General features: G+C 40.7%; 2 protein-coding genes and 1 long non-coding RNA gene across 6 annotated transcripts; 2 read left to right on the forward strand and 1 right to left on the reverse strand.

The window, feature by feature from the left end:
• Positions 1 to 58,788: 58,788 nt before the first annotated feature.
• LOC120722034 lies at positions 58,789 to 77,239 on the reverse strand. Its single transcript, XR_005693319.1, has 3 exons — positions 77,117 to 77,239; positions 74,545 to 74,548; positions 58,789 to 58,799 (listed from the first exon to the last, which is right to left on the reverse strand). It is a non-coding gene; the product is annotated as an uncharacterized LOC120722034 (long non-coding RNA).
• On the forward strand, positions 60,382 to 121,012 carry LOC120722031 (neurocalcin-delta A). Of its 4 annotated transcripts, none has more exons than XM_040012740.1 (7): positions 60,389 to 60,521; positions 63,013 to 63,116; positions 75,559 to 75,623; positions 106,966 to 107,375; positions 114,133 to 114,238; positions 115,185 to 115,304; positions 118,890 to 121,012. In XM_040012740.1, exons 4-6 carry the CDS (start codon positions 106,998 to 107,000, stop codon positions 115,280 to 115,282), a joined length of 582 nt encoding a protein of 193 aa, XP_039868674.1. In that variant the 5' UTR covers positions 60,389 to 60,521; positions 63,013 to 63,116; positions 75,559 to 75,623; positions 106,966 to 106,997; the 3' UTR covers positions 115,283 to 115,304; positions 118,890 to 121,012. The 4 variants fall into 4 exon arrangements, with proteins under 4 accessions (XP_039868677.1, XP_039868674.1, XP_039868675.1 ...); XM_040012741.1 differs by lacking the exon at positions 60,389 to 60,521 and adding an exon at positions 61,722 to 61,741; XM_040012743.1 differs by lacking the exon at positions 75,559 to 75,623 and having other exon boundaries at positions 60,382 to 60,521.
• Positions 77,345 to 82,997, forward strand: LOC120722030 (basic proline-rich protein-like). The gene is made up of 2 exons (XM_040012739.1): positions 77,345 to 81,809; positions 81,882 to 82,997. Exon 1 carries the CDS (start codon positions 78,703 to 78,705, stop codon positions 79,360 to 79,362), a length of 660 nt encoding a protein of 219 aa, XP_039868673.1. The 5' UTR covers positions 77,345 to 78,702; the 3' UTR covers positions 79,363 to 81,809; positions 81,882 to 82,997.
• Positions 121,013 to 121,896: the final 884 nt, after the last annotated feature.

Consider the following 121,896-nt stretch of genomic DNA (forward strand, 5'->3'; position numbering starts at 1 on the left):
GATTCTTATATTTTGTTTTTCTAATTTACCTGAACACTTAAAGAGCTTCATACACCATGCCTCAATCACCCATTCACACCCAGTCATACAAGCTCTTTTTTATATGCTTAAGTGCTTTCCATCTAACGTTCACACTCTAATGACTGCATCGGAGAGCAACTTGGGGTTAGAATCGTGCCTAAAGATATTTGGCATGCAGACTAGAGCAGCCAGGGAAAGAACCTTGAATTAGCAGGTGACCTGCTCTACCTCCTGAGCTACTTCTGGCCATGCACAGACTGCCAGTGGACTGTGAATTCACTACGTCTGCACTGCATGTCACAATGCTTACACATTCAGTGCTTTAAACTGGCATCCAATCAGGTGTATATGCTAGTTCAGTTCAGCTACAACAGGCCTCAGTTGATTGCTTATAAAATCCTCAGATTTCTGAAAGTGCATGCTGTGTTTTGTGGTGTTTTTTGGTGCTCAAAAAAAAACCCCTCTCACATGCTGAGAAATTAATCACAAAACTGGATTGAAATAAAACAGCACAGCCCGTGCTCCTGATACCTCCATATGTTTCCATATAGATATCAAGCCATCGATTAGGGGAATGCTGTCATCTAGTTGGCAGCGATTAGGCTGCTGGCTTTGGCACCCAGTCAACAACTAATTCACATGCTAATGTCTTCCAGATCAGGTCTCGCCCCCAAACTGGTTCTCCTTATTGACTTGATTCCCTGATTGGACAGATGGCCACCTTTCAATATCACAGACGTCTGTTTGTGTTTAGGCTCGGGCTACGGGTGGCGAGGGGTTGTCAAGAAGGGGGCGGGGTTGGCGGGGATGATTCCCAAGCTTATGAATAAACAACAACAATCATCAAGATAAACAACAACATTATCTGGCATCTGAACCTTGACGACAATCCATTATGGCCATTACTGTCATATCGTGTGCTACAGTCGGCTTTTAATTGCTCCTATTCACTATTGAGAATGGGGTGGGGGGGTGTTCACAGACACTGTATCAGTCGACGCTCTTAATTGATTTGTCCTCAAGCTTGCCAAGACCGCAGTCTCTACAGTTGAGTGCGCTGAAACCTATCAAAGCGGAGCGAGGAGTGAAGGCATGAGCACCCAGGACAAAACCTCTGCAGTTGCAGAGAGGAAAAGAAAAGTGGGGTGATGTTAAAAAAAATAAAAATAAAAAAATAGAGCATTTTCATTTCTCCCAGCCTTCCTCCTCCTCCTCCCCCACACACATTTCTCTCCCTCACCTCTTGCTCTGCTCTTTCTCTCTGCGCTCTCGCTCTCCATTTTCGTGCCTGGCAGCAGTCTTTCTCAGGAGACTTTCTCTGCAGTTGTGTGAGGAGAATGTCAGTCTTGTGTAGTTAGGGAGTGTATGTGTGTGTGTGTGCTTAGATCTTTGTGTCTGTGTATGTTTCTGTGTCTGCCTCTACGAGAAATGTCCCCTGGATGTGCTCATTAGCAAAACACCAGTGCGTATGGCTCCCCAGAACAAGGCATTGTGGGTACTGCCACTGTCTGTCTCAGCTCTGTGAGTTCATAAGCAACTAATGAACAGATTCAGGCATGAGCACAGGGCAGCACAGGCACATCTGTATCTTTGTGAGGACACTTATGGAGGGCATTCTGCAATATAACCTCTTACCCAAACTAGAACCATCACCATAAACGCCCAAAGCTGAATCTAATCTGAACTCTCAAACAGCCCTTTGAAGACGTGTCAGATAGTGAAGACTATGATGTACACACTTTCGAAAAAAAGAAAAACCCCAAATGTTCCAAGGTTTAACAAACCGGTCCTCACAAAGCCAGATTTACCCACACACAAACACACATAGACACACAAAGAGAAGAAAGTAAAGACTTTGAATGACCTTTCATAGACACAAGACTTTAAGAAAAACTATTTTTTCTAAAAGTCTCTGCAAACTTAATATTCTGTTTTCTGTGTGGATAGAATGAAGCTTTGTGATGTACTAAAAAAAACTGCATAATATCAGATGGCGTTAGCGCAGCAGCTAGACTTTTACCTTGTGCATTAATTCAGTATTCAATATTGAACCCACAGAGGGGTCTTCTGGCAGGCTAGAGAGAACTTCTGCTTGCACGAAAAGTATTTCTTCTCACAATTTGACTCGGTATGACTTTCAATCAAAAGTAGAAGTAGTTTGTTCATAGTATAAAAAGTGGCAGCCAGATTTTTAATGCAACACAACATTTGTAGCTCACATTGTTTTTGCTTCAGTTCCATTTATTATTCGGTCTATAAGCTGTTCTCTGTGGCTGTCATACAGTTTTACAGAAATGTGGCATTACACATCCAGTCAACCAGCCATTCATCCATCCATTTACTGATACCGGACGAATTAAGAAGCATTATTTAACCATATAACCCAGAGCCAGCCACAAAGAGACCATGCAAACTCACAATCAGAAATTTATACCCAAGAACTTTCCCACCAAGCTTCAGACATCCATGGTAGACGCTTTTGGGATGGGATGACATTTATGTTTTTTAATTTGGTTGAAAACTGAAAGGTGGGTTGACTTTTCAGGACACTGGAACAAATTCAGTTTGGTTTCAACGTGAAAGGTTTTAGAAGGACGTCGGATTGACTTTATCCAGTCACCTGACAAATTTGTAGAGGTGTTGAAGAGATGTATTTCTACTTTTCAACCATTCAGACATGAAAGGATGCCTTCTTCTAGAGATCTTTCCAATAACTTTTGAAAACAACTTTTCAGTTTTTACTTTTTAACCCAGTGAAGATTGTTTTGTAATCTGGCAATGCCTACTTCTCTGTACTTTAAAATTCTTTTCGACATATTTCCAGTGTTTTTAACACATGACAACAACAGAATAAGTTAACAAGCAATTAACATTGATCATAAAGACCAATTTATTAATGTACCATAAAGGGAATAGTGCAGGATTCGTGTTATTTAGAAGACAGCCAATATATGTGAGGTACTTAGTAGAAGCAATAGAAGAAATGGAATTCAAACATTTTGCAGTAACCCTATTTGATAATCCAGCCTGCACTCCTAACGCCTTAGTTTGTAATTAACAGGTACTGAAGGGAGAGCAGTCATCATTTTTATGAGTCTGTGCACATTATTCATCTTGTGTAACCACAAAAATCAAAAGTAACACCCCAGAACCACCACTTTCACATAGATTTGTTGGTATTAGCTTACGGCATTTCATGTAGTATATTTGTACTCAGATATCAATAAAAGCCTGCCATAGCAGTGCATTTCAAGAAGACAATTCCCTGATATGTTCGTGCAGTTTGCCTACCGAAGGTGCGCCAGCAAGCAACTTTTACACCTATCAAGGTGACACCATTTGTAATAATAAAGGTCTATACAATAATTACAAGAGGTCACACAGAGCATGTCCTCCTTTTGCCAGCGGTCTGCATTCTGTGTTATGCCTTTTCCCATCTTCTGTAATATATACTCATTAATAACAAAAATAATTAAAGTTTCATTTCATTATTTTTTTATGTCATACTTTAAATCACAGGCTATTCTGTCATTATGTCTGTAAAATTCATTATACTGAAAAAGGTTTCTATTAGATCTATTGCAGTTAGTGTCTTATTTTCGTGATTCTAACCCTAACCCTTGCAATTGTTTTACCTCGTTAATATTTTTCTACCATATGCACCGTTATTGTTGCACTTGCAGCTTTCATTTGTACAACACTGCCTTATAACAAATATTGGTGAATATTTTTACAATTCTAATAATGATTATAGAATTTTTTTTTACTTACTACACACCAATGAAGTAAACAGGAAAACTGTTATTTAACAACCACATAGTTAGTTCAGCTTCCAATTAACGAACTAGAGTGTGTCGTTTCAAAACAGCGGTCAAACTGAAATCAATAAAGGCTAACATACAGTATATGCCAGCATTTTGTCTGTAGTATAGACCTTTTCTGGGGTATGTTTTATAAGAGCTGAACCGATGGCAGAAACTAATAGTTCTGGAGAATCATTTCTTTATATATTTTGTGGACGTGAAAAACTAAAGGCATACTGTTGTTGCATACAACTTTGCAGTCATGCTCAGGACATGAATACTAGAATTTGTTGACAGATACGTGTGTGTCATACCAAAGCAGCTTTAACTAGAAACAAATACACTGCCTGTAAACACTGAGAGAATTAACTGTGGACTTTTTCAATCTGTAGATGCCTCCACTGCAAGACGTATGACATCACATTGTAATAATATCAAATAGATATTATGTACTCCAATAGCTAGCTAAATTTGTGCTAACTAAGTTACAGTTATCACAATTTTTTAGCTGTTAGCTGCTGTTAGCTGGTATTAGGGAAACTTTCTTTGTGGAGAGGATCTATGATTGTTGTTGGATACATAGCGAATAGGCTCTCCTACAATGTTACAATGTAATCAAATTGTTAATCAGAGGCAAAGTGTGATTTTTAGAGTACTAGCCATGCTCTAGCTATGCTAGCTAATGTTAGTTTGCTGTTGTTTAGCCAGGTCATGTCAGTTGTCTGTCACATTTCCTATCTGCTGACAGAAAGTAATTCTGACAATAAATAATAAATAAGCTTGTTTATACACGTTTTCTTCTGTTTGAGCTCTGAGTTCAGGAAGGAGCTGAGGCTTAAGGTGTGTAGGAAGGATGAGGATGAGATTTCATCCAGATGTCAATCATGCTATCTCTTTCTTTCACCTTTTCACTTCTTTGATGAAGGGCACCCCTTGTCAGATGATAAAGCATAGATATGATCCTTCATATCCAGTGCGAAGGTGCAGACAAAAATTTAAATCTTCCTCGAAAATGTTGCCGATTTATAGCCACATACACAAAACAAGATTAGGCAGAATGGCGATGTCTGTGTTGGCCACTGTTTTCAACATGTTGGCTTCCAGAATCCAGCGTCCACTCCTAGGTATTTTTAATGGATTCATTCTAAGTTTATGAGAACGCATCAGTTTGTTGGAGGATGTAATTACACACTAATCAATGTATATTTATGAGTTTGTTTGTTTTTATTAAATAGCCAAAAAATAAGACTGTACCTTTAACATCTCTCTGTGTTCTTCACCAGCTTTGTGCTATAGCATGCCAAGTATGCATATTCTTACAAAAAGCCAACTTGCATTAGCAGCATAATGCAGTTGTTTCTGGCCCGGAGTTTATAGTGTGCACTTTACCGTGGTGTTCTTGTCCTTTCATGCAACAGAAATAAAATGAATGTCCAAATCTTCAAAGTTTTATCATTTTTCTCCTCCCTGCACAGAAGCTGAAATCAGACAATTGTATCAGCTGCACAGAAAGAAATATTGCTTTTTACTTTCTATCCACCAATGACGCATGTTTGTAATGTAATTATGATATAACTGTAATTGTAGTGTGGGAAATACATTTAGTATAATAGTATGATATTTTACTGCATTACATTAAAGTCACATTACAGTTTTGTAGTGCGTAATTCCTGTTCATCTGTTCAGTAGGACAAGAAGACAAAACAAAAAGTTATCCTAGTCTTGTTTCATGCAACTGCATTGACATGGCCATCTCCTCTAAAGTGGTCTATGGATTGAGCATTACCCCAAACGTGCCAAACAATTTTATCAGATTCCATATTCTTGGTAAACACCCATATCTCGCCAGTTCTTGATGATCCCTTTCCTTATTGTCATAAGCATTACTGCCTTAGTAAAAAACAAAGCTGCTCTAGTTGTCGTTCCTCCATATACAGAAAAAACAAAGACAAAAAGAAGCGAGAGAGATGACACTATCTTGGATGTGTCAGCAAAGTCCACAATTTCTCCTACTCTTCTTTTTTTTTTTCAACAAAATCAATATTTTATTCCATGGAGGCAGGAAACCTCTGGAAAGCAGTGCATATTTTCTGTATAAATGTGGTCTGTCGTGTCGTGCAAGGTGCGGTGATTGAACACTGCCAGACAATAAAAGGAAATACAGGCCTTGGAAATCAGTTTCAGTATTGCATCTCTCTAAAGACTATCTGAAGCTATTGTTGCAAATTATTGTTCTGTGAAATGTATTTCCAGCTGAATATGGGCACTCATAAATATACATTTTCATGTGGAAAAGGAAACAAATTATACCCACTCTTCAAAACTAATCAGCACAGAGCTGCAAATGGAAAAACACTGTAATCTCAGATGCAATAAAAAAAAAACGCTGTGAAATGAGCAGAACAGGTGCATAGGTGAACCCAGATAAATATAGCCTGGCTTGATGAAATAATTTCTCTATCTGTCCTGGATAATAACTCATTATGTTAATCATAAGCCTTATTAATCATTTTCTCATTCGAACTGTCAGGATGTGATTGTCGCACACGGAGACAGTGTGAAGTACAACGAAAAGATTCGCCTTTTGCCATTCATCAAAGTCGTGTGGGCAAAATGATTTGAACGTCAGAGCGGAAATCAGCGCCGGAGCTTCTGCCAAGCGTTAGGCCAGAGCCGTAATAGAGCCTCATATCTGCAGCGCTAAAAGACAAAAGAGCAATGGTAACACATTTGCAACAGTATCCAACTCTGGCTATTAGATCCTGATGGTGCTGCAACACAACAACAACACAACAGGAGTTGCATCAGCAGTAGCCAAGAGAATGTCTGTGTCTCTGCATACTGTATGTGCTTTCCTTTGCATAGACGTGTCTGAATGAGCGAGTGTGTGGCATCAGGCTCATATATTGCAATTGGCTTATTGTGAAAATGCCCTACTGGGGTGGCCAGCTGTTCTTGTGCCCATAAAATAGAGGCAGGAATGTCTGATGGGATGAAGGAGGCTGCAGAGACATCGGGGGAGTCGCACACACTTGCTTTAGAGGAGCAGATGTAGGACGCACACACACAAACTGTACACATACATAACCGGTGCAGCACACAGTGTAGTCTTGCACATGTTCACACAAAAAAGAACTCCCACAAACACAGACACAAGCACACAGAACGCAAAGTCGCACACGCAACCTCAAATGCACACACAGGGGCAGTTTGATGGAAAAACTCATGCAAAGACACACCCACATTTAAATATACTTGTATTAGCACATGTGATTCAGCTTTACACACTTGCATCTAAATGCACACACACACACACACACACACACACACACACACACATACATAGCGGCAGCAGCAGGCGAGGTGGTGGAGGCGTTATCGGTCCATATCTGTGCTTGGAGCCACAGCAGTCTCCAAGGCTGCTATCAGCTCCCCCATTATCTCTGTCTGAGAGTGTGGTGGAGGAGGAGGAAGAGGAGGACAGCAATGAAGACTGCCCCCCGTCTCTCCACCAGCCAACTCTCCTCATGGCTCCTGTGCAGACACACACACACATGCTAGCGCACACTCACCACCAGCTCGTTAAGAGGGCGGAAATGAAATGTCTGTCCCCTGAGTCGCCCGAAGAAGCAGAGCTGAGCTGCTGTGGCACAAGTTTGGTGTCTACAACAGGCATCCACTAATAAAACTACAGACAGGAAGAGAGGAAGATAAGGAAGGAGGAGAGATGGCATGAATAGGAGTAGAGAAACACAGACGATGAAAGAAAGAGAGAAAGGTAGCGGGGGGATGGTAGCGGGGAGGAGAACGGGGTTCATCCTGCTGCATCCAACCCTACCCCAGGTCTCATTAACTTAATGGTCTCTGTGGAGAGAGGAGGGCTGAGAAAGAATGGAGGAGAGGAATGGATGTGCAATCTGTGTGCCATGTTTGAAGCTCTACAAAGACCTTAGTCTGGGCCCATAGCTGGATGGTCTCTGGTTAGTTTTGTTTCCAGCTACCATGGATACTGAGCACAGGTCTGCTGACAATGCTTTCAGGTCCAGTGTGATGTTATTCATCTATTTGGATATTTATTTTTGTTTGAATCTTTAGTTTCCTTTGTTGCATTGATTATCAATTTTTACAGAGACTGAGGGTCAAAACAACAGCGTCTCAAAGTTTGCACTTCACTATGGGCTGAATGGTAGCTAAATACTACATCTTTGCATTAAAAAACATATTGCTACAATGAAGCAAGAACATGAGGATATTTGGGTAAATGTGTCCCTGTAGAACACACACCAGTAGCATATGAAATCATCATTCTTGCTTTCACACTGGTCAGTACAGAAAAATTTACTGTTTGTGTGCTTTGTTTGTTTGAAATGTGTGCCTTCTTTTTTTAAAGTCACAATTTTCTTAATCGAGCAACAATAAAAAAAAAGTTTCAAAACTTATTGGAAACTCCAGTTGAAAGTTAGTCGGAGAGCAAAGGTGAATAAAATTTCATTTTTATGAGCGTCGAGAAATTTTTGCAGGAAGGATGTGAGCGTAAGGTGCCTGTTTTTTGCAGCTATCAGCCATACAGATGTCTACTTTCTCATAAATCCATAATAAACAGCGACAAATTGTGGTACTTACGGTGGCCCCAAGAGGCCAAACGGACTGCAACTTAAGAAAACACCAGCAATAAGAAAAATGCTGCAAAAGCACACAAAACACAACAGAAATAGGAAAAACGGAAACGAAACAGGAAAAAAGAAAACAGAAATAGGAAAAAACTGATTTCCAAAAGCACAAGGGAAGTGTTTCTGGGGAAACAATAACCCAATGGACCAGTTGCAGAAACCAAAATATGCGCTGGGAGACACTTAAAAGAAGTGGAGGATCTATTGGTTTTGTGAGGAACGAAAAGATGAGAGGTAAGTGTGTTAGCCTAACTATTAGCCTAAAAATCTGTCATCAGTATTATATGAATCATGAGATTAAAACACACTTACCTAGCATGTTTTGGTTCCTGCCACTGGTCTGTCATGTTATTGTCTCCCCAAAAACACTTCCCTTGCTTTTGGAAATCAGTTTTTTCCTATTTCTTTTGTGTTTTGTGTGCTTTTGCAGCGTTTTTCTTATTGCTGGTGTTTTCTTAAGTTGCAGTCCATTTGGCCTCTCAGGGCCACCGTAAGGTACTTGAAGAAAACAAAAGCAAAAAAAGCCCATGAAAAACCCAGAAACACACATTTAAACACATCATTTTGCAGAATCAAGACAAATATTCCACACTAGGAACAGCATGACTGCATGTAAACATTAATGTTGTCTCAGCTGTTAGGTGTTAGCTAGATGCATGTATTTCTGGTTAGCCGATGTAAAAATACTTCTTAGATGTAACTGTTATTAACTGTTACTTACTAATATAACTGCTTGTAGACTTCTTTTAACATCTATAGCACCACAAGGCAAGCACCACCTGGTTTCCAAAGGGAAAAAAACACGTAAATATAAAAGATTAGATGGTTTTTCATGTCTGTGTCGTCTTTACAGATGGCTCACTCACTCGAGTGTCACAACACTCTCAGTTCTTTTGTGCTGGTAACACAGCCGTCACTGCTGACAGGGTATCAGCTGGTATCGTCTGGACTGTCCAGCCACTGGCGCCACACTTACAGGGGCTTTTGCACGACCTGAGGTCAGACAGGCAGACACTCCGACAGGCGGCTTTAAGAGGGCTTCTGTTGGGAATATAGAAGCAGAACAGGTAGAAAGACTGCTTCCTGGCACAGTGCTACTGCGCCGTAACATAATGTCATTATTGTGGTTGTAGGAAGGAGAAGAATTAGATTTGCAAAGACCAAAAGCCAGTCACTGGGGTTATTGACTGAAATGCTGCACTCACCATGGCAACGCGTCAGCTTTTTTCGCGTCCTCCCCTGTTTTCACTGCGCTTTCCGCGACACTATTAATCAGAGGTGTCAAATAAGTGTAGCGTGTAAAACAACCATTCGGTAATGTGAACTGGGATGGAAAGATCGTTCTTCATTTTCTAACTCTTTGCTCTGGTCTAAAAAACGATAACAGCTGCTGATGTGAAGCATGACAGGGCACAGGCCTCTGAAAGAGACCAAGACAGGCATGCCGAAGAATGAGACGGATGACAGGCCTCAAACTGTTCCACAGACATCAGGCTGCCACTTGGCAAGAAAGTGTGCAGGCTAGTGCAGATGAATAGGGAGTGGGAGGGTGCTGAGGAGAACAATATTCAGTGTAGAGGGACCGGTGAAGGAGGAAGGTGACAATGCTAGAGAGCCCATATGAGCAGAAAAGCTATAATTCATGTGAAATGTAGAGTGAAATAATTAGTCATCGCTGTTTAAAGCACCTTGATCACAGCTGTGTAGGTCTAAAGGGGGAAGCCTCTTCAGAGAATTGGTTTTCCACCAATACAGCAACTCGCTGCATTCAAGTTAGCATTTTCATACCCAAGGTTTTCTGTAAGGTAATGCGACACAAGCAAACAAACGACACACTCCTCTCTCTCTCTCTCTCTCTCTCTCTCTCTCTCACACACACACACACACACACACACACACACACACACGTAAACAAAGCCACACTGGAGGGACCATCTGACAAGGCCAAAGTGATGTTGCTTTCAGGGGACCGTGAGTCGGTCCCTCCACAGATGGGCCGGGGCCCTGCACCCTCTCCCTAATGCTCCATTCTGCAGCTGTGTGAGATTAGCTAGGTACCATCAATGCTAATTTGTGCTGATACAACCAAAACTTTTATTGAGATGAGGGGGGGGAAAAAGAGATAAAACATACACGCACACACAAACACATGCGGTTAAACTGAAGACATCTCCTTGAGTCTGCTGCAGAGGATGCACCAAAGGTATGCTCTGTACAGAGGCCAAGGTGGGCATTTAGATACATAATTATACATCATTATTATCCATCCATCCATTATGAAAGCTTGATGTTTTGATTAAATTGCCAGATCCTTTTAGAAGCTCTGTAAGCTTTAAATCATGTAATTGCATGGTATTTATAGTGCAGTTCTGAATGATATTTTCAGATCACTTTTGTGTTTTTTCAGTCATACTGATTCATTTATGCTCTTGTATTTCAACCCAGTCTCCCATGTAACACACATTTATTTAATTAGCTGTCACTGCTGCATCTACAGTGTTTTCCTTTGAAAAAGAGAACGAATGATTGAATAGATGGATGGATTTTAAAACTGAAAACTAAAACCAACACAGAAAGGTTGACATAGATTGTTATCCTTTACTAAAAAGTGGCATGAACCTAAACATTAACCTGACTTATGCTTCACCTGCCGTCATAGGAAATCAAATGTAACATACATGGGTAATAATAATTTCTGCCAGCCTTAATCAATCACCTACATGTTATCTACATGTATCTCAACAATACAAGACACCAAGTAATAATCATGTAACACATACATATTTTTGAGACATTACCTCATTAATCACAATGGTTTAAAAAGTTAAATTCAGAATTTTTATGAATTAGCTTTCGCTTTCCTGTCAAACATTAGATGAGAAGATTAATTCCAATCTCATAAGTGGAATACACGTGGAGCTGGAATCAGCAGCTTGTGCTTGAACACGGGGAAAGTCTGTACCCAAAGGCAATAAAGAGCATCTATCAACACAGCTCACAAATAGTGCACTGTACCAATGTCATGTCTGTACAGTTAGAGGTATATTAGTGATCTTCAACTTTGGCTGTAAGGAAATTAAATATTTCTTCACAGGTTAAACTATTACTTTATGAACTCTTAGAGTCTTATGGTTTTTCTTAAGTATTAATACCATTTGTTTTTACTAGTAGTAGTAGTGGGACCCTAACAATTAAGTGGTTCAATGGATCATGTACTTACTGGCTTTATATTTCCCATAGGCAGAAAGCCAGATTCCCTCCAGCTTTTTGATTGGATCCTAGAGTAAATTCTCATTACAAGGATGAATATGTTTGCATGGATGATCCCTTTAGATCTTCACCTCTTCCAATTTTTTTCATCTCTTCGAACCATTTCGTCAGTCACTATTGTTTCTGTAAGGACGCGTCAAAGAAGGGTCAGAGACTGCGCCATGGAACCTGTGTGGTTGCTTTTATTGTGAAGAGGAGAATTTGATTTATATTGTCTTATTGCACAGCCCCAGCCCTCTAACACCACGTGCAGATCAGCTGTTTCCAGCTATTTACATATTGCATTTATTCATTTTCCTCCCAGCGTTTCAGTCACTGCTTCAATAACCTGCTGAAACACGCACATCAGACTTGTAAACCGTATCAAAACACACACGCATACATTTTCAGTCACCCTCGTTCTTTTTCTAATAAACACATATACAGTATGCGCCACATATGGCTAACCATAATATGGTACCTCTGACTGAATACATTATTTATCACATGCATAATGTCTCCCAGCTAGCTTATTTCCCCCAGATAAGTAATATACAGTGTAATGCCATTGATACACACTCTGCAGTAGGAATAATGGGAAGGTTTGTTCACTTTATGAAGTGCTATTCATCACAACAGAGGCAAACAAATTTGATTTCAGCTGTGGAATATTCACTGGTGGAGATTGATATTGTTTTCATGCAAAACCAATAGAGAGGCATCATGTGGATGTTTTTATTATATTATCAGAGCTACAAATACAGTGAATAATAAAATTCATACAACTGCCTCACAACTGAATCATCACACAGCATGGTATATTCCTCTGGGGTTTGATGCAGCAGAACAACAAAAAAGAAAACAGTGATGGCAACTTGAATAATCTAAGCCCGCATCCTGATGATGCAGGACGATGCAGTTCTGCAGTTTTACCTTTTAGTTTGTTGGTAGTCGGTTTTATGGCGTGTATTTTGTTGCTTAAAAGCAAAGGATGCACTGTTACTGTTAAAGTGGTAGATATGAACAAAAACAGGCTTGAGCAAAAAACATTTTTAATGACAGCAGAAGGGCAATACAATAAACCTCGTGCCGTGTATGTGAACACATCAGTAAGTGCAGAAAATAAATGCATACACAGAGCTGCAAAACCACCTTTTGTCCATCTCCCTGTGGGTCCCTGTGGCTTTGGCAAAACACTAGATGATTATGAATATTGAAATAAAGAATGGTTATCTTAATTTGTCTTTTTCTATGCTATAACTGACTATTGGTCATTGCTTTTCATTTTGCATTTACAATTTTAAAGATATTAGGTTCCCATATGTTTTATTCCATCCATCCATTCTCCTCCACTTATCCTTTTCAGGGTCGCGGAGGGGGGCGGAGGCGCTGGAGCCTATCCCAGCTGTCCTAGGGCGAGAGGCGGGGTACACCCTGGACAGGTGGCCAGTCTGTCGCAGACAGACAACCATTTGCACTCATATTCACACATATGGGTAATTTAGAGTCTCCAATTAACCTAACCCCACTAACTGCATGTCTTTGGACTGTGGGAGGAAGCTGGAGTACCCGCAGAGAACCCACACAAACAGGGGGGAACATGCAAACTCTTTGTTTGTTTGCTGTGTTGTGTTTCAAAGCAGGTGCAAATGTGAAAGTAGATATGAGCTTTACTATAAAAATGCTCGCTGGTAACAAGAACAAAAAGAACATTGAAAGCAAACTATTTTAATAATATTAGCTAAATAAGTTAATTTTCAACAAACATGGCAATATTCTAATTAAAAGGCAAACTTAAACTCCACTGCAGAATAGTCGCATTTAGTAAAATAGTAATTTTATATAGAGAGACATCATTTAAAAGTTAATTATTTATACTCTGTCGGTAATGCGGATAGGCTTACTTATACCTTAACAGGTTATATAATCCTCTTCACAAGTCCTAAATATGTTTTGAGGCTTAATGTAGATTGTTTTTCTTAGTTAAATAGGGTTCTTTTATAATATCGGTTGTAGTAAAGGTTAAAACTAGAAGATGTGCAAGTTCAGTTTAAGTCAAAGGTTGTCACTGCAGGGTAGCCAGTGTGGTTTTTTAAACTGACCCAAGAACAGACACTGCAGAAGACGCAACACGACTTTAACCAAGAGCAAACCTTTATTAGGGCTGATGACGAAAACAAACATAAAAACTGAGGCAGAAAAGATACAATAACTAAACTTAGAAACTAGCTATGAAAAATAGTGAAAACTATGAAAACTGTGACGTGAATGACAAGACTTTGATGGTAGCTTGCACCAATACAAGCTAAACATACTGAGATAGTTTGAAGCCCACTTTAATAACTAAATTATTAAGCTTAAATTAAGGCAGTGTGCTGGCTATCACTGTCGGCTCACAGCAAGAAGGTCCACTGGAGGCTGGAGTCTTTCTGTGTGGAGTTTGCATGTCTGCACAGGATCTCTCCAAGTACTTCTCCCACAGTCCATGCATGGGAATACTGTAGGTTAATTGGTGCTTCTAAATTGGTCAAAGGTGAATGTGAGTGGTTGTCTGTCTCTCTGTGCCACACACTAGCAAACAGCCCTTTGACAACTTGAATTGGATAAGTGGATGATTGAAAGGACTGTTCACAAAAAAAATACATCTACAAGTGATTGAACTCGGCAGAACTTTAGACCATCTCTGCCCTTGGTATCCTCTAACTAGCCAACCAGTGCAGTGGGAGGTTGCTGCTACAAGTCATGTGATCCACCTTGAAGGGGAGGGAAGACAGCTGACAGTTAGAGTTTGCCTGAGTGCTCATTATGCTCAATCTAAACCATGTAAGACCAAGCGGTCTTACATGGTTTACAATTGTAGCCTAAAATACTTATACTATACTTGATGCAACACTCAATAGTCTGGAGCAACCCATTTTAGCTATTCTCCCTTTAAAGCCATCCTTCCTTTTACGCTGATTGTCTCTAATTTTAAATCAGCAAACTAACATGTGTCTAACATGACTATAAGTCTGTTGCCTCTTTACGTGTCATAAAAGCCGAGAGTTTTTAGAACAGCCTGAACTCCGACATCATTGTTTAGTTTGTATGGAAATTTTTAGGAAAAGCATAATAATTCAAGCGTAGCTCTACAGGGCTGTTCCTCTGCACTGATTTTTGAGTGTGAAAGAAGTCAGAGAGTGTTGCCCCACTTAATGGGAATTGCCTCCATCACCATTACAACACCTCGATCCTGCACCAGTGAAGAAGTTTTTCCATGCTAACAGACTACAGGGCTCCACTGGAAGGAGGAGTCCTCACTATGTGTTAAGATCATTGATGTTTGGTGCATGGAGATCTAAAGCAGTTGAAGTGGACAGATGTACAGTTTGATTGTAAAGATTTCAGCCTTGTTATCTGTCATGATAGTTCATCTGCGCTTTTGTTTGTTTGTTTGTTTTTACTGCAAATTTTCAAAAACAAGAATTTTATGAGATTATTAGCAGAAGATGCAGAAGTTTTCTGTCATGTTGGAGGATAAAGTTTGATTCCAGAATGGTTTCAGTATCTCATGTCTTGGAATTGTGATTATCTCCGGTGATGACCAGCCTCGTCTTTCCAGAGAGTGAGATGCTGCTCCTCACCATCATACTGTCAGTGTTAACCAGTGCAGCTGTCACCATAAAGCGTTCTCCACATCTTTTCCACACTCTAAGCTTACCATCCAACTGTCATACGCAGAATTAATCGCTAAACATAAGGTTCCTCCACTTCAGGTTCCAATGCACATGCTGCCGACACCAAATAAAAACAAGCGTTACAATATGACGTGACAAAGGGCAGGCATGGCAGGCCTCCTGGAAGCCCTATGAGACTGGAGATAGGCAGTCTGCAGTCTGTTCCAGTTTAGTCTGGGTAGAAAGCCAAAGGCCATATCTGTCTGTAGAAGACTGCCTGCAGTTCCTAAGTGCTGACAGGGTGTCTGTCTTCTTTGGGAGTCTTCATGTGATGCCCACTCTCTCATATGCTCCACTAGGACACCTGTTATATGGAACTTAACCTTCAATTTGAAGATGATACTAGTGCTCACTCCTAATAATGCTGCAAATTGGTTTTCCAGAACGCAAACATTTGGCAAGTTTTGCATGGGCAGAACCCACATACCCAACTCTGCTGCTCAACCCACAAATGCATTTTTCTTACAGGTGTGACACCATTTCAATAAACAGCTTTTCCAACAGTATAAGACTTATCACCCAGAAGCATTGTTACAACATAGAAATAATTGATTAAACACAAATTTCCTTACTTTTGGAGTCGATACACAAAATTTTAATTTTACATTATAAGACTTCAGTACTTTAAACATTATAAAACTCGTTTGCGATGTACGTTTCTTTAGAGAAAAATTCTCCATCAACAGACAGGTGTCACAGTCTAGTCATCATAAATGGTTCAGATGTTGCAAAATACTAAAGCTTATTTATTGTGTAAATGTAACTTTATTGAACTACAATTACACAGACTAGAGTAGGGTGGCACATGGTTCTGTGAGGGGCACAGCAGGGTTAAGAGAATCTTCTATCACACGTGTGCCTTTGGGGAAACAGACCCAGGTGCTTCCAATTCCACTAACGACCCAGCACCTGCACAGAGAGCCAGCAGTAATTACACCACTGCATCAAGCTGCATACATTTTAAAGAACCTAGTCATTTTCTTTATCTACTGAAATACTTTAGAGGTTATAATTACGATCAAATATTAGTTTTATGATAGTTTGAACTGACCGAATCAACAAAATCCAGGATTATTGCAACAATTCTGCTGTGCATTTGTCTCTATTGTTACAGTGATATCACAGTCAAAGTGGGGTTGCCCACTCGCTGTGTTCTGTTTACCAGTGAAATAGCAAACCAACATTTGCAAACATAAACATTTAGGAGAAAACAAACAGCAGATAAAACGTTTTCAGGTGGGCACATAATTTATACTATAAAGGCCTTTACACACATGATATTCTTAATGCAGCTGTTCACACCAATCATGCAGTTTCACTGGATGAGTTTGTAGCATTTATTTTTTGGAACCAAGCTCGAGTTTTCAGACCCAAATAAGCAGATCTGACCAATCAGACAGGCAACAAATGCGTTTGTAACTCAAGTTGTGCGCCGCTAGTCTAAATTTATTTGCCTGCCTCCTCAGGTGTGGTTCCAACTCTGTCAACAAGAGCTCCAACTGCCCCGCTGACATCTTGAAATGTGTATGAAACATTTTCTTTTCTTTTTTAGAAACATCAGGGCCAGCTTATCATCTCATGATGTCGACTTTACGATTTTCACAGCGCATTTTTTGAGGATGAATTTTCTACAACAACTCAAATCGTTTGATGTGTATATACATGAAGCTTAAGCGTAAGTTCAATAAGGAAAATCTATCTCATCTCTATCTTGCTTCCAGGTGCTAAATCTAAGCTTTATCACTCCCACTTTCCCACGCTGTCAAGCTGTTTGTGGCATCACCAGTCTAGTCCAATCACCTTCTCCCGGCCTTCTCCAGGCCAATCAGCATTCATACTGCATACTTTAAATCTCTCTCTGCATCTGTCACTCTCTTTTGCAGGCACCTTTGTGCAACCCACCTCCTCCCCATCTCCACCTCTCATCGCTCAAGCTCCATTCAAGTCACCTTCTTCTCCACCACCAGTGTCTAGGCTCCAGGGTGTCCTGCTCTAATTCCTTTCACAGCTGGGGGTCTGTTCTGCTGTGACTGGCCATCACAGTTTAACCACCAAACACTTATCTGTATTCTGTTCATCAATAAATCATCTTCATTCTTTCTAACGATCTCTCCTTAATGAAATGTAATACTACAATTTTGTATCAAGAAAATTTGGAATTTCATGTCAGTTTTTGGTGTTGAACGACCTGAAGAAGAAAAAGAGTAACAAAAGATACTTTGTTTGAAACAGTGGACGCCACAAGCTTTCCATTTTGAAATTTCTCATTTTGTTTTGTTTTTGTCTCTGTCTAAATTATAATATATTTAGATTGTTGAAAACAACTGACCGACAGGCATGTTTTTTTCCAGTGTTTCTATTTATTTGTTGCCTCTGCCGAGGACAGAGATGGGGAGTAACGCGTAGTCCGATTACTTTTTTCAAGTAATGAGCAAGGGATTCCTATTTCAAAAAAAGTAATTCGATTACTGTTGCTTTCCTGTAAGCCCGGTGCATTACTGCGTTACTAAACTGTGATTTTGTTTGTGAGAGCGACTCATGACAATGACGTACGAGCGTGTGACGTCCGTGGCAGCAACAGACGTGTGTTGATCAACAATGGATAATATGGAGTTTGGGAGAGAGTACGACCATGCAGGGTTTAAAGCTTGGAAGTATTGACATTACCTTGAGTTTGATAACATAAAAACTGACAAAAACATTAGCATCCCCTGTACACTCTGCGTGGGAAGAAAAATTAAACTTCAAATCTGAGCAAGTACCTAGCACACTACCACGGGAATGTGAAACCTCCACCAACCCCACTCCAGGTGAAAATAGATTTAAGAGTGACAGGACTCTTAAATCTCTTGAATCTTTGATTTTATTTATTTATTGCTGTGTTTTACTTGCATCTATTTGAAAGAGTGAGTATAAACACAAATCATTCTTTTATTTCATATGCTGGAATATGCAGAAAATAGGTTTAAATGTTAAACACATTTCTTTCTGTGAGAGACTGTTGCATATAATTTAATTTTTGCTTGATGCAATGTGCATAAAGTTAAAAGATTAAAAGTAATAAAACAATTTTTAAAAAGATATTTTTTCATTTGATTCAATTTTATATGCTGAAAGGTCTATTGCTTTATTACGTATTCAGGTTGCGTATCATGTTTTTAAAAAGTAACCAAGTAATAAAGTAGCAAATTATTTTTGAAAATAAGTAATCAGTAAAGTAACAGGATTACTTTCTTGGAGAAGTAATCATTAATTACTAACTAATTGCTATTTTCAAGTAACTTGACCAACACTGGCTGAGGAGACTTTGTTTTTGGTAGCATTTGCATGGATGTATGTGCGTGTATCTCTTTCTATCCACAACACACAAAATCTCAAAAACTTTTGAATAATTTCTGATAGAATTGTTGGAGTGTACAGTGAGGTCATGTTAACCGTCCTTCAAAATTTGGCTAACATCCACCAAGGTCTTCAAGGTCAACGTAATGATTTATTGATTGAAAACTCAAAAAAGGCCTTATACAGTAGAAACTATGATTTTAAGTGTAGGACCATCACAATAGTAGGCAGGTGGTCATAAGGTTATAATAACATATATAATGTTATACAGGGAATTATTCAAAATATAATGTTATGTTTGACCTCAGAACTCACGTCTACATTTCAAATCTGCATTTCTTTAAAGTTGACCCCCAAATATGTTTTATATTTAAAGAAGATATTGTCAAGTTAGTAAGAAATATACTGTAGTATAATATTATATAGAAAGCTCATGTTATTCATGTCCAGTTATGTACAAATCAGCACCTAGTAATCGTTTGTGTAATCAAAGTAAACCTCTGTCATTACTTCTCTTATCTGAATTTTACTGCAGTGCAAACTTCTTAAAGTACATTTAAAAAAGAACAAAGACAGGAAACTGAATATATATGGAATATAATAGTGTTCCCTTAAAAACTGAGAGTGAGCTGCTGTGGTGGAGGTTTGGACTCTTAACATGCTTCTTTTTTGTTTGTTTGTTTTTGGCAGTTTGTGATCCTTTAGACAGCCTCATCCAGTCAGTTCAGGGCCGACACTTCAGCAGCAGCACAACACTATTCAGGCTCAGCAACTGTCATGTAATTGCTTGTTGTTTCTATTTGAGGTACTCTTACAGGAATAAAATGCTAAATATTAGCATTTTCCTATTAGCTAATAAGCAAAGTGGTTGCATAGTTCTTTACTTTTAGGCAGGTTCAGGAATAATGAATGGAAGAGATATTTCTAGAGGAGACTGATGTTTTCCACCCAGAAACATACAAAACATCTTTTAAAGGCTAAACAGTGACTGTGATTCAAACACACACACATACACTCTCACTTTGCCTCTCCACTGTGCCTACCCATCTCTCTCATATCTGATGCCAAGCGGTCACCAGAGAGCCGCCGTGTGTTTGTCTAATGGTAACCTGGTGCCCGACACACTGGACACTATGGAGAAATCTGATTAGCGACGCTGCCACACTCTGCAGCGCTTCCTTTCATGCAGTGTGTCTGCATGCGTTTATGTTTAAGCATTCAAGTACAAAGGTGAGACGCGCTGCTATAGAGTCCTGCTTTTTCTATTTCAATTTCTCTCTATGTTGATTTTTTACTGCAATTTCATTTCATTGGATGCTGTGTAAATTGATTCATTTATTGCTGTCTGCTATGACCAACAGGGTCACACGTTTTCGTTCTTGTAATCTATCAAATAAGTCAGCTCATTATGTGAATTATTGTATCGTCTTTCTTATTCCTGTAATTTCCTGTTTATTCCTTACAAATTAGTGTTGCTGCTGCCCTAAACATAAATGGCATCCCATCTTGCTTGCTGCCTTTAGACATTAATAAATCTCACTTTTTACCTGAAAATGACACATTATTAGTTAGAAAGATTTCAATACAAAAAGCGTCACTGATGAGACTGGCTGTCATCAAAACGGATAGACTATTTTCAACTTATTGAAAGAATGAGCTCATGTCAAGGCTGCCACGAGAGAAATAACAAGGCGTATTAAGAATGTAACATCTTGTGAGATTGTTGCTTTATTTTCTTTTCCCAGCGCTATAAAGCTTTAAATGAATCTGTTTCCAGGAGCAAAGCTGTAAACAAGCAACGAGGGCTGAAACATTTAAATGCCTCTCTTTTCTTTCTGCCTTCATCTCCCATAAACAAGCCTTTCTCTCTCTCTCTCTCCCTCCCTCGCGCTCACATTTTACTGTCTTGTCAATTACCATCCCAGTGGTTTTCCTCCTCAGTCTGACACATCCGTAGAGTGTGTGAGTGCTCATCAGAGCTGTTTAACCCTCGCAACGCCCCGAACTGGAAAACAGCCAGGGAACGTCAGGGAGGCAACCAGTTGTCAGCAACTATCATCCCTCCCTCCACCCTCGAGCCCCCTCCCGTCAACCATGAGCACATCAGACAGGGAGCAGGCCTTGTTGATGAGAAGAAATTCACTAATTGTTTGATTATACAGATCTCCATGATAATGAATCGCTACTCCACGGTTCGGGAACATGGTGTGCAACCCGAATTACCACCCCAACACTCAAGCTGTGAAAGTTGATTACTCATTAGCGGGTGACTGAGTGGCACAAACAGCCCTTGCACCCCCTTTAAATTCCCCTCCTGTGTTTTTACTGTATGTACTTGTAATTGCTGTACAGTTCAGTGCAGCACAGGAGACTGGCCTAACCACAGCGTGGATTAAAATCCAGCTCAGACAGATTGCATTTTTTATACCAGCTTTCTGACCACCTTCATGTAGGAAGAATTCTTTGTGATAATCTGATATTTTGCAAGTCAATCGAGTTACTGCAGAAAAAAAAATTATTATAAATATCGTATTTAGCAGGATTTCTCTTTACCTTTAAACCAGCACCATTTCTCCCAGGTAAAATACTTGGCATGTAAGTTTTTCCAAAAACCTTGCACAACCTGTCACAGTGCTTTAGTGGATTTATGCATGCAAATTCAAAAAGCTACAGTTGATATTCATTGTCAATGAGGCCTGGCTTACAGCTCCGAGCACCCCACTGAGCTCGACAGACTCTAAAATCACTCCTGTAGCGTTTCTCGCTACAGGGGAAAGGTGAGAAAGGCTCAAATTCATAGAAATACCGTATGAAGAAGTGTGAGCAACAGTGAGGAGCAATCGTGACAAAAACAGGGATAGCATAATAATAACAACAATAATAATACATTTTATTTGAAAGCGCCTTTCAGAACACTGAAGGACACTGTACACAGTAGAATAATAAAAGCAACATAAAAGCAAGCAGTTTGCACAATCATAAAAGCATAAGACATAAAACAAATTAAAAATAGGGGAGTGGAGAGTTTATGTGGGATGAGCTATTTTGAACAAGTGAGTTTTGAGTTGGGACTTAAAGAGAGAGAAGGAAGAGATATTTCTTAAATCAGGAGATAGTTTATTCCAGAGTCGAGGAGCAGAGCAGCTGAAAGCCCTGCTCCCCATGGTGGCAAGATGGGGGGAGGGGACAGAGAGAGAAAGGGAAGAAGAAGATCTAAGACACCGAGATGGGGCGATGATCTGAACCAGATCAGAGAGATATGGAGGAGAGAGATGATGAATAGCCTTAAATGTGTACAAGAGTATTTTGAAATTGATGTGATATTTGACCGGGAGCCAATGAAGCTGCTGCAGGACAGTAGTGATGTGGTGGACAGAAGGGGTCCTGGTGATGATACGGGCAGCAGAGTTCTGGACGCGTTGGAGCTTGTGGGTGGATTTTTGAGTAAGACCAAAAAGAAGTGAATTACAATAATCAATCCGGGAAGTAACAAGGCTATGGACAAGAATGGCAGTGGCATGTGGGGTGAGAAAAGGACGGAGACGATTAATGTTGCGCAATTGAAAATATGCAGACCGAGTGACATTATTAATGTTTGAATTGAAAGATAGAGTACTGTTGAGGATGACACCCAAGCTTTTCACAGAGGAAGAAACGAAGACCGGCGAGTTATTGCTAGTAACAGAGAAACCTCCAAGAGGAGCTCGGATTTATTACTATTGAGTTTGAGAAAATTAGAAGAGAACCATGAATTTAGTTCAGCTAAGCAGAGGGTAAGGGAGGATGGGGGAAGAGCAGAATCAGGTTTAGTGGACAGATAAAGCTGGGTGTCATCGGCATAACAGTGAAACTGGATATTGTATTTACAGAAAATGTGTCCAAGCGGAAGAAGGTAGATAATGAAAAGAAGGGGCCCCAGGACAGATCTCTGGGGCACGCCAGTGGTCAGAGGAAAGGGCTGAGAAGTAAAGGATTTGAGTTGAATAAACTGAGTGCAACCAGACAGGTATGATTTAAACCAGGCTAGTGGAGTATGGGAGAGACCGATGGAGGCTAGCCTACTGAAAAGAATAGAGCAGCGCTCAGATCGAGGAGCATCCAGTACAAATGCTTATTAAGAACCTAGGCGTCATCACTGTGGTGTTAGAACAAGTACCTGAGTTTATCAAAAAGCATTTGGGTTGTAAACAAGAAACAAAGTATTAACCTCCTAGGACCTGGCGTCCACATATGTGGACATCCCATTTTGGGTTATTTTGACCAAAATACTCAATTTTGCTCTACATGGGCCTGATATCCACTCACGAGGACATTATACTGCTACTGTTCTATCAAAATTTTAAACGAATATCCTCACATGTGGCTCTTATTTTTCTTAAAAACAAAAATAAGGTAAAAAAAAATCTAGTAATTCTTTGTTTTTACATTCATCGGGCCCCAATCAGCCCAAATATCAAAGAGAAATTAAAAATGCATGTCGTGGAAGAGTTCGGGTAGGAGGTTAAACAGAAAATGAGTAAGTCAAGTAAATCCGCGTTGGAGTCAAGATACGTTTACCACTCAAACTTTGCAAATATGTGAGGCCAGATCCTGTCAGCTACTTTGTCTCACTATAGCTGAACAGTCTGTCTTATGTTTCTTCATACAGTCACAGAAGGACTCCATGATGTTGTGAGGATTATTCTTGTAGCAGAAGTTAGTTTCTTTGTACTTACATGCAGATTGGGGTGCCCAAAAACAGGCATTTGAAAGCCAAAACGAACTGCTTCCCTTTTCACTATTTTGAAGGTGTGAGCCGCCGTATGCAGTGCTCCTGCTGAGGATTCAGAATATCCCCTCTTCAGCAGGGAAGGAACCCAACTGTGTGCAGTATTGTATTTTTCCATTATCATTATTTTTTATATTTATTAAGCTATGTAGTTATATAAAATCTATTTTCAAAGATTTTTAGCTTTTATTAGTTTTAGTGTTAGAGGTTGTGGTTAGTTGTTAGGTTAGATGATCACAGGATCATCACAAGTTCAGAATATTGCATCATAAACATTATAAACGCAACTCTTTGACAACATATGTCCAACACTATCTTAAAAGAGTTAAGATAGTGTTGGACATATGGGGCAGCAAGCTCAACTTCTACAGCTGGGAACAGAGGTCATTGGTACCCGAGGGATGACTCAAAGGGTTCTCATCCGCCACTGGTCTCTCGACATCCTTCTACCCAGGCCACCTGCGTGCTCCAACTGAACTGATTTGATTAGGCAGTACAGCGCAGGGCTGCTTCCACCCTGGTTAGTGGCCATTTGTCTCTGGCTGGAAACTAGAAAACATGGTAACCTCAGTGCCAAGAGCTCAGCAGAATTCATACCAGCCTTGAGATTGAACTGGGCTCCAATCTAACGCACAGAAGGAAGCTTGGGCAGAGCGACAAAGTGAGCAGTTTTAGAGAACCGGTCAATAATAGTTAGAATGACTGTTTTACCTCCTGAGAGAGACAGGCCAGTGATGAAGTCAAGGGCGATGTGTGACCAGGGACGCCCAGGTGTAGTCTGGGTCCTTGGTAAACCTGCAAGACAAGAACTGGAGGACTTGTTCTCAGTGCAGGCAGGAACATACGTACATCTTTGTCCCCAGTTTGTACCTTAGCCCAAACTGAGGTGGGCACATTGAGACAGCCTAGGGATCAGTTCCAGGACCGGAACCTTGAATGGCTGACTCTATTTCCCACGAGAGGGATCCGACCACACAAGACAGTGGTAGGATGGTGGAGTCGTGGGTGTAATGTCAAGATGGATGTTGAAGGCCTTCTTCCTCTTTCCCCCTCCCTAATCCTTAACAGGTGATAGGCTTTGCAAAGATACAGTTCACTGAAGATAGTTGTTCTCTGTAACAACTCAAACACAAAAGACAACAGAGGCAGAGGATATTTATTTTCCACAGTAACTTTGTTTAAACCACAAAGGTCAGTGCATGGTCTTAGTGTTGTATCCTTTTTCTCCACAAAAAAACACCTAGGCTTAAACAGGCTTAAACAAACTGTATAATCTAATAGTGGGGAGAGGTGTGGCAGGCTGACACTCATGGCACACTCATTACGTCTGTGAGGTGGTAGCGACGTTGTAAGATCTTTACAGAAAACCTGTCATGATACACAGCGGGAATGGAGGAAAGATCAGGCGGATCTGGAGGTGCAGTCTGGAGCGATCTGGAGGTCTGGAGGTAGAGTGGAGACTCCAGGGAGAGAATGAGTGAGACAGCCTCTTGTGTGTGATGTTAGAGAGTGTATTTTATCAAGGACAGTGAGTTGCAAAACGTTCTAGAGGTTCAAGCGGAATTTCTAAAGATTGAGCCAAAGAATGATCAATAAAACTCTGTTCAGCCCCTGAATCAATTAATGCTGAGAGTGAACGAGAGGAGGTGTTTACAGCTAGCTTAGCAGGGATCATGAGGAGCAGTAGGGGGGGATTACTTTTTCCTCACCTGTCAGTACCCCTACCATTACTGACAAGTGACATCTCTTGTCGAAACGGGGCACGAATCAATAAAATGGCCCCCACGGCTGCAGTGCAGGCATTCACTTGCTGCCAGCCTCCTTCTGTGGCGAGGTGTGTGAGACGAATTTGCATGGGTTGAATTCTGTTTCGTCAGTTCCGCTCTCTTTGCTTCCAGGTCACAGCTGGAAGAGAAGTTAACAGAGCCAGAAGCATGCTGGGAAACTGAGTTGAATAGTGTTCACGGACATGATCGTCTATTCTAATAAACATGGCAATGAGTGAATCCAGCGAAGCAGGTAACTCTTAAGCACCTAATCCCTGTTTTAATTTGTCATTTCAACTGTGCAGAAAGGCTCCCACACTGCTTCTTCCCCCAGTATTGAAAAATATATTGAAAAGTCAGCCGCACTCCACTTACCTTGCTTTAACATGAACAAGCAATGAGCATTGATTCTGTCTCAGATACATTACAAAACCTAAAGATGAACTCTTCAAGAGAGAGATTAGGGTCAGCCTTGAGCACAGACTGAGCCCATTAAAGAGCCCTATCACAGAGAAATTCCACACAAAAGGCTATTTTGAGCAGTCTGAGTCATATGTCTTTGCTGCTGTCTGAGAACTGTGTGAGCCACGCTTGCCTAATTCACCATTCACCTCAGTGGTAGGGAGAGGTCATTCCCGAAGTGAATGGTGGTGGCCCGCGGAAGTGACAAAGATGGCAGGGTAGGACAGGGTAGCACTGTCCTGTGATTATTTTCATGTTGGTTACTGCAACTTCTGTGCACATGTCCCTTTCACACTTTGGAGAGGCAAAGCATGAAATGGGCATCGGGTTGGCTGCTGAAGAAATATCATACGAAACTTTAGAGTCATCTACTCCCCCCCAAACATAACTAAGGTCATCAATGAAGCACCACAGGCTTCTACATCCTCCATGACTGCATCTGCAGACGTCTGTACTGAGGCACCAGAGCCCTCTAAAACATGCACGGAAAGATTTAGTTTTGGGGATGCATAGAAAATCGTGTTTAGGGCTACCAAAGTCCTAAGGCAGGCCCTGCATGTTTAATTTCTTCATTGCAATAATCTGATATTTCTTGCTTTATAGGAGGCAGTCTAACTGGATCTGATCTAGCTAGACCTACTAAAGAATGAATCAGACATGTTCCTGGTGTTACTGCTAAGAATCCAAAAGTCTTAAGTGCCTAAATCTTTTGCAGTTCTTTGTTGTTAAGATATGAATTTTATGAACCCAGCCAACGAAAGGCCAATCAGAGACCCAATTTCCTCTTGATTATCTGAATATATTAGCTGGATAAAATGCATTTTAACACCAGTAACAACAGTACAGTATATATCTGAAAATGAGCAGCAACTTTTCATGTCGTAATTTCATTTTACCTTTGATCAAATATTGGTGACAAGTCCAGGTCCGCAGTTAGATCAGCTCTGGAATCAGGAGGCCACGGTTATCTTATTCACAGCAGTCACAGTCTGAAAAGTCCTTTTTATAAAATGTGTAAATGAGTTGGGTTTGTGTTGGGATTTACATGTTTCTATTCAAACAGTTGCTGAATATCTAAACCAACGTTCAATAAATAACTTTATAATTGTCATACGTCACCTGTCAGTAGCTGTTGATTTCATTGACTAATTTTACATTTTTCAGTTATGCAGTTCACATTTAGGTTTGTCAGGGCTCCTGGGTCGTTGACCCAGTGATTTCAGTTTGTTCATGTTCAGTTTAGTTCGCCACATCAATGTTCTCACTTCCTGTTTTTTCCCGTGTCAGCTTGTCTCTTGTGTCATTAGTCAGATTATGTTCAGCCCTGTACTCACCTGTTTCCAATCATTGTCATCATTCAGCCTGTGTATTTAAGTTCCTCGGTTTCACCAGTTCTTTGCCGTGTCATTGATGTTGATGTTGTGTACGCTGTCCGTGTTTCCAATCCAGCCAGCCAGTTCAGTCATTTCAGTTCAGTCAGCCCTCCGTTGCATGTCCTGTTTCATCCGCTCATCATAATAAACCACCAGGCTTCACCTACCTGCGAGTCCTGCATTTGGGTTCCTTCTTCCTCACCTCCACACAAAACCTGACAAGGTTACTTAAATACTTAGAAAAGTTACCAGCACGAGAAATCTCTCTGTAGTCCACCATATGACAGTGTACAAATTTTTCTGTTATTCCCGGCAGTGGCTGTTCTACCTTATAAAAATACTCTATTTAAAGATATTCCAGCATTAGTAGTTTGTTTCGACCGAGGAGCAAGTAATCATTAATATTAATATTGTTCCATCCATCCGCTTCCGCTTATCCTTTTCAGGGTCGCGGGGGGCGCTGGAGCCTATCCCAGCTGTCATAGGGCGAGAGGCGGGGTACACCCTGGACAGGTCGCCAGTCTGTCGCAGGGCCAGACAACCATTCGCACTCACATTCATTCACACCTAGTGACAATTTGGATTATCCAATTAACCTATCCCCACAAGTTGCATGTCTTTGGACGGTGGGAGGAAGCCGGAGTACCCAGAGAGAACCCACGCAAACACGGGGAAAACATGCAAACTCCACACAGAAAGACCCCGGCCTGATATTGGAATCGAACTCAGGACCTTCTTGCTGTGCGGCAACAGTGCTAACCACAGTGCCACCGTGCTGCCGTTAATATTGTTACTATTGTTAATATTGGTTAAGATTTATATCAATATTGATTAATGTTAAGACCTTGTTTTTTGAGGCTAGCAGATGTTAATGTTAATATTAAACTATAAGGACACGTACTACTATCTTATTGTTGAAATTTTTTTTCTCTTGTTTTTGGGGGGTTTTTTGTTGTTTTTTTGTTTTTTGTTTTTTTGGTTTGTTTTGTTTTTTTGTTTTTTTGTAGGGGTTTTGTATTTTTTGTATAGGTCAATTCATTTTCTCTGTAACATATTCATTTTTACATTACTGGGAAGGAGTGGGGGGTATTCCGGTACTCATCCCATTTATGGTTTTTGTTGTATGTTATAAAAAAAGGAAAAGATTATTACTTCTATATGTACCTATGTGTTTTATGACAGTTTGGTATTGAAAAAGTAAAAGAAAGAATAAGAAATGCACCTGCCTCACAAAAGGGATGTAATACAGCATTCCCAGTTCTCTCTTCCCTGTACAGTATCTGCTCCAATAGGTTCCTTCTTTGCCATACTCATGCCATACTTCAAACTTAAATAATAATTCCCACATTTATGGCAATGCTTTTGCAAGATCTTTTATTATTTTGCTCTATATTGTCTACATTGCATCTTATTTTTTGTTGCTGTAAGTACATTTTCTTGCCATCATCTGAGCTCAGTGAGCCCTTTAGGAGAAACACCTGTGCAGTCTCATGCAATCGATGCAACATTTTTGCCATAAATACTGGCACAGGTTCAGCTTTTGATAATACTGCTAGTAAGATGATCATCTCATGTTTGCTACTAAAGTTGTAGTTGCAGGCAGTGGTGTACATTTAATGGTGTACAGGAATCTATGTGGTGGACAAATTTTTCATTATTAATGATTTTTTAAATATGTGTCATAGCCAGTGTTGGGGAGTAACGGAATACATGTACCGCCGTTACGTATTTAAAATACAAAATATGAGTAACGGTATTCCGTTACAGTTACTGTTTAAAAAGGTGGTATTTAGAATACAGTTACTTTGTTGAAATAAATGGATTACACTGCGGTATTTTCCTGTTTCACATAGTCGCGGGTCAGGACTGTTTGGTTTTTGTTTGACAGCTATGTTCTGTTGTTCCAGGCGGCAGCGTTACGGTTGCCATGGTTACAGGGTGACGCTCTCTCGCTGCGTGTTTCCTGGGTGAGAGAGCACCTTTTTGTTGTTGTTGTTGTGCAAAGCTAATAGGCAGAATGCTACAGGTATAGCTCTAAAGAATGTAGCATCATAGGCCATAGGTGTCAAACTCTGGCCCGCGGGCCAAATTTGGCCCGCAGCCTAATTACATTTGGCCCGCGAAGCCATACCAAATTACTATTAGAGCTGGCCTACTGGTATTATACAGCTAATATATATATGGTTTAGTAATAAGCTTTGCTTGTTCCATATTCAGTTTTCCAGCAAAACTTATTTGAGTCCATAAGAATTTGAGTCTTATATCTGGAGGAAGATTTTTTTTTCAATAAATATTAATGTTAGCCCGCGACCTTGTTCCAGTTTTGAATTTTGGCCCACTGTGTATTTGAGTTTGACACCCCTGTCATAGGCAGTGTAGTCCGTGCTGCAGGGAGAATGGACTGCCATACCCGTTATGTGTCTGTGAGCGAGGGAGGGAGAAAAAGGAAAAGTACGAGTTGTCATCGAGCAGAAACGGGAGCTGGAAGCATGTAAATATAATAATAACCACTGCAGCCACAAAGAGTGCCTGACGAGCCCAGTTGTAAGTAAGCTATTAAGACTCGACTGTACGCTGTGTTCGTGTTTTCCTCCGAAACAATAAGTTCCGTTGGAGCAGCCTTTCAACGCCTCTCTCTGTCTCTGGCTAACAAAGTTGACCCAGACAACAAAGTAAAGCTATTTTTCGGCTACGAGCCCGACAGGAACCCACCATATTAGCCAGAGGTCCCTTTCGGAGCCGCGGACCGTCAGTAACAGTAATAAATCACATTCACGTAGTTGTAAACAGCATATATTAAGTAATCCAAAGTATTCAGAATACGTTACTCTCATTGAGTAACGTAACGAAATACGTTACAGAATACATTTTGGGGCATGTATTCTGTAATCTGTATTGGAATACATTTTAAAAGTAACCTTCCCAACACTGGTCATAGCACGCATATTTCTCACTTTTTTATGCTCAAGCTGGCACTTCTCACCTTATGTGTCTCTGCTTATGAAAGATTCATCCAGTATATTTCAGATCCTGGGTTACTGATTCACAGATTATCAGCCATAGTACTCAATGACATGCATCAGTGCAACAATACGGCTCTGTGATTGATGATGCCCATTTTTGGGTAAAAGCCAGCCAGCAGCGAGGTTGTTGCCAAGGTAAGCAGATAACGACTGTCTTTGCCCCGAGAGTCTGTGTGCACAGGAAGGCTGACCAGCTGCTAACTGTACGCAGCGGCACGTTCAGATTTGTTCCCAGACTCAAGCATGTCTTGGAGAAGTGATTGCTGCACGAATGCATCAGTTCCAGCCTCACATTAGACTGCTCTGTGGATCTAGTTCAATTTGCTTTGTTGTGTTTATGTTTAATTTTTTACATTTTAGTTTTATGTACCTGTATGTTTTGTGTGCCTTTGTCATCATTACATTTTACATTTCAGATCTCAGATGTAAACAGTCCACTTACTTATAATGCTGAGTGGAGTGTGGACTGGACAGCTGGACAACAGGAGCAGTGTGTGTGTGTGTGTGTGTGTGTGTGTGTGTGTGTGTGTGTGTGTGTGTGTGTGTGTGTGTGTGTGTGTGTGTTTGTGTGTTTGTGTGTGAGCAAAAAGGAGAATAACTATGTAAGCAACTGCATGTACATTAAAACCAGGAGTGGCGGCTGAGCATTTTGTGTGCATATATGTTTGTGAGTACATGTGTGCATGTGTAGGAGAGTGTGTTCTTTTGTGTGGGTGGGTGGGTGTGTATGTGTATGTGTGTGTGTGTGACTCCCGCAACAAGACAAAAGTTAATGAGGTTTGAAGGCTGCTGTGGCAGCGACGGCCTCGTCTTTGTCTCCGTCCTCTGCCTCTCTGCTTCCTGCCCAGGCCTTTATTAAAAGGATAATGCAGCAAGGGTCTTTAAGTGTGCAGCTGCAGAGAGAAAGACAAGGGCAAAAGAGGGGTAAAGCGAGGTACAGAAGAGAGTGCGGGGGAGAGAGAGAGAAATAGAGAGAGAGTTTGGTGAGCGAAAAGGAGAGTCAAATCATGAAAGGGGGAGAAGATAAAGATACAAAAGCTTAAAGAGAAAGAAACACACTCCGCAGATGAAGGATAAAGCCAAAAGAGAAAGTGAAACAGGAGGAATCCGGGAGACATTAGAGAGGAGTGGATAGAAAATAAGAGACCCAAAATGAGAGATGCAGAGATAAGGACAAGGAGTGAGAGCGATAGGAGAGATTTAGTGCAGCAACTACCGTAGCGGGTTATCTGCAAGCGCAAGGAAAACGCATCGATGGAGAAACAAAAGATTCAAAAATTTCAAACAAAGCACGCGTCAGGACAGTGTTTGTTCTGATATTAACCAGTGAACCACTTATGGCTCTAGTTGCACAAAAGCTCTGCCAGTGAAGACAACCAAAATCATGATGTTTAAATGAAAACGTTATGCTCTTCTGATAAGATGAGGCTGCAGAGATCCCACATGTGCACCCAGCAGTCAAATCCCTGTTGAGTCAGTTACCCTAACCTTGGCTGGCTTATGGTGATGGCCAAGGACAGCACAAACGTATTATCATTCTGCTAGCTGTTTCCTCAGCTTCAGGCTTTCTGTTAAGATAAACAAATCACCTTCCAGTTCTACAACTACACTCTCCAAACACAGCAATAAGCCCATTCCCTAAAATCTCTCACCCTTCTGTATTTCTGAAACACACCTTAATGACAAACCTGTTACTTTCGGGCCGAGGGGCCTGACACAGCTCAGCAGACAGTAACCCACTTCCTCCCCTGTGGATCAATCAGTCCGCCTCAACCGCCAAACATTTTTGTTATACCCTGCTTTGTGCCATCCAATTAGTAACCTGTTAATTGGAGCAGGTGCAGATGTCTGAATCCAGGGGCGTTGTTATTTATTAAAGGATCTCCGCAGACCTCCTGCTGGATGAAATTAGCCCTCCTTTCGGCCAGTGGCAGGTCTCAGGTGTGGGTGTTGTGGCCGACATGTGTGCCTGTTAGTGTTGTGAGTACACTGTAATTAGTCTGTGGCTGAAATAAGTCTGTCTCTGTGTCTGCTTGGCCTCTCCCACCAGCTGCCTCTATCCTTTCCCCCCAGCTTTGTTTTCACCTTTCCTCTCGTTCTGTCTGCTCACTGGATTTTCCTCTTATCTTCATCATATATTGATTGATCTGTATTTATTATTTTTTTATGCTCAGGTTGGAGCAGGTGGAGATGATTTTATGTTAAATTACACCCAGTTTATAAGTGTGGGACAAAAAAAAGGCTTGCAAACTAGATGACTGGCTTTTAAAGAGCAAACAAGTGATGTCTGCATTGCGAGTGATTTCAGAGAGACGTTATTCTTTGTAAACATATATGCAGTGAAAGTAGAAGGTATAGTCTATGTGATTATGTGCAGACTCTCTCTCTTTATCTTATCAAAATTATACGCTTGCCTAGCTGTAAGGGCATGTTGATTGTTTTGTGCCATATGGTATTCATTTTGTTTTACTACTAATGCATTATGGATAATGGATTCTAAAACAATAATCATGTGATTATTCTGCTCTTGTGAGCTGAACACTAGTACATATTATTTTAAATTATGTAATAGTGCCATAAAACAGCTTTGAAGCATATGTGAAAACACTATGGTGGTAATTAAAGCGCTAATTTGAAACTGGGGGTGCATCTTTTTCTTTTTTTTGAATTTTGGAACTGAAAAGTTAGATGTCTGCACAGTTAATGTGAAATTGCAGCCGTCTTGAAGATTTTCATTTAAATAGATGCCTGTCATCTGTCCCTGAATGAGATAAGACAGCGGAGACAGAGCCTATGATTGAGCCGCTCATTTATAGCTAATGCAAATAAAACATTTCCTGCTGCAGCTTTACAATACAATTATTTCACTGGTAAAAGACATTAAATCATTAGTTATTATTCATCTCTGGTTCTCTTCCACAGTCCTGTCTCCCTCCACTCACCCCCAACCAGTTGCGTCAGATGGCTGCTCCTCCCTCAGCTCGGTCCTGCTGGTGGTTTCTTCCTCTTAAAATTGAGTTTTTCCTTCCCACTGTTACCAATGCTTGCTCAAAGGAGGTCATTTGATTGTTGGGGTTTTCTTTCTATTATTTTAGGGTCTTTATTTTACAATGTAAATTGTCTTGATTTCTCCATAAAGCTTTTATGATTTGGCGCTATAAAAATAACATAGAATTGAATTGAATGTTGACTTTTATTATGTAGTAAACACAGTAAAAGACTGCGTTTTCTCATTTCGGTTAGTACTAACCTCTATTGTGAAGACCTTTATTAGGATGTTTCCAGCAGTAGATTAGTTTAAACTATTGCAGTGAATAATTCAAGATGAAGGTGGAGCCATGAAGAACTGCAGGTTGCAGGCAGCTCACCTTCTACGGATGCAGCTAACTGCGCTGCACTGTTTACACACTCATGCCAGTTGCAGCTTACAATCCAACTGTAGGTGCTCTCAGAATAAAAGACGAAGTCCGATTATTGCCTGACGCTTTTATCAAAAAAATATTAGTTTGCTTTGCTGTTCCCAGAATTCTCTGACCTGGAATAATAAACTGTATTTGCTGGCACCGCATGCAACGACAGCTATGACCAAATGAAGCAGGATGGTCTTCCAATATGCAACTGTAACTGCTCTTCTTTACTTTTCTGACTAATTTTGTATTTTAATAATAGTTTTCATACACAGCTCGTGCTCTGCTTACTGGTGAACTACTGTCTCATGTGAGCAGCTGAATTATTTACCACTTCCATCCACTGTTAATATGTAAATATGTGTCTAGACAAACAACCTGTCCCATTAAATCTCCATTCAGTGCCAGAAAGTTTTAGTGGATGTTTGACTTTTAAATTACTTCATTCTTATTCAAGAAGTTCATTGTACTAATCAGTATGTCAGCTTTTCCAACCTCACACAAGAGTAAAAACATATCTTTATGATTTCAAATTAAAAACTCACATACTAAAAAGCTCTGAAACACAACTCGAGCACACCACGGATTTTTTTCCTCAAGTAAAAAGTGTAAAACTTTTGTCTTAAGGAAATGAAATTGCTTTATTAAAACAGTACTTATGCCTTTAATTTTAAATGAGACGTCAAGATGTGTGTGAGCGTGTATGTGTTAAGCAGCAGAAGTCACCGCACTGCTGGGAAAGGAGGAGCAAGTGGAGGAGGAGGAGACCAGGGCAGATGTAAAAGAGTAGGAGGTGACAGGCTCCCACCAGAGGTAACACTTCTTTTTCAGTGAGCAAGAAGACCGTCTTTTTTTCTCACTGATAGCAGCGCTCACAGTGATTGTAGTGCAAAACTAAAATGAACAAAATATTCAGTGTTATTGTGGACTGGTTAGTGTTCACTTTGAGGCTCATGCTCAGAGTTTGGTCTGTTTCTGTGGATGATATAATCACTGGCAAGGCTGAAGAATGGAAGTAAATGCCTTAAATTAATAGACATCTAACAAGAACAGTGTTGGTCAAGTTACTTGAAAAAGTAATTAGTTACTAATTATTGATTACTTCTCCAAGAAAGTAATCCCGTTACTTTACTGATTACTTATTTTCAAAAGTAATTTGTTACTTTATTACTTAGTTAGTTTTAAAACATGATACAAAACCTGTATACATAATAAAGCAATAGACCATTCAGCCCAATTCTATTTTTTCTGCATAATCCATCATATAAAATTGATTCCAATTAAAAAGTCTCTTTTTAAAACTTATTACTTGTAATCTTTTAACTTTATGCACATTGCATCAAGCAAAACCTAAATTATATGCAACATTCTCTGACTGGAAGAGATGAGTTTAACATTTAAACCTATTTTCTGTATATTCCAGCATATAAAATAAAACATTTTTTTGTGTTTACACTCAGTCTTTCAAATAGATGCAAAAAATCAATAAAATCGAAAATTCAGCAGCACTAAGTCCTGTTGCTCTTAAATCTATTTTCGCCTGTTTAGCAGGAGTGGGGCAGGTGGAGGTTTGCCCGGTGCCGCAGCGGTCATGTCCGTGGGGAGTTTCTCTGTGAATTTGACATTCCTGTTGCAGCATGCTAGGTACTTGCTCAGATTTGAAGTTTAATTTTTTGGTGTAGAAAGAAGTTTTCTTCCCACACAGAGTGTACAGCGGACGCTAATGTTTTATGTTTATTTATGTTTCTTACGCTCGTACATCATTGTCACGAGACATTCTCACAAACAAAATCACTCTTTAGTAACACAGTAATGCAGTGTGCTTACGGGAAAGTAACAGTAATCTAATTACTTTTTTGCAATAGTAATCCCTTACTTTATCTGTTACCTGGAAAAAGTAATCAGATTACAGTAACACGTTACTGAGCCCATCTCTGAACATAAAGGTTTAATTAAAGACCACAAATGGCAACAAATCTGATAACCTCTTTATAAAACGTTTATAAAAGATAACTTAGCCTTCAGATTTGAAAGCCGAAGTGCAAGAGCCTCAAACCTGCATTCTGTTTAATGGCCAGCAGGGGGCAGCTGCACCGGTTACAAACCTTCACCTTCCTTACTCAACGACCTGAGTCGCTAGTTTGAAGTTATAATAAACACAACATTGTGCTCATTGTCGTTCCTATCTGTGTCAAGAAGGACAATAATGCAGCAAATGTTTTACGGATATGCAAAACCTTGACCTATGAACACAAAATATCAGTTGATTTCTCAGTCACATTTGCCCCTTACTTGTGTTTAAGAAAGCTGTCTTCACATCAGGACTTTACTAAGCAATGGCATCTTTTATATACAGTTTATATACAGTCAGTGATATCTAACTTCTTGTTTAAACATCTTCCCTACTATCAACAAAATTCTACTACTGACCTAACCAGTGAGAGATGCCATGGTGGGAACATACATCTTTTATATACAGTCAGTGGGTTATTGTTCTGGGTTATGGAATCCGTCAGTGGTCTGCAATATTAAAGTCCAGTGTTTTGATAATCCATCCATCCACCCCTGTTTCCTCCACGTAATAGTCAGCTCAGTCATCATAATTACAATGACCACAGGAGGGCACTCTCACAATAAACTCTCAATAACAAGCTGCTTGTACAAACAAACAGACTTTTTTAAGTTTTGTTTTGTTGTTGTTTTTTAGAGAGGCCAGTCTGAAGACATACATATTTATTACAAAAATATCAGAGTGAGGATAGAAAAAACTAAACATCTGTACCGGTGATGAGTGGTATACACATTTAGAGAAGGAAATAAGCAAAACAGCGACATCACTGCTGTTTGAATGCAACTCTATGAATGTTGAGTTTTTCTGTATTGATGCAGTGTGAAGAATAATACCTGGTGGTCATATAAATGAAAACATGTAACTGCACATGTGTAGATGGTCAAACTTTTAATATATACTTTATTCAGTGGTACACAAGACACACCTAATCTAAAGTTGAACACAAAGCCAGACAGCAGAGATGCAACACCCATGATCCATTTGTGTGATTCATTAACCACGTTTCATTTTATGCATGGCGTGGCAGGAGCTGACAGTGATCCCAGCAGTGGTCTTAAACACTTGCAATAATTATGATATTGTTTCAAATTTAATTTAGCAAGAAATAATTGAAGTTTGAAAAAATAACCAAGTACAGGCTTTATGATCTAAGAGACTTTTTGTTTTCCACTTTTGAGGTTTGAGCCACTCTTAAGTTTGACAGAAAATTTTTTTTTTTTGTCCTTCCTCTTAAAAGGGAAAACAAAACATCTCTTCCCGCTTTTGAGCACATCCTCCCTTCAGTCACTTAATTTTCTATCAAGTTTGTCCAAGCTGTAGAAAACAATGGAAACAATGTAGCTGTTTGTGGGTATTGTTGTAACGAACTGCAGTAGCAAGAAGGGATAATAAAAGACTAAAGACTAACAAGAGTCAGAATTCCTCTGCATCTTTCCAGTCAGGTAAAAAAGATAATAATAATAAATCTGCTAATGTACTTGTCTGGGTATGAAGTATTATTCCCTCAGTCCTCTATGTGAACATGGCCTACATTTTCACAAGACACATCACAGTGACACAGTGAGATCTAATATGGCACAGAGGACAGACCGAGCCGAGTGGATGAATCCCACTGCGTTTCTATGGCCCATTTATTCACATCCATCACTTCCAGTTTGGAGCATCGGGAGTGGGGGAGACTGGTTAATTTATTAGTCGTCTTCCTCTTCGGTGGGTTTCGGGAGCGCGAGGGAAAGCCGAGCGCGCGATGCAGACAGAGAGTCAACACCAGGGAGAGTCCGCATTCAAAAGACCATTTAACATCAATCAGAGTGACAGCGTGGTGTGGCACGCTGCAGTTTCCTTTGCTGTAGCTGTGAATCAAAGACCTGAAACACGCACGGCTTTGAAAAGAGAAATTCAAACAGGATTCCCCTGATGACCGACCAATCCCAGAATAATATTAAATGTCACACTGTGAGATCCTTTTATGTTTTGATTATACAATTATTATTAAATTGATGTTTAAAAAAATATAGTGATATGCATTCTGATTTGCATAGTCCAGCTCTAGCTGGTATAAACAATGTTTAAACCTGAGCGTATGTAGGCCCTGTGATTTATTCACCTCTTTTCTGCTGTAAAAAAATCCAAGGATATCAGTTCATTTGAGTCTGAATTGATTTTTGACAGATTATCCTTGAAAAAGAACAAAAGAGGGAAAGAAAGAGATGGGAAACAGATGCAGGAGAAGGGCAGAAATCAGGAGAAAAAAGGTAAAGAAGAAAAGAAAGCGGGTGGTGGTGGTGGTGGTGGTGGTGTGAGGACCACTCTCCTCAGTCTTCTGAAGAAAAAGGGGAGCGAGGTAGACTGACGACAACAGCAGGGTCTGAAAGCAGCAGCCTTCTGAGAGGATCATACCTCCTGTCACACCATCATCCTGGATGTCATAAATTCTCTCTCAGACTCACACACACACACTCACACACACACGAGTCATAAAAACAGACAGCACAGTGGGACATGTCTGAGGAAAACATGAATGAATGGAGGAGAAAACACCAGGGTCAACAGAGGTTGATGGACACACTGTAACATACATAACACACATGAGGCTCAGAGGTTTGTTTGGCGTGAGAGCAACACTGTATCTTAAAATATTTCATACTTCTATGCCTGATTTTCACAGGCAGCCTTTTGTTTCCAGGTGTCAGTCCGCTCAGGCGTAGTTGGTCAGGTAGGTCTCGAGTACAGCAGGTACGTGGTTTCTTTCTGCGTTCCACCTCATTCCAAGAATGGTGCGTAAAATGAAGATACAAACATTTACAAATCTCATATTTACAAAACTCCTCTTTTATTTATAATAGAACACAGAAAACATATCAAATGTGTGAACGGAGAAAAAGTACACTGTACATGAGTGGGTATGAGAAGAGCATTTTAGAGATGGACAGAGGTTCACTAAATATAATGCTATTATAATGCAGTTGCAAACACAGAGATTTGTGACCTAAATAGATAAACTCATAATCTAATGAACCATATTTCATTAACATTAACATAACATAGAACAATTTCTAACTAAGAAAATGTGCCATTTTAAAAAAATATCTCAATTGTTGTATAAAAGGTGCAGTGCATCCGCCACACTGTGATTACACTTCCACTGTAGTTTATTCGAAGTCAGTTCCACATTCCTGCTTTTGACAAACAAAATCCCATTTACAGTGTTACAAAATACATACCACTATTAAGTAAGAAAAACAGAATAGAAAATACAATTACAATCTAAAGAACAAAACATAAAAGATAAAACTTTGCGTGAATTCATAGGGTTTCCTATGATTTCAGCTCATCGTTTGCAGCTCTTCTTGGAAGGCTTTTCAAAAGGTTTAGGAGTGTTTATGGGAATATTTAACATTCTTCCAGAAGTCCACGTGTGAGGTCAGACACTGATGTTGGACAAGAGGCCTGGCTCCACTCTAATTCATCCCAAAAGTGTTTTATCAGGTTGGTGAGTTCCTTTCACTGGAAGTAAGGAGCCAAGCCCAACTCGTAAAAAACAACCTCACACTATAATTCACCATCAACCAAACTCCACCAAACACTGCATTTGACACAGTGGAGTCAGACATTTCTCCACTGTTTCTCCACTTGAGTCCAGTAGCAGTGTGCTATACACCATGGCATTAAATGCTTTGCATTGCATTGTGCTTGGATGCAGCTGCTCAGCCATGGAAACCCATTCCATGAAGCTCTCTGCAGAGAGTTGGCAACCTCTGTGCACTATGGATGTCAGCATCCCCTGACGCTGCTCTGTGACTTTTACGCGCCCTGCCACTTTGTGGCTGAGTTGCCGTCATTCCCAATCACTTCGACTTTGTTATAATACCACTAACTGTGGAATATTTAGTAACAAGGAAATTTTACAACTCGACTTGTTGCACAGGTGCATCCTATCACAGTACCACACTAGAATTCACTGGTCCTGAGAGAGAACCATTCTTTCACACACACCTGTGGCCATGGAAGTGATTGGAACACCTGAATGAGTGAGTCTACACTTTTGGCACTATGGTGTATTTTGTTCCCACAGCTTTTATTTTTATTTTTAAAAAGACAAATTTAGCTTGGGACCAAATAACTGTGTTACCTTGATCTGCATGCTGACTGTTTCAGTTGTTATTTTTTTTTAATAAACAAAAGCACATGGTTCATGTTGGACACTGCTGTGGTTTTGATTAAATGTTAATAAATCCACAGTGTCTAAAGCTGCTTTTTGTGCATCGACACAGCTGTTTTATGGTTTTCACCTTTTACACCTGATGCTAATGATCCATATTTGTTTTCTTTCTTAAATTAGGTCAAAATGTTCACTCGGATTTAAAGATGATCAAAGCTCATGGTCACTGTGAAGTTATTTTCTTGATTATAGTTAAAAAAAAATAAATGCTAATAATGGTTCACACAATGTCTAATAGTATAACCTGATGCAGTGATGACATTTTAAATGCTACAGTTCAGCTTTACCATGATTTCACAGTGTCCTGCAAAAAGGGCTTCTCAAACTCGGGAAGACTCAGAGAATGTGTGGACGTGTTTTAGATTTGGTTGGATAATTATTGGGGAATCTAATATTTGGTGTCCACCTATTGTATTCATTTAAACTCCTTTGACTGCTCAATGGAGCAATTCCAGTTCTGTTAGCATCATCTTTCCCTAACATTCATTGAGTGTTAGGTACAGTACTATTAGGAAAATAGGGTAGAAGGGATATTGATGTTGTTATAGACAGTGTGTCCAGCTTGTACCCCAACTCATGCACTATGAAATCTGGGACAAGCTCCAGCCTCTGCATGACCCTGAATTGGATAACGAGTTAGGAAAACAGAGAGAAGTTTGCACTTGTCAGAAAGATTCATTAACATTTATTTGTTACCTTAATTGGGTACCTATACAATTTCTACAAGATCTTGTTTGAATTACCTTGAATTTATTCCAAAAGAATGGTGGAGTGATTCGGTGTAATTAAAATTTCTGGTAGGTGAAAGAATGGAGGAGCTGCTACGGCAACAGACTGATGGGAATCTGCTCTTTCAAACATAAAATTAAGCAAGCAAACTCCTTTGTAAGGTGGCTGTGAGCCGTCCGTTTCAGTCTGTTTCTGCTCTTGTATCCAGGCAGGGCCAAACCTCTCCAGCACACCCGGAGCATGAAGAAAGAACCTCTTCACGCCACTCCTCTCTATTCATTATCTTGTTCTGTGGTACACTACTCTAGGTGTGTTGTGCTGTGATGTGCTGCTCTGTTGTGTGTCGCACTGAGCCGTGTTGCTCGTGTACGCTTCCCTCCTCGCCGCTGCGCTCCCTATCACTAATGCAACAGACATTAGCATAGTGTTTGATGTCAAGTTAGGAGACGTTTAGACGCTCTCTGTTTAACAACTGTGTCAAGTGTTTGCGGCGTCTATTTACTTCTAAAACAACATCAAACAATGCGCACACGGGGCCACAATGACGCCCTGGCTGAGGTGGATGATGGGAGGAGGAGAAGGAGAGAGGAGATAAGGAGTGAGAGGGAGAAAGAGAGGGAGAGAGAGAAATGTGAGACGAGTGTGTCTCCCAGCACTGTAGCAAACGGGAGTGCTGTGAATCAGCAGCGCTGTGAGGCGACTGCGGTGACCACTGCAGGTCTCTATTAGAGCACAGCAAAGACTCGGCTCTTCTTTTTTTTTTTAGATGAATGAGCACCATTCAACTTCCAGATATACAAATGTGCACATGTCATTCGTTTTATGTGTCTAATGTGGGGGGGAGAAAATATCTGTGCAAGTTTAAAATGCATGTCAGAGGAGATAAATGAATCTCTAGATTTACAGAGGGAAAGAAGAGATGGTTCAAAGACAAGAAAGAAATTCAAAACGTGGATTTCACACTGAATCATCTGTGGATGAGGCAGTCTCACATTTTCCTAATTTCCCAAATTTGTATAAAACACAATAGAAATGTGACAGTGTTATGCTAGGCATGTAGTTTTCATGTGTGACTGGACTGTTTCCTTTTCCATTAAAATCACATGAATATCAATAAATAAAAAATGTTTAATTATATCAAAATCCTGTCACTGTGACTCAGGATCCCTGCATACAAACACCAACAGGCCACAAAGCCTCTAGACGCTTACAAGGCATTCAGCTGGTTTTAGGTATGTTTTTATTGGCCATTGGCCTCAGTATGTCACACAGGACTAATGATGCCATTGTAAAAGAAAGACATGACACACGGAAATATTGGAGTGAGATAATTCTGCAATAGAAAAAATGTTTTTACCCTGGAACTCTGATATTCGATATTCTTATTTTTGACCATTTAGATGCATCCTTTAAAAAACTGCCCAAATGAGTGTCTGGAAAGATGAGACTTGCTTCGTGGAAGGGCTTTGAGGAACAACCCAGCTGGATGTTTACTGTTTATTCACTCTCACCATCCCAGAAGTGAAACTCACATAAATGTACAGTTCTGTGAATTGCATGTCAGTTTGCATGTCTTTCATCCTGTCTTACTTCTCTCTCCCCAACCGGTCGCAGCAGATGGCCCCGCCCCTCCCTGAGCCTGGTTCTGCTGGAGGTTTCTGTTACACTGTTGAAATGATGGGCCAACTCATCTCCCGTGCAACATATTTATTTTTACAGAAAACTGTAAAAACAGAAAAATAAGACAATCAGTTCTCTTTGGCGCGCAGGCTGTACGCTGCCTCTTCGCCACTGACACTACTTCTTCTAGTGTAGCCGACATTACTTTATACAAGTAACTTATACAGTTTCACATTCACATGCACCACCTTTGTAAACTGGTTAAATCACACAAATACATTTTACTATACACATGAATAACATAGTGAACTCTCATTACAGTTTTATCTTGTTTTTACTACTGTTTTAATCTATTTATGAACCTGTCTTCTTAACTGTATTTGATAAACTAGATCTCTTTCAAATAAATGTTTTTCTTAACATATTTCTATAGCATTCACTCTTCATGAACTAAACATACAGCTATTCACATTTTCTCTTATTGTGCAAAATATATATCTTGTGGCTTTAACCCAAAAACACACCTGCACCGAGCTCACAGAGTTTCGGTACAGTCTAACACTTGGATCGGCACAGGCTAACAACTGGACCAACTTGGAAATTAGCTCTTTAGCTTAACATTCGCCACACACAAGACATTTATCATTAATCGCCACTGCTGTCTGTCACTTTTATAACATCTGTTTATATTATCAACCACCCAGCTTACCTGTAAAAACAGAAAAGTAAGACAATCAGTTCTCTTTGGCGCGCAGGCCGTACGCTGCCTCTTCACCACTGACACTACTTCTTCTAGTGTAGCGTCAGCTACCGATGTGTACAGGACCGAGCGCCCTCTGCTGGCGGAACTTATACAACAGTAAAACTTACATTGCAGTGGCCTTACTAAAAGAAAATGTCTCTGAGCATCAAATAAAATGGGGGGCTACTATTTTCATGTCTCTGTCTTTAACATAGTGCCACATTTCTTCCTGTTAAAAGGGACTTTTTTCCTTCCCACTGTCGCCAAAGTGCTTGTTCATAGGGGCTCATATGATTGTTGGGTTTTTTTTTCTCTGTATGTATTATTGTAGGGTCTACCTTACAATATAAAGCGCCTTGAGGCAACTGTTGCTGTGATTTGGCGCTGTATAAATAAAATTGAATTGAATTGAATTGAATTGAACTGAATTGAATTGAAATTGAACTGTGAAACAATATTTACCCCCTTCCTGATTTCTTAGTTTGTTTGTTTTTCAATACTTAAATGTTTCAGGTCATCAAACTTTAACATTATACACAGAAAACCTGAGTAAATATAACATGCAGTTTAAAATAAATAAATAAATCATTTTATTTATCAAGGGAGGAATGCTTCCAAAAGTGCCTGGCGCTGTTATCTGTCTTGTTCAATCATGGATTAACTGTGATAAACCACATTTTTGGGTAAGCCGAGTTCAGACCAATTAAACCAAGAAATCACGTAAATAGAACCTGTCTGACAAAGTGGAGTAGGCTACAATATCTCATAAATAACACATCATGCCATGATGTAAAGATTCTGAGAAGCAACGTCACCGACATCTATCAGTCTGGAGGGAGTTACAAAGACTCTTAGAGTCTTAGGTTTGGACTCAAGTGAACCGCGGTGAGAGCCATTATCCACAAATGGAGAAAACTTGGTACAGTGGTGAACCAGCTTACCAAAATTGATGACTCACCAAAGGAGGTCACAAAAACAACTACATCATCTAAAGAACTGCAGGCCTCATTTGCCTTAGTTAAAGTCAGAGTTCATGATTCAACAATAAGGCAGAGACTGGACAAAAATGGTATCCATGGGAGAGTCTCAAGGAGCAAACTACTGCTGACCAAAAAGAACACAAAGGCTCGTCTCATGTTTGCTATAAAAAAAAACCATCCTGATGATCTTTAAAAATATTCTGTCGACTGACAAGACAAAAGTTGAATTTCTTTGAAAGTTTGTTCTGTTACATTTGGCATCATAGTCAAACATGGTGGTGGTAGTGTGACGGTCCGGGTGTCATGGTCCGGGTGAGCTCCAGCGTTTTCCCTGTGCCCTCCCCGTGTTCCCCGGTATCTGCCCTGGGGCGGAGCCCTCATCATGCCACCTGATCAGTTCACTTGTTCCTGATCTACAAGCAATCAGCAGACGTTATTTAGGATCTGCATCCTGATTTCTGAGGTCAGCCAGTCCATCGGCTAACCTCACGTTGGTAACAGATCTTGTTTTATGCTCTTTGTTAAAATCTCGTACTTACTTCATATTCTCTGTGCTACTAGTTGCCTCGTCTCACCATTATTCCACTCACCTGCAGCTCAGGATCTTCTGGACGCTGGTCTCCACAGCAAGGCTCCTGTTTCATCACCGCACACTTCACCACTCAGGTTTGTATCATTCACCATCTCCACCTGGCTGTCCTCCTGGCACCGTCTCTTGTGGCTCTCTGGAATAGCTAGTCACCCTACTTACTCATCTGGCCATTCACCAGAGCTGTTTACACTCCACCCGCCAAGTAAGGCTTCTCTTCTACTCTCCCTCTGCCCACAGTTTTAACTTGCTCGCCTCCTTGCCAAAAATCTCTCCTTCGTGTTGCCTTTAATTCCTATGTTTAAGCAAATGAAGCTAGTTAAATATTTATTATTGCTGTCTCCCCTGCTTGAATCTGCTTTTAGGTCCTAGCTCTTGCTTTAGCCTCTGGGCTTCCATGACACCGGGGCTACTTTGCTGCTTCAGGACTTGGATAATTTGCTGAATTAAAACAATTCTGCAAAGAAGAGTGGACCAAAATTCCTTCACGGTGATGTGAAAGACTCGTTGCCAGTTATCACAAATGGTTGATTGCAGTTCTTGCTGCCAAAAGTGGCGGGGGGGGGGGCAATCATTTTTTTCTCAGTGTTTTTTATTTACTCAGGTTATCTTTGTCAAATTTGACTATTTCTTTGATGATCTGAAACATGTAAGTGTGACAAGAATGCAAAACAGTAAGAAAACAGGAAGCAGCACTGTAAGTAAGGCAACACTTAGATAAAGTAAACTGTTGTGTGTTCAAAGTGTAAATGTTCCAAACTCACTGCAGGTTTTGGCCACATCAGTCCAGCTGTCTACACAGGAGGTATAGTTGTTCATTTTTCATTATACAATGAGTTGAAGATTTGAGAACTAGATCTAAGACATATCTTCACTCTCTGAGTCTTCCATTCAGTGTCAAAATACAACACACACACACTACATATCCACATATTTGTGATTAAATCCACACATATTTGTTAAATGTCTCAGTAAAGTGTTCTATGACTATGTTGTGTACCTGTATGTATATATGCAGTATTACTTAACTGTTACAACAAACAGCGCATATAAAGTCCATACACTGATTGAGTGCAGTCTAAAATTGTGTTTCATCTGCATAAATGAATGCATATGCTGGAGTATGTAAGTTTTTGTGTGTTTGCATGTTTCCCTCTCTCCACCATCGAAGAGTCCAGGAGGAGAAGGAAGAACGATAAGAAGAAGAAGATAAGAGGGGGACCAAAAGAGGAGAGAAAGCTCTGTGCACGAAGGGAGATAAGGTGGAAGAGGTGAACAGCAACACTTGTCACAGCCGATGCTGCTGCAGATTGGGACGGGAAGAATTTAATGGAATCAGGGCAGGAATGGGATGGGCTGAAGGCGAAGAATCTGTTTGGATCTTTGCTGTGGGATGCAGCACTTTGTTGCACAAGGCTGCAACCACGAAGAAATAATATGCTGTCATTTGTCTGTTTTTCATTTTTCCAGGAAATTGGATTTACATTGCATTGAAACATATGAAGCCTCACAGCTAATCTCTGTTCTCCATTGTTGCTTGTGGGGTTTAATAAGAAAACATTTAATTATTCTCGATGGTGCCATTATGGAGCCAGGAGAAATGAAATGTACTTTCTGCCGCCATTAGATACGCTGTCATTAAACAAAGGAAAGTAAAGATCAGTAAAGTTGTAAAGACGAGTAAGAGCTGTCAAGTCATTGTGGGCTGTTTTATAACATTTTTATGTTTTGCCTGGGGTTTTGGGGGGTGGTTTGTACATATCTGCTTTATGTATGTGTACATTTGATCCCTAAAAATCAATAGCTGTCCATCATCCTGATGAGGAACACTGTTGTCAAATGTGCAACTGTGTCCAGTTGTGACAGGTGTTTCTCTGCTTGGGCAGTCAAGGACAAATGGCGGGAGAAGTGAGGGTCAGCGGTAAGTAACAACAAGCAATCTGTGAGACATCTCGCCTCCATTTGCTACCATCAGCTTCAGGCTGACTCGGGCGGTCAGGGCTGCCCGAATTATATATATATATATATATATATATATATATATATATATATATATATATATATATATATATACACATATATATATATAAAAATATATAGATTTTGTCCTCTGAATATCTGCTACCTGTATAACAATTGAGCAGAGGTGTACAGCAGCCAAAGGCCTCCTTCCTTTGATATGAAGAGCAACCAGGAGGTCTTTGGCTGGAGGCTGATATGTGTCAATCAGCTTTTTTTTCTCCTTCTACCCCTCACATAGCTGCAGCACAAGCAGTGTACGGCATCCCGTCCGTCTCTCACCCACAGCGAATTCCTCCCCAGCACTGATAACACTCCAAATAACAGGTGAGCGACTGCTGGCAGAAAGGAGATTGCCTGACCTTATTGTTTGCCTTCGCCTCCTCTTTGTTCTTCACAAATAAAGGGTTTTTTAATAAACTGAAAGGTCCTCTGTCGTGGCCCATAGAGAAAATGAAAGGGGGCAGTGAGGTATGGTACAATGTGGCGGGGGGAAAAAAAGAAAAAAAAAAAGAGCAGCTCATCAGAAAATAACAAAGGTGCAAGTTAAAGATAAGGCGCCTGTCAGAGATTAATCCAGGCCTGCTTGATTGTTTTCTTTAATACCAGACCTGCTACAGCAAGCGATAAGTTTGCTGAGTAATTTGGTTTTCTAGGGGACGGGCAGCGAGTGGGTGGCTGGGTGCTCGAAATAATATTCAGGTGTGCTCCATAATTGATTTCTTTTTTTCTTTTTTTTTCACACCCCACGGTTCTCAAAGAAAAATGAGATGAAACTCAAAACTGCTTTGACTTGCCTTTCTGTTCTCTCTCCTTTTCTCCCCCACTTTTTTTTGCACTCCTTACCCCTTCTCTTCTCTTGTTCCCCTTTGGATTAATAAACTGGCTTTGTTGAAGACAATAAAGGAAAGAAGAGAGTGTGCTTGAGGAAGCAGTTTTCTGTTCTTGCTTGCAGCTCCATTGTGATGGTTCCTGAAAGAGGCAGAGGAGAGAGGAGAAGGATGGGTAACATACGCAGCAGACAGACGTACGTGTGTGTGTGTGTGTGTGTGTGTGTGTGTGTGTGTGTGTGTGTGTGTGTGTGTGTGTGTGTGTGTGTGTGTGTGTTTGCACGCGCATCACGTTTCTGATGAGTCTGAGGAAAATGAATGCAAAGAACAATAGATTAAAATCTATTAGTCTGGTAATGGAAAGAGCGGATACAGTCGCCCTGTGTTAATTTGGCTGCAGAAATAAAATATGTAAATACGATATGGGAGGGAAAACGAGTTAGAGGAAAAATGCTGCCTAACTTATCTGAAAGGATTTTTTAATTTTCTGCAGCAATTACCATCCATTCGCCCTTTTCTGTCTCGTCCCTCAGAGATCACCCTAGTTAAGTTTCTCTCACTTGCTGCAGAGGAAATGTTTTGCAAGACACACTTTAAATTAGATTCATCAAAAATAAAAAAGACAGCGTACTTATGGGCTGTAGGCTAGGTTTGTGCATATAGTATCTCTCTCTTTTTTTACATACATATATCTCAAAGGTGAGAGAAGTCTTTTGCAGTTTGAAGATCAGTGCAAGACAAGCCTTGGCAACATATTTATTGCTAAATCAATCATTCAACCCCCGTGATTTCCCAGAATCCGCTGAGCCTCTCAACAGATTTGAATAAGCAACTTGTTTTTACGGTGAAAGAAGGCGCGGAGAGACAGAAACACAGGAAAGAAAACCTTTTCCTTCATTTCTCATTTTTGCCATTTTGATTCCAGAATTGATCTGCCTCTTAAAGTGCCTCTCTCCCTCACCCAGCTTTGTCTTGCTCTCTCTCTTTCTCCTCCATCTCAGCCACTTCTGCAAAAGATGGCCTGTACTCTAGGGCTGTTTTCCAATTATGGCTCAACCTTTTCAGAGAAGGTCATTATAATTAGAGACCCATTTAGCTTCTCCGTAAAAAGCGCAAAATAATTTTTTGTGATTGTGGTCCCTGGAAGAAGAGGAAGCATTGGGAGTAAAAAAATTGCTGCTGTGGTGCTGATCTCAAGTGGCTCTATTATTATGGCTGGCTGGACAGGTTGCATGCATTAATGGCTTCACTTGGAGGAAAGACTGGCCTTTTACACATTACTAGTGCATGAATGGAAAAAGACATCTTGGAAATAGCTCTCCAAATCAATACCAGCCTTGTATGTGTCTGTGTTCACTTCAGCAAAGAGAGGATAATGAGTAGAGCGCCACTTTATTGGGAGTGGATGTAGCTACCAACTATAACCTGTCTGAAAGATGAATTCTTCATATGTAATCTGAAGTAAAATGATTACAGAGTTGATCAGTCCTATTTGAACAAGTCCAGCAAAGACTCCCTTTATTACAGTGTAGTAACAGGATTGAGTCTGTGGACACTTGGCAAGTCCCCCAGCCTGAAATACTGTACAGGTGGTTAGTCCATACCATCTGATACTAAAGGGTTATTGATTTACACACAACTCCATAAGGAAGACCTTTAACTAGACACAGTGCATTGTGAAATTCTCCAGCCACCACTCAGTTTGTATTATTTCTCTTCTAATGAGTAACAGTTCTCCAGGGGTTTTTAAGGTCTTTAAAAAAAATGATTTTAATTGAAAAGAAAAGAAATTGCGTAAAAAATGAGGAAACTGCTGAAGTGTAGAAAAATTAGATAATATTTAAAATTTGAAATTGTAACACTTGGAAAGGATTTGATTTGCAACTTCTTTTTTTTCAGCATGACAGTGATCCCCAAAATTAAATTCAGTTCAGTTTCATTTATATAGTGCCAGTTCACAACACTCACCTTGTGGGGCTTTATATTATATGGTAAAGACCAGACAATAATAGAGAGAAAACCTCAATAATCAGTGTATGCACTATAAGCAAACACTTGGCAACAATGACAAGGGAAAACTCCCTTTCAACAAGCAACCTCTGGGAGAACCAGGTTCAGGGAGAGGCATTTGGTTGGGGGTGAGGGGAGGAAGAAGGGGCATAAGACAAGACAGAGTGAAAAGATGTTGGTAAAGAAGAAACACCCAGTGCATCATGGGAATCCCCCTCAGCAGCACAGGCCTATTAACTAGGGGACAATTCAGGGTCATCTGATCCAACCTAACTATAAGCTTCATCAAACAGTAAAGGTTTAACTCTAATCTTAGAAGTATTGCATTTATGCATTTATGCTTGCGCATGTTTCAATAAATCTGTACACCTATTTCTTTATCATTATATAAAGGAATGAGGGTTAGCTCAAGACTTTTGCACAGCACCATGGTATAGTTCTGTTTTAAACTAGAAACAGAACATCTGAGACGGTACTGTGTTAATAAATCACAGATATCTTGTTTTCTGATGTAATTGTACAGAGTCTAAACACAACTATCGCTTAGCAGCTGCAAAGACGCATGACAGGCCTGGGAAACTTTGATTTCTATGTGCTGCTGTCTGCTTGGCACCCATGTATAGTGTCTTTCTAAAACATAAACACTACCCACAGTAGCAGCTGGGCATGACTTCAAAGCCAAGGAGCACATGACTAACTACATTAGCTTGTCAAGTTCTCACATTCCCTTAACATACACTGTGTAGCATTTCTCAGCTTTGGCATGTCCTGACTGTTAACAGGGTAACATTAGCAGATTTGTCCTGCTTTTTTTATTGGATTTGGTTTGCACTCATGTAGCCCCTGCAAAACTCCATATCTGAGTTTTGTCAAACACACGAGGTAGTCCCCTAGAAGACCTGTTAGAAAAATGTATTTCTAACTCTGTGAGTCAAAATGTTTTTTGCATGAATTAGAATAAAGAAAGACAGAAATTTTGCTGGTATAACTAAAGAACTTTACAAGAAAAAGTCCATGTCTTCTCATATAATCATTAACTGGTAAAGATGATACTTTTTTCCATGAGACTTGCTGCTTTAGTAGTGAGGGTGTGCTGCTCATGTAATACTACCATCTATGAGATTCTGGTTTACAATGACTGAACTGGTGTTACATCCAGCCCACAGCAAGGAATGTAATGCGCACATTTATCAACAACATAGTTTCTGTGCTCCAGTTTCTGCTTTTCATGAAACAGATTAGACAGTGTTACTGAAATAGATTCCCTCAGCAGCCACGCACAATAAGAAATGGAATCTGCGTAGTATACAATCTATACAACAGTATTTTTGCTCCTCTCTGTACTATGGAAGCAGATGGCTGGGGACCAACACTCAGAAGTGCTGGAAACCAACTAATTGGTTTGAGGGAAATCGATATAGTGCTGGCAGCAAACTCCTCCTCTCCCCTTGCAGTCCATCAGTCTCGCTCTGCAATTACCCCATTGATTGGCCGGTGCTAATTGCAGGTCTCATTATTGCGGGTTTCAGCCAGTCGCTATTGCTAGCAGCTGAATTCTGAGGTAAACGGTAAGGAATGACTCGTAGAACAAAATATGGCATGAATGAGAGTGTGTAAAGGTACTCCTGGGAAGGGTGGGCAGTACAGTGTACCCAGATGTTTTATTAGACATTAAAGGATGGTTCCCTTAATGCTCTAAAACAGAGGGAAAACAGATCAGCTGTATAACAGCGTGTGGAAACACAAGTCTACTTTGAGCCTAATCTCTGAGATGGTGAGTTTAAAGCTGCAGCACTAGTTTTTATATAATTACTGTCTGCGGGCGTAATACCCAAACCTAAGGAGAAAAGAAATGACACAGCAACATTAATGTTATAATACTTTCTTCCCAAGACATCTCTTCCGCTCATTTCTAATGCAGATGTGTAATGTGACGATTCAGAAATGAATGCAGAGAACCTCAAAGAATTTATATGATGTAAATGTCCAGCTTTTTTAAAATATGAAACATGTAAACGTGACTAGTGTCCTTGTGATCTGATTCAATTTCACTGATGAAAGAACTCAAGTGAAATGAAATGATGATGAACTGGTGTAATCAGTGGAAAATGAGATTATTCACTGAAAAAAACATTTCATATCTTATCCAGTCGTTAGAGCACTGTAAATACCTGATATGTATAAATTCATTACTTTACTCAGCACTAAACCTTCACCTCACCTTCAACCAACAAGCAAAAGAGTGCAGGAAAAGCTTGAAGTTTTAAAATGAAACTTAGATGATGATGAATGATGACAGCCACAGCACAACCACAGTCACACACACGCACACACACACACACATATGCATCCATTCACATACTGATATATACATATGCACACAGGTAAACAAAATGCGTACACAGAGGGACACACAAACCCAGTCTGTGTTGGTCCTCTTCACTCCCGTGGGTCTGTGTTAAAATTGACCTTCTCTGCCTTTCATCACAGGAAAATATCACCCTCAAAGAATAATAAGGCCGCCAGACACATTAATTAGAGAGCATCTATTTAGATAAACGTCTAAGGGGGGGGTGGCTGGGGTAGAGGAATTAATATGCAATTTGTTAATAATTGCATTATAAAATAATTGAAACGATTTCTCTGTAGTTGGCAGTTTCTGTCTTTTTATGGCTATTTGTGCGGTAATATTTATATTTTTTTTATGTGTATCAACAATATGCAACATTTGGTTCGGATTTTTTTTGTCAGTCATATTAATCACAATATCCGTTGTATGCAGTATTCCCGTGTCTTGGCATGTATCTTTGTGTCGCGTTGTGCCTCCCTAGATGTATAAAGACTGAAACAGCTGTCTCAGCTAGCAATAAGTGATTTTTACTTGACAACTTACCCACTGGCCTTTTCTTGGGAAGAGGCCAGCTGTGAACTTTGCAAAGAGATGAGGGGTTATACCTGGACACAGTTATAATGTGATGTTAAGGTCAGACAGCATCACAGTGTTTGCCCACCAGAGCTTGCAAGAGTGTAAGATCTGTCTGTCTGCACACGGACTGTTTGCATTGATTTCGACGTGAGGTACCCACCTCCTCTGCTCCTTAAGGGCTTGTCACCTGATCGGGACCTTAAGTGTGTGTGTGTGGGGGCAGTAGAGAAGTCATCTGAAAATAACCACATCTGCCACCATTTAGGATGATCTGTAGGTGACTTGTTTCCACAGCTATAACCTGCCCAAGACTTTGGCTCAGCTGGGATAAGTGCTTCATGCTCCACGTGTCTCATAACAGAGATGCTAAGGGAGCTGGACCTCGCAACGTGTTTGAGGACGTGCATATTTTAAAGCATATGGGGTGAGCCGCCTTATTTTCACTGACTAGTGAGAGAACAGAAGAACTACTTTCACTGCATTTGCTCTTAGCCTGTTTGTGGTGGCGATCAGAGAGAGCCATCACTTCCTCACATGGACTAAAATCATTTTCTCCACCTCAGAGCAGCACTGAAGCTCAATGCCTTCACACTGAGCGACCCCATGTTTGCTCGAGTTCCAAAGGGTAGCACGCACACAAAGGTTGCATTTGATCAATAACCCCTGACTGGATGAGTAAAAAGATCTGTCTCGGGGCGGTGATGCAGGGCTCCAAATGCATTAACCGATAGCAGTATTCATTAGAAAGCTGTGCATGCACGCACAGACTGGAGTTAACATTGGTAAATGTTATTTGTCAGTGTATGTATTGTATCTATTACTGTAGGATCTACTGTACAATATAAAGCGCCTTGAGGCGACTGTTGTTTTGATTTGGCGCTATATAAATAAAATTGAATTGAATTGAACAGTGTGTGTGAGCCTCCTCTCTGAGACATGCTCATATGACACACATCACTCTCTTATGTCTCAGGTGTGTTAATCATGCACCGTAGAGCCGAGTGCAACCTAAGATTTCAGTAGGTGTTACTGGCATTTCAGCGGGTGTGATTTGCGTGTGTGTTTGTGGAACCTGAGAGAGACCCTTTATAAATAAGGATCTGTGCTCCATCTGGTCCCAGTCAGAACAGTTTGAGGTAACATCTCAATCAGAGCTGCTGATTGGTGTTGCTTTCATGTCTGCGCTGCACCTGCCCAGCCCTCCGCCCAAACACGCAGGCCGAGATCAGCTATGCCTGCACCTTGTTCATCGCTTACATTCGCGTTTTGTGATTTTTCAGGCACTGCAGGGCCAAATGAACGGGAATAAACAGAACAAAACAAGTTTATAATTAAACTTCTGTCCCAATAATTGAATTTTCTACGACACATCCATTTCCTCTGATCTTGGTTAATCCTTTGCTGCCTTCAGCTTCTGCTGGAAAAGTTGTATTTCATGTATTTCATGTATTCTTACAGTTACATGTAATATACCTGTTTTTTGATGTTTTACATGAAAATTTAGGGTTGTAGTGGGGGGCTGGGGGGGGGTCTCTTTTTCTATTCTAAAATGTTGTTAGTGCTGCCATCAAGTACAGAAGTTCAGAGGTATGACTTAGTAGTTCAAGGTTGCTGCTGTCTTGATTGTGTGTGTGTGTGTGTGTGTGTGTGTGTGTGTGTGTGTGTGTGTGTGTGTGTGTGTGTGCGTGCGTGTGCGTGCGTGTGTGCGTGCACTTTTGTTTTCTTTTTGTGTCATTATTTATTCATTTATTTGGTTCTTGTGTGCATTTGTGCACGCCTGGCAGGGGGGAAGCGTGATGGTTGCCAAGGCAACAGTGAAATCTTTTTCTTGTTCTTTTGCAGCAGGAGGCAGGGAGACTTCATCAGCACTGGATGACCCCCACCCTCCAGAAACACAGGTGCAACATCTCCTCTGTCTCTCTGTTTCATTTTCACACAACCTGCACTAACACTGTCAGCAGGGCACTGATTCATGTGAGGCTAAACAGCTGGTCAGTATATCGACAGGTCAGTTAATGGGAAAAATAATTACACTGATTATTAGAGATTCATTTGTAATAATTTATAGCACTGTAAGTGTAGCTAAACAGGGTTTTTCTTTGTCTTTTATTACACCGAGCTGCATCCTCCTTACGCTTGAACTCCGCGATGCCATCCATCCATTCTGTTTTGCGTATTTCTTATAGGGGCCGTGTCAAATCATGTCATATCTGGCCTCTGACCTCACACAGTTACTCAAAAGTATTTTGCCGTTGTTTGTATTGACAGCATATATATATAGAGAGAATGATATATGGGGATTTTAAATATCACGTTACTTTGGACCTCTGACTCCCTCTTCAAGGTCGAATACGTCAAGCTTTTATAAAACGTCTTTTCACTTTAAAACCGTGTTTAAAATTCTACTTCCTTTGGTCCTAATGATGATACTGGTATATGGCAATTCTAACTATCACATTATAATTCACATAGTCCATTTATCATATCTATTCCCTTAAAAGTAAATCCTGCTAACACTGAGAGCTGCTTTGCTGGAGGTTTGTGCTCTCTGAGTTCTTCTTGTTTCTAATATATTGGGAGGAGTGGTGCCGTATATTAACATGTTTATATTTACAGTGTTTCCTTGTTTTATTATTCTTTAATTTCCTTTATTATTGAGTATGACCCCAAAAAAGGGATTGAGAAGACTTGCTAAATTAGCTTTGTTGTTGCCCACGTCACCATGTCCATGCTCTCAAATTACCCAGCAGCTAAAATAGCAGCACACAACATGTGTGCCAACACAGAAGACATCCGGATCTAGATAGAGATAGACAAATATATAAATGATTAACTCATACTGCTGCTTTCACAAACATCTGCTTTCACTTCTGTGTCACGAGTGAAAACGTGCAGCACAAAATTAGCCTGCGAGTTGAAGATGTGCCCCTCTACTGCAGTATAAACTCAGCTGCTCTGACATTTTCTTTAAATAAACAAAAAACAAAGGGACAAAAAAAGTTCTTCAGACAGCTGTCAGTGTGTGTCACTCACAAACCTGATTACAGCACCTGATGGAATTATCATATTTACAATGAGACCTTTCTGTTAGAACGCTCAGCTATTGTGCTTCAGGTAGCTGCAGAAATACAGCACGGGTAAAATGCAGCCAGTAAATGTCAGAGCAAATTTGACAGACAGGAAGGAGAAATTAAAAAAAAAGAATGAGTGAACATAATAAAGTGAAATGACAGAGTGATTGTGATCTGACGGGGCTGCTTTGTATGCATATTAAACAGCAGGTGATATCAGATCACTAGTGCTTTTTTTTGGAGGGGGAGACAGAGGGTAGAGTTAAAATCTGTAATTTTTATTAGAGCCTCAAAACTAATTACACATGTTAATGAGGAAGATGTTTGGTCACAAGGAAATGTGAGGTTAGAGTGTAATTTCGGCGCGCTCCCGGTTATCGCTTTGCCAGGAAGACTCGGGGAATGTTTAACATGCGGCACTCTAGTTTGGACCTTTTCTTGGCTCCGTGCCTCATGAGTGTAATTTGGATGAGTGCAGCTCGCTTGCCTTTGGGCTCATTAACAACAATATAAACAGTAATTACTGTGATCGCCTAATTAATTCATTTAAAAATGCTGCACGGCGTAAAAGGCATGAGCAAATCTTTTCGGGAGATAACAATTTTACGGAATCACTGTTGACACAATTAGCAATTTCATGTCCCAAAATACAGCCCAAATAATTAAAAACTTCTTTTTTTTTTGCACGTGTGTGTTTGTGTGTGTGTGTGTCGTGTCACGCATTTACTCCTTTATTATTCAGACCGCTCCCCGGTTTTCTCTCCCTTTTCTCTAAGCCTGCTTTCTGCGAGTTATCCCTCTCTGATCCCGTCTCTGTCTGCGTGGCGGCTCTGCGGTCCTGATAAATGTAATCCTCCCCTCTGGACACGTTCTTTTGTTTTTAGGCCATTTTCACGCTCCTCCTCTGATCACTAGGCTTTCTTTCTCACAGAATTCTCCGCCTTCGTTCGGTGGGTTTTGTTCTAGTGAAGAATTGTTATTTGGCCCTCGATCTACTTTTTTGGGGGGTGGGGGTTGGACAGTTAATTGTGATTAGCAGTAATTAAGACTGAGCAGAACAAAAAGTGGATTTGGACAATAGACAAAGTGACTGATTCAATATTTTATTTTTATTTTTTTGCGTTTTCTCCTCCACACCACACCAGACAGAGACAGACCCCAAAACAATGTTTCAATTAAGTCTAACAATGAGTGGCACAGACAGTATGTTCCCTGATAACTGGCTGCTGCGGTTTCCACATGACAGATAAGATCAGTTCATATATAGGAAATACAATGCATATTTTCCAAAATCTATCATTCAGACATCCAGAGCTTTTAATAAAGCAACCACTGGTGCATAAGATGAGAAGCAGAATGTGAGAAGCATGTGACAGAGTGCTTTATGTTGGAGGCACAGTCCTCTGACCCTTCAAAACCCCAATTAGTATTCCTGCAGAATTTATTACCACGCCTGGCATCACTTGGTGTTGATTACCTCTCCGCTCATTAAAGTGAGAGTAGATTTATGGACAGATCCAACTGATGCAAGCGCATGAGTTGGAAAAATACTAGTCGCGGCAGTGATAAATCTCGATTGGGATCCAGTGGAGTTTGGCTGAGATTAATGATAGCCGTGATTTATTTACAGCTAAACAGAAGCAGAGGTTATGCGGGGTAACTTCTTGGAGACTTGTGCAATGTTAACAGTATCCGAGAGTCCACTGAAAAACTTTTCTTGCCTTTGTTTTAGATGATTAAATTCGAAAAATATAATTTTCTTTATTTTTTTTGTGGTTATTATTTTGGTTAGTTGTAGCAAATATTGTAAAATGTAGAATTTCTGAGCTTTAGGTGTCTGACCAGCACTACACAGATGTATTTAGTTTACAGACGCCTGTAAGAAAAGCATTAAATGTTTGGATTTGAGAAGCTCGAAATAGCAAATAGTTGACTTTGGTTTGTAGTTCAAAAATTCAGAAAACTATTGTAGATGTTTTGTCTTTCTCAAATTAAACAACACTTGTTTGTAGTATAATCAGTAATTCTGAAAAAAAAAAAGTAACCTCTTGCAAAGAGCAGTATCTTTTGTGGCTAAAATGATCTGAATCGCAGGGTTTTATTTTGGCGCCTTTTCTAAGGTAAAGAGAGACACAAGACCACATGAATATGGAGTGCAGCACTCGATCGCCACCTGGTGGTGCATCTTTGTATAAACCTCAGCTCACTATTGGTTAACAAACGGAAGAACTGAACTGACTGTGGCTCCAGATAACACGGCCCCTGTCCTTTGTAGGCGTTCTGTTCAAGCAAACAGGCAAACCAGCACTGTTGGACCCCGCGTTTGGTTCCACACTGATGCTCCTCTGCTTGGGTCACTGAATACTGCAGAAACCTACACTAAACATACTAAAAACCCTTTAAGTAACAGCAAAGAGTCAGCTTCTGTTTTCTTAGAAGAAGAGCTAGTTTCCAGCTGTTCTGACTTCATTAGCTTTACTAATTTCATATCATTTTACTGAAACATCACAATAGTCCTAGCATGCTGTGCAGCTGTATTTTGAAATGATAAAATAGTAAATGGTCTGGTTCTTATATAGCATGTTTCTATTCTACTGGAGCACTCAGAGTGCTTTATACAACATGCCTCATTCACAAAAGCACCTTTTTTCCCCCTAAAACTAAGTGTTTTCTCTCTAACATTCACACTATGATGAATGCACCAGGAAGCAACTTAGGGTTCAATATCTTGTCCAGGGATACTCTCTGACATGCAGACTGGAGCAACCAGGGATCCAACCAGCAACCTTCCAATTAGCAGCTCACCTGCTCTACCTCCTGAGTTCAAAAGCATAAGTATAACTCACTCTCTGCTTAAGTAAAGGTTATTCATCCATGATCTTCACTGACACTCCTGCACCACCCAAATGTTCAAGTATTGATGGGATAGTCTTCCTATTAAATGTGAATAGACAACAAAATTTTCTTTTGTTGGTGTGGATGTGCTGGGGTTTTTAGGATGTGTACATATGTGTTAAAATAAATAAATACATTTTGTAAAACCTCCAGTAAAAGTCAAAGTATTTACTCAACGTCTTTAGTCAGGTATAAGTGAAAAAGCACAGGCTCTGAAATGTGCTTAAAGAAGGTCAAAAGTAGTAGTGTTCTCTGGATTTTTGTGAAAAGCTAACTGAAAGCCATGCTACATTAATATACTAATAATATAATATCATGACCAGGTTTGACTGCCTCTACACCTAAGCAGAAGAATAAGTGCAGGCGGGTGTTAAAGTGGGATTGAGCAGGTGGAAGAAGCTGAAGATCAGTTAGTGGCTGATCAGTGCTGAGGTTTACTGCTCCTGGAATGGTTTTACACAACTGTATTCAACTAGATTTAACCCATGAGTTCACACGCTATTTAGCTGATTTCCATTCCCCACTGGGCCACGCTGTTGGTATGAATGTAGAATTCAGTGGTTGAATCTCTGTATCATCAGCTTAAATTTAAATTCATCTCTGCTACACTTGATGTAATCTAACTAACCAGGAACACCACAGCCGCTCTACTCCACTCCAACACATTGCTTTGATTTCTTCACAGTACGTCAAGTTAAACTGTTTACCCTGCTCTAAAATACTGAGTGTTTGCATGCAACCTTTGAATGACACAAGGTTGCATGCATCAGTTTTGTTTTGAAGGACGTTACACAATATGAAAAATCACATCAGATACAGATCTGGTATGAGGACACTTTACATTTTAACAAAGCCCATTGAGCCTTTAAATGAAACCTCTCTTCTTCTTCTTCTTCTTCTTCTTCTTCTTCTTCTTCTTCTTCTTCTTCTTCTTCTTCTTCTTCTATCCAGTTCTGTCTTACATCTTATTTCATCTCTGTCTGAAGTTATCTCTCGTCTTTTTTTCCAGTACAGCTACCTGAAAACTGTAATAAACTAGAGTGACAAAGTACTTAGAAGTATATTAGATAAATCTGTTACAATGCATTATTTTTTCTCAAGAGATCAATATTTTTAGTGCATGATCCGCAGATATTTTTATTTGTATTTATTTATTTATATATTCATTATTTATTTATTTATTTCAATTTATTTGAGTTAGGAACACAGTCAAGCCAAAAATGATCGTCTGCCAAAATGAGATTTCTGGTATTTGCCAAAAAAAATGATTGCAGGAATTTAAACTAATATAAATGACTTATTGGACTATAATCTGTCAAAAATATGTCAAACATATCGCTCATGAATGATATCATTTTGAGGCAGAAAGAACATTCCTCCCACAAGGTAGAAGCTGCAATCTGTTTTAGCAAAGTGACTTTTGTACATCCATCTGAGTAAAAAGTCTTATTCACATTAAAATTGTATTTTTAAGCGAGATCTGGCAAAGAAGGTATCAAAAACAGAGACAAATCCAACATGGCAGTCATATAAACACAACAAGAGACCAAAAAGTACTATAATGATTATAAGGTCAGTACAATAACGCAGTCACAAAAAAAACTTGCAGAACTGGTCATGTCTTTATTTTATATATTACCCTTCATATATCCTATTTACTACAGTCTACTTACCAATATAAGTAAATGTATTAAACATTAAAACACACACAGAGGGAGAGAGAGAGAGAGAAAGAGAGAAACATCGAAAATCACTTCTTGGCGACACCACCAAAAAAAGCCCTATTGTCTAGTTGTCCACTAGATGGCGCGAGAGTCAAGTACAAAGTCATTACAATGTAATTTGATTCGCGGTGGCTAAAGCGGAAGAAAAAAACAGAGGTCCCACTCCGCTCTTTTTCTTGGTACCGCAAAATTTGCACAGACACGCCTTTCGTGTGTTGCAAAGAAAATATGTTTTGTTTGAGCAAAACAAAAATTTATTTATTTAGTTTCTAATGATTACATTCACACTTTAATGCAGGGAAATGCCTCGCAATAGACCATTTGTATAACCGTTTCTCTCTCCTGGGCAGCACATCTTTTCTATGCTATCTTTGCTCTGACTCCGCGCTCGCTGACACTTGTTGGGGGCTACATGTGTTCCTGTGTCTGAGCGGTTTGGGCTCTCAGGTTAGCCGGCAGACGAAGAGGCCAGCCCCGAGTGTACTGTAACATAGTGGTGAGTGACCGCTGTGAAGTTGTTTGTCCCTATTTAATAGCATGTGTAGCTCTTTTGTTTCCTCGCAAATGGCTGTGGTAAATGACTGCCGAGCACAAACATAAAGCGACTCACTCGTGTGGTCTACAGCGGTCTACTTTTTGCTGTTGTGCTGCAGGTTTGCTCAGCACGTACCCGCGTCCTGTATCCGAGCACAGCTGGGTAATATGAGGTTTTGATAGCAGAAACTAACGTAACTCATCTGTTATTACATTTGTCCTTTCTGGCCTGTTAACATTAGTTAGCATACTGTTCCGATTTGCTCGTGTTTACGGGCTGTAGGCGGATTCAAACTCGGACTGTTTGCTTGGAGAAAGAAAGCTCAGGAGGATTTAAGCTGAATTGAATTTGTGTTTGTTGGCGATCAGGCTTTGAAAACCTTCACTCAGCATCACAACTCTGTCCTAAAGGAGTCTTAAGCTGTGATTTGAAGGGGGGGCAGGCATCGCCTCCTGTTTTACTCGGGCCCATGATCATTTCATTACATATGAACTGAAGTTGAGTGTGGATGTACACGCCCACATTTATCTGCCTTGGAGAGATTTTTCCTGGTGGCTGAGATACAGCCGGCTCCTTATCACACAGGTGAAGAGTAAACAAACCTTAACTCTGTTTAGTCTGTATGCATCACATATCTCTGATGACAGGCACCGCCGATAAATCAGCCGTGCTCATTCAGACATATTATATCAGATCTGAACGCCAGGCTTTAAAAAGCGACCGCAGGAGTGACAGACATAGCAAACTGCCCCTAAGAACAGGCACCATCATCTGAGTTTGACCACCAGAGAGCACTGACAAGCTGGGGTTTTGTGTTAAGAGTGAAAAACGCTTTATTTATTTTTTTATTTTTTTATTTTTCCCCTATCTAGAAACGTAAAGAAGTCTTTCTGATGTATTGGATCATTTTGAATTCCCTTCTGGTGTTGTATGAAAATATGACAGCAGTAAGATAGATACATGTAACAGTCAACAGTCCACAGCCCTGGTAGGTGCAGATCTATCACAAGGACACCATCTGTCTTTAGTTTTTTACATGTGTTGAGAGACATCTGAGAAAGGAGGCGGATCGTTAGACTGCGGGAGAAGTTTTTATGAAGAAAGACGTGCCCTCTGGTCAGGCCTGGAATATTTGAAGATAAATATGAGGATGCTTTAACAGTGTAAGATATTACTCAAGTGTAAGTGATCTTTCTGTTTTTTATATGACAGCACGTGATGAAGCGCATGACTTGCTCAAAGTGAAATATATATACTGGAGATATGGGGCAGTGATGATGCTCATATTAACTATCGACAAGGTTTCAAATAACGAGTCTGTAAGCCTAAAAGTGAGACACTCTGTGTGATGACAGTTGAGAGTGGACCTGTTGATACAGTCCTCTCATGCACACAGTGCAGGCACCCATCCACCTTTTGCTCAAATTCGTTGTTTGAGAGGTGCGGCCAATCACAAGAATGCTGGGTGGCTTTGAAGGGAGAGAAGGTAAAGCTACTTGTTTTAGACAGCGGTGATTTTGAACTGTGAATATTGTAAAGCTGCTCTGGTTGAGTCCAATAGTACACAAATAGTGTTGAAGATGAGCATAATAGGTCTCCTTTGTATTTTTCTTAGGATTGTGCAGTGTTTAGTCCGCAGCGTCTTCTGTTTTAGTGGGCAACGCACCGCATGGTTCTTTGTAGCATGTGTATGAATGGGTACAGTGTAAAGTTCTCTGGTTCAAAGTGTTACAATGTACAATAGTGAAAATGGCAACTTGCAACTGAGCAGCTTTAATCAAGTGAAGTCTATGACAAGAGTCAGTACAGGCAGCGCTGCAGTCAAACCAGTTCTCACACCTGTGTGGGTCACTGACCCTAAATCATTAACTCACATGCACTCTAACAAACAAAGAATAGTACACTTATGGTTACAGACTTCGTGCTTGCATGTTGAATACGCTACATTCACTTCTGAACTGAACATGATTTATTGTGATAGAAAAATTCATGTATTCTGCGATTAGACTTCGATGACCCATCGTGGCAGCACGAAATCCCAGCAGTGATAGGATTTAGGACAGGACCCACCCCCCCAGAGTCTAGGTGCTGCTGGTGGTGAAGATGAACTGAGGCTTTGATGGAGCTCTGGCTGAGGTGTCGGTGAGGTGGAGATGGAGAGGAGGTGGGTTGCATGCAAAGTGGAGGCTGATTGGCTCAAAGGAGGCAGACAAGGAAATGATTGGACTAGAGTAATGAAGTCTGTACTGAGATTGAAAGCGTGGGAAAGTGGTAGTGATGTAAAGAACAGAAAAGCAGCCTAACACCCAGGAAAGCAGGCAGATGACTGATTACAGATCTTCCTAATAGAACTCACACATAAGCTTCATATAAACAGCTGCTGTTCTACTGGTAAAGTCGTCCTGCTATTAAATTGAAGTTTAAAAATTATATTTTCTATGTCTTTCCTCAGGTGCTGGTAACTTTCAGATAAAGTTATCGGTGGATAAGGACTACCAGCATAAATTCATCTACCAGAAGTAGTGACCCAGCTGCGTGGAAAGAAAGCTCACCTTGGTGAGTGGCATCCTTTTCATTACTTACCTGATTTGGGTTCGAAGTGATTGACAGTGTCAGAGCTTTGGCTGGAATGTGTTTCCTGCCACAGTCCAAAGAAATGCATACGAGGCTGACTACATATGAATTTCTAGGGAGCACAAGCACATTATAAGCCCAAAAAGAACAAACACTTGATGTTTCATAGGATCCAGCCCCCCTATAAGAAGATCCCCCGCCCCTCTGAATTGGATAAGCGGAAGAAAACGAATGACGTATTTAACCGTCATACCAAAACAAGCAACACGGGGTCTCCACAGCTGGTAGCACCAGTGTGGTAGCTTCATGGTGGACACCATTCCTCCCCTAAGAGGAGGGTAGTGCTGGGATTCGAACTCAAATCGCCCTTTTACTAGAAAACCAACTAAGACTCAATGCCACACTTATCTTACCAAGTTAATGGTTGTAGTGTTGCTTTTATATATGTGTTGTAAAAAAGATTTGCTAGAAACAATTCAAACAGTCTGCTGCGGCACTGTTCTTCTCACGCTGCTATTTTGATCGTTCATTATTTTTTCACACCTGTTTCCCTTTGTGGTGAAGGAGGTGTCTCTTTCCTGTTCTAGACAACTTTTCAGCCAATCGGCGTTTGACCTTCGCACAACATCGTCTACGCTTGGCTGCATATTGTTGGGGTTTTTTGGAGGACTGCATACAAACTCATCTCAGTGGGTTGCATACCAAAGTTCTTCGCTCTATGTAGTGAAAGGGACACAAGCACTGTACCACAAGCTCTGCTTATAGCTGTGGTATTGCATTTGTTTTTTAAATGGGTAGGTGGGCTTACATTATAAGCATATCAAACACTCACTTCCCTAAATTGGGTTTGTAGAAAGTCATGCCCACACCTCTTGGTTGCCTGGAGTGTCCTTAAAGGCCAATCATCCATGTTTGAGTGATTTACAAATGAAAACATGTCGAAGCAGAAAGTTCACTGGTAAATTTTGAATGGAGCTTCAGTTAGGGATATATTATTTCATATTATTTTTCAGAACCGCATTAAGTTTGCTGTGCTTGTGTGTAACTGAGCAGTGATTCAGGCAGCTCCTTTTTCCAACAATATCTTTTTTTTAAAGCTGGCAAAACCTCATTATTTATAGTATCAGTTAAAGAGGCTCCAGCTTCATAAGGAGAAAGAATAGTAGACCCTCATCGACAGGCTCCTACCCCAACCAGATGTTCAAGCATTGATAGGATCTGCTTATTGAATAAGATGTGGATAGGCAAAGATCTATATACATCTATATCCTATTGTTTTATTGTACTTTCATATAGTGACAGCTCGCGTCTGTTAGTAGAAAACCATTGAGCAGCACCGTGGTTGACAGTGTGGTCTCAGAGCATGCAGTGTAACCTATTTCCCGTGCTAGGTTCACTGGGTGTTGGTATGAATTTCTGTTAAGTGTTTGCACTCTAACAGAAAGTTCATGAGACGAAAGCACCCTAAACCCAAAGGCTGTTAAAAGATGATGAATATCAAAACAAAAGGCAATGGAGCCCTAGACTAACTTTTCCACCAGCAATAGTGTTAACAACGCTTTTAGTCGGTTGTAGCAGCTCATGGTTGGGCCACAGACACTTTTTTGTACAATATTAATTCATGACCCAACATGCTGGTGCCTTGTAATAACTTTAGTGCAACTTACAGTGTATAGGCAACATTGTCTGTACACACAGCAACATAGCATTGGCACAATGGGAACATTGTGCCAATTCGGTTGCATGTACTGCACTTCATTGTTAGCTGCCTAGTCACTCCCTGCTTGCACTTTCATTATCAGTGGTGTCTGAGTTGGAACTTCTCGTTAGCTGTTCCTCCCCCCTCTTACTTGTCATTTTTATTTTTAAGATACAGTAAAAAAATGTGATGTGATGTATTTTTTGTATTTGGCAGTTGATCATACACAAATTAAAATCATATACACATTACTAGAAATAAAAAAAATATGTATGTAGCATGCAGGATGAGAAGAGTAGACATGCTCTCTGTGATGGGCAACTGACATGTAGAAATCCAGCCAGCTATGACAGCATGGTAACACTTGTGAGCTGGTCGTTTGATTTTCTTTGGCTCGTTTTCTCTAACATGATGAGCACAGTGTGGGAAACAATGTCTGCGCTTGTCCTTCGGTTTTCCCAGGAGGGATAGCTAGGATTGTTGGCATTCCTCATTTAAACCAAGGATGCAGCTACACTGCAGCTCACTGAGCTCAATACTGCTGTCAGGATGTAAACAGGTCAAATTACAGGTGGGAAGCTCATTTATAAATATTGAGATCACAAGGGCTGGAACACTTTTGAGTGCAGTATTATGCAATTCGCTGATTTACAACCCAGATTACTGCAGTCACATGCCAAGAAACCTAAAGACTGAAGCTAAAACAGTGTATCCACGATGTCCCGTGAAGAAGAAATGTCAAGACACATGCTTCATCAAATATGCTTGAAGCAGCACAGCACCTGCACACAATATCCCAGCATCCAAGTTCACCCCTCTTCACACAGAGCTCTGCAGTTGTTCTCCTGTGGCTGCGCTCTGCTCCACATGAGTGCGGCTGAGCTCAAACTTGATCATTCCGACTCTGCTTTATGGTTCGCACAGACGCGGTGGTGACAAGTGAGAACATGATGTGCCGTCCGCTGGTGTCAGGTGAAGCTCTGCGCCCAGCACCCTACCCATGCGTTCACAGGTGGAGTCTAGTGTTTGTTTAATACTTTTAAAAAAAACTCTGTTGTTCCTGTTCTTCGTATTTAGGATGTCACATTTAGATTTCTAGCTGCAGTAACTCACAGAGATGGCAGTGTGATGCAAACCGAAACCTAATTTTACAAGAACCCTCTGAGAGATCTTTGACTGATGTTACTGCCTCAACATTCAAGCCAGACTTTTTTTATTACAGCCCCTGTGTCATCACAGACTGAATGGATCTGCTTCTGTTTTTCACTGTGGCATGAAGATTGTTGTAACAGTAAAAACAATAATAAATCCATCTTTATCTTTGCCATTCCCTGCAAATAAAGATGTGCATGAGGCAGATGAATTAAATCTGTTATTATTTAATACCACGCAGTCTTATGCTCTGCATACATAGCACAACATGGAAACTAGGTGTTGCTCACAGTGAACCGAGTGCTGATGTTTGTGAATGAATACCAAAACGTACCCATGTATGGTAACACTGTGACATTCATGTAGAAGTACACAAATATAGAAACAGGAACTGGATGACAAACGTAATGAAATGAGTTTCATTAAAGGATCCTGGAGTCCTTCATCCACTGAGGTCTTGATTTGTGTCAGATAATCAAACCACCACTCTAATAGACACAATTAAGCGTTTGGGTACAGGAGTTCACATCATCTTAAGATTTTGACGTGAAAACGCATCTGTTGCCATGTTACAGAAAGCAGTTAAAGCAGCCTTTTATGTTTCGAGAGGTTACGAGAATGAAAGGCGCCCGACGTCTCTCTCTCGTGCGTGTCACAGAGTAATTTTGTGTGTCAGAGATGACAGCGCTGACACCTGGCCTCCCAATTGGTTCGATGCGGATCTCTGACCTGTGAGTCATCGCGGCGCTGCGCTGAGTGCCTGTCTGTTGTGTTAGATCATAAGCACTGTTGGCATTAAACGTAATAATAGATTTTAGTGAAATTGAGAGTGTGAAATGGTTTACTATAATAGAGCCGCAGTCTCTCAAACATACTTACTGTAAGTGTATATGCTGATTTCAGACTGTTGTATTAAAGCGGGGCAGAAGGAGATTGTTTGCCTTTACAACACGACATAGCACTTTACAGCTTAATCCTCTTGGCAGACACAAATAACTGTTAATTTAATTGTTTGGCGAGTGGAGGTATGAGGATATGCACGGTGTCCTTCAGAAAGCTACATCCCTCTGTGTCCCGCGTTGAAATGTCAGCTGTACACACCAGCTGTCTGTTATATTTAACCTCTCTGCTCTGTGTATGTGTTTCTCTGTATATCTGTCAGTCTGCCATAACTTTTCTCTCTGTTAGCTAGAGATGACCAATTGCCAGCGTCTTAGCAGTGTCGTGATGGGCTTCACAAGATCCTACATAAAAACATTTTCATGTCAAAATGACAAAAAAAAAGATTTCATTTGTCCCTTTATAGCTCATGTAAAGCAGCTTTTTGTTTTAAATATTGGTAGTCATGATCTTTACAGTATTGTGTGCAAAAGTCTATAAAAGTCTACATTTTGCTTCCAAGGAGCCAGACTTTTGCCAGTTTTTTGAAGTGGCTTTCAACAATTGTTCCCCGGGCTTTGTGAAGTTTTCTTTGGACATCAGCTGCTTTTTCACTCATTTTCAGCCCTTATTGGGGAGCTTTTTGTCAAAAACATTCCTTACTGTTAAAGTCAAAACAATTACTTCCAAATTGTTGGTGTTAAAAGTGGTTTTAGATACTGTTAAATCACAGGGTGCACTTATTTTTTGCATACTAGGTCTGCGTCTTAGCTAGGGATGGGTATTGATAAGATTTTCACGATTCCGATTCCATTTTCGATTCTGTTTAACGATTCGATTCTTTATCGATTCTCTTATCGATTCTTTTTAAAAAAGGAGAACACTAAGGTCGATTAGCTTAGAACTTTGTTTTATATCTTCTCTTTGAACGAGATAGAAATTTAGGAGTAACATGGCCTTACAAACCCAACAGTGAGATCTTATGAGATCCAGCCTATGGCTCTTCAATGGGGTGTCACAAGAATATCCAGTAATGTCCCTGCCTACAATTAAACACATTTACTTACCATCTGCTGTGGCAAATGGGTTCAAGCCTTTGACCACAAACTTAGTCACTGCGCGGTGACATTCGTCTATCCTGGCCTGAAAGGAGACGCTACCGGTAGACTGCAGTGAGAACTGCCAGCGAGCGCCAGCCAGACTCTGTCTGTCTCTCTCATCGTGGTCACCTAAACGCACAGCAATGGCAGGTTTTGTATTAAGGCAGATTGCGCAAACATAATATGCACTGTTAGTTGATTATTTACCTGCCGCATTAACGGGAGAGGACGTGCAAACGTTACCGCTGCTGCTGGGTTGAGATTCACGAGTCCGGAGTGGAATTAAAAACACGACATTCATTTAAGGTCATCACGTGTTTTGTGAGCAAATGCTTTTGCATATTCGTAGTGTTTCCTCCCTTAAATGAAATATCTACTTTGCAAGTATTGCAAGTTGCCCTGTTGTCATCCGTTCTCGTAAAGTATAACCAAACTTTTGAGCGTTTGAGCCGCCATGTTTCCTGCCAGGTAAATGACGCTCCGCAACGTGGTGACGTCATTCGGGGCGACTGGAATCGATAAGGGAATCGTTTGCAAAAATGGCAAACAATTCCAAGGAATTGAAACAGTGGGAACCGGTTCTCAACAAGAACCGGTTTTCAATACCCATCCCTAGTCTTAGCTTTGTTTTCTTATTTCCTAATATGTAGCACCTTTGAACTGCAAAAGGGTGTACTTTGTTTTTCACAACTCTACGTCTATGACCTGCCTAAGTAAGGTGTATGTAGGAAGCACTGAATATTACATAGGTGAAACTACACAAAGCTAAACCAAGACCATTGACAGGCATCCACACTGGTGATGCTAAAAAGCAAGATAAGAGTCAGGCAGTTACTGACAGCTGAACTGCTAAAAACTGTACGTGCTACTGTAACACTTTAGCAGCCACAAAGTTACACTGCAGTGCTGAGGCCAGGCAGATTGTCAGAAGTGATGGCATCACTGAGAGGACTTGCTAAGCCTCACTGACAGGCTTTGGCTTCACACTCTGACTGGCCAGGAGTCAATGGGCATGCCCTGAATTAGTGCAGGGCTTTCCCACCATCGAGAGTGCTGTGGTGGCTGGAAGGCCTGTCACTGGCAGACAAGTGTGAAGATCAGGGTATGTGCCTTATAGTTAGAGGGATTTGTAGCGACTATAGTGGACTATAGAGAATGAGACTATGCTCCATTTTCTAATGCACACATGTGCTACAATCAAAAACTGTCTTCTGAAATAAAGACATTTAAAGGGAACTGGTGTGTCATTGTCCTGGCTTCCTCCCCTCAGCTGGTCACAGCTGATGGCTATGCCTCCCTGAGCCTGGTTCTGCTGGAAGTTTCTTCCTGTTAAAAGGGAGTTTTTCCTTTCTACTGTCACCAAGTGCTTGTTCGTGTGCGGTTGTGTCATTATTGAGGCTTTCTCTGTATTATTGTAGGGTCTGTAAATTACAATATAAAGCACCTTGCGGTGACTGTTGTGATTTGGCGGTGTATGAACAAAATAAAATAGCACCTAATTGAGTGAAATATTTTTTTCATTTTGCTTAGTTTGCCTGTGTTTGTGAGGTTGTCTAATGGTTGAATGATGCTTAAGTAGGTATAGTAACACTTAAGGAAATCTTGTGAAAAACTACTGGAGGAAAACTGAACCACACAAAAAACAAAAGGTCAGAACTCAGCAGTATTATTTTTATTATTTCTAATTACCCTAAAATGAATTTTAGAAAGTTTTGTAACTAGTACAGGTGAATAAACCACACATCCACACACATGTGTAGCCCACATTCTCTTTATATAAGGCTCCAGTTTGCCACCCAGCATGCAGCAGAGGAGAAGTAGGATGAAAGATTGCCGGAGCGACAGTTATATGAGGTAAACGTTCACGAGTGGGCTGCAAATCATGACAGCCGGTCTGCTGCGAGTATGGGAGGGTGAGAGGAAGAGTGAATAAGAGGAGGGGGTTACATGTGGGAGTGTACCACATCAAATATGGTAGGGAGACAACACGTTGCAGCCGCAGCCCAGTTTTATTGAGCAGATGAGCGAATGAGCAAGCAAGCGCGTCTCGTCCAGACACCCACACTGCCTGGGCTGGTGTCCTAGGAGATTAGCAATACATTGTTACGTCTTTCTCTGCATTATGTAGTTTTAAATGCCATTTTATTTTTTATTTTACATTCAGTCCTTAAAATCTTGTTTGCTACGCAGGGTTATTCCTGTTTAGCACACTTGCATCATGTTGTGTACCCACCACTGTTGGGCTGCAGGGCCAGCCTGTTCGTGACGCCTGCTTGTGTAGGTAGGATCATTTAAAGATTTGAAGACAAAGCACAAAAGGTAAACGTTTAATTTGAACTTTGTCATTCAGAATGAGTACAACGGATCATTACAGAAGGTTTTAGAGACAGAAAATGCAAGTCATGTCCCTTAATACAACACTATGAGAAATCTATCCAGAACAGTGTCCCATATGCCATCTCATCTGCACTATGGATTTGCTTTGGGGCCAGCAATTTGTAATTGATTTTCATAAAGTGCACCACTCACTGCCTGATTTCAATATGGCTGGGATCCCTGTGTCCATCAAACCACAACCACAGCCTGCCGCAGCGCAAAAGCACAAACAGCATGAGCTCAGCTTCACCACATTAAAATGAAGCAAAGCAGGTCAGATAAACATGCATAAGTTCAATTCCATGCTTTTCTTGTTCAGCTGTCAGTGATGTTTGGTCATTTATAAGAATGCTTTATCCTCACAGATATATTAGAAAAATAGAGCTCGGGAGGATGCTTGCTGCTAATAAAATGTAAATCTCTTGCAACGTAGTCTTTCTGTTCATTAAACACAATTGCTCGAATTTGATTTGAATACACACACAGAGGAGATTTCAGTGGCTGATCCCTATGACTGTTGTACTGATTACACCTGAATCTGCTCCTTTCCCTCACCTACCAAATGCATAGAACATGTTGCCATGGTACCAGAGAAAGGCTGAGGTCTTGCGGTTGTCACATTTTGTTCAAAGACAACCTTAGCTCCCCACACTTATGTGTGTGTGTGTGTCTGTATCTAAATTATTTTACTTCCTTTGTGCCTCCTTTTCATGACTTTCCAGATGGAAAGCATGCACCTGCAGGTGTGTGTGTGTGTGTGTGTGTGTTCGTGTTTACATATCTTTGTGGGGACCAAAAATTGGACGTTTATTGTATTTGTGGGGACCAACAGACCTTATGGGGACAAATCCCAGTCCCCACGAGTTTGAAAGCATTTTTCAAACTCAAAATGTGATTTTAGTGTCAGGGTTACGGTTAGGTTCAGGCTAAGGGTTAGGATTATTCATTCATTTTCCATAGGGTAAGCGACTAGTTAAAGCATTATGTCAATTAGATGTCCCCACAAAGATATGAAAACACAGTGTGTGTGTTTGTTGGGTGGGGGGTTCTAAAAGCCACTTCATCACAGGCTTTTAGAAACTGGAAAAAAGAAAAAACAACTTCACAAAACCCAAAATGGATGAAATTAGAAAGCCACACTGCTATCTATAACGGTTAATGGCCCATTACGGTGAGCTCGTATTAGCCTGCTTAAATGGCTGCGTGATGATGTAATGGCATTGAATACCATCTCCTGAAAACCAAAACTGGCCTTCGTCATGGATTTTTCATGCTATTATTAGTTTTGTTTCAGCGCTTTCCTCTTTTTCCCTGACTAACTTTGTTATTGAGCCAGAAGTTACATTCCATATACGGACATCAGACAGGCCAACTACCAGGTCATTAATGTTTGTTTTAGTCACAAATGGTGTGTGAAATATGCTCAAGCCCTGGACAGCTACGTGCTACATATGTTTGTGTGTGCAAGAGAGCGGTCAAGCAAAAGTGAGAACGTGAGTGTGCGTAAACACTGGTGGTTCTGCTTTCACTCATAGGCCTATTAACATTGCTCTGAGCCAAACCAGAGCTCACAAAGCCAGGGCAAATAATGCCACATGATTCAAAGACGTCGGTGGATTGAAGGAATTGTTATGGGAATGTGTTTTGATGGATTGACTGTTATCTGTATACAAATGTGTTCTCAGATCTTTATTTCTCTTTTCTCTCCCTGCTTACTGTTTGGTTGGAAGGTGATGTGATAAAGTTATATTATTACATTATGCGTCTCTTTTTTCACAGAAAAGATCAGAGAAATGTTTTCTCTGACATCAGCAAGTCTATTTTGAGATGTTTATCGAGAAGCTCCCTAATATTATTACCCAACACTAAAAAGTGTTATCACATGATGTGCTATGTCTTTATTTGTCTTCCAAACTGCAAATCCTTCCCACTGAATAACTATTCTGGGAAAGACACTGCAGCAACACTTCATGTTTGGAGTTACAGTTGGAGCTGTTACGGAGGCCCTTTCACTCGACTCTTCCCACAGCGTAGAGCAATGATACTGCGCCATCATCATCACTGAACGATAATTATTATTTTATTTTCTCATTAATCTCACTTTTATTTCCTGTCACAATCCCTATTATTGCCAAGTGAGGGATCAGATTTATCTTAATTCGGTGCAGATATTCCCCCCATTATAATTTGGATGAAGTATTAATATTGCAGTATATTGTGTTGGCTGCTTCTTACTCATATATACTGGTGGCAACGTATTTTGTTTTGGTCCCTATGCATTAGGAACACGTGAATAGAAGTTAAGTAAGTTGTTTGCAGGGACAGCAGGGGAAAATAATATACATTTACTGAAAGCATTTCTAAAATAGATAACGGCACACACAACCCAATTCCAAAAAATGTTTAAACATGTAAAAACACCATGTAAGGATTTGCAAAAACAAATTCTCAGTTTTATATAATATGATAACTTTTTTAGAATTAGGATTACAATCTTTTATATTACCATTATGAGCCAGAATCTGCAAACTTCAAGTATTATCAGCTATATCCAATTATGACCAACAGGTCAGCCTCCAATATGTCCAGTTGTGATGCAGTACATTTCATGCATACACAACATAAACACAGTGGTGCAGGCACATAGTTCCGCTCACACTGATAGCAACAGGCGAAGACATTAATAACAACAAACCAAATCAGACACTTAAATCACTTTTACCTAGCTGAACGCAGACATGTTTACAAAGCTAAATAAGACAAATCAGCTAAAGCTATCCAACACTCTCAAATGAACACAAGCCAACAGCGGGCCTCATTTCAGTTGTTTAAGTGAGAAGATGATGTAACTTCATGTAGTTTTGGGGGAAATTATAAAATGTAACAAAAATTTTGCATTGAATAAAGATTCATTTTTTTTAATATGATGTCAGTTTTAGGTCTTACAAAGAAAGAATTTGAATTTAAAAAATCAGCATTAGTATGTCACACTTAAAGCTAAAAAACATTCAGACCTCTTCTCCTAAACCAAGGTCAAGGCTCTAAAACACAAAAACCTGCATTAACAGGCTCATTACTTATTCTCAGCAGATTAGACATGAAACTCTATCATCTCCAGACAACTGACAACGAGCCAACAATAGCAACAGCTAGTTGGCAGCTACAACAGCTAATTAGCTAACGTTACACCAGCTAATGCTAGGTTTGAGTATCCTAAAAATAACTTTTCCTTTGATAAATAGTTTGTTTATATTTTCACATTGTATCAGAGTTTATTTGTTAAGTGTCAGATTCCAACAACGTTAGATCCCCTTCAAAGAAAGCTTCACTAACTCCGGCTAACAGCAGCTAACTCCGGCTAACAGCAGCTAACAGTGGTACAAACAGTAGCGCGTAGCAACAGAAATATTCAGGATATGCTCAACAACTCACTCATATTACTGTCATCAGACGGAAGTGATATTCACTGAATCATCAACTTGTATCAGTAATAATTCAGTTGAGTGCAATCTGCAGTTTACTGGCGTTAAGCAGTGAGACTTTACACACTGATAGATTAGGTTTTAAAACATTTATTTTCGAGAAAGATTTATTCTAGATTTATAGAACACACACACTCATCATCACCACCGCCAATAATGCACTGTATCAGGTATCACAGAATAGATGTTTTGCAGTACTGTTGTCATTATGAGCACCTTATCATCATAGTTTCATATTGTGAGATAGCTTTATATTTTATACATGTCATTTGGTGAACCAGACTTTCTGCTATTCGGTTGCCATGTAGCTACAGTGACTGTGTACTGGGCTCTGAGCTCTGCCAAAACACAGGTGACCTGCAGCTCAATAATGTTTCCTGTGTAGATACAGATAGTTGGCTCATGCTGCTGCTGATCTGCAAACACACAGCTAATGCTCAGCAAGTCATGGAGATTCAGTTATACTGTTTCAACATTTCTACATGACTGACAATAAAAACAATTTATTTTTCCATAATTCATAAGGTAATGCAAAGCGCTGGCTATATGTGAGAAAAGAAAGGGAGCAAATCTGTGCGTCTGCGTAAAAAAAAAGAAAAAAGAAAAATTCTTCCTTTGTTGTGTAATGATGAATATGCTCTTTTGCTTCCACTGACACACAAACACCCTCTCACACACATGCAGAGTTGTCAGTTTGCCTGCAGAGTTTGTGGCTACCACACTGTGCTGTGCCAAAATTGTGTTGTTTGAGAAAGCCTGGGGAGAGAGGACAGGAACCTCAGGAGCTGTTCTGTTCCCTCAGCCGCTGCAACACGGAAGGTAGCTTTCCTCACACTTTCCCCTGCAGCCGCCCAACAGGAAAAAGCTTTAATGGCATCAGCTCTCATTGTTGAAGCTGAGACAAACACTTTGCGCTTGCAAAGAGAAGGTCATGCAGCTCGGTGTCCAAAAACGATGCCTGGAATTGAAGGGTAGTTATTATAAGATGGCTCATCTCTGTGGTAAAAAGGATAATAATGAACCGAAGTCCTGCATTGTCATTTTTTTCAGTCTCCATTCACTCCTCATTGCACGTTGTACTCAGTCTTTGACGTCTTAAAAAAAGGATAATTTCTATTCTTTTCTCATTTTTCTTTTAATAATCTGGAGGCTTAATGACAGTTTAGACAGATAGATTGTTGATCAGCTTTCAAGTAATCAGCACACAGCTGGGCCTGTCCTTACTTTTAGATTTAGAAGGATTTGCTGTTCAAAAATAAGATTTCAGCTTTGGTATTTTTCCAGTTTTTTTCTCCTGCTCTGTTCTAAATATATCAGACCTAGTGACCAAGCTTAATTCCAATAATTCCAAGTTAATTTGACTATTTCCTTCTGAAATGTACAGTAGTTATATTAGATTCCCCCCAGAAAACGGGAGCTCTGCATAAACGAGCGCCTGCAAACCTCAACTAAAGCAAGAAAAGTGGGCCTGAATTTCTTCACAACAGTGTGAGACTGACAGAGTCCTACTAAAGATTACTTTGAGTTATTGAAGCTACAAGCTGCTGAATCATGGGATGCACTTGGTTTTCACCTAGCTATGTGCACTCACATGAAAACCTTATTTTCACAAGAATATTGTACGATAGTGTTGGTGTACAGATAATAAATCATATTAATGAATGTGTGTCGTGTTGGGCTAATAGGCTTCTGATGACTCTTAGTTTTGTTTAACTATTTTCCCTGTTTTTTTGCAGATCTGACCAAGCCTGTGCTCTAAAATCAAGACGTTACCCTGTACGCTCAGAAGACGACACTAAAGGTTAGCACAAAAAAACAAAACAGTAGCCACTGGTTTCTTTCCACATTAATATTATCACACCTCCAACATGAAAGAGTGATAAAGCAAACCAGGGTACACTGTGAACCTGTGGGGTAATCAGGAGGAACACATTGCTCTCTCGTGTTTGTACCAACCTTTTCTCTGCATTTCAACCCTACAAATATAGATTTTTATAACAGGCAAAGAACACCGTGGCACACTAAGCCGATTAAGCTTTATTAAACTAAATGCTTCAGTGAGGTTTCTGTTTTTAAAAAAACAAAAGTTTTCATAATTACTGAGCAATCTATTGTTCAGTTTTCAAAGTAGTGCTGATAGTAGTGGCAGTTTGCGGCGCTTTCAGTCTTTTAAAATAAGATCTGATCGTTATTATTCTACGGGTCACAGGCCAAGGAACATAATTCTAGGTGTAACCCTGATCATTTTTTATCAAGCCCTGTTGACTTGGGTCAAAAGGCCATAGTGAAAGCAGTGTAACTGAAAAAGCTAAGTGAAAATACCATAGACTGTACATAATTTAGAGACATAGCCACCGGCATTTTCATCATCACGATTTAGGTGTTTTTAAACCTGTTGTGACAAGCGAGGGGTGGATCTGATTGTGAAAATGAGGAATACAGCAAGTTTTTCTACATTCAAGGGAGTCGCCCATCTGCTCACCACTTCAAAGAATTCAGGTTTAAGACATGTCTGTCTTTTATACAGGCTATGATTACCACATAGTATTTTCTGTGAGTACTTTGGTACACAAGTCATCTTGTGTTTGACCATATTGAAAGCTTTTAATGTGAAACTGCAGCAGGTATTCTCAGTTGGGAGTAGAAGTAACCTAGTGTGTGTGGGTTTTTTTTCTTTCTGGGAACATTGACACAGATACCCACAAAATATATAAATGTTCCAGTACTAACACTTGTTGAAATGAGCTACATCATTATAAAGAAGAGATTTCTCTTTCCGTTTCCTTGTGAAGATGGTTTGCTGTGTCCAGTCTGAATTGGTGAAATGTGGAGTTGTCACTCTGCAACATGCATGAGCCCTGTTGTTTTTAGTCAGTGTTGATTCCCATGACTCCAAGATGAGCCAGAGGAAGCCCAGTGTGATTTTGACACAGTTCCCAGGCCCCCAGATCTCCCTCTGAACAAGGGCCGTTACACAGTCACACATACACACAGTTACTCATAAGACACGGACAAATATGTGCATGTGTGTGTGTTTTATGTTACTAACATTAAAAGAGATAAATGGACCGAGCATCCTTTGGTCTTTGATCCACACATGTTCAGTCTTAGTTGTTAGCCACACACCCACACATACACACACACACACACACACACACACACACACACAGACATGTCTCTCACAGTTACAGACAGCTGCAGCTTGTCCATATAAGAGGTCTACTGCAAAACCAAGGACAGCCAGCAACTGCGCCTCTCCCACTCATGCTTGAGGTCACTTGGAGTCAGTGGAACCTCTTCCGCTTCCGCTAATCTAAAATCTAAAAGGGGAGGTGGGGTGTCTCTGAATTTTGATTTCAGTTTACAGATAATATTTTATCAATGGAAGCAATCACAGTTAGCTGTTTTGGGCAGGAACTCTTTTTGTGTATCTAAATTGAAAGTTTAGATACGCACATGTGAGAATTAAATGGGAAAGTGGATAACACTCTGTGCACGCTGCAGTGCAATCAGTCTGTTTACAGTGTTAGCTATTTTTCATCAACCTTTTTGTGTTTGTCCAAAGTTGGGAAAAAAAATTCTGCGTGACTCACTGGAAGTTCTGGGTGAATAGAAATCAAAATGCCAAAATATCTTCTGCTGCTTTGAGCTTCCTTCTTGAATTTGATCAAGTCTGACATTTGATTGGAGAGCTGCATCTATCTGTTCCCTTCTCCCCAGCAGGCAGTCATCAGTATGTGAACCCAGCGGCTCTATTTCTGTAAGACTGTTGCAGTTGTGGGAGTGTTTGTATGCTGGGTCTTTACATATGTATTCATTGTGTTCGTGCTGGCTCTAAGTAATAGTGAGCAGGGGACCAGTGAGTGACTCATAGGGGAGGTGGTGATGTTGCTTTTTCTTGCTTCTGGCTCCCAACCTGCTGTGTTCTGATAAGAGAGAGACTGAGACAGTGGGCTCTGCTTAATCCTTTCTCTGCATCCAGCCTGCCATCTGCCATAAAAAACAATGGGATGGGACAGACTGGTCATCAGTCTTGTCTTCAGCCTTCTGAATCATTTAGGAAAGAGTGGGTTGTAATGCTATTGAGTAACTCTTGAGACACTTTGCCGATTGTATAACAAACCTTTCTTTCACTGAAAATTTCCCATTTCTTCACAGCCCACCTCTTTAGCTATAAATAGAATTAAATAAATCCATTCTGTAAGTAACAATCTTCTCATCTCTCTGGACTGTGAGGAAATATAGACACATTTGACTCATACACAATTAATATGATTAATGAATATGAGGAGAGAAGTACAGTCATTTTTCTGCTTCAGCTCAAATTAGAGTCTGTCGTGTGAACACAAGAGCTAGTTCCACTGCAGGGGAGCCCCATAGCTGAAGGGTCTGCCTCCCATTCAACTTCTGGAAACTCTAGGAGCCACAAGTGCTCTAGTTAGGCTTTAGTCACTTGGGGCAGGAAGCTGATTGGCAACCTCCAGTCACTAGGGAAAGGTACTGTGGCGGGGCATGACTTCCTGCACGGCATCCACAATCATGCCCCGCTGATTTAAATATTGTACTGGGTCCTGTGTTTGTTGTTGTTGGTTGTGTGTTATGTTGAGCTGGCAGCGGCAGAGCTGCAGCTCTATGTGTGTCGTGAACGGCAACCTTGAGTTGTAATAAAGAGATGCTTGAAAGCATGAACGTGCAACTGGGCCAGCCGGGGAAGGAGCTGACCCAAATGGTGGCCGAGATGGTGGCCACACAGCAGAAGCAGGTGGCGGCGTTGCGGTGCCAGCAGGAAGAACTGGAGGACCTGGTTGAGCGCGAGTCTGGCGGCTCAGATCCAGTACTGGCCGACATCGCCGCCACCCCCACCGGCATCCCTCGAATGCATGGGAGTGGCCGACGTCCGAAACGTTCCGGCGCCCGTGCCGGCCACCAGGTTGCGACCAGCCAGGACACAGCCTCCCACCGCACCCATCCCCACTCCTCGGGTGGGAGCGGCGTGTACCCGGCCGGGGCCTGCGCCTGTTCCTGCTACCCGTAGGAGGGCCACGGAGCAACCACTGGGTTCACCAACAGCTCACCCACCTGCTCAGCCAGAGCCGGAGGTCAGCGCGCAGAGAGCACGGTGGGAACCTGCCAAGCCGTCGCTGGAGGAGGAGGCGGAGCGTGAGGGTCCGTGCCTGCCGGGTGAAGAGGAGGAGAAAGAGGAGGAGCTGCGCGGGGGTTCATGCCTCCTTGTGAAGGAGATGCGCGAGGATCCGCACCTGCCGGTGGTCGGGGAGGCACGTGAGGGTCCACGCCTGACGGGGGTGGAGGAGCTGCTCCAGCCGGGAGCGGCAGCAGTGGAGGTACCGGGTGAGGGGTTGCTCCAGCCAGGAGCGGTAGAGGAGGGTGAGCCCGAGGTCCCCGTGCCAGGGGAGCCCGCTCAGCCGGAGGGCGAGGCATGCGACAGCCGGCTGAGTCTGAGGGCGGCATGCTGGCGGGGGGTTCGTGCCTCCTTGTGGATCCGCCTGAAGGCGGACGCACCTGCACAGCATCCACAATGATGCCGCGCCAACTTAAATATTGTACTGGGTCCTGTGTTTGTTGTTGTTGGTTGTGTGTTATGTTGAGCTGGCAGCGGCAGAGCTGCAGCTCTATGTGTGTTGTGAATGGCAACCTTGAGTTGTAATAAAGAGATGCTTGAAAGCATGAACATGCACCCGGGTCTGCTGTGGGTTTGTTACAGATACGTATTCTCGGACCAGTTTGCGAATAGTTGCTGGCTATAACTGGATGAATTGCTATGGTTGCTTGCAGATTGCTAACCAAGTGGAAACTTGAGAAAGTGCAGTGTAAACCAGAAACTGAGACAGTTCACCTTCAAAGTAAAAGTTGCAGATGTTAAAAGATGTTGGTTTCAGTGGTATTGCACAACTTTTAGTTTGAAGCCCAGCTGTCTCAGTTTCTAGTTTCCATCAAACAGTTTCGCAACTGCTTAGCAAATGGTTGGCTAGTGTTTGCAGACAAGTCGATGTCTTCCATGCAGACCACAGGGAACTGTGCCAAATCTGCTACTGACCAAAGATGATAAAATCATATTATCTCTCTTTAGTTAGTACTCTCACTGTTGTCTATTGGATCAGATGAATGATTGACATGCAGTTTAAGCTGTTGAACGTTTCAGTTCTCATTTGGTTGGTTGCCATATTTTCATAGTTTCTACAGAATGGAAAGAAAAGAGAATAATAACCTTACTGTGGCTGTGATTACTGATACAGTATTTCCATGTGATACCACTTGATTAGCCTAAATTAGTTAATACGTTTGTGTATTTGTAGTAGTTTATTACTTAGTGACATCTGAAATGAGCAAAATTAGACCTATTAATTGTAACATTTTTCTGTCTACATTTCCTGATACATTTATAGCCACTCTGACAACAATTTGTTGAAACGTCTATTGCTCCCAATGTCTCATTCGTGGAAATTACAAATGAAAGGGTGACATGTTGTTCTTAACACCCAGCTCCTCATAGTAATGTTAATGTTACAGTTTAGCTGAATTGTGCCCAAACGCAGGCTCACACAGCAGCTAGCATGGCTATAACCACTTTCATTTGTTGCCTAGTGACACTGCTCTATTCCCAGTTTGCCTTTTTCCTGTGTGTTATCATCTGTATGTACTCACTTGTTCACTGTGTTCTACTGTCTGACTGTCAGTGTCCACATGTAGGGTCTGCTCCCAGTCCGATACCTGTCATCATATAAACAACGTCTGCAAAAGAAATAACAGCTTTAATGCGATGAATCATTTCAATGTTGCAGCTAATCAATCTCAAAGACATGTATTTATGTTTTTATCTCTTTTAAGTTCTTTTTAACTTTGTGCACAAATCATTTTCTCCTTCAACTGATGTTTTATATTAAATGAATATGCATTACTGTATGTGTTTTGTTGCACTACACAGACCTCTGAGATGCTGTCGTCATGTGCTTTGGCAAACAGTGTGATATGTTGGATTAGCCTGTTCAGCGAGGCGCATCAGTCTGCCCTCCCCTTGTGTTGCAGTTGCATAACACACAAGGAAGAGATTTGCTTTTGATTAGTGGTTCTACTGAGTGTAGTGAGATTTGTGAATTGAACGTATGGCAATAATGGAAAGCTATAAGAACAGCTTTGTGTGTATACTTTATATGCCAGACTCCCTGACTCCAACTGCTATAGGGTGAAGGAGGATTTGCAGTCAAGTGACCTCCTTGCAGGTTTCTTTTCGTTTTTTTACAGGTTATTTTTCCCAATGGGATTTTCTGCATGACTGCACATTTATATGGTTGGTGGTGGGCATGTGGATGTCTTCTGTCTCCTCTTAGGACAGTGCATTGTTACATTCATAACCATATGGTGTGTGGGAGATGATTTCACTTCCCTCTCTGCCAGCCAGGTTTCTGCTGATTCCCATACGTGTGTGTTGCAGTTGGAACTTGCACAGAAATGCAAGACTTGCAATTGTGCAATGCCACATTATCTGTAATCCCAATTAACAGTATCTGACATGCAGTGACAGAAATGCTTCATGCTGTTCCAAGCAGTTCTTGATAAGGATGGAGCAACAGCTCATGAGAAATCAGCATTTATTTACCCCTATGCTAGAATGTCACAAGAAATCCTAAAAGAAAACAATAATATTTTCCTTATTTCATGTCGTACAAATGTGAGATCATAGTATTGAATGTTAATTTTAAACAAGGGCAAAGTTCATATCAGGATATGTGAAAGTAATTCTTATCAAGCAAAATCTTTTCATTTTTTTTTCTGCTCCAAGTTCTGTTTGACAGGGTTTACACCCTGTCCTCAATGCCAGCCCATTGTTATATATGGTTAGTAGATAATGTTCTTAACTGCCAGCTAGATTGCAGAGTGTCCCGGAACCTTCTTGCTAAACGCTCTCTAATGCTTTTATTAATATTACTGGTATATTTTAATTATAAAATGGGCCATTTTGCAGCCATAGGTCTATTAATAATGCTTTTATTAATATTACTGGTATATTTTAATTATAAAATGGGCCATTTTGCAGCCATAGGTCTCTGTCTTTATGCTATTGGATCGCTACTACTCACATTGCGTGCATCCCAAGCTTTAATCGCAATATCTCACTGTAAAGGTTAGTGCAGAAATAGTACCACAGTCAGAATAAAATTTACTGTTTTGTTGACCTTTGTTATAAACTTTGTTTTAAAATGATTTCACACCACATCAAATGTTCAGGACGCCAAGTGCACTGACAGATTTTTCTGCAATAATCAATGTTCTCTCTGTTATTGGTAGCACAGCAATAGACCTGTAATATAGTGCGTAATCAAACACTAATGCCCCAGTACAACTCAAAACCTTGTTGACAGTCATGGGCCTTCCTCAGCTGACCTGCTGATTATCCATTTTATAAGCTGTTGTTATGTAATACCTCCAGCCCAGCTGCTGATATTAATATCACCGAAACTTCAACCCACTCATAAGAATGCATTCATGCACTGCTTGTTTTGATTGATTTGCCAATTCAGGAACTTTCATTGTTTCTAACCTTAGTTTATTTTAATGCCTTCAGCTGATTTTAGAAACTCAAGTTAAACAGTAATGGAGTTATTTAGAAATGTGTTTGAAACACTGACACAGTGTTCAGGGACTGTTTCCGTTTCCAGAGGAAGAACTTCTGAAGGGTTTGCCTTGGAAAGAGTTGTTGTTTTCTCTTCCGCCCAGGCTGTTGCTTCCTGAGTCTTCAGGAGGAAGGAATTCTCTCTAGTGCCTGTTATCCACACACAACATACACACCACACGCACAAACACAAATACCCAGAAACTGGTTGCATGCATGTAGAAGTTCTGCTTCGAAAGCAGCCACACCAGGTGGTCTACAGTAATGCATCTGTTTTCTGGAAATATGTACATAAAGTGTTTCCACAGCGCTATATACAGCACAATAGATGCACTATATAGCCAAAAGTGTTGGCTCATGTGCCTCACACACATATGAACTCAAGTGCAATGGCATTCTTAATCCATAGAGTTTAACGTGATTTCGGCCCACCCTTTGCAGCTGTAACAGCTTCAACAACACGTGAAAGACTTTCCACAAGTGTGCTTATGGGAATATATGACCATTCTTCCAGAAGCACATTTATGAGGTCAGACACCAATGTTGGACAAGAGGCCTGGCTCGGAGTCTCTACCCTTATTCATCCCAAAGGTGTTCTACCAGGTTGAGGTCAGGACTCTGTTTGGGCCTGTCAAGTTCTTCCACACCAGACTTGCTCATCCATGTCTTTATGGGGCTTGCTTTGTGCAATAGTGCGTAGTCATGTTAGAACAGGAAGGGGCCATCTCCACACTATTCGCACAAAGTTAAGCGCATGAATGTGTTCAAAATGTCTTGGTATGCATTAAGAAGCATTAAGAGTTTCTTTCACTGGAACTAAGGGGCCCGACTACAACTATACAACACCGCACCATAATCCCCCGCCACCAAACTTGTCACAGTGCGGTCAAACAAGTACCATTCTCCTGGCAACCACCAAACCCAGACTCATCCATGTGGTTTTATGTCACCACATCTCTGCAAATTATCCTGAGCTTGGACGCAGGTTCTTGTTAATTGCACAATGTTATTTTTAGGTAATTATTTTAAACATGCTTTAAAAGTTTTCACAACATTGTGAATACGGACAACAGGACAGACTCATATGATGCCTATAACACACGCCCATAATCCAGTTATTTCGATGGGCTATTTTCGCTATAGAGACCCAAGCCATGTGTTATGCTGATTGGATTTGAAATCCAGATTTTTGAGGATTGATTAGTTTTAGTGCGAGCTTCAAGTGGCCACTCCGTTATATGGTTCTGTATGCATTTTTCATCCTGGATGATACAATTTTACTGCAGCATGTTTATTTATCTCCTGCATTAAAAAATACTTCACAGCAGTCATCATCATCCGTCAGTGGTTATAATAAATACCATTTTCTCCCACCTCCTTTGCCAAATCATATTCTGAAAGACTTTGCATTCACCTTAAGGCATCACCAGCCAGCCCACTAATCCCAGGACTCAGACTTTAGTCTAATATGTCTTTCAGTCACTTTACCAGCCTGACAGACTCTCTAAATTCTCTCTCCGAATGACTTTTCCTTGCACTCTGTAGCTTCTCTTCACCCTGTTTTTCTTTCTTTAGTCTCTTTCTCTGTGCCTCTGACTCATTCATACATAACCTTATTCACAGTAGTTCAACCCGAGGGTGCTTTTCTCTTGGCTGACCTCACCCCCACCCTCCACACATCCCCACCCTGTTCTGGGCCCCAATGCACTCCTTTCAACTGGCCAGCAGATGCTATTCAAATGATGTTATCATGCCAAAGCTGTTCATACTCACAGACTGGATGAGTGTAGGGAGGGAGGGAGGACAAGGAGGTTCTTTGGCCATTTTTTTGTCTCGCTGTCTCGTACTGGGCTCTGGCCCAGTTACACTTAATACAATGCAAACAACATTTTGGAAATGGTAGTGTAATGACCCTTCAACAAATGAGTATGTAATGCTAATGCTACAATTGCTAGTACAAAAAGAAAAACATACTTGCACCTACAGTGCTGCAAAAAGTATTTGCCCCCTTCATGATAACTTTGTTTTGTACATTTGACACCTCAAACTATTTTAATATTAGTCAAAGATAACTTAAGTAAATACAAAATGCAGTTTTTAGAAAGAAAGCCTTTAAGTTCATGCCAAAGTATATCGATGGGATGTTCTTGTCTTTCTTTATATCGTGCAATGATTTGTTATCTGTGAAATCTGTTAGCCTGCTTCACTATGTCAGAAATGTCCTATTTAGGTCATTTCTTGATTCTAGCTGTAAATTTCTATTCGTCAACTACAGTAAATTCAAAACAATCCAAATTTATCGTGTACACGGCTTTGTTTCACCCCCTCAGACCATTCATTTTCGAAAAACAAAGGCTGTTTAGGCTTTCCCCTTCGATCCCTTTATTTAACCAATTCTGGATTGGCTGCCTTTCCTATCATCAGATGTTTTTGAACAAGCCGTTGTGCTTGGATTGGGGGAACTAGTTTCAGGAGTCAGAAGATACACCTCCTGTTGGCCATTAGAAAGAAAGCAGGTTTAAGGCACTTCCACCTTGTCTAAGTTTGGCAGACCCAAAGTAACATCCATCTCCTGTATGAAGTCTGTGGGGGTTTTTTTTGCTGGGACCAGAACCGTCCTAGAGCCTTTGTCTTCCATATTCACACTCATAAATTACTGAACTGTACACATGTTTACACATGGATTTTGTTATGTCTGCACAGAGCCATTTCCCTGCTCTTATGTCTGGTTAACAAGCTGCTGACTAAAACATTCAAAATTAACCCCTCTTGTGTGAGTGGCATCAGTTTTCTCCTGCAAGTCTCCACCTCAAAACCACTTGAGTATCAGTGTGTTATTTCCTGTAAAAGGACATTTGTGGCACATTTCAACCAAACGCTGCTACCTGAAAGAATCAGGCTGATGTGCCTCATTAACTGTAGTCCATGTAGTGTCTCCAATAAAACACGGAGGTATAATCATACTGCTCCTTTTTTTGTATCTACAGCTTAATTTTACAGTATAATGACATTAAAACAGAGACACAACTGAAACTCAGCTGTTGTTGTCTCTTCTTCCCTAAATCAATGAAACTTGGTAAGTTTATGTGGGTATATTAATAATTTATTCACTTCCACACACTTATTTTAGTAGTCACGTCTTGAATAGATCACTGGGGTCCTGCAGAAATTGAGTATTGTTAGACGTTTCAGCATAAACAACAGAAGTGAACAGTTACCTCTGGAAGCCAACGCAACATATATGGAAGGTTTCGAACTTGAGCTTTACAGACAGGCACTGTAAGGGCGGGTGAAGTGGTGATGTTTTTTTGTAACACATTTTTGAATAAGATTTGGAGAAACAGAAACTTTTTTATTCCACTTCTCCTTTTCTCTCTTACCTCTTCCTTCGCTCCAACTGCTCATCGTGAGTCTGTGTTTTAACACTAAGAATCTGTGTGTGTGTGTGTGTGTGTGTGTGTGCGTGCGTGCATTTGTGTGTCAGATGACCTATTGAAATCATTGTGGTGCAGAATTCCTGTTACCAAGGCAACACCGGCTTCTCCTTCTCGCACTCTCTCTCCCTGTGTCTTTTTCTCTGTCTCTTTATTTCTCCCTCTGTGACTCGCTGTCTGCCCTCCCCTTTTCATTTCCCCTCCACACCACAGCAAGGTCATGTGACTGCTGACGTCAGGCCTGGGAGGCAGGCAAGCAGTCTGAGAAGCAATTAGTTTGTGGGCTTTGAATAAACCTTCTCAGACTAGGAGAGTCTTGGAGTCAGTCACCGTCAGCTCTGCTTCACTCTCTCAGGCACTCTTCTCCTCCTACCCCCTCTCGACTGTTCTCCCCCCCTCCCCTCTCTCTCGTTCTTGCTTCATATTTGTTTTCTCTGGTGCTTTCTTTTATTCTCGCCTGTTGCTTCTCCTCCTCCTTCTCCTCCTCCTCCTCCTGCTGCTGCTGCTGCTGCTGCTGCTGCTAGTGCCACAAAGTTAGTCTAGAGAGAAAGTGCTGGGTGATGGACTGCTGAACAGCTTGTACATTGCTACAAAGTGAGGTAAGCTTCCTGTGTTTTCTCTTTTGTGTGTGTGTATTGTGTGCTTTATCAGCCAGCGGTTGCTTCTGGAACAGTGTGCAGTGAAGTTAAAGCTGGATCAAGGATGGCTTTCGTTTCGTGTACTTAAAACACGTACCCGTGCAAAAGGGAAGTGGCAAATGACACTGTGTGTGTGTGTCAAGAGTGCTTTTTTTGTCACCTTTCAATCTAAACTTCGGAATGTATTAAGTGCAGAAATGCCGGGTGATGTCGGAGGGTTTCGAGGGAGATCCCCGCTCAGGGTCGGCTCTTGAAGACTAGTTGCTTTCTTTTGCAGCAAACACAGGCGGATCTGTTTTCGAAGCCCTTGCAGGAAGTGAGTGCACAGATAGAAGAGAGAAGGAAGGAGAGTGTGAACATTACATGGGGCCGTGTGTGGAGCTCCACATGGCTTTTTCTTCAAAGCTTTACTAATGTTACAGGCAGTAGTGTGGGCTGGAGCTTCGTACTCTGTCTGCCAGAGAGTCAGAGGCGGGGAAGTGGTGGGGGGCAGAGCAGCTGCCACCTGCCCCCCTCAGAGGGGATGGGAAAGCCTCAGAGAAATGCACTACAAAAATGGTTGTTGTTGGGGTTTTTTAAACAAATCAATAATGGAAAGATAGAAGAGCTTTTTTTGTCTAGAGGAGTTTATTTCTTTCTTCTTTTTTTGCTGACTTTTCTTGACAAGCTTGACAAGCTCCCCTTTTCACCACCAGACACCCCCCACCTCCCTGCATGCCTCTCACAAAAGCATGCCAGCTAGTATTTAGCCCAAATAGGGTGGAAAGAAGGGGAAATGCGGATAACAAGTGGTTTGGATCCACTCGTCAGTCCTCCTCCCTCCCTCTGTATCTCTCGCTGCTTCTCTTAAACTGCGAGACTTTATCTCTTCCTCTCATCCTTTCCTCAGCAGTGCCTCCCTCCTCCCAAATGAATGAAGTGGAGATCGGCCAAAAGCATGTAACCGGTTTCTGTCACTGTATCTAAAGTGTCATCTAATGAAATGTCCGCCTCTGTACAGAATATTAGGGCACAAATTAGCACTTGCCTAATTGTGTGTGTGTGTGTACTGCATTCAAAGTGTGGTCTTTGTAGAATACCATAAATGGTCCATTTAAAAATAAGATTTTGTTATCTGTGAATGTTATTAGATAAGACGGTTTAGGCAAATAAACAGTACAGACATAAGTCACTCCTTTTCATGCCCCCTTTCAGCTGGATTATCAGCTGATTATTCCTAGACTGACCTCAAAAACAGTGAAATTGAATGAATTTTGCCACGTAATAATTTGTGCAAGCTACAGTTGAAGGCATACGTTGCTCTACTTTAAGTGCAGCTTCCATGTTAAGCAGTCCCAAATGTCCTGTAAGCCTGAGGGTCTCACCTTGTTGCAAAATGGGCCGCATGAGTCAAGGGACAGAAAGAAATTATATCTGTCTTCATATCTGTTCAACAGGCTGGGAATGTTGGCAGTATGAAAGCATGTTTGCAGAGAGGAGACACATATTAAAATACAGAGAAAGGTAGCAGTATACAGCTGAAAAATCAAATTCACGCCCAGATCGCAGTTTTATTCATTGTTCCGTGTGAGTGGCTGCGTGAAAACAGTGATTAACTGCATCTGATAGCTAAACTGTAAAACAGCTTTCCGTCTGTTTCTAAATCAAAAAGGGCCAAATGCCCCCAAAACTGAGGCAGGAATGCTCTTTTTCTACCATCATACATAAAATATGTCATCCAATGATAAATACTGATCTACTTTAAGGAACCCAGGCATACTAAATGCACTTTTTTGGCTTTAAATCTAACAATACTTTAGCAAACAGTGCAATATTAGAGAATTGCATAATCATAATCATTAGTTGAAGCTGTTTATTTCTTAGGCTGCTGATGTGCTTCATCTGCTCTGCAGCTTCAGAGCTCTGTGCAAACATCAGCTGCATCACCTGTGTAAAAGTGCGAGTTTGCAAGCGTACACAGTGTGTATGCAAGCGTGTGTGTGGTTTCAGGTGTGTGACAGGAGTAGAGTTTGGCAGTTGGTTGTGTGCACATCACTGGCTCTGTTTCTGTTCAGTGCACATGAATGAGAACGTTATTGCTGGACCCAGGTGAGCGCAAATGTAGCCTCTCCAAGCTCGCGTGTATTTATATGTTCGGTCTCAGCTGATTTAATACGGTTATATCATGGAAAAAGTCGACCCTTCTCCCGTCTCGTGTTCTAGCAACCGAGCCCACACTCACACAGAGACGTTTGAGCGATGTGTTTATGCCCACATCCGCCGAAAAACCTGGAGAAGTTTAATTCTGCTACACACATGCTCAGCTGAACTGTATGAGCCAGGCTTCTATAACATCCTGTTTTGTACTTAAGGGAGTCTCATCTAGCACTGGTGGAAACTAACTTGAAGGCAGTTTATGTAACTGTTGATTTATGGCCAAAGGCAGGGAGAAAGAGAAAGAAGTAATTTAAGTGAGAAATATACAGAGATAAGAGAACAGACAGACACTTAGGAAGGCAGTTGGATGTTTTTCCGGTCTGGATTGCTCTTACTTTGTTCAACCTAGAAGTCTTCAAGACTTCAAATACTAATTCAGTGCTCACTTTAGGTTTGAATATAAAAAATATTCTTAGATGGTATAAAAAGGTATTAAAAGTCTTGGATTTGAATCCACCGTCTGGCTGGGCCCTTCCTATCTGGAGCTTGAATGTTGTTTCTGTGCCTCTCAAGGTCCCAACACAACAGATGTTCATCAAACATATCAATTACTTACATTTTCAGAAACATTTTCAGCCTGATCATTTCAATATAAAAGAATGTAAAAAAATATATATGTATATAAAAGTTTAATATAAAATTTCTCAACGCTTGATTTTGCTTGAAAGTTAGATAGCACAATCTGCACTAGCATATTTGAGTCTATTATAATATTCCAGTAGAATGACATCATCATCTAACAATTTCTATTTGACTTTTATAGGAAGATTTGGTGTCTGATAGCAACATATCCAAAATTTATGATATTATATCATAAATGATATCATATCTTCTGCAGCCTCAGGATGTGTAGTCTAATAATTGTGACAGAAAGTCTATTCTATAATGTGTGTCTCATGCACTAGGCTAACTTATGTATGAACCATTAATCCAGTATAGCCTTAACTATGGAAGCACAAAAATTGATGCTTTCAACATGACCCCATCTTCATCACAAAAAGATTTTTATGAGGAAAATAACAGTGGAAACTTCAAAATTGTATCGTCACCCTGTAATTTCTTCCGGGAAATCAGAGACAGGCAGGCTGGAAGCATTTGGTGAGCTGACATGGGATGACCCATGGTAAAAATGTCAAATAATGAGGTCAGTGTGTGTACACGTAATCCCTGTGAGGCAAAAGCTCAGGCTTTAGACTGCTCTAAACTCTTAGTTATGTAAGAAAGTTATCAGCACTTTTCCTTGCTTTACTAGAGAAAAAACTCAAAACAACAGTGGCTACATTTTCTTCTTTTTTTTTTGAGCCCATCAGTAGCTAAACAGCATCATGTTTATTTGTTCACGCCAATTCTCAGAGGACTTTTTAGTCAGCAGAGCACTGATGAAACCGAATTTTCAGCTAGGCTAAAGCTAAAAGCAAAGGTTGTTTAATTTATAAAAGAGTGTGCTGAGGAGTCAGAATATAACAATATAAGCTGTATGTGAGATTAAATGACTTGTCACATGTTGCTTATAGCAAAGCTGCAAGTGCTGCAAGCTGAATTTGTACATATAAAAGCAGCTGTGAGTGATGACACAGGGAGATATGTAACCTTTGGTATTTCCTGACAGCACAGGTTCTTCACATCATCCGGCCTTTCAGTGCCTTTGTGTCATGCAACGATAGCAAAGCATATACATACAGTTGTTATTTGAAAGACTTTATCCACCATATTCAGGCAAAAAGTGTAACATTTACCAAAACTTGTCCTGCTGTATCTTTGTTCCTGCAGATGTTCTGGACCTGATTTTCTTTTTAAAACTGTCAATCAGTATGAGACAGGATGGTTTTTGGTTGGAGTTTTGAACCTCTGCACCTGCAGGTGGAGGAGATGGTGCCTATGAGTAGCATATTCTGATTGCCGAGGTGAAGCCAGAGGACAGCCCGTGAGAAGAACGTTAGCTTAACCTTCTGGTTTGAGTAATGGTAGCCTTAAAGGGACAAGAGTTAAAATGCTGAGGATTGCTCAGAGTAAGATAATTAGGGATAAAAAATGATTTATTTTGATCACTTTATCATGAAAAATTGTTATAGCCCAAGAATAAAAGTAGAACGTAGTGTGATGGGTGTGCTGTAAAGACACGCTATGCCGGGTTCATTGGAAAGTTAGCAAAACTGCCTGGTTGTCGTGTGCAAACAGGAGAACATGCCACAAAATCAATAAAGGGCTGCTCATGCAAACACGCAGCGCCGCTGATGGTTTGTTTAATGGCGTAAAAACAAAGTGTTATGCTATAATTTCTGCTTTTGTGTAGCACGTGGCTTTAATTTGAGGTGGAAACACTTTGAAAGTATGGGCCCACTCATATAAACACGCAAGAGTGCTACTCGCATCAGTGCTAACATCTAAAAGATATGCATAACAATATAGATATTCACTGTTGCACTTTTAGTCAGACAGAATTTATTTGTTTCTGTGTGTGTGTGTGTGTGTGTGTGTGTGTGTGTGTGTGTGTAGTGTCCCAGTGTTACTGATGGAGCTGGTGCCGAGAAACACGTTTGACTTGAGTGTGGAAATGTCAGTGGCTTTGATTACTGCACTTAGGCAGCTGTGACATTTTTCACTACTTTACGTGCACTCAACGCAAAGGTCAAAACAAAAAGTACCGGGCCACTTAAGAGGCAATTACACTCCTCTGCCGAGGCATTGTGGTTTGAGTTTGAAGTTCGCTCTGGGTGAAGCGTTCCTGCTCATTGACTGTTAATGCGCCATCAAGCTAGATGGATGCGTCGCACATTCATTACGTACAGCCGTGTTTTGTTGTCATCACAATCGATGAAGTAAAATATTGCTTTCTTTAACCTGCACTGTTACACCGTCACTGCCAACAAACACTGTCTATGCTGCCGCTGGTACATGCACTTAGAAGGTGCACGTCTGTCTGGAAACTCTGGTTAGTGTCGTTGCAAAGACAGGTCGAATTTAGTCTTTACTTGACAAACATGTCAAGAGCACGTTTCCTTTCATGTCATTATTAATTCAATTCAATTCAGTTTTATTTATGTAGCACTGAATCACAAACTGAGTCTCCTCAAAGCGCTTTATATTATAAGGTGAAGACCCTGCAATAATGTGCTGTTACACTGGATTATGTATGACTTTTGTGATCAGATGGAAAATCGCAGCAAAAATTTTCTGGCACAACTTCACCTGCTTCCAAGGTGCATGGAGAGGATGAAAGAATTCACAAGGCAGGAACTCCAGCAACACTTGAGGGAAGATGAACAACTTTAATAATTGACCAGATGGGATACATTATTACATGCCTGGCTGTCTGAGAATAGAGGCTTCTAGCACTGGGACCTGGGTATTTTCAAAGACTGTCAGAATTATGACATTTACGACAGATTTCCTAAATGGACTAAAATAGCGCGTTAGTGGAATCCCATAATGGCGCTCGTAGGTGTGGTTAGTTTTATGGGTGATTTGCAAAGGCTGCCCTGTTTTCTGAACACTCACTGGTGCACTCACAGTTCATTTCAATATCAAATGCAAAAACTAAATTTTTCTGCACAGAAAAATCAATTTGTGCGCGTGATCTAAATATTCTTCTGTTTATATTTTGTCCTGTGAAAAAGGAACTCCCAGAAAAACATATGAAACAGGTTAAGTCGCAAAAATCTCAGATTTCCCACCATTTACAGTCTGTGATTGCGCTCTCTGTAAATAGCGACAGTACTTTTTAGTGCAACACGTTAGTATATTTGACCACAGGTCTATTAATGGACGTAATTACTTCACCGTGGCTTCGAGAGTTGCTCTGGAGTGACAGTCTTCAATTTGGATTTTCAATTTTTTAATTGAAAAAGCAAAAACACTTTGCTTATAATGTGTTAACATTTATTTTTAGGCTTTATTTGAGCGACAGTTTATATGTGTTGGACAAAAGAGAATGGCAACGGTAATAAATTGATCCCAAAAACAAAGTGTGCTCCAGAGCAGCTTGTGCAGATACTTTAAGCTCCCATTCCCTTTTGAATGCATTCGTGTCTGTGATATACATGTTGAGTGAGCGCTTGCTGACAGACACGTGATTATGGAGGTTTAGAGGGACAGCTGGTCGGTCAGGCTCTTTGTCATTCTCCAAAGGGCTTCTTTATGAAGAGGTCATAGGTCACTGAGCTGAAATCCAGCCCCAGAGGAGAGCAGAGGGCTCTGAAGGATCGCCTGCAGCTAAAAGGTCCCACAGAAGGTTACGCTCACAGATCATTTTTGAAGGATGGCCGTGATCTATAGGCTCCCGTGTGTTGGTGGGGAGGAACTATGGGAAACAGATGTTCTATTTTTAGCCGCGGAATGGAATTCACACGCGCACACTGTCATGCTAGACGCGGGACACAAAAGATGGGAGTTCCTCGCTGGAGAATACTCGTCTTAGGTTTACTGAGAAGTTTTCTGTGTGTGCTTGAGAATGTTTATCTGAGTTCATTTCACTACACTGCACACTCCTACTTTCTGCTTACACTTTGTAAATTATCTTCAGGGTGTAAAACAATGTGAAAGCACAAGAAACTTTACTTTTCTATCTTTAATCGTCTTATTTGCTGCGTTCCCCATGGGGGCTTTGCAAGTTAAATAATTCCATATTTCTGGCCTGAGTTGAATGTGTGGTTAGCAGTCTTGGCATTCCTTCCACGAATGTATTTGTTGTCCTTGAGTTTCAGCTCTCATACAGTGAAGTATTAAGAAAGTAAACTTTTGCCAGCAGAACAACACTGGCCAGACGCTACATAATTGTGGTTGCTTACTCACTTGGGATAATAATGATGGCCGTCTGAAATAAAAATCTATAATTTTGTTGGGTTGTTGTTTTATTTATTTTTTTGCTCTACTACAAAGAAACCTTTAATGTTGACTGTCTTTAAACAAAAGAGAAAATCATCCATGTGATGCAACATAGCGTTTCATGTTAGCAAGATGCAGACGATGATGCCGTTAGAAAACGAGCTCAGAATATTTGAGTAGAGACCGATGGCCTGACTCCGATGAGGAATTTAGAAGCACACACGGTGAGGATTAAAAATAACACAAAGTACAACAAAAGCAAGTCAAACGTGTTGCTTAAAAATTGAGAGCTTGAAAGAAATGAATGTGGTATAAATAAGTGGCTCTTATTTTTTACTGTTGTCGGTCTGATCAGACCATCAGCATTATCTTTTTTCAAACTTTGCTTTTGTGTAATGTTATTGTCCTGGTCACAAAAGTAAAGTTCAAAAAGAGTAATATATGTTAATATATGTCATGAAACAAATATTTTATACAAGAACAACAGCAAACAAAATGTTACATATTGCGATGAGATGTCCTTAATAAGATTTTTTTAGTTTTAAAGTTTTTTTCTGTTTTTCTAAATTTCACACCAGATGCACTTAATAATTCACAGTATAGACAGTAAATTATATCCCATCAGGAATGATCCAAATAACTGGGTGGCAACTACGTGATGAATCTCACATCCATAGCTGCTTGGAATTCCTCAGTGCTCGCAGAGACCTTTGGCAGGCAGGATGCATGCCTTACTAGGGTATGTGAGGCATAAGCAGATGAGTGCTATCATCGAATTGTCACTAAAAAAAATGCTGAATTTAAATATCGGGTTGGAAAATCTGATCTCAAGCCGTTTATTAAAGGTGAGCTGTTACAGAACTGCTGTAAATCCACACAGATTAGTCTACCATAGATTATGAGTGTCTTTTTCCACATGACAAATCCTGTTCATGACTTTCCTTCATAATGTGTGATCAGTTATCTACACAGTAATTTCCTCTTGCATCTTTGGTCCTTCTTCAGTCGATATTAACTTGTTCTTAAAAATCTTTGGGTAGTTTTTTTTCTGTAAATCTAAAACATAACATGTATTAATGTGCATTTGAAATGTTATTTGTATTTACTTGTCAAAGCTTCAAATTGGACTTTGGGATATTATAAACATTAAAAAACAGAGATTACTACACTTTCACTTTCTTAAAAGTCCAGGCAGTCTGACACTGCGATTGTGATCACATTTGTAATCTGTAAGTGGTTTTTTCGTGTTATTTTTTTTAAACACATTCATTAAAAAGTCTCGAGTATTGCAGCTTTTTTTAACCACTCCAGAGGAAACACTTTAGAAAGCTCTGCCTTTTCTGGCTGATTCAGTTTCACATATTTGTGACTGAGGCCCAGTGTCTCCCAGCTCTGTCTTTGTGACGACATTTTACTTTTTTTATTTTTTGGAGAAAAAAACATAAACATAGATTTTGAAACGATTCAACATCACTTAGCTGCGTCTGCGTTTACGTTGTAGCGCCTTTTTACTGCCAGTAACAGACGACACTGAGCACAGTTGTGGTTAACGTTTTACGATACACTGACCTCTTAATGCAGTTTGCAGTGGCTGTTTTCCACTCACGCACAATAATGTGTGTCTCCTTTGTTCTGCCTCATCATCACAGGTGGTAACCTTGTGCGTTTGATGGTTACTCAGCTTTTATCTCCCGCTGAAGGACAAAGAGAGATTTCCGTGTGCATGTGTGTGTCTGTCTGTGGTTATGTCTGTGTCTGTGAGATCAGTATATATCAGTGTTATTATGTCATTTTTCCAAACGGCAAATAAAGATAGTGGACGTCTAGGCTGGCAGACATCATTCTGCAAAGAAGGCTGTCCGCAGAATGTTCACATCGGTGCGGGAGGGCGAGTATTTACAAAGCCACATACCAGTCATAGCAAAAGGGGAAAAAATGTTGCAGTAAACTTGACATTTACAAAACCCTGTCTGGCCTACTGCACAGGTGAACTCATCTAAGCGACACGTGGAAAAGAAAGAAACACAGAAAGAAAAGAAAGAAATACTTTAAACCAGGAGGCTGATGTAAAGATGATTAACAATATCTAAATCCTTTAATCTGCACATGTTTAAATTAAAGAACCTGTTGCATAAATAAGTATAAATTTCAGGCTTTATTTCCAGTCTTGGAATCAAATGTTCACTGTTTCAAAATAAGAGCCTCAGATACTGTGCAAGATATTCTTTTTGTTCTTGCAGACCACGTCAGGTGCATTACTTTTAATAATAAATATATTGGCTTTTGTTGGTTAGCTAGCTCCTGCGGTTGTTTCTCTTCTGTCAAACAAAGGGCCGTCGTTATTACTGCTGCCACAAACCTAAAATATCTTTCTTAACTTGGCAACAGATTGAAATGTACAGGATTAAGCTCCATTAAAACTAAAGCAAATTATGTTAATATCAAACAGTTAGAAAATGTCAGTTTACTTGGAACAACACAGACTTATTCAAGCTGACTGACAGTCTGAATATCCAGAAATCTTAATGCCCCAAAATCTCTCTTCAACACAGCCCGGTTCCCCGGGTTAATCCTGACCCCTGACCTTCACACTGTGATGTAACTTCCCTGCTGTTTGTTATTTTCCGTGATGTTATATCCTGTTTCTATATTTTCTTACACCACAGGAAGCAGAGCCAGCTTTGTTGCATCCCCAGGGGCATTCTTCAGTCAGAACCATCTCCAGACTCAGGCTTTGCCCACGTCACATACTCTCTCTCTTCCCACTCTTTCTCTCATTAATGCATACAGTGTTACAGGCCGCACCCTCAGTCCTGTAACAGACGTGCATTCCCCAGCTGCTCCTATAATTACTCTGCAAACAGCTTTTATCAGTTTTAGTTCAGCACAGTTTACAGCCATGTCACTCTATCGCTGCTGAGCAGGTGCTTTTCTTTCTTGTTATCAGCCGTCATTCGTACGGAAAATTCACTTGGAAAGAAAAGAATAACACAGGCAAAAGTTGACATTATAGTGATGGAAAAATGTCAAGCTGCTTAATCTGTTCTCTTCCTTTTGCGTGGAATATGAGGTTGACATCTAGTTCAGATTTTTCCCAGATCCATGTGGATCTGGGAACTGATGTCTGCACCAGTTATGACAATGTAAACCGACCACATGCAACTTCTGGGAATCAGTCCATGAAAGTCAAAAGCCGTGATACCATAAATCTTGGAAATTTGGGTGATTTCTACGTCAAGTTTGTGTTCTAGTCCACCTCTGGAATGATTTCAGTGCGACTGCTATTCTTAGAGTGCTATTTTGTCATCCTCTGCTGCTTTCTCTGGAATGTCACTATGAACTTGTGCCATTAGCTGTCCTGACTCGTCTGAAGGAGAACATTTAAAGGTTTATTCCACAGTGCTGTCATGTGGTAGTACACAGCACCGTGAAGTTTTCTTGGTAACACTTTATAATCACCATCACTAACATTATAATTTATTATTAATCACAAATTATAGTTACCTATACATATAAATGTATGCGCTAATAACTGAAATAGGCATACGGTAGAATGAAATAGCTAGGATCTCAGGACCTTTCATTGGGTTCTTGTATTAAAATATATGTGCAATAGAAAAGTGACTGTAGAGTTTTAAGCAAGTTCATAGATTTAGGTTTAGCTCAATTAGCTTCCAAGCTGAAGTTGGGCTTTTATCTCTGACAAAGACAACCTCTACCCACAGAGCTGTGTAACAGTGCAAAGCTCAGTAGCTGAGCTAAATGGGGTCTGTTTGGGATTTGAGAAAACTCACTTGTATGAAATTTAGCAGCAGACCTCAGACGTAATCACCACAATAACAGCAGGGCAGACATCTATTCTGTTTCCCCCTGTTGGGCCCCAGGAGTTAGTCATCCAACCAATTTAGCAGGTCCAATGATCTAGTGCCAGGCAGACAGAGCGCTCCCACCAGGGCTACACAGATGGAGAGCCAAGCAAATTAGACACGACCTCGGAGTACAAGGCAGGGGTCGTTTTCTCTCGGACACAGAAGAGAAGAACAGTTTTCCACACAGGCATGCAACCAGACCTGATTCTCATAACAGTCAAAATAGTTGAGCTGAGATGTTGTTGTTATTCTACAGATTCATTGGGCCATCGTACATTTGTACATCTAATGCAAATAAACAAGCCTGTATAAATAATTATTAAAATTAATTAATGTTTAATACCTTTAGCATGGCCACAGATCTCTGCACTGCAGCTTCACAGATTGAATTACATAACCTTTAAGCTGATTATAAAATTGACTTGAGGAAGTGTGTCATCTTGTGCATCTCACTGGATCGCTCCTTTTGCTCCTAAATCAATAGACACTACAGTGTGTGCGGTTGCCTACTCATCCACCCGCTATCAGGTCTGTTACCATAGCAACCTAATGAAGACTAAGAAGGCCTTTTAAAAGTATAACAGCTGAAAATAACGATCGTGGGCAGCTAACCAGCTAGCAACAATCAATGTGACAAGACTTCAAATGCTGTCTCTGGTTTGGTAGCGACTTAACGGGAAAGAGCCAAACAAACTGAGACGAAACAAGGAGTTCGATCCTAGAAAGACAGACTTCACTCCAACTGCTGCAAACTCACACGTCCTACTTTAAAGGTTTTAGAGTCACCTTCTATCCACCTGCTGACCAGCCAGTTGGAGGCCTCTTTGGTACCAGTGGAAGTTACAGACTGGTTAGAGATTTGCCTTACTACTGTAGTTAATGAAGATTCATTTGAAACATGTACCAAAGGCCTTAACCCCCCCCCTAAGTTAAGTGATGAATAATTTGAATTGTTGTACAGTTTTCCTGCTGGGGCAGGAGGTGGGTTTCCTCAGGCTCAGCAGGATATAAGCAGAAAGACTAGTCATCCATTCCTCAGCATTTTCTTTCTTATTTTAATGTCTATTTTTGTGTGTCCTTCTCTGTTGTACTCCCCCTCCCCTTTCATTCCTGCTGTCCATTGTTCTGGAGACTTAAACTGCTGCAGATGTTTCTAAAAAAAACATGGGAAACTTTCTCTCTCTCTTTTTTTAACAATACTGCCATTTCTTTTTCAGTCACTCTCCTAAAAACAACAAAATGACTGCTTTATATTTGCACCTCACAGTCTCTTGGAGATCTGATGAATATATAGGTTTTATTGAGGGCTTGCATCCCGAACTGCTTTCCCAAGTGCAGATTTTGCATCTGCACTTTCCATTCAGATATATGCGGCATATAAATATAATATAATAAAAGCCCTATGAATTAAAAATTAGCAGTGTCATGCAAAGTGCTTTAGCAAATAGAAGAAAGCTTTCCAAATGAAGTATCCCTGCACTTAATGAAAACCTTTTAGAACAGGTTTCTGTATCTTATACTCAAAATCTCATATTTGTTTGCCACATTTATCAATAACATCACCATTGCATAACACGGATTCCATGTATTATAGTGTAAATGGTAAATGGACTGGTTCCTATATAGCCCCATTCACACCAGCACATTTTTCTAAGTGCTTTCTAGGTAACATTCACACGCGTTCATATTCCAATGGATGGATCAGAGAGCAATTTGGGGTTAGTATCTTGCCCAAGGATATTTGGCATGCAGACTAGGGGAAGCCAGGAATTGAACCACCAACCTTTCAATCAGTAGATGACCTGTTCTACCGCCTGAGCTACAGCCACCCTTGTACGAGTCAGAGAGTGTATGTACGAGTTGAGGTGATAGGGAGTAAAACTGACAGAACTCTCTGATATAGCTTCAACAGATCCAAAGAGAACAGCAGTCTTTGGATCCTGACATAAAAACAGGATCTGTATCTGTATAAGCAAATGAGTTACATGGAGTTAAGCATCCCAGGTATTCCATGTGTGGCTGCATCCCTGTGTGTAGGCATCACAGCCCAGTTCTACAAACTTGTTACATCGCAGCGCTTCAGTTTTACCCTAGAAATACTACTACGGCTTCTGATTGAAATTACAATCTATATACTAGATAGTAATCTGGTGAATTAGCATGGTAACCAGCTACCAGTTACCAAATGCCACTTTGTACCAACATTTTTTCCAACATGGGAGGAAAACTAGCAATTTTGAGATTCTGTTTTTCTTTTTTACAGTCTAGTCCCTGTTAAAGATAGCCAGGGAATAAAACAGTAAACACAGTGAGTTCACTACTGTGCTAGTCTGATGTGATTAGCTAATTCAGCACACTTCAGTTTTGGAAACCAAGATACCAGTGAAAGTTAATTACAATACAAATGATTCCAACTACATTGCATTGATAGCTGTACCTGTTCTCCAAGGTGTTATAATCATTTATACCACCCAGGCATTCGTGAAAAACTGGATTTACAAGGTTGAATTAGAAGATACAGTTAAGCTAATTAGCTAATTTTATTGGATTGGCTGAAGAAATAGAACTGCTATTTCATAATTTTATCACAAATTGCAAAATAACAGCAACGTCTTTTAGAGTAATATTTTTTTTTTTGACTTTTAAGAAACAATGACTAAATGAATTGGTAGATTTTGTTCATTAACTGTATGTTTTTCTCAAAATGGTCAGTGTGTAAGAAAGGAACGGAAATTATAGAGAACACAGCTAAAACAATATTTCAAGCAACAATTTTCGACTTCATTTAAAATGAAAAATTCAACATCTCGTGGCATATTTAGTGAGAAAACCTGGAAAAATTTACCTCCTTACTTGTGAGACAACTATTGTTTCTCCAGGGATATCAGGTTTTCACAGCAAGCCCACATCTTAAAATCCACACATTTATTTTTGTTAGTCTTCTCCATTCAAGATTCTGTCTACACAGGCAACTGGTGCAGTGCTGCTGCTTGTGATTTCAATAAGGGGCAGCTATTGTGGCAGTTTAGGTATAGTTTGGGTTTTACTGTAAAAAATATTTTAGCTGTAATCGTTCATAATGTACACTTTAGGAAGAATGGGCTGATGATATGTTGTTTGCTTCAGGACTCAGAACATCCAGCTGATTTTATGTGAGTAAAAACATTGTGCCTCAATTTGGGGGGGTTGCTAGTACACTTTCATCTTGTATTCCATGTATACTATTTACTTACTGCACAGAGTGTGAGTGTTGACCGATTTATCTGCAGGCCGACAGTATCGGCCGATATTAACTATATAACAATCAAACAATCAAATTAAAAAAGTAAAGAAGAGGCAGGAGAAACACCCTTCAACCATGTTGATTTTGCATAGTTTATCCACCAGATGATATTGTGCAAATTCCCTGTTGGCAATGCAGATGTTTGGAACACCGCAAACACAAAAAAAACCCAAAACAGCATCGACAGATTTATGAGAATATCTAATTTTTACATTGCCAAATATCGATACTGGTATCAATCCTTAAAATTCTACATTCATCATGCTTATTAGACCATGTATTATTCTGTGCAACAGCTATGGTGACATCTAAACAGCAAACCAATCCACAGACATCAGTGTCTTAAAAAAAAAAGATAAACGTAGCTAGCTAACATTTATATTACCATCTGCAGTATATTCCTCCTGGACAAAAATTGCTTGCTGCTTCCTCCTCTTCTGCTACGCAGCAAAGATTGCAAATACTGAGAATGAGAAGTGCGCATCATTCTCCACTCGACTTTTTGACAGCTCCAGGTCCACCACGCAGGTATTTCTTGTGCATGTAGTCGTACGTGTCAGTGTGAATGCAAGCATGAGAAGAATGGCACGTATGAGACAGCAATAGACAAAAAAATCTGGCCTCAAGATGTTGCAGCATTAGATTTCCTGTTTACATCCCTCAAGGAATTAAGAATTGTAGTTACCAAGCTGCACGTCTCTATCTGGAATTGATCGGTGTATAAAAAACTGAATGGATGCTTCAAATGGAGGATTCATGCAGACCACTGTAGCGTTGGCCAATTTTACCCAGTTGTGATTACGGTTATTTGACTTTCTCTTTCCATTTTAACATTTTATTACCTTTTTTGAATTTGTTTAGCAGTTAACCACAGTTGGTACTGCACCTCACATTTCTGCACCCCCCACCATTATCATACACCTACACACAGAGCACAGTGTATTTGATTGAGAGTAGTGTGTGTGTGTGTGTGTGTGTGTGTGTGTGTGTGTGTGTGTGTGTGTGTGTGTGTGTGTGTGTGTGTGCTTTTTTACCCATGTGCATGTGTCTGCTGTGCATGCAGCCAGAAATCTCATCAATGGCTCTATGATTTTGCTGAATGTTACTATGGTAACTGCAGTGGAATTGCCTCATAAGAGAGAGCTGGTCCTGTGTAGGTTGAAATAATGCTGAGGATGAAGAGCATTTAAATAATGGAAAAACAAGGTGCAAGAGAAAGGTGAGGAGTTTATGAATCAAAGAGGAAAAAGATGAAAGACTATAAGATTCATATCGATACTACAAATATTTACTGAATATGTATTCTCTTCTTTCACTTGTCTCATAAACATGTTCATACAGTTTGATTGCAACCTTTGATTGCAACCTTTGTTTTACAAAGAAATGATTTTGTCCACCGGGGAAGTGATCAGAAAGTCTCTTCAGCAAAGCTGAAAGGACTGTAAATTATGAATGTGAATCCAAGCCGTAGTCAACCAGATGTGCATAGACTTTACTTCAATCTGAATGACTGTGCTCATTTTGAATGATAGTTCATTTGGTGTTTAAAGAATGCTGCAGCTGCTGTCTCCCTCTCCCTACAACAACTAAAATAAATCAACTGATGAAGTAGAAGTCAATTTCTGAAGTCATATTCAACAGTAAAAGTGTCTTTGATGCTCTCACTTGAACTTTTTGTGCCTGCGTGGCTTCTCTCCAAGCGCACCAGTTTCCTCAAACAATCCAAAGACATGCATGTTAGATTAATTGGTGATCCTAGCGGCGGAGGTGAGGATGTGATCGTGAAGGTCTGAGTGTTAGTATCTGGACCGACACCATGTCCAACACACAGCCTATCTCTTACCCAGTGTCAGTGATTAAGCCAAGCCCCCATTGTGCCTTGGAACCACTTAATCCCTGTGTTTACATTGAGGCTGAATTTGGATGTCACTACATTACCTTCAAGGTTTTCCATGTGTAGTAATTAGAAACCAAGATAAGATCCTTACCCTGTTTGCTTAACCTGCAACTGATTATCATAAAAAGACATCTAGGATGAAAACCTGAAAAATTTCGACTACTACAGGTCACTGCTAGAGTTTAAACGTCTTAAAATCCAGCAAAAATCACTAACGTTGGCCTGGATCCACTATCCAGGACCACTATCCATCTTCCACACAGTAGATAATCTGCTCATGACAGTGGGTTCCTAGGCATGCTTGGAACTACATCTTACAGTAAAGCTTAGAAGAAGCCCAAAACTCAAATGGGACCATCTATTAGCCTATCTAACACAAGAGTGTAGGCTTTTTTGGAGGACATATTATGAGGACTTAGCACCCCCAGCCTGAAATGCAAGAAACCAGCTTTTCCACTGTCTGACGTTCTGAAGAGCACACTGAAGGATGCAGCAGCCTTGAGACGCTCTGACACGTGTCCTGTCACTCAGCAGTGCCTACTCGTTTTAATGTCAGCTGCTGTCAATCCTTTGTGCACATTGCAGTACATATACATAGACATCTATCTGATTTGTTGTCCTAAGGATTACCAGGCCTTTAGATCAGAGTTTTACAGTCCCCTTTGTGTATTTTTACCAAGGATAGCGAAAATCACTTTTCAATAACACTAATTTATTAATGGTAATGTTATCCACAAGAATCGCTATCGATTATAGAAGTAGCCAGTTTTGTTTTTTCTCTCCTTGAGGAACTTTTTGGTCATTAAAAAAAAGACCACATGAAGATGAAACCACCACAAAACGTGGAACTTCCAGTGGTCCAGAAAAAAACACATACAGGCTTCAGCTGAAAATCCATGTCATCATCAAGTGGGTTGCCAGGAGCATCCTCGGTTGGCTAAGCATGTCATCAGGACTGGCAGAGTGGTTTCATGGCTGCAGCGGTGTGTGGGGTGAGTGGGCTGTGTGAGCGTATATGTACGCGCTGGAAATAGCAGGTGACAGGGCACAGTGGGTCACTAATTACAGATTTGTAAGTGTGCATGTGTCTGTGTGTGTACGCAGGCTGGTGTTAGAGCAGCAGACAGGGTCACGGCTGTGGATTTCATTAGGTGAAGTGCTTGGCGACAGACTCTGGTGTAACCGCTCCGAGGGTCCGTTGCTGACATTCGGTCAGTGTGGTAATTGGCACTAAGTCAGAGCTTTTGAAAGTTATTCAACCAAAACCTTTGTTCAGCTTCACCTGCTTCAAAGAAGAAAAATGAAAAATCACATGTGTCCGTCATTTCCTTTCATTTAATTTTAAAGGCCTTGAATGTATTTCTTTCTATGAATCATCTAATAAAAGAGAGTGCACCATTGCACACTGAAGAAACCACCTGAAAGTAAGCACTGCTTCATTTTTATTTCCGAATAGTGTCAAAATTGTAACTAAAGACTTGGTGTAGAAACAAGTAGCTTAATGTTTCATATTCTGTACAAGCTTTGCAGCCACATTTGGTTACATTAGCAGCATCTCTCTATGGTAGATGTTACACCTTCACAGTGTAATATCTACCATATGTGATAGGTCGCAGTGAAATTCTCTAAAGACACGCACAATTCCCAGTATATATACTGTATAAATGCCAATGTTATTTCCATTACCTGCTGCTGGATTCATGTTCCCTTAAATATTAATTGTAAAACTTCTGATCTTGTTTGCAACATTGAACATGATATAAGTCTGAATGCATCCAGTCTCACTGAGGCCTGAAATTATAATGGACATCTTGCTGTTGCATCTTTATTCCGTAGACATCTTAAGATGTCGGCCTCGCATCTTAAGAATGTAGCTCAAAGTGCAGCTGGGCTTAGGACCACCTTTAGTGCTGCTTGCATAGCTGCTGTTTTTTAGAGCAGTTGGAAAGAAAAAGAAAATGAATTTGTGGTGTCTGACCATGTTGGAAATACAGTGTTTATATTGGCCACTCGGAGAGAAAAAGCCAGCTGTAATATCATGAGGCAAGACGTGATAATTGTTTAGATATGGGGACATTCTCTTGCCGTAGGCCTTCGTACCGCTGCGTTTGGTTGCTCACAGAAAAGCTAGAGAAACAGCTGTGTGACAAACAAAAAGGAGAGAAGTTCAAGCCCTGCATACTCTTTGACACCGCTGTAAAGTTTTTGACCATTTAGTCCTGTTTAACTTTTGTCAGAATTCATACTTTGGGATTATAGCGCGCATGCTGTATGTGCTAACATCTCCCCGGCCCACATTTTCAGTCCACTGCAGTTCTTTGTTGTGCCCTACGTGTTAGCAGAAGTCGTTTAATAAAAAGTAAACAAAGGCGATTGTATAAGTGTCATCAGTCACATGGTACTCAAGCAGTTGATTATGACCATAGCACCCCAAGCATCAGGGCACTTTTCATCACCATGTTTACTGAAGAGAAGTGGTAGCTGTTCTATAGCGCCTGCCTGGTTATTGTACCATGATTTAGAGCACGGCTGCAGCTCAGATAATTCAGCACTCACTTAACTTATCACTTCTCAAATAGCCTTGCTTACACTGGGGATATTTTTCCTTGGTGACGGCCTTAGTCATACCTTGATATGACCTGAACTTGCTGGTGGGTGGGACTGCAAAGAAGTCACCTTCTCTTTTTTGCTTCTCATTTCTCTCTGAGATTGCAGTATTCAGTACTGTGAACGAGCTGTTCGTCGTGACGTAAAAAAAGAGGCTTTCATTTCCTATGGTTTCCTAAAACATGCTTTTATTCATGGTGGTTTTGAGGACATAAGTGACTCATTTCCTTTTCAGAGTGCAGGCCAAGGCAGGCCTAACAGCACATCGCACAGAGCTGAATATATACTGTACACAAATGTACACAGCCTCAACACATGAATTCCAAAGCATATGCAGTCACCATATCTTGGTACTTCTAAATATACTTTGATTGCATTCATACTGAAAAATATGCCTGTGCATATATTGTACACTCACATACACACTGACACTATAGTTAGTGTAATGAGAGCGCAATCTCTCTGAGATTAGGAGCAAGCACTTCCTGTTTGTGTCACCAAAAGGGCAGATAAGACCACTTAAAAGCTGTATTTGTTAGTATTTCCATGCCTTACTGAGTCTCCAGTGCAGTAAGAAAGAAAATAAATAACGCGTCATCAAGAAATAATATCATAATTGACTGCAGACAAAACAAAAGTGGCATTATATAACACGATTGTGCTTGGGAGTGGACATTTTAAGAAGAAACAGTGTGCTTGGGTGTTTGAATGACCCAGCTGTTAAGCATTTTCATTTTATATAGCCTAACTAGGAAACAGTGAAATACTGGGTGATTTCAAGACACATAAAAGAATAAAGTAAATACACAAATAAACATCAGCTCCCTGAGAAGTTTCATGATCTTCTTAGCCAGCAGTCACCAATTGCTCAACACGAAATCTAATGAGCAGCTTTTATGAGCGCCGTCGCTTTTACTGTCTTAAAAGTAATACAATGGTCCATTTGCTCTAGCTCAAATAAAGTCCCAAAGTTAATGAATCATCATTGTCGCTACTTTAAGTAAACATTCTCATTTTACATGAACATTTCAGCTCAGAGCCTGCAGATGGGGATCGTAAAGCTTTAACCTCTTTATAAAGATCTGGACCGCAAACACTGATATCACAAGTTCCAGGAAGACAATAGAGAAATTGTCTTTCTCGAGAGGTTATGAATCTGAACGATGTTTGTTAAGCAGTCTCCAAATCATTTGACTGTACTGCCTTTTCCTTCCAGCACATCTAAGCCAGTTAAGTGTGTTTGCGGAGATTTTATAGAGTAATTAAATCCATGTACTTTTGGTGCTGTGTGCACTCAGGGTCCACAGAGCTATTTTTATTTTCCATGGAAAGTTCCATTGGTTTTAAAAAAGGAGTGATCAACGTAACGTCTGAGGGGTTTGCTTACATTTTTGCTTCATATCAGGCGAAGCTACTAAAGGAGACAGCAGCTAGCTCATCTGTGTAGCTGATAGTCCAAATATGAACTTGTGCTTTATAAAGAAAAACAGACACATTTGATTTTACTAGTTGATAACACAGCACAGGTCTAAACTGAGCAACTCTTCAGTGGAAAAATGTATGCAACAGTCGCCCTTGCAAAACTTTTTTTCATTGAATGTCTCACACTAATAGACATTTGTTCTTCGTGGATGTGTAACATGACTCATGGAGTTATGGGAAAATACAAAGATGGTTGCAGCGGTTAACGCTAAAAGCACTAGAAATTACATTATTACTTTTGTCACATCTCAAAATCAAGCTCGTTGTCTTCTCTGTGTTCCCAGCTGTGAGCTGAGTGATTGACAGGACCGACGACATGGGGAAGCAGAACAGCAAGCTCCGCCCTGAGGTGATGCAGGACCTGCTGGAGAGCACCGACTTCACCGAGCACGAGATCCAGGAGTGGTACAAGGGCTTCCTCAGGGACTGCCCCAGCGGGAACCTCTCCATGGAGGAGTTCAAGAAGATCTACGGTAACTTCTTCCCCTACGGAGACGCTTCAAAGTTCGCCGAACACGTCTTCCGCACGTTCGACGCTAACGGGGATGGGACAATAGACTTTCGGGAGTTTATCATCGCGCTGAGTGTGACGTCGCGCGGCAAGCTGGAGCAGAAGCTGAAATGGGCCTTCAGTATGTACGACCTGGACGGGAACGGGTACATCAGTAAAGCTGAGATGCTGGAGATTGTGCAGGTGAGTCTTCTGTGTAGATTGTGGAAAAGTGTCTAAAATACAGAAAATTTCCTACCAAGGAGAACATCTAACATCACTGTGGCCTCCAGCACTCTTCATGGTGCTGGATGTGACTCCACATTGACATGATTTTTGAGAGCTACGTCATTCAGGCCCTTATTTATTGCCAGCATTAAAATGTCAGTGTACTTAAAAGGTACACTTGGATTGATTGGAAACATTCATTGTGCTGCCAAGTAAAAGCAGTTTTGGAAACAGTCAGAGATTAATTAGCTCAGCTCCATCTTATATATGGCTTGTAGCCCTGTCATGATAGGAGAAGAGCAGATTTTCCCTCTGCTCCACACCTTTTACAGGAACAAATGGAACTCGGGCTCAGCCTAATCCACACTGGCTACATCGCTTTCAGTATCCTTTTGGCTTGCAGGTTCTATTATTTCTTGCCCTGTCATGTTTGACTGCATGTTTCACCAGAATAAGCTACAGCGCTGGGCAGATGAGGAGGCACGTCTGTATTAAATCACACTGCTTGCTCACCTGTTGTTATTTATTAAGATAATGAAGGCAGACTAAAAAGCGCAGCACACTATGCAGACTTTCAAACATCCAAGAAAGAAAAGGAAATAAAAGAAACAGATGAAATGCAATACAAACTCTGATCATTTTGAAATAAGCCGCATTTTGTTTTTCTGTGAAAAATTCAACAGCTGCTTTCTGATCCGTGTAGCCAGGTACAGCTCACCTTTAAGACAGAAAAGCAGGATAAAAGCCGAGCGTGGGTGGCATTTCCTGCAAAAGCCTTTCGTGTAAACAGACTATTTCATGTACACACGCACAAACACAGTTTATATTTGACTTCCTTCACAATTACATGCCGGCCAGTCTCTCCCACTGCAGTTTCACTCAAATTACTCTCATCAGATCTTCAGTGTGTGAGCCATTTTCAAAACAGGCCATTTATGTTGTGTATCCTGATAATGAGGGGAAGGCGGGATGGAGGAAGAACAGGAAGCAATGAGAAGAAGCAATTATTTTTTACAGATTAACCCAAAAGGAATGCAGTGTGTGTGCATATGTGACTATTCATCTGTGTGTGTTACTATGGCTCTATATGGCTGAGGAGGAGGTGACTAAAAGGAATTAAGCAGTGATATATTGGTGGATAATTGTAATGAAATAAAAACTGATACATGCTAACATGGTCTGAATAGTTTAAGGCACAAGGCAGCTTGATGATATTTGTGTTTGGGGTGGTCTCTATGAGTCATCCCATCCAGCGTGCTGTGGATTAACTCTTTGTCGCCCTAAAAATGTTCATTCTGGCATCTATAATAATAAGTGCTGTGAATATAATTGATTTTGTTTTCACCAATGCATGGTGGCTTTACTTTCTCTCAGCACAATCTGAACCACCGTTTACATGACAATGCCTTAAACCTGAGCTGGCCAGGCTGTGTTGCTTCACCTATCATTGCTTCAAGGCTAAATTAGTCCCATTACTTTAAGACCACTATTAGTCAGACTTTACACTGGCACTTCTTTCTACACACTGACGCCATAAACCCTCTGCCCATTTTCCAGTAAAAGGTGTCACTGTTCACAAGGACAAAAGAACAGAAAGCAGTGACTCAGATGCTCGCGTCTATTCAGCTGATGTGAATATGAATGAATTTTGAAGGAGCACGTGCGAGTGCAAGTATGTTGCAAATGGTAACGCTTTAAGAAGTGCATGATTATGAAGAACTCTGTGCCATCTTAACTTTTTAGTGTCACGTGCAGACGTGCACGCTATGTTCATCTATTTTCGTCTTTGGCTTGTGGTCTGGTTTAGGGCCCCTTGCCTCTGCAGAGAAAAAGCTTGCTTTAATTCAGTTTAATTCAGCTTTATTTAAATCACGCCAATTCATAACAACAGTCGCCCAAAAGTGTTTTATATTGTAAGATAAAACCGCACATTATTAGAACAAAACCCCAACAATAAGACAATGAACAAGCACTTGGTGAGAGTGGGAAGGAAGAACTCCCATTTAACAGGAAGAAACCTCAGTCAGGCTCAGGGAGGGGCAGCCATGTGCCGTGACCAGCTGAGGAAAAAGAGGAGAGATATTAGACAAAAGGCAAATCATAAGAGAGTAAGCCAGAGTTTAATAACTGCTGAAAATTACATGTATGAACACATAGGTGAGGTGAGGGACAAAGAGACACTCGGCATAAGCGTAAGCCCCCAGCAGGCTAGGCCTATTTCATCTTAACTATGGGAGGATTCAGGGAAACCTCAAGCCTTAACTATAACTTTCATCAAAGAGGAAAGTTTTAAGCCTAAGCTTAAAGGTAGACTGGGAGCTGGTTCCACAGAAGAGGGGTCTGGAAGCTCCAGGCTCTGCCTCTGATTTTGAAAACGTTATTTTAGAGAAAAGGTTTCAGACAGACCTTTAAAAGGAATTGCTAAAGTTAAAAAAGAATCCTTGAATCTGACTAAAGCCTTCAGATTAGTGTGATCACAGTCACACGCTGCTTCCAGTAGAATCAGACGGCAGATCCGACAGGTGACTCATAAAGGTAAATGCATTCATTTTCTCCTGTGTATCTGTGTCCTGGTGATAATGGTGAACGATTAACAGTAGTAGCCCTGCATCCAAGTGCCTGTAGACCTTTCTGGTTCCCTGATATTTCCAAGTAGCACCACCAGCACCAGCTCCCATGTGTTGCTTGGTTTACTATATACATTATTGTCTAGCTCAGAATGAATTGCAATCACCTTGTTGGTTCAATGGCTGAATCTAGCACCATTATCACGTTTTAAATGTGCTTTACCAAATACCTCTAAAGATAAGACAGTGTCTTCAACCTCACGTGTACAAATGGTGGCGTAGTAATGGTCAAAACTAGCTGAACGTATGTTAAACATGCTGAACGTCATCCAAACAGAGCCTTGTTCACTCAAGTACAATAATCACACGAGCTCTTCTGTCTTCTTTTGTGATCATTCATATTCTCCTCTATATTCATGTGAGAATATCTTATCTTAATATCACTTGCCAGTGCTTCACTCTAAGGACCCTGTCTGTTCCCCCACTGTGGTCTTCATATTTCCCATGCACTCTCGCCTCCGTTCGCCATTGTGCCTGGGAGCTCCAGCTTTTCCCAGCTAGCTAATGCTCTCTCCTGCAGAGAGTGTGTAAATGCTGGTGATGATCATAATTATCTTTGCTGTGAGAGTAATTGAATTGGATGGATCACCGCCAGCCCGGATCATCCTTTTCAGATAATGACAAAATCTGAACTCTGTCTCATCAATAGTTGATATCTACCCTCTGTCTACCTTTCATCTGAAACCAGGTGCCTTCAGCAGAGCAGACGAGCACAGAGGGACGTCCATTGTCTCCACTGGCAAAAAAGAAGATGGCAGAGAGCATTCATACTAGTAATTTAAGGGACTGAACAGAATAGCAGAGTAGATGAATAGACGGCTGCTCGGGCGGATAAAGTCGCCATGGGAAACATATTCAGCTATGGTGTGAGGGTGATACGAGAGACTCTGTGTTGTGTTTGTGTAGCTACTGCTGACCAATTCAAACGGTGCTCAGCCAGCTCCACAAATAAGTCTGACCAAGCTGAAGCCCTCCCTCACTCTTTGCATTTCTTCCTCTGTCAATGGTGCCTTTTTCACATCATTTCCTGTATTATACGGAGGGAAGGTAAAAACCAAGAGCCCTATGCAATCCTGCTTTTCTTCTCCTTCACTCTTACAAGTGGCTAGGTTATAGTCTTTTTCTCTCTATTTGCCCTCACACACCTGTGCCTTTGTTTCTGGCTTCACTGGAGACGTTATTGTGTGCTTGCTCAAGGCACATGAAAGAGCCTTCTCTCTCCCTGTGACATTCAGGCTGCACAATGGTTACTACTTAGATGGCTGAAGCTTGACTCTACAATTTTAAAAAAAAAGAAACCTGTACAGGTGCTACAGATAAATTATAAGAAATTTACTGGCGGAGGAGAAAAAAATGCCCAGGCTAAGTCCAGGAGATATAACAAGAATCCAAAGTAAGAGTGGGAAGTGAGAGTTGATATGGAGACAGGCAATTACTGCAGGGAGGATACAGCATTTGGCAGGGTGTCATATGTGAAGAGAAAACCACAGAAAGACCTGACTTATTAAGACAAAGATTGTTGTCTTTGGATGCAGGGGAAGAAAGACAAAGGCTGAGGAACTGGCTTTACTTTTGGTTTAGGAGGCTAACTCGGGTAAAGCCGGTGTTATTCAGTAATATGACAGGTAGCGATATAGCCTCTAAATTTATCACAGTATTTCTAGAAAATTTGCAGTAACAAAAAGTGTGACTATGTAGGAAAAAATACCCACTTTTCCAGTGAACAACTGTCACTGATGACACACTTCCTAATTTGAAATGTCAGTCTAATGAAATAATGTATGAGCACATTTAAAAGGAAGCTTAAGAATAATGAACAATCTCTCATTTCTATGGTCATTTCATTTTAATTGGAGATAAATTATCTGAATTTCAGGAGACAACACCTCCAAACACGCCCCTTCTGGTTTTTTCTATATTCGACTATTAGTCGAGGCCATGGTTCTCAGCCGGGGAAAAAAATGAATTTATAATTGCTGAAATCCAAGGCCCAGTGAAGCTAAAGCTCTCGTTGGTAGTCCTTGTTCTGCGGTATTTTCCTCCTACTTGCAACAGAGCTCCAAAGAAAAAGATGCCTCGGCTGTTGAATGATGTCATCTTCAGTGAAGTCGTAAGTGAGACAGGAAGGGCCGAGGTTAGTTGGTTAGCAGTGATTAAACCTTTAAAATAAGAAGTAGAAGATTGTCCTCTGGTGTTGGCTTCTTATATAGAGCCTGTTCAAAACATGAAACACACCAAACAAATCCAATTATTACAAAGGTTGTTGGGGCAACCAAATTGAGTGCACAGACCAGTATAGTTTGTTCCCTGCTGAAGCTGAAGCAAACAATAGTTTACTGGAAAAACCAAAAGGTGGAATTTCCAAGTATCGTATTCACATAATCATCCTTTTAGAAAGTTCTGAAGAAAAATCCTCCGACTCTCTTGGGCTCAGTGTCCTTAGCTTCACACGTCGCTTCACTTCTTACTGGCTGCTTGTAATTTGGGGATTTAGAAATGTGAGCTTATTGTACAGCGTGTTGCTTCGCTGGATTAGATGAGCAGCTAAATCCCTAACATGCAACACCAGCTCACTTTACTCACAGCACCTCGAAGGATGCCAATTAATAACAGACCCATCTCCAAAGTGAAGTCACTCTGGCTGCTTCTTGTCCCTGAACTCCCGAGCTGCCCTGCCGCTTTGGTAATAGGCAGCATAACCAGCACCTATATAAAGCTCTGGCTGCACTGTAATCACAATCATCCCTCATCTGTTCACATGTCAGCTCCCATTCCCCTCAAAACCGCCTCCTTATTAGAGACAGAGTGGGCTGTGATTTCACTGTTTACTGCCAAACAGCCTGCAATGCAACAGAAAGCAAAGGAGACACAACACTGATAAATAGACTGCGTGTTGGTCTCCAAGCCTCGCTACCTAAAGCGCAAATACGCAGTCGCAGCGCGGCGAAGCAGTGCAACAAGCTGGCATATTGGAATCACTTCTGAACAGGTGGACATACTGTGGAAATATGCTCAATAACCGGCGTGTTTGTCACCATAAATGTCCCTAATATCAATAAAGCAAATATCACAGGGGACTCTCTGGGGTTTTACGCTCTCTGCTCGAGAGTGATTTCCAAACGGTGATTTCTGTTAACTCTGTCAAGGCACGCTACAGCAGGACAAAGTGGAAGGCCTTGTTGCTTTTGGTCTGAGTGGATGTTGAGTATAACAAGCCGAGTAAAAGCAGCAGGGATTTTGAAGGCTGAAAAGAAAAGTACTGCTAGCATTAACTAAGACTTCAGCTTTGGAAAGGAAAGCAATAAAAACCCCAATTTGATTACCTGCAGTATGATAAAGTTAACGTGTGTTTGTATATTCTGTTATATAATCACTGCGTGTGTCTGCGGTGACAGTTCCCCCCCCCGCAACCCTCAACTGGATAAGTAGTCAAGTGAAAGGAGGAATGGATGGACAAACCAGGGGGTATATGTCCGAGGGACAGCCAATCACAATGTTTAGTTTAAATAAGCATTATTATGAACTGCGAATTATGCAAAGCTACTCTAGTGGTGTCCAAAAGTAAGATTATGTAGTTGCAAATGTGGTAACCTTTAAAAAAGCAGGGAGAGAGAGAGAGCAGGTGAGCTATTCAAACTGTAGTTTTGTAGTAGAGTTTTTATAATGACCCAGAAAGTCTCCTAGTTACAAAAATAGAATAGACGATCTCTTACAAAACTGAACAGGTCAAAATCTTCAGCACATAGACTGCGTCAGGAATCCCTCCTTTTGCCATACATTATCTACAGCCTGCAAAACAGACCTCGCACTCAGCTGTTCATTGTTTAATCAGCAGTGAAAATAAGCAATAAAGCATTCAGTAAATGTTTTTAAAAAGACACTAAACATCTCCAATCACATAACGCAAGATACACGCAGGCAGAAGCAGACAAGAGGTTTCAGCAGATCTGCTGCGACAATGAAAAGCCGTGTCAACCAATAGAAAAATGCCGGCCAGAATCACGCCTGTCAGCTGCAATCATTTTCAAATGTGTGTGAGATTCTACAGCTGAAGGCATAAATTAGTACCCGGCTCATCTGACCTTACTGTGTGTGTCTCTCTGTAGGCGATATATAAGATGGTGTCGTCCGTGATGAAGATGCCCGAGGATGAGTCGACACCTGAGAAGAGGACAGAGAAGATCTTCAGGCAGATGGACACCAACAGAGACGGTAAGAAGTACTCTGATGTAGCATTTACTTCCAGTAGTTTTAACTTTCAGCATAAAAGCATGAAATTATCCACACTTCACACAGCCTAGTTTATAAAGTGCACAAATACTATTATTCCCTGTGTATTGATCTTTGATCTCTCTCACTGATAATTGCTTTAGGATGTTTATCACTCTGGATGAAAAGTTTGTTGTTTGAGTGATTCCATCCAACTACCACCTGATTAGCTGTCACCAAAGTCTTCTTTAATACGAGATAAAGAAGCTCTGCTCTGCCAGCACCGTTCACATACGTCACACTTGAGATTCACACACAGTTAGACTTGGATGCTTGTGCAGCTCTCTGATGCATCAGTAATGCTCTGTGTCGTGATCCTTCAGCACAGGAGAGGCACAAATAAGGCAGGAGGAAGAGAAAGATGGATGATGGTGCTGGGTGGGGCAGTGATGGAGAGGAAAAGGGAGAAAAATGGGAGCAAGATGATGCGAGAGCAAGAGAGTGCAATGACTAAAGCATGGAAGAGTCTTTTACTTCTTGTAATGAGAATCACAAGTGGAGAGCAACTCGTGGGGAGATAGCTGTAGTCTGTCTGTTAGTGATCAGAGAAGAGAGGACCTGTCTCAACACTGCCACCTTTTGGTGAGAAGTGGAACATATTTGGATGTACCGTTCATGTTGTAAAGCCTCTGAACTAAAGATGCTACCAAATAAGCATAAGAGATTAACCCTGAAATTGTTATAATCTCACTTAAAATGTTAATGGACCCAACACAGTCACACTTGCCAGACAAATGCAGGAACGTTTCCTGTTTGAGGATTTTCTTCACCAGTGTGTTGCACTTTATCTCACACTGTTTTGGTATATATGCTTCTTTCTTCTTCAGCTTTATGCTGTGGACATAAATATGAATGATAAAAAGATCATTTCTGTTCTGATTATTTTCAGGCAAACTGTCTCTGGAAGAGTTCATCAAAGGAGCAAAGAGCGACCCCTCCATCGTGCGCCTGTTGCAGTGTGACCCCAGCAGTGCTGGACAGTTCTAAATCTGAGGCATCGACACAACCTGTAAGGCTCCTTTAAGCAGTAAAATTCACTTCTGTCTCTGTCTTTGAAGTTAAAGTTAAGTTAAATGTAAATTTAAACTTGAGAGTGTAAAAAAGAAACACCGATCCAACAAAGAGTGCTCAGTTTAGAGTCGTGCTGTTCGCGCTGACGGTGCTGCTGTGTGGTCGGATCGGTGGAGGGCTCAGGAACAAACGCGCTTCTCCTACGAGCGGTTTTGCCTTGCAGGCAGAGAAGACGTCTGCTGGAGGGAATCTATTCCGAGGCTGCGTGCACAGTGTAGGATGTGGGATGGGTCATCCACAGTGTCAGTGACTTTGTGGCTGCATGTAATTCATGGACTGACATGAGAGACTTTGTAGGAGGTGGCCTGGTATTTTGGAGCAGGTGCTGATGCTCAGAAGAAGCTTCTTCTTTTTAAAGCCCCCGTGTGTAGGATAGCTACAATGTTTCTGTGAGCACCTCTCTCTTTTTTTCTGTCTTGATGGTTCTGAGCTTTCAGCAGGACCTGCGGCACTACAAGACAAACCTTCCCGGTGTCAGCTGTAACTTCGAGAGCCAAGAATCAGATAATGTGAAGAGGAGATCTGTGAGTCAACAGATGAGTTACAACAGCAATCTGACAGCAGAGTGTCACAAGATGAGGTTGTGGTGTGTTGAAATCAGTGGAGAAAGAGAAGCCTGGCAGTTCTCAGTGTTTGTGTATAGCACTGTGAGAATCATTGTCGTGTCATCATCACCTCTGCACTCTTCCCTGCAGCTGACAGCTGATGATGATTTCTGTAGGTTTCCCCAGCCGTCCTTTCTCACAGAGCTGCTGTAGAGTAGTAGCATAACCGAACAGAATTTTTCATGCTAAAAGCTTTAAGATGTTGGAAGATTCTTCCAAATGTATTTTGCACAGAAAAAACACTGCAGACTTTATTCTCAATCACCTGGATAATATGAATTAAAATATATCAAAACTCTTTTTGCTGTTTGACAGCCTACAGTCATTTGTTGAAGTTTCCAGCAAGCCTCACACACGTCTCCTGAGCAATCCCAGCACATTCTTCTTTGGAGAATCTCTCAAGCTCCTCCATATTTCATGGTCTTCAGTTCACCCCACAGATTTTCAGTATGGGCTTTGTGCAAGAAAGCCATTAATGTTCACATTAGTCTTCCGGAGGTAGTTCTTCATCAGGCGTTGTGTGCTTTGGGTCGTTGTGTTGAACGACAAAGCGATGACCCAGACCCGGTTTTGCTGGTGACTGCTTGAAGTTTTCTCTGAAAATCTTCACATAGGCTTCTTTCTTCATGATTCCTTCCACATTGAAAGGATTCCCAGTTCCAGATGCACTGAAGCATCCCAAAGAGTGTTACCAAAGAGCTCTAGTTTCATCTCATCTTTCCAAAGCGGATGTTTCCAGTAAGCATAATCTTCCTCCGTGTTGTCCTTAACATACTTGACTCAGGCTTGAAGTTGTTCTCTTCTGCAGAAGTGGAGTTTTTCTTGGTCTGCAACCTCACAGTCCATTCCTGTGCAGAGTTCCAGTGATTGACTTATTCTGGGGACTAATAATGTTGGTTGTGATCATTTTTGTTTTTTCGGAAATAATTCTGTTAATGTGTGCAAATATAAATGCTATGCTATTTTAAAAATCCATTGCTTTAAAAAACTTTAAATTTTAATAGTTGTGGCTGTGACTGACAGATGAATGTGATACATTAGCTCAAACAAATGTCAAACAACTGGCATTTTTGTGCCAGCTGAGCGTTGGATTGACCAAAGAGATCCTGCAGACTGATAAACAAAGCTCTGGACTCAGAACTGAAACTGGTTGTGCCAACAAAGGGCAAAAAAACAATGCATCCTGTCTACATCCTGTGAGATTGTGGTGATACCCATACGCAGACTCCTTTTCCTCTCCCATCTTTAGCTGTGAATAGATGTGGACATGCCGTTATTCTCATCACTGGATCACAGTTTGCACCTCAGGTTATTAGACTGAATTAATTAGACTGATTAAAACAGCATCAAAGGATAAAAGGAATTTGACTCTCGTGAAGCAGAGAGAAGGAAACACGTTAGTCTCAATCTGGAACCATGAGCGGAAATCTAACTACCGAAGGAAAAAGCAACGGGGGGGTTCTACCTGGGATAAATATTCAAACTGCAAACGAGAAGCAAAAACAACACTTCACACTAAGAAAACAAGCTATTGCACACGACTGCAGCTATTTATGGCACCCACAGCCACCAACGATAACAAGACGCCCAATAAATGCAGAGCACGCAAATATTTTTGTAGTCAGGCTTTTGAATTTGCAAGTAAATGCTAGAATAGGTAGGTGTGTTTGCAAGAAAAAAGTATAATACGAAATTCAAGCCCCTTAAGAAGAATCCTCTGTTAAGTTCTTTCTCATCAAATGTCTCTCCTCCACTTCGCCTTATCAGCAAAACATTAGAAACGTGTTGTGAAGCATGTGTGAGGGCGCACATTACTCCTTCATAATAAGAGTTCACGTGTGGAAGAACACACTTACTGTTGTTATTGTTGTTGTTTTGAACTTCTGGCCTCTTGTGTTGTTGCCAGTTAATAGCAGTCCAAGTTCAGCACAGTACAAAACAGAACTGAACCGACAAACGACCAGTGAGAGAAAGTTAACACGAGGAAGCACAAAATGTACCGTGAGCGAGTACGGCCTGTTCTGAAAATGAATTAGCAGATGTATCTGGTAGTAATTATATTTAATTCAATTAAAACAGAATTAAATGCTCTGTTTTAATTCACTGTCATAAACAGATCAAGAGGCTCTCAGTCGACGTAACCCTCTGGAATCAAACGGCGCGTCCAAGTCACATGACCAATTTAAGATGAGCTAGCAGCAAGACGCAGCCTCGCTGAGTCTCTGTTTCAGCTTGTGTTAAAAGTGCAAACATCAAACTGTAACAGCGCAGTTATAAGGAGTTTCATGCAAACAATAATAGACATGCTGATGTTGTCTCTGCTGTGGACACGTTTGGAACAGGAGCTTTTTAGACATTTTATCATGTGATAATGATACGCTTCAACTATGTAAAGTAATACATACAAAAGCAAAAATGTTCTGAAACACATTCAGCGTTTTATTGTAGATAATCTCAAAAGAGTTTGGGGGTTCAGGTATTTATTTTAGTTTAATATTGCAAAGCACTGTTTGCCACCAGTGGCTGGTGCTGCTCTCCGCAGCTGCAGGGTGGGATTAGGGCTAGCACATCTGATCACTTACACCTCGCAGGGTTAACAGAATATTGACTGCAATCTTACCAATCTAGCCTGGCGTAATCTGCTCTAAAATGTGATAGCATATTCAAGTATGTAGGATTTTGTTTCCGGTCAGCAAACCGGGAAAAATGGGAAAAAGATTAGAGATTTAATTTAGATATGAGATAACGTGGGATTGCATCTCAACTGCTTTTATATTACCTGTAACAACACCAGCCTGCAACACATGGTTGAAGAAGTGGGAAGAAGCCCGGAAGTGTTGATCAAAAACACTTCCATATTTTGAACATGTCAGCACCTGTGTGTGACTGTTGATCTTCATTTGTGTCTCCACCCACAGTGCTTCTTTGGGGTGCTAAATGCCCACAACTCTCCACTGTGGAGAGTCTGATGATGAAGATTGACAGGATGATGAGGATGAAGAAGACAGGCCTTTCAATGTGCACTGAGGACTTTCACACAGGAGATGGCCACAGGAGCTACACTCTCCAATTTCCCAGCCCTCCCACACCCCTCCGTCAAGCCGTTTATCTGAAACCCTCCGAACTCCAACTAAGACTGATGTCCCATCAGGTTATTAAACCCCACTGATTGTAATTGCATTCCTCAGTTCTCCTATAGGCATTTCCAAGTTTAAAGAAGGTTTACAGTAGGTTGTACATACGCAGTATAAACTGGAGTCTCTGTATCAGTGTCTTTGCTTGACTCTCTGTAACCCCCCCAGGCTCCGGCCAGGGCCGCACAGAGCCTCCATCACTCTAACATGTATAATAGACAGAGTGTGCACAAGACCACGAGAGAGATGATGGTGTTTAGTACTGTAGGCAAGATCATTTTTATCTGCAGAGAAGACCTGTGAAGTTTGTCCTTCACTCGGAACGAGTACCGCTTTCCTCTTTTCTACTGTGAGAGTGTGTACGTGTGTTTGTGTATTTTTTTTTTCTTTTTTTGCAGACTTGATAGACTTTGTTTCATATTTTGTGCTGGGCCAACAAGAACATGTGATGTTACGCTACTATGCATAAGCACCCTGATCAGTAGTTTTCATTTTGTGAGGTCTCGCTGAAGGATAGAAAGCGTCCCTCTGCTCCGTTGTCTGTGTTTCGCAGCGGCAACGCCGAGGCCGTCACCGCGCGCTAGCTTAAGGCAGAAATAGAAAAGTAGTCTTAACAAGTATTTGAGTACCGTGTAGATATTTTAAAGTGCATCTCTACATTTGTATAGCAAACCCATGTAGTCCAGAGCGCTCAGTGCTCAATGAACAAACGTCGTGAAATAATAATAATAAATTTTTTTTTAATCTTTGTTTATTTAAGCTGTGGCGAGATATCGAGCATGCAAACCTTTTTTCTTTTAATTGCGTGAAGAACAAAACCGCTTTTTCTTCACTTTTGATGTTTTTAAAGGCAGCATGTTGAACCAGTTGTCGGGTACGGGGGGGGGTAGACTAACATAGCACATATGCATGTGACTTACACGCATGTGTGTGTTCTTAGTGTGTGTTTATGGATATCAAACAAGACGGTAGCGCTATTCAGCCCTGTGCTCGCTTCTGTGTCGTCAGTGTTATTGACCGAGTGTGGATCGACAAAGCTGACGCGTCTGTAGGTTTACGGAAGAAGCTCTTTAGGTTGCTCTTCCCTGCACAACATCAGTGAGGCAACTGTAAACAAGCACTAAGCTATCAGAGCTGAGAGCTCCATCATTAAATCACCATCCAATCGTGTCTCCAACACGGCGCCACGTGACACACCGTGAGCAGCGGCCCCACAGTCTCACACGCAGGATAAATATCATAATTTCAATCCGTGCTCCTCTCCTTTGTCTCTCTATTCTTCACTCTGCTTTCAAAGAAAACCTGAAAAGAGAAAAACCAAACTTCTCCACCCCTGAATGTAACCCCGCCCTCCTCCAGGCCCCAGCCGAGGCGTTTCAGTAACTGCAACATGTTCCAATTAGAAAAAGCTTTGAATGTTCAGTATAATAACTGCTGTTTGTTTTTTTTATGTAAAGAGAAAAAAGATGCAGAGCAACAAACAGAATCACAACTACTGCAATGATACTGTCATAATGTGTCACATTTATTATTTTTTTATGATTTTTTTTTTTTTTTTTTAAGAAAAACGCTGTCATGTGGATCGTTTCTGTTAAAACGTAAAGAAAGCATCTTGTGGTCAAGTGCCAAATAAAATTAAAAAAAACAGTATTGTATAAATTTATACTGTACAATTGTTCAGCGTTGAACAAAATGTTTGTAATTGTTGCATTTTGTAGGTTTTGTATGGTATATTGTATTTAGTGACTACAGATTTGGAACACAGGATTCTGTTTTCTTTTTTTGGGGTCAAATTCAAAGGCAAGAATTAAATTTACAATATATTGTGTGCAAGTAATCATGTGGTGTTTGCTTAATTGTGGAATATTGTGGAATTAGATGATTAAAGACAAACTGCTAGCTGTGTACATGTTGGCTAATAAGTGACAAGAAAGTGGAAGATGAGCAGACACTGTGTCACAGTCACTCCACCACAGACCAGTGCATTAGTTTCTACTGTAAAATCCCCCACTCCACACTGTGTCACGGTGTTATTGTCTGACAAAACACTCTTTAGATTTCCCTTCCAAGGAGCCAAACTTTCTGAAGCTCTTTCAAAGTTTTTCTTTTTCACTCATTTCAGTTCCACAGATGTTGATTTGGTTCATCTGGACATGTGAGAAAGGTTTTGTCACTTATCCAAGTGACTTCTTCAGTCTCAGCAGGTTTCCACAACATTATAAACAGTACATTTGCATAATGACCAACTAACAATGGGCTGCAGGGTCATGATCATGATCATTAATATGTAAATTGATCAGTGGCCATTAGCACTTTTGACCGAGAGTTGGGGAATGGTTGCAATCACAGCACTGTAAGATGTAAAAGATCTTACAGTATATTTAAAGTATTTAGGTTGTTACTTTTTCACCTCAGTGGCATCCTTGACTCACCACTCAAACCAGTGTTCCTACCTGCAAATAACTGTATCTCAGGCACTTTGTTACTGGCAGCCTGTTACCATCTTTAGTTGAGTCAACATAACATTACAAGATATTATTCGAGATAATCACTAATGAGGTGATTCCCAATAAGCTAATAGCAAAATGTTTGGGATATCTTTACACCTCAGAGCTCGAGATTGTTGCACATTCACAACTACTGTACCTTTCATTGCAAGGCATCACCAGATGCAATCTTTCTGCAAAGCCTGACTTGGGCTGATTGCAAACACTCTCAGAGACATTGTTGGAGGTTTGGAAAAAAATACTGTCTAATTCATAAACATGTTGCCATCAGTCAATGAGCACAA

The sequence above is a fragment of the Simochromis diagramma genome, unplaced genomic scaffold (genome assembly GCF_900408965.1).
Source record: "Simochromis diagramma unplaced genomic scaffold, fSimDia1.1 OVJJ01000618.1, whole genome shotgun sequence".
NCBI lineage: Eukaryota > Metazoa > Chordata > Actinopteri > Cichliformes > Cichlidae > Simochromis > Simochromis diagramma.

Coding starts and splice junctions, on each gene's coding strand:
- LOC120722030 (XM_040012739.1), top strand. CDS start 78,703: ATGGGAGTGGCCGACGTCCGAAACGTTCCGGCGCCCGTGCCGGCCACC.
- LOC120722031 (XM_040012743.1), top strand. CDS start 106,998: ATGGGGAAGCAGAACAGCAAGCTCCGCCCTGAGGTGATGCAGGACCTG. Junction 107,376..114,132: donor AGATGCTGGAGATTGTGCAG/GTGAGTCTTCTG, acceptor GTCTCTCTGTAG/GCGATATATAAGATGGTGTC. Junction 114,239..115,184: donor GATGGACACCAACAGAGACG/GTAAGAAGTACT, acceptor GATTATTTTCAG/GCAAACTGTCTCTGGAAGAG.